The 122,825-nt window shown below is 44.8% G+C and overlaps 2 protein-coding genes across 2 annotated transcripts in view; one reads left to right on the top strand and one right to left on the bottom strand.

Annotated features, from left to right (window-relative positions):
• SSRP1 (structure specific recognition protein 1) overlaps window positions 1-174 on the bottom strand; it is a 47,652-nt gene extending 47,478 nt beyond the window's left edge. Inside the window, exon 1 of the mRNA XM_068255582.1 lies at window positions 36-174. Within this exon, the coding sequence (XP_068111683.1) occupies window positions 36-89 (54 nt within the window). The 5' untranslated portion in view covers window positions 90-174. The remainder of the gene's footprint in view (window positions 1-35) is intronic.
• Window positions 175-13,320: 13,146 nt separating this feature from the next.
• Window positions 13,321-81,106, top strand: LOC137534185 (high affinity immunoglobulin epsilon receptor subunit beta-like). The gene is made up of 7 exons (XM_068255581.1): window positions 13,321-13,417; window positions 41,514-41,691; window positions 50,562-50,681; window positions 51,618-51,674; window positions 57,690-57,893; window positions 71,192-71,311; window positions 79,144-81,106. The coding sequence occupies exons 2-7, from the start codon at window positions 41,536-41,538 to the stop codon at window positions 79,159-79,161; spliced, it is 675 nt and encodes a 224-aa protein (XP_068111682.1). The 5' UTR covers window positions 13,321-13,417; window positions 41,514-41,535; the 3' UTR covers window positions 79,162-81,106.
• Window positions 81,107-122,825: the final 41,719 nt, after the last annotated feature.

The following is a 122,825-nucleotide window of genomic DNA, read 5'->3' as shown; positions in this document are numbered from 1 at the left end:
AATGCCTAAAAGCAAAACAAAAGGCTGATGCTCACCATGAAGCCCTTCACCTCCTGGTAGATATCATTAAATTCTAAAGTATCAGCCATTCTGCGTCACCCAGTGCTCGCCTGTGTTCCCGCCAGCACACAGCCACACACCGGAAGCCGTACACAGCTTCACTCGGCAGCATAGACTCACTGCAGAGTGCAGATGGCATCAGGGGAGGATGTTACGTCTTTGCTGTGCGCCCTGATCATCAGGTGATTAGCATCAGAGCTTGTTTTGGTTGACGTTTTCCTGCAGTGTGAGGAAATGTCTGAAAAAAAGTTTACAAGGAGTCAAGTCGCGTACTGGCTGCATGTTAAAGGAGAACTGTAGTGAGTGGTATATGGAGGCTGCCATATATATTTGCTTTTAAGCAATACCAGTTGCCTGGCAGCCCTGCTGATCTATTTGGTTGAAGAAGTGTCTGAATCACGCTAGAAACAAGCATGCAGCTAATCTTGTCAAAATTGTCAGAAAAACCTGATCTGCTGCATGCTTGTTCAGGGTCTATGGCTGAAAGTATTAGAGAATCAGCAGGACAGCCAGGCAACTGGTATTGCTTAAATAGAAATATGGCAGCCTCCATACACCTCTCTCTACAGTTCTCCTTTAATGACAGTATATATATATACTGTGTGTAGTACAATGGGAAAGGCCCTTTGTTGGCTTCGGAGAATTTACCTGCGCCTAGTAGGAAATAAGATGAACCTGTAGTGGGGTAGAACTACCTGAGGGAAGTCTCCTAATAGTACAGAGGCTTCCCGTTATCCTTGACCCTACCAATCCAGCTCTGGTGACCCTCCAAGCATATAGCTCCCAACGGTCCCTCTTTTAGCGTGACAGTTCCTCTTTGGGAGCCATGTCTCACTGTCCCCCCTTCTTCCTCATTTGTCTCTCTTTCAGGACTCATGTACAGATTCTATGTAAATATATGTATGCAGGGCCGGTTCTACACTTTTTTATGCCTGAGGCAAACTTGTGAGGATGTGCCCCCCTCCCCACAATTGTAATGATTGCACAGCACCCGACAGTTGGCACCGCACATTATAGGGCAGCACGGTGGCGTAGTGGTTAATGCTCTCGCCTTGCAACGCTGGGTCCTCGGTTTGAATCCCAGCCAGGTCAACATCTGCAAGGAGTTTGTATGGTCTTACCGTGTCTGCGTGGGTTTCCTCTGGGTTCTCTGGTTTCCTCCCACATCCCAAAAACATACAGATATGTTAATTGGCTTCCCCTAAATTGGCCCTAGACTATGATACATACAGTACACAATACATGCATAGACATAGGACTATGGTAGGGATTAGATTGTGAGCTCCTCAAAGGGACAGTTAAGTGACAAGACAATATACTCTGTACAGCGCTGCGGAAGATGTCGGCGCTATATAAATAATAATAATAGCTGCAGTGAGCCCCCCAAAAAACACCCTCAGTATAAGTAGGTAGCCAGTTATAGGTGCCTCCAGTGTTGGTAGCTAGGTACAGTTGCCCCCAGTATAGGTTGGCCAGGCACTCTCTTCACTTCCTGTTTCTGCCTGGTGCTGTGCCCAGACTTATAGGGAAGGGTGTGTCCTTAGCTACGGTGACCAGACATCCCGCTTTAGTCGGATTTGGGGTTCCCTGTCCTGGGCTGTAATGTGTCCCAGGAAATGTCCCGCTTTTGGCCGTGGGACTCTGGCCACCTTCTGCTTTGCCCCCAGTATGCTGCCCTGCCCATCCTCCAATTGGCCTGGCAGCATCAGCCCTGCCCCCAGTGTGCTGCCCCACCCACCCTCCAATTGGCCTGGCTGTTTCAGTGCCGTCCCCAGTGTGCTATCCACCCTCGAACCGACGACGCCACCATGAGGAGACAAAATATAAGTAGGAACAGAAGAATAAGGTGAGAGCGCCCTCCCAACGTCACCCTCCTAGTGTCACCCTTCTCCCCACCCAATTTCACCATACTCTCCACTCAGTGTCATCCGACTCCCCACTCAGTGTCACCCTCCTCTCCACCTAGTGTCACCTTCACCCCACCTAGTATCACCCTCCTCCTTCCACAGTGTCACTTTCCTCCCCACCCAGTCAGTGTCACTCTCTTCCCTATCCGGTCAGTTTCACCCTCTTCCACACCTAGTGTCACCCTCCTTCCCACCTAGTGTCACCTTCCTCCCCACCCAGTGTCACCTTCCTCCCCACCCAGTCAGTGCCACCCTACTCTTCATGCAGTGTCACCTCCTCCCGCCCAGTGTCACCTTCCCACCCCACTCAGTAGCTCTATCCCACAAGCGCCCAGTGGGGGTGGGGAATTTGCTGCATTTCATATCCTTGGGGTAATGCATGTTCATATCAAATGTGTCCTGCATTTCATGTGTGGGGTGTAGGGTTGCAACGGTATGAAATATTCACGGTATGATAACCGTCTCAAAAAATAGTGCAGTATATGGTATTATACAATTATTTGGACCCTGGTCCACTTACATTAAATAATGTGCCCCTCCACTCCAGTATGGTAGCCAGATATGCCCCACTCCCCCACCATACATTTGATTAAGCCACTGGGAGATTTGGGCACAGGGTAAAGCCATAAAATGCCTCACCATACTCCTGCAAAAGTCCCGGTGGCGTTAAATACTATTACCCCTCCAGGTCGCTGTGGATATAGGGTGGAAAGATGTAATTCAGCTTACAACTGTTCCTTACAATCAGGGATATTTCCTGCTTTACTGAAGGAAGCAATCATCAGGCATCTCCTCAAAAAAACCCTCCCTGGACCCAGATGCAATGACCAGCTACAGACCTGTCTGTAACCTTCCCTTTCTGGGTAAGCTAATTGAAAAAGCTGTATACCTCCAGCTAGAAGCCAAAATCCTGCAAAACAACAGTTATGACCCATTCCAGTCTGGCTTCAGGAAATACCACAGCACTGAAACTGCCCTCATCCAAATATGCAACCACCTGCTCATGGCAAAGAGACAGAGGAGAGTGCTCGATCCTCATACTGCTAGACCTTTCTGAAGCCTTTGATACAGTTGACCATGACATCTTGATAAACAGGCTACAGAAATACTGCGGCATTGATGGCATAGTTCTTCAGTGGTTCCAATCCTTCTTGAGTGAAAGAACCCAAAAAGTGTCTATGAGGCCCTTCCTGTCCACCCCTGTACCACTTAAGTATGGGGTGCCCCAGGGCTCAATCCTCTCTCCCCTGCTTTTCACGATTTACGTGTTACCGCTTGGAAAACGAATCCAAAAACATGGCCTGACATACCACTGCTATGCGGACGACACCCAACTATATCTTTCCTTCAAGCCTGATGTGACAGACCCAACTATAACTATAAACGCCTGCTTACGTGAACTACAGCAATGGATGAATGACAACTGGCTGGTGGGGCGATTTGCGCCATTTAAAGTGCTGTACGCGCAGCTAGCACTTTGCTAGCCACGCGTACAGCTTGATCGCCGCCGCTCTGCGGCGATCGCCCGCACGCAGCGGCGGAAGAGGGCCCCCCCGCCAGAGCCCTGCGCTGACCGGACCAATGAGTTCCAGGCAGCGCTATGGGCTGGATCTGAGCCGTCCATGACGTCATTCCGATCGTCGCCACGGCGACAGGAGAAGCCAAACAGGGGAACGCGTTATATACGCGTTCCCCTGTTTGCTATTGATGCCGGTGACGATCGCACTAGAGGGACACATGCGCCCTCTAGTGGTGTTTCATGTAGCTACCACTCTGGTAGCTTTACATGAAACAAAAAAAAAACAAAACAAAAAAGGATTTCTGCATATTTTGCAGAAAAAAGTCAACCGCCAGGAGGGTTAAACTTCAGAACTCACATCTCTGCTGTGGTGAAATCATCCTATTTTTACCTTAAGAACATTGCAAAAATCAAGCACCTCATCCCCCCAGAAGATCTACCAACTTTAGTTCATGCCTTCATTACCTCTCGACTGGACTACTGCAATGCTCTCTACACTGGCCTTCTAAAAAAGGTCTTATACCGCCTACAGCTGATACAGAATACTGCTGCCAGACTGCTAACCAACCAACCCCGTCACTGCCACATAACACCAGTCCTGCACTCTCTTCACTGGCTACCTATAGAATGGAGGGTCCTATTCAAGATCGGCCTACTGACATTTAAATCCCTGAATAACCTGGGCCCTGGATACATGAAATATATGTTGCAGCTGCGTAGCAATCCCCGCATTCTCAGATCCACAGGTTCTAATCTAGGCATACCTAGAGTCCACTTGAAAACTTTTGGTCCCAGAGTCTTCTGTCATGTTGCCCCTACGTTTTGGAACTCCTTACCTCAGTGGCGTAGCTAGGGTGTTTGACACCTGGTGCGGATAATTTACCGACCCCCCCCCCCCCCAAACAGTGAAGCGCGAAGCGGCAAAAAACTGGGTGTGGACATGACATCACATGGGTGGGGGTAACTGTAATGTAACTGTAAGGCAGTGGGCTAATGTAGGTAGCCAGAATAGTTGCCCCCAGCATAGTTTAGATAGGTAGGTGCCCCCAGTATAGGTTAGTTAGGTAGGTGCCTCCAATATAGGTAGCCAGTATAGTTGCCACCAGTATAGGCTAGCTAGGTAGGTGCCCCCAATACAGGTTAGATAGGTAGGTGCCCCAGTATAGATTACATAGGTAGCTGCCCCCAGTATAGGTTAGATAGGTAGGTGCCTCCAGTATAGGTTAGATAGGTAGCTGCCCCCCAGTATAGGTTAGATTAGGTAGGTGCCCCCAGTATAGGTTAGATAGGTAGCTGCCCCCCAGTATAGGTTAGATAGGTAGGTGCCCCTCAGTATAGGTTAGATAGGTAGCTGCCCCCCAGTATAGGTTAGATAGGTAGCTGCCGCCCAGTATAGGTTAGATTAGGTAGGTGCCCCCCATTATAGGTTAGATGGGTAGCTGCCCCCCCAGTATAGGTTAGGTAGGTAGGTGCCTCCAGTATAGGTTAGATAGGTAGCTGCCCCCCAGTATAGGTTAGATTAGGTAGGTGCACCCAGTATAGGTTAGATAGGTAGCTGCCCCCCAGTATAGGTTAGATAGGTAGCTGCCGCCCAGTATAGGTTAGATTAGGTAGGTGCCCCCCATTATAGGTTAGATGGGTAGCTGCCCCCCAGTATACGTTAGATAGGTAGGTGCCCCCCAGTATAGGTTAGATAGGTAGGTGCCCCCCAGTATAGGTTAGATTAGGTAGGTGCCCCCCAGTATAGGTTAGATAGGTAGCTGCCCCCCAGTATAGGTTAGATTAGGTAGGTGCCCCCCAGTATAGGTTAGATTAGGTAGGTGCCCCCCAGTATAGGTTAGATTAGGTAGGTGCCCCCCAGTATAGGTTAGATTAGGTAGGTGCCCCCAGTATAGGTTAGATAGGTAGCTGCCCCCCAGTATAGGTTAGATAGGTAGCTGCCCCCAGTATAGGTTAGATTAGGTAGCTGCCCCCCAGTATAGGTTAGATTAGGTAGATGCCCCCCAGTATAGGTTAGATAGGTAGCTGCCCCCCAGTATAGGTAAGATTAGGTAGGTGCCCCCCCAGTATAGGTTAGATAGCTGCCCCCCAGTATAGGTTAGATTAGGTAGGTGCCCCCCAGTATTAGGTAGGTGCCCCCCCATAATGGAGGGGGGAGCCGCGGGGAGGGCAGCCCGACCTCTCCCTCCCTTCCTCACCCCGGGCCGCCCTCTATGCTCCCCCTTCTGAGTGCAGAGTGAGCACGGAGCCGCAGGGAAGCGCTGTACTAAACTACTCACGTCCCTGGTTCCAGTCGCTGCGCTCGCCACCAGTCTCCTCCCGCTCTGCATAGAAGCTGATACACACGCTGCTTCCTGTTTAGCCGGAAGCAGCGTGTGTATCAGCATCTATACAGAGAGGAGAAGATCAGCGGCGAGTGCTGCGATTGGAACCAGGGAGGTGAGTAGTTTAGTACAGTGCTTCCCTGCGGCTCCGTGCTCACTCTGCACTCGGAAGGGGGAGCATGTAGGGCGGCCCGGGGTGAGGAAGGGAGGGAGAGGTCGGGCTGCCCTCCCCGTGGCTCCCCCTCCATTACAGCGCACCCCTCTCTAGGGCGGCTGGGGGCACCCCACCTGGTGCGGGTCACACCCCCCGCACCCCCGTCACGACGCTACTGCCTTACCTCAACAGATCAGGACAGCTCCATCCCTGGATGTGTTTAAATCCAGACTGAAAACCCACCTGTTCAGTTTGGCATTTGCAGAAATATAACTTTTGTTGTGTGAATACTTCATCCTACTACCAATTACTGAATCTGAGAGAGCCTAAGCGCTTTGAGTCCTATGGGAGAAAAGTGCTATAGAAATGTTATTGTATTGTATACAACTATTGCTGGCGGCAAATTACATTTTTTTTTTTTTTAGTAATTTGTGCTCCGTCTTGACGGTGCCCAAATTAACCACTAAGCATTGCTATAGCTGTAATTCCTACTACGCCCTATGGCGGCACCAGCTGCGCCTAAATCTCCGGTACTGTTCCTACAGCGCTCCACTCCCTCACCCCCCCCCCCCCCCCCTTCCCGTATGGTAGCCAGGTATAGGTGCTTCCAGTATAGCTAGTTAGGTATAGGTGCCTCCCATATTTGTAGCCAGGAATAAGTGCCCCAGTATAAGAAGCCAGGCATAGGTGCCAAAAATAGGTTCCCCCATATGGTAGCCAGCTATAGGTGCCCTCAGTATAGATAGCCAGGAATAGGTGCCTCCAGTATAGGTAGCCAGGGATAGGTGCCCCTGAATAGGTAGCAAGGGCTAGGTGTCCCCAGTATAGGTAGCCAGGAATAGGTGCCTGCACTATAGGTGGCCAGGAATAGGTGCCCCCAATATAGATAGCCCGGTGGAGAGGAGGGGGACACAGCGGCGGGGGCGCACAAACAGCGGTGGGGGTAATCAGATACTCACATTGCCAGGATCCATCGCTACTTACTTCTTCCCGTTCCTGCGTTCCATCTCACTGTAGCAGCACCCCCTAGAGTGTGGGCGCCTTAGAACAGACGCGCCCACTCTCATGACTGCTGATACTTAGGCACTTTACACTGACCTGAGGAAGCCGACCAATACTCTTGAAACGTCTTATGTGCATTAAAGAGAATCTGTATTGTTAAAATCGCTCAAAAGTAAACATACCAGTGTGTTAGGGGACATCTCCTATTACCCTCTGTCACAATTTCGCCGCTCCCCGCCGCATTAAAAGTGGTTAAAAACAGTTTTAAAAAGTTTGTTTGTAAACAAACAAAATGGCCACCAAAACAGGAAGTAGGTTGATGTACAGTATGTCCACACATAGAAAATACATCCATACATAAGCAGGCTGTATACAACATTCCTTTTGAATCTCAAGAGATCATTTGTGTGTTTCTTTCCCCCATGCACTGAAGTTTCAGGCTGCTCTTTTCTTCCTGCAAACAGCTTTGCCCTTGTTTGTAATTCCTCAGTATGTGAAAGCCCAGCCAGCTCAGAGGACGATTTATCCAGCTGATTAGAGCAGCTTCTCTCTTCTCTCTTATCTAAATAACACACAGGCAGTGTGCATAGAGGGGCCAGGAAGAGTTCATAGCAGAACCACAACACTGAAGAACTTGGCAGCCTTCCAGACACAGGCCGACAAGTCTGACAGGGGAAAGATACATTGATTTATTACAGAGACTGTGACAGTATAAAGTGCTGCAGTAAGCCAGAACACATTAGAATAGCTTTTGGAACTTGTAGGATGATAAAAAACAGGATGCAATTTTTGTTACGGAGTCTCTTTAATAAATATTATATCTACCTCATGTGTTTTGTTCCTTGAAGGTAAGATCAAACTACTCCTGTCTTCTTATCTGTATTTTAGACCATAATTAAAATAGGGTGCCTCCTACAGTTTTGTCTCACAACTTCAAAAAGGTTGATAACCACAGCACTATGGCATTTACATGTATAAATGTGAAAGCTTTCCTTTAGGCCTGTAAAACCAGAGTTCCCTCTGTGCTCTCTCATATTTACCGGTATATGTGACCACAGTGTATCGAAAGAACTGTCTTCAGAGTGAAATATCAATAAAGTGCTCGTCGTAAATGTAGCAAAAACTGTTGAACTGACTGTGAATTTTAGAAGGTGCCCACCCATACTCAACTCGGTCTCTTATCTATGGCATTGAGGTCTCCAGGGTCCAAAGTGTCCAGTTCCTCGGTACTATCATCACCACCGATTTGAGATGGGGAAAGAAAACCACCAAAACCCAGACGAAAGCTCAACAAAGGCTGTTCTTCCTGAAACAACGGAGAAAGGTTGGCAGACCACAGGAGCTGCTGACCAGCTTCTTTACTGGGACTATCAAATCGATCCACTGCTCCTCCATCATCATCATCTGGTTCTCAGGCACAACTGCTAATGACAGGCACAAACTACAAAGCATAATCAGCGCCACAGAGACGATCATCAGGTCACCCCTGCCAACGCTAGACCTTCTCTACACACCTAGACCGAGGTTTAGGACCAACAGGATAACGCTTGACCCCTCCCTCTCTAGCAGTTGTTTCTTCAACCTTTTCCCTTTAGGCTTTTGCTGCAGGACAGTCCCCAACAAAACCTCTAAATTCAGGAACTCCTCCCCCCCCCCAAGCAGTCCTCCTCCTGTACTCTAGCCCCCTCCCCAGCAAAACCCCTCAGACCCCCTCCAGCCTCCCAGGAATCCTTGCATTACTAAACGTATGCCTTTATTTCTATATGTGTATCTTCAATATTTGCTACTCTATGTTGTCATTTGCACCTTTGATTTATGTTGTTACTTGCATTATATCCAAACAGTGTGTGTACCTCAAACAAGTCCGGGTGCGATACCTCTTGCACTTGGTGAATAAAGCTGTTTCTGATTCTTATTTATTTTTCAATAGCTATCAGAAAGAACACACTTCAGTATTTATGACCTTGGATGGCAATTGTATGTGTATATTAAGCAAAATAAATGCCTGATGTGAGTTGTGTCCAAATCTGAATCATGTGTTCTAGTTTCAATCACCATGTTTAATCAACAAATATCTTCACAAGTATGTGAATGTGAACAAGGTGTAATTTATAACTGTTATCAACCATTTTTACTGTATAGCCTCCATTTGAATATTTAAAAAATTGTATGGTGTGTGGCCACCTTTAGTAATTATTATTTACTAGCGCATGACCCGGCATTGCCCGGGTGTGTATTTGGCTGTTGTCGGCTGCGCACATTTTTTCTAACCTTGACACAGTCACTCAATGACCAAGTGTATGAGGTTTGGGGTCCTTGGCATCAGTCATTTAAGTTTTCCCATTTAAATGAAACAAATCTGATTGTTTGTGGCTCAGCCCCCTTTTCTGAATTTGAACCCCAGTCACCCAATGACTGACTTACCAGGTTTGAGGCCTATGCCATTGACAGTGTAAGAATGGCAGCAATTAAAATATTCCCCTTGAAAATAAATAGGTACATTTTGATTGGCTGTTGTAGGCTCCACCCACTTTCCTGAATATTAATCCTAGTGACCAAGTGTGCCAAATTTGAGAACCCTGCCATTAAAGGGTGAGAATAATATGGAGGCTGCCATATTTATTTCCTTTTAAGCAATACCAGTTGTCTGGCTGCTGTGCTGGTCCTCTGCCTCTAATTCTTTCAACCATAGACCCTGAACAAGCATGCAGCAGGTCGGGGGTTTCTGACAATATTGTCAGAACTGAGAAGATTAGCTGCATGCTTTTTTCTCGTGTAATTCAGTTCACTACATCAGCCAAATAGATCAGCAGCACTGCCAGACAACTAGTATTGTTTAAAAGGAAATAAATGTGGCAGCCTCCATATCACTCTCACCTCGGGTTCACTTTAACAGTATAAGAATGGCTGCAGTTGACATTTTGCCATGTAAAAAAGTTATTTGCTCTTGGCTCTGCCCACTTTTTCTAACCTTGATGCACAGTCCCTGAATTACTTAGTTTGTGAGCCTTGGGGCATCAATAATTTGTATTTTCCAATTGAAATGAAACAAATCTGATTGGCTGTTTGTGCTCCACCCCTTTTCTGAATTTTAACCCCAGTCACTCAATGACCAACTGTACCAGGTTAGAGGCCTCTGCTATTAACAGTGCAAGAATGGCAGCTATTTAAATATTCCCATTGAAAATCAATAGGGGAATTGTGATTAGCTTTTGAAGACTCCACCCACTTTCCTGAATATTAATCTCAGTCACTCAGTGACCAAGTGTGCCAAGTTTGAAAACCCGGCCATTAACAGTGTAAGGCCTCTTGCACACTACACGCGATTCCGATTTGCAGTTTTTAATCGATTTTAACATGCAATTCCGATTTCTGATTTTTAATCGGTACTGCATGCTGCATTTTTTCTACATGTTTCTTTTTGTTTTAATAGCATCCAGGGAAAATTGGTATCACAAATCGGATTTGCAGTGTGCAGGGGGCCTTAAGAATGGCTGTAGTTTACATTTTCCCATTGAAAATGAATTGCTAAAATTGGATTGGCTATTTTATGCTCTGCCCACAAATTTTTCACCTTAGTCACCAAGTGACCAACTGTGCCAAGTTTGGGGACTCTGGCTGTATTACTGTGAGAATGGCAGCCTTTGACATTTTCTCCATTGACGTAAATGAGTGAATATATATATATATATATATATATATATCAGCCTTTGTCAACCTTTCTACCCTGGAGGAACCCTGCAAATAACTTTTGGATCTCAAGGAACCCCTGCAAACAATGTGTTGATCTCGAGGAACCCCTGCCTTTATTTTGCAGGAGGCATGGTCTTTAAAAGTATGTTTGGCTGTTTATTTCACTATGCCCTATTACACTGCCCCTCATTATACTGTCTTCTGACCCCCCCAAATTAGTGCTTATTGTTACAGTACCACCTATTATAGTGTGCTCTATATACTTCCGCCACGATGGGGGAAAATGCCAAGGAACCCCTGCAGAGTACTCAAGGAACCCTGGGGTTCCAGGGAACCCTGGTTGAGAAAGTCTGATATATATATATATATATATATATATATATATATATATATATATATATATATATATATATATATATATATATATATATATATATATATATATATACTGTACACACAATACACACAATATAGATTATTTAGTATACCCAGAGTATACCCAGTCTTTTCACTAAGGGTCCATACACACCCAAATTTTATCTGCAGATGACCGGCCAATTTTACCACTACCATGTAGTATGAGGGCCAGCTGATTTTGAATACTAAAGCTAGCCATACATCTAGCAATTCTGATTCAATTGACAAAACAATCGACTTTATTAAGGTATCAACTTCAGTATGGTTAATCGAAAGTTGATTGACTAGTGACCCACACTCTACAAGCGATATCCTATGCGATTCACATTCGATCTGACCAATGTTATGTCTCCATGCACTGAATGCAAAAATTGATTCAGAGTCAAACGACTGATAGGTGAACAGTAGCCGATCCCTGTGCGATTGATCGATGTCTTGCATCCTGCTCGATTGACTGAGCTGGTCGATTCGACATATCAGCCACTTTTCATTGATTGGGACTTATGGAACACACTCGATTCTCTCTCAATTCTATAAAATGATTGAATCGAATGGTCGATCGTACAGCCAAATCACTAGATGTATGGCTACCTTAAGGGCCCATTCACACTAGAGCGTTTTGCCGGCGATTTCGGCAAAATGCTCAGGCGTGCAATAATACCCTATGGGCCCGTTCTCACTTGGGCGATTTGCGTTAATCGTCTGCGATTAACGCAAATCGCCAAACGCAAACGTGTAGCCTGCACCATTTTCAGGCGATTTCGTTTCAGTGCTATAGAAGCACTAAACGTGATCGCTAAAAAAATCGCCAAGCATGCGTTTTGCGTTTAGCAAGTGTGAATGGTCCCTAAAGCTGGGTACACACAAGATAAATCTTTGAAAAGTAAAAGATCATATCTGCAAATAATCTTTGTAAAAAAAAAGTTCACAAAAGAGCAGGGCTGTGGAGTTGGAGTCGGAGTTGAGGAGTCGGAGTCGGGGCAATTTTGGGCACCCGGAGTCAAAGTTGGAGTCGTTGATTTCATAAACTGAGGAGTCGGGAGTCGGAGTAGGATGATTTTTGTACAAAATCCACAGCCCTGTTAAGTATTAGAGTAAGGAGTCGGGGCCATTTTGGGTACGAGATGATATTTATGAGACGAAAGATATTTATGTCTCACTCTAACTGGTGGATCTGATCTGCAGATGACTGTCTCTTATGCTAGGTACACACAATACAATTTTCTGACAGATTTACTGTCAGATCGACTATTTCCAACCGGTCCGATTTGATCTTCGATCGATTTTCCATTCACCCCTATGGAAAATCGAACAGAAATCAGATCGGACCTGTTGGAAATAGTCGATTTGACAGTAAATCTTGTATCGTGTGGACCTAGCATTAAACAAGGTGTGTATGAGATCTCCAAATCTCATAGACTATAAAAGCATTTTGTAGGAACTGATATTTTGCATGTGTACAGCATCTTTAGAAAGATCCCTTCCTGACAAACCTATGTGACGGCTGGTGCACAACAGAGCGGTTCGTGAGCTTTTTGTTAAACCGCTTGGGGGTAGAGAACTGCTTGGCTAATGTATTTCAATAGGCTGGTGCACACCAGAGCAGCTCGTTTTTCCCTCAAACGCAAACTCATGTCCTGCAGCATTTTTGAGATTTCTGAGGCGTTTCTTACCTCAATGTTAAAGTATAGGAAAGTGGAAAACCTCTCTGAAAAATGCTAGATCAGAGTGGTTTTCCAAGCATTTTTGTTACAGAAGCTGTTCAGTAACAGCTTTACTGTAAGAAAATAACAAATCTACACAAAAACGCTCCAAAAAACGCTAGGCATGTTTAGAAAATCTCTCTAAACATGCCTAGAATTGCTCTGAAAATCTGCTTCAAAAACCTCTAGCGTTTGCAGATCTGCTAGAGGTTTTTGGTGTGCACTGGCCCTGACAGATACATTCCTCTGTTTGCAAATATTTTTATCTAATGGGGTACTGGGCTTAATAGAATAGACTGTGTAGGTATGCTCTCATACTACATGGAACATGGAAGGTGGTAAAATTGGTCTCTGATCTTTCATTTTCCAAAGACTTTTATCTTGTGTGCGTACCTAGCTTAACTTTCCCTCGGAGGAACTCACAATCCCTACCACAGTAATCATTTGCATGCTTGTAGACATTCTCCTGGGTGAGATGTTGTAAGAACTGCTGTTGCATATTTCAAAGCTCCACCCACCCTTCTTCCTCTCCCACCTCCCCCTCCCTCTGGCATGCTCTATGTAAGCTTTGCCTGTCAGTAATCTGTTTACGGGAATTCTGATAGTTTCAGGGAGGCGGAAGCCGAGAAAAGCTGGAGGTATGTAGCATTATTTTATTCACTTCACAAAGTTGTTCATACTAATATAATTATGGCTACTTAGATATTTATTGTAATGATATGCACAGACTATTTGAACGCAGATATCTTCAGTATACAGCTTGTATGTGCTTCAAACATGCAATTCTTCACTATCTCTATTATCTCTCTTTCTTTTATGCCAACTATATTGTTCTATCAAGTAGCTCAAGTGTTTGCTAAAGTTGGAGGCCTACAGTTATAAACTTCAGCAGCAATAGTGGCAGCTCACTATCTCCCTAACTCAGACATCAGTGTGCTGTGTGTGTTAGTGTTGTCCGGATCATGAACGATTCGGATCTTTGTTCTGGATCTTTGTTGTGAGTCGAATCATCCGGATCATCAAAATGAACGATTCGGTTTGCAAAGGGGGTGGAGCCAGGAGTGACACACCCTCTCTCAGCGGGCAGGGGGGTCCTGGAAGCAGAGCAGAGATGGATCGCTCAGTTTGAGGGAGTAGAGATGGGAAGTCCAGATCTTTTCAATGATTCGGATGATTCGAATCGGATCATTGAAAAGATCCGGATCTTTGATCCGAATCTCGAATCATTTTACTAGGGAAGCATTTGGGGGTGAAATGACTAGCAGGAGGGGACTTTACCTGCAGTGGACAGAGAAGGGGGGATGGTGGACAGAGAAGGGCAGGGAGTGGACAGAGAAGGGAGGAGGTGGATGAAGAGGGGTGAGCAGAAATGTTTTTTTGCACACGTTACCCACATGTTGCAATCATATGCTTTAAATATATTTCACCTATATGTTCATCTGTATACTTTGAATGCAAACGTCTCACAGTGAAAGAAAACATTCCCCAATGTGTCCTTTTCTCACCTCCAACACATCATAAATTTAGGGAGAAGTTAAAGTGCAGCTGTTTAGAGCAGAGTGCAGGAGGATCATATTGCACTGCAATCACAGTGCCTGCCCTGTCATTCTAGCCCAGCACGCTGTCTGCAAAGTTACTGAGCTGGGCTTTCCATTTGTGCACTATGCACAACTACGGAACAGACAGCCTAAAATGAGCAGCACATTACAGACAGTACGTGTGCTCTACACATATCTGGCAGTGGCACCAATGCCCCCTCTCTCATCTACCTGTCCCTGCAAGGATGGCTCCCCTCTAGTGTTGTCCGGATCATGAACGATTCGGATCTTTCATCTGAATCTCTTTTGTGAGTCGAATCATCCGGATTATCAAAATGAACGATTCGGATCACAAAGGGGGTGGAGCCAGGAGCGAAACGCCCCCCTCTCAGCGGGCAGGGGGGTCCTGGAAGTAGAGCAGAGATGGATCGCTCAGTTGGAGGGGAGCCAGCCTTGCAGGGACAGGTAGATGAGAGAGAGGGGACATGGGTGTCACTGCCAGATATGTGTAGAGCACACATACTGGCTGTAATGTGCTGCTACTTTTAGGCTGTCTGTACCCTAGTGCTGCATAGTGAACAAATGGGAAACTTGGCTCAGAAGCACAACTCAGTAACTTTGCAGACAGCGTGCTGGGCTAGAATGACAGGGCAGGCACTGTGATTGCAGTGCAATATGATTCTCCTGCACTCTGCTCTAAACAGCTGCACTTATCTTCTCCCTAAATTTATGATGCGTGTTGGAGGTGAGAAAAGGACACATTGGGGAATGCTTTCTTTTACTGTGAGACGTTTGCATCCAAAGTATACAGATGCACATATCGTGAAATATATTTAAAGCATATGATTGCAACATGTGGGTAATGTGTGCAAAAAAACATTTCTGCTCTCTGCTCACCCCTCTTCGTCCACCTCCTCCCTTCTCTGTCCACTCCCTGCCCTCTGTCCATCTTCTCCTCTTCTTTGTCTGTCCACCCCCCTTCCCTTCTCTGTCCACTGCAGGGAGAGTCCTGTCCTGCTAGTCATTTCACCCCCGAATGCTTCCCTAGTAAAATGATTTGAGATTTGGATCAAAGATCCGGATCTTTTCAATGATCCGTTTCGAATCATTGAAAAGATCCGGACTTCCCATCTCTACTCCCCACCAATTGAGCGATCCATCTCTGCTCTGCTTCCAGGACCCCCCTGCCCGCTGAGAGGGGGCGTGCCGCTCCTGGCTCCACCCCCTTTGTGAACCGAATCGTTCATTTTGATGATCCGGATGATTCGACTCACAAAAGAGATTCGGATCACAGATCCGAATTGTTCATGATCCGGACAACACTAGGAGCCAGCCTTGCAGGGAGACAGGTAGATGAGAGAGAGGGGACATGGGTGCCACTGCCAGATATGTGTAGAGCACACGTACGGGCTGTAATGCGCTGCTCATTTTAGGCTGTCTGTTCCGTAGTTGTGCATAGTGAACAAATGGGAAAGTCTTGGCTCAGAAGTCCAGCTCAGTAACTTTGCAGACAGCGTGCTGGGCTAGAATGACAGGGCAGGCACTGTGATTGCAGTGCAATATGATCCTCCTGCAATCTGCTCTAAACAGCTGCACTTAACTTCTCCCTAAATTTATGATGAGTGTTGGAGGTGAGAAAAGGACACATTGGGGAATGCTTTCTTTCACTGTGAGACGTTTGCATTCAGAGTGTGCAACAAAACATTTCTGCTCTCTGCTCACCCCTCTTTGTGCACCTCCTCCCTTCTCTCTCCACTCCCTGCCCTTCTCTGTCCATCTTCTCCCCTTCTCTGTCTGTCCACCCCCCTCCCCTTCTCTGTACACTGCAGGGAAAGTCCCATCTTGCTAGTCATTTCACCCCCAGAATGCTTCCCTAGTAAAATGATTCGAGAATCGGTTCAAAGATCCGGATCTTTTTCAATGATCCGATTCGAATCATCCGAATCCTTGAAAAGATCTGGACTTCCCATCTCTAGTGTGTGTGCAAGCTACCCAGCCCCTCAGCCACCCCCTGTGTGGGCACAGCTCTTACCCATTGGTTGGTGTGCATGGAGGAAAGGTTTGGCTAACAGAAGCATTCTGCAGCTGATGTGAGAAAGGGGGATCTTCTTCATCCACCTAGAGTGGGAAAAAGGAGTACAAAGAAAGGGCGAAGAGGTTTCTTCCTGGTGACATGTTATAATGTGTGGGCAGTATAACTTTAATCACAAGGTAACCTGCCCGGAACCTTATCACTAACCCTAACCTCCATGTAGCTGCCTACTTTGAAACCTACTACCGGTAGGTAGAAAAAAAATGATAGATTGAGCATTTTTAAGATGGAACACAGGGCATCCAGCTGCAGATGTGGTGTCCTGTCCTGCTGTGTATCATGGGCCCACTTTCCCGGGCCCGTGAGGTGTTCTGTCCCAGCTCTTGCAGTCACTGTGGGGTTCTCTCCTGTCTGTTCTGAGCATTGCAGTCCTTATGTAGGGTAGTCGGCTGTCGGATTTGGCCCCTGTAAACCTTGTGAGGTGCTTTCCTCTCTGTCCTGGCCATTGTAGTCCCTGTCGGGTGCTCTCCTGTCTGTCCTGACCCTTGTAGTCCCTGTGGGGTTCTCTCCTGTCTGTATTAGTCCTTGTTGTCACTATGGGGTGCTCTCCTGTTTTGTACTGGGCCTTCTAGTCCTTGTGGGGTGCTCTCCTGCCTGCCCTAGCCCTTGTAGTCCCAGTGGGATGCTCTCCTGTCTGTCCTGGCCCTTGTAGTCCCTATAGGGTGCTCTCCTGTCTGTACTGGCCCTTCTAGTCCCTGTGAGATGCTCTCCTGTCTGTACTGGCCATTGTAGTTACTGTGAGGTGCTCTCCTGTCTGTCCTGGCCCTTGTAGTCCCCATGGGACGCTCTCCTGTCTGTACTGGCCCTTGTAGTCCCTATAGGGTGCTGTCCTGACCCTTGTAGTCCCTGTGGGGTGCTTTCCTGTTTGTACTGGCCCTTCCAGTCCTTGTGGGGTGCTCTTCTGTCTGCCCTGGCCCTTGTAGTCCGTGTGAGGTGCTCTTCTGTCTGCCCTGGCCCTTGTAGTCCGTGTGAGGTGCTTTCCTGTCTGTCCTGGCCCTTGTAGTCCATGTGTGCTGGCTGCTTTCCATTGGCCCTTGAAATTCTTGTGTGGAGTGGTCTGCTGTTTGCCCTGGCCATTGCAGTCCCTGTAGAATGATCTAGAACACTTTAGGCACTGCCACGACCACAACACAGGAGACCTCCACAGGAATTTCAAGAGCTAGGACATAAGACCTGTACAGGAACAGCAGGAGCCAGGACAGGAGACTACCACTGGAACTCCAGTAGCAGGGAGAGAAGACAAACACAGAGCCTACAAGAGCCAGGACAGGAGACCACCATACTGAAATGCATAATATCCTTAAAGCAGATCTGAGCTAAAACAGTTTGACTATACTGTATTGCACCAGCAGCATTATAAATAGAAAGTACAATAAAACTACCTAGCTACACCTGACCCACTTTTGAACATTTCTGTGGATTCCTGTATGAAATTCAGCCTACCACCATTTTAAAGGATACCAGAGCCCAAACACAGTTGAGAAATGGGGGGAGCAGGCATGTATGGTGAGCTGTCCTGATGCTCACCACTCCCCCGTTCTCCTTTCTGCACATTCATTTAGCAGCAATTGCCCCGTGGCCTCGTCTTCTGGATGGCCGGGTCGGGAGCAGTGCGGCTTTCACACGCGCTCCCGGTTTAATACTGATGTACGCGTGCTGGCAGAGGTTGAGTGCTAAACCCAGCCAGAAAGCCGCAATGCTCCAGACCCGACGGTTCAGAAGACGAGGCCACGGTGCAATTGCTGCTAAACAAATGTGCAGAAAGGAGAACGGGGAGCGGTGAGCATCAGGACAGCTCACCATACATGCCTGCTCCCCCCATTTCTCAACTGTGTTTGGGCTCTGGTATCCTTTAAAAACGCGAACGCAACCTAGCAAATGCAAAAGACATGCGATTTGTCTGTTTTTTGTGCATTCTGGGGGAGGTGCTCTTCAGAGCACTTGCAATCATGGAACCAGGAAAGCCGCAACGGTAGATAGATGAGGGGGATAGGCCACGGCTGTAACGATCACTTCTGCTTTGCTGTAATTTTTTTTTTCCTGCTTCCAGACGCTACAGCAGAACATTCCCTGCTGCCATTCGCCAGCTCCCGATCACGTGACCCTCGTGAGGTTCAGGGGTGAAGGGTGCCCAATGCTATCATTTTTGCTCTATTAAATCTAGTTACACCCCTGGGATAGGCCAATTACTTTAAAAGGTGATAGATGAGGGATACATTTAAAAAAATAAATTAAGAAAATAGACTATTTAATGTATGATGACCCCACATTTGATCTCGGATTCACTTTACATGCAGTTATCTAGTCCTGCATAGTTTCCGGTCAGTGACGTTCTCAGACTTTAAGGCTATACAGTTTATTTGCACCAGTGTAGGACATATAATCCAAAAACATCCAAAAACTTGTGCAGGTTGGGTTTGTCCAATTGCGGTGCCAGGAAAACCTGGAGCTGGTGTAAATGGACACCATGAGCCTGTTCTGCATGTCCATCAGTTTTATATAATGGCAAATATATTGGCGCCAAGAAACAATAGAACCGCCGCCGTGAAGAACAATGTCCAAAATTTCAGAAGTCAGGCATACATCAAAAGTCAGCGCAGGTTTAAAAAGTCATTGTATGTAGGGAATGATAAATTCTTCACCACAATACATCAAATGCTCAGAGGTTGGTATCCGCCAAACATCAAAACAAGAAAAGGCTTGCCAGCTCCCAACAACCCACATTATAAGGTTGTAAAATGGCTCAGGTTATAGATAACGCCCAAGGAACATCAGACATCTTGAAGATCCAGTGGACATCCGTATGGAGGTAAAGTGTCAGGAATTTACATAGGAAAACAAAAACGGCAACAAAAGCGTAACCCATTTATTTAGATAAAATTTCTTCAAAAGGCAGTAGATATAAAAACAATAACTCACATACGGGGCCCATAAATTGGGAACCCCGGAAGATTAGCGTGCATGTAATGGTCAATTGTAGATCAATAGACAATGGTGCCGCCTGTTACCTTCCCGACCGGTTTCACAGTCTTGCGTCATCAGGGGATGGACACCATGTAAATGGACACCATTACATGTGCGCTAATCTTCCGGGGTTCCCAGTTTATGGGCCCCGTATGTGAGTTATTGTTTTTTTATCAACTGCCTTTTAAAGAAATTTTATCTAAATAAATGGGTTACGCTTAGATATTGCCGTTTTTGTTTTCCTATGTAAATTCCTGAAACTTTACCTCCATACGGATGTCCACTGGATCTTCAAGACATCTGATGTTCCCTGGACATTATCTGTAACCTGAGCCATTTTACAACCTTATAATGTGGGTTGTTGGGATCTGGTAAGCCTTTTCTTGTTTTGATGTTTGGCGGATACCAACCTCTGAGCATTTGATGTATTGTGGTGAAGAATTTATCATTCCCTACATACAATGACTTTTTAAACCTGTGCTGACTTTTGATGTATGTCCATCAGTTTGCTGCCTTCTGTTCCAGGAAACGGTTCCAGGAAATTGTCCTAGTGTGAAGTGACCCCTTCAGGTCCTGCGTCTGCTGTTCACATAATTTCACCAGGCTTTGGTTTGTCTGTTTCTTTGCAAAACAAACCTGACCTGCAAAATCCTTTCACAGCAGATGTGTTGCCATTCTTATCTGCACCCGATCGCATCATTCTCTGATATCCACACTTTTTTTGCGAGGGGGACAATATCGCCATTTACAGAAAGCACTTCTCATGAGTAGGGAGTGTAAAGTGGTTCTGTTTTGATACTGATTCTAGGTATTTTTCTTTGTTTTGGTACATATAAAAAATATATGCAAAGTTTATATAATATTGCATTGCAATATTGTACCTTTTAGCAAGTACCGTATATACTCGCATATAGGCCGAATTTTTGAGCACAAAAAATGTGCTCAAAAGTCCCCCTTTCGGCCTATATGCGAGTCACCAACTTTGTATGGCCGTTTTCGTGTTGGACAGGAGCTCCTCCACTTGTATGCAAGCTGCGCGGTCAGGAGAGGATGCCGGTGCCCACAGGATCGGATGTTTTTCAAAGCGGGACAAGAGCTCATCCACTTTCAGCTACTTGTATGTCCTGCTTTACCTGCACGGAAGTGGCCACAATGTCTTACGGATCGGGGCATCTGTTTCTGGCAGTGACGTGTGACAGAGCCTGCACAATCGCCAGTGTAATGATCGGGGATTCCCTTCTTCCGTCCTGTGCTTGCTGTGTCTCATACAGATGACGCTACCTAGTTGCGTCTTTAGACACGAGTACAGGATGGAAGAAGGGAATCCCCGATCATTACACTGGCGATTGTGCAGGCTCTGTCACACGTCACTGCCAGAACCAGATGCCCCGATCCATAAGACATTGTGGACACTGTGCAGGGAAAGCAGGACACACAAGTGGCTGAAAGTGGAGAGCTCTTGTCCCGCTTTGCAAAACATCCGATCGCGCGGGCACCGGCATCCTCTCCTGACCGCGCAGCCTGCATACAGCATCACCGCTGCAAGTGGAGGAGCTCTTGTCCCGACTCCCGCTTTGCAAAACCTCCGATCCTGCGGGCTCAGGCATCCTCTCCTGACTGCACAGCCTGTATACAGCATCACCGCTGGTTCCCGACACGTCACTGCCATTACTGTTCACCCCGCTCTCCATCATCCAGGACGTCAGATTATCCGCATTCCCACTGCAGAGCTCACTCCTTCACTCCACAGCTGATAAACTCTCCCTGGCAGCCGCATTCCAGGTACTAAGATCTAAGTTGTTGCTATATGTGACATGAGGGGGGAGCAGGAGGTTTCCTACTGGGTGCACATTTGGCTATGGGGAGGGAGGACTGCCAAACACCTGAGTTCACGTCTGGCTATGGGGAGTGGGGCTGCCTAATACCTGAGTGCACGTCTGGCTATGGGGAGGGGGGCTGCCTAACATCTGAGTGTACATTTGGCTATGCGGAGGGGACTGCCGCATACTGGGGGCACATCTGGCTATTTCTATTTGGGGGGGGGAGGCTTGTATGCGAGTCAAACGATTTTTCCTGGTTTCTGAGGGAAAAGTGGGTACCTCGGCTTATATGCGGGTCGGCTTATATGCGAGTATATACGGTAGTTTTTTTCTCCTGAGTTTTGTCCTATGTAATATTTTCAAACTTGTCAATAAAATGCCTTTCAAACCACCAACAAGCAAAAAAATGCTCTAAATAAATTTGATAGTGCTTTTTCACCTAATTTTTTGTACTTTTCCCATTGTAAAGTGATGAAATGTTATTCTAAATCAAAGATGAAAAATGATCTCCTAGGAGAAAACTAAGAAGAAAAAGTTAATTGTATATGGCCCAGGATTTCTTATCTGGGGCACCAGATGGCTCAGTAATGGCCTTGTTCTGAACCCATTGACTGTATCGCCTGAAAAGCTGCTAAGTTTCAATTCTTCAGTGACCCAACAAATAAAAGCAACCTAGCAAGAGAATAACTTTGTAAAAAAAAAAACCAAACATTCTGAACTTTGTGACTACAACTACTTATGCTGCATGTGTGGTTCAGAAAAACGAGCACATACCCAAAGCAATATATACTAGAACATTGTCAAACATCAGTACACAATAAATGTTTGCACTATACTCTATTATGCTAAAGATGCATTTCATGACGAGGTGTTTTTTCATTAGTTGTGGTGGGTTCATGTACTTTGCACATTTGTTTTGATCATGTTATAATTTCTATTATTTAATGGAAAGTGTATGAAGCAAGCACAGGGACCCAGAATCACCAGTTAAATGCATACCTCCCAACTTTTTGAGTTACGAAAGAGGGACACTTAAGCCACGTCACCGCCACACCCCTAGTCATGGCCCCTGGCACAACCCTAGTTACCCATACCATAAAGATTTCAAAAGAAAAATATGTTGTTTTATAATTCAAACTGCACTTGTCCTTTCTATGCTGGTTCATTTTTCTTCATATCAACATATGAAAATAAGAAATAATATAAATTCAAAAGGATAAGAATGAAGTTTAGAGTCAATTAAACACATTTTCAGTAGAAAAATACATATATTTACACAGATCTATACAAGATTCCGGCGCCCACCAGGGCAGCCACGGTCACATCGGCTCTCGGCACTGGTCTGTGTCTAGTTTTAGTTTTTAGTTAGTCTTCAGTCAGTTTTTCAGTCAGTTCTTAGTTATTAGTTAGTTTTTAGATAGTTTTTGTTCTTTCAGTTACTCCTAGTGTCCTAGGTTTAGTAGTAAGTTTAGTCTTTCAAGCCTCCACGGACAGCCACCTCCCACGTGTCGAGGAGCGCTCCACCGAGGACTCCATCGCTCCTTCAGAAGCCTCGCTGCCCCACTGCCTCACAGAGACAGTCACAGGAGATCGACCACCCGGTGTTGCCTGCTCGCCGCACCACCGAGTCACTGCCCGACATCATCTGAGTCTCCTCCCGGACTGCCAGGAGCAAGCTGCACTGCTCTTCCCAGAGCCTCTATAGCTCCCCTGGACCACCCACGTGCTGACTGGTGCCGCTCTGCCGCTTCACTGGAAGCTAGCCACGGGGAGCCCTGGAGCACTGTCATTACCCTGCCGCCTGCCATTTCGCAGGGGACAGCAGAGGCTGCCGCTATCCCCTGCAGGAGTACCCATCTCTGCCCTCACGGTCGCCGGACCATAAACTCCGCGTGTTCAGCACGTGGGAGGCCTCTGCCAATCGGCCTCTGCCATCTCCATCGCCGCTGCTGCCGGGGGACCTGCACCCACGGAGGGAAGAGACTCTGCCGACTGCCATTTACCTGCACCACTGAGCTCCCTTGGCCACCCACGGAGGGAAGAGACTCTGCCGACTGCCATTCACTGCTCCCGTGCTCTGCCGGAATCCTTTTGCGGGGTCTGCCTACTCGCTGCCGGATTGTCGCCGACACACTCCCTGCTCACTTGGGACACCCAAGTGGAGGGCTGCCCGCTGTTTGCCAGCCATACCAGCACCCTAGGAAGGGGCTCACTACCTGCCCACTGCTCCAGAGTTCGGGGGGAGAAGGGGCATCCCTGCTGGACCCCTGAAGAACCAGGTCCTTTGTCCCTGCTCGATCCAGGCTCAGCTAAGGTTGCATGGTGAGACCTTTTATCTACAACCACATTATTCTCCTATTTCTGCTACAAACTGCTGCCTGTATAAATGCCACTAACTATTGCCCATTGTACTTGTCTGTGCATCTACTGTATCTATTGCCCATACAACTGCTATGGGCTACTGTCCACATAACTGCCATGATCTGGGATCCTGTGCCTGTATAACTGCTACTAATTGCCCATATAGCTGCCAATAACCTCTACTACTGCAAACCACTGCCTAGACAACCGCTGCATACTATGAACTACCGCTTGCACGTCTGCCTTGATCCTCTGCCGGCATAATTGCTACAACCTATGCTCCGTTGTCTGCAAAACTGCTGATCTATTGCCGCATGAACTGCTGATCTATTGCTGCATAATGCTACATACCTCAACCTATTGCTTGAACTATTGCTGGACTGTTGTTGTATAACTGCTATGTTCCCTGAGCTATTGCCTGCATAACTGTTGTGTTTTGATCTTCTGCCGTATATTGTGTCCCTCCTCCTTCACGTGCTGCCCTTAGCTCTGCCAGGGCACACAACTGTGCCCCGCTGCCCAACCGGTCGGCCCCTAGGAACCCAGCTGCACCTTTTCGGCTGTTAGTCAGGGCACCCCACACCTTCCCTGCCAGGGCTCCCTGTCCCTGACGTGCCCTGTACCTCCACTAAGGCCACAGCGCTCATAGCTATGGGAGGGGAGTCAGCTTCACAGAACACCACCACCCTGACTAGAGAGGAGATCCTGAAATGGGAACCCATCATTGGAAACATCCTGCCAAAGGGCGAGCCCCTGTGGGACAAAGTCACTGAACACATCAAACATCTCACGAACAGAGCCGTAGATGCCCCAAACAAATTTCGTTACAGAGGAAGAAGAGCAGGAGCACTCGTGAGACTCAAGAAGAAGGGCCTCCGCACCTCCATTCCTGCCATCCTGTTAGCGAATGTTTGCTCTCTGCCCAACAAAGTGGATGAGCTGCTCCTACTACTTAGCAGCAAATCCTCGATCGGTAGGAGCACCCCGGTCCTCTGCTTCACAGAGACCTGGCTGAGTGAATGTGTCCCCGACCTCTCCCTGAGTGTACCAGGTTACGACCTCCTCCGCGCGGACCGCGACCCTACGCTCTCTGGGAAAAAGAAAGGAGAGGGTATTTGCTTTTACATTAACACCACCTGGTGCACCAACACCTCCATTCTCGGCAAGGCCTGCACCCCGGAAGTTGAGTTTCTAGCCGTCATCTGCAGACCACAATACTCCCCAAGGGAATTCTCATCTCTTATTCTTGTCGGAGTCTACATCCCACCTGACGCTAGCACCAAGGATGCCCTGCGAGTACTCAGCGACAGCATCTCACGGTGGGAGACCGCCCACCCAGAGGCCCTCATCATCATCCTTGGCGACTTCAACAACGCGAACCTGCGCCAGGAGAAGCCCCGTTACAAGCAGCACATCACCTGCCCCACCAGGCATCACAAAACCCTGGACCACTGCTACACAGTCCACAAGGATGCATACAAGGCCAGCCAGGGTGCCCCACTGGGAAACTCCGATCACAACCTAATCCATCTGATCCCCACCTACACGAGGCTCCTGGAGACCGCTAAGCCTACTGTAAAGTCTGTCAAGAAGTGGACGGAAGAGGCCAAGTGGGAGCTGCAGGCGTGCCTTGACTGCACGGACTGGTCATCCTTGGAGGCACCCACCATGAGTGGTCAGAGAATGTCACCTCCTACATTAGCTTCTGCGAAGAAATGTGCATCCCTTCTAAGACCTTCAAGGCCTACCCCAATAACAAGCCCTGGTTCAACAACAAGCTGCGCCAGCTTCGAAAACGCAAAGAGCAGGCGCACAAGTCTGGTTCCCAAGAAGAGTTCAAGGAGGCCAGGTATGCCCTGAAACGGGAACTGCGCGCTGCAAAGAGAGCCTACTCTGACAAGCTGGGTCTCCGCCTCCAATCCAACAAATCGAGGGAGGTATGGCAAGGCCTCAGAGCGGTCACTAACTTCAAACCCCCCCCTCAACTGGTGACCCCGAGCACCCAGCTGGCTGAGGAACTGAACGAGTTCTACTGTAGGTTCGAGCGACAGCCCGAACAACTCGGGGCCTGGGGGTCGGTGACGACAGCGGTAACGACAGCGGCACCCTCCTCACTGGGAGACCAAGGCATCACTGCACCGGTTGCAGTCCAAGAAGCAGAAGTCCTCATGCTGCTTCGCAAGCTCAACCCCAGGAAGGCTTCAGGCCCGGATGGAGTGTCATCGAACTGCCTAAGAACATGTGCGGATCAGTTGGCTCCGGTGCTCACCACTCTATTCAGAAAATCACTAGCGGAAGGTACAGTCCCCTCCTGTTTCAAGAGGTCCACAATCGTACCAGTCCCAAAGAAGCCAGGTAACACAGACCTCAACAACTTCAGACCCGTGGCGTTAACACCTACCATTATGAAGGTTCTAGAACGGCTAGTCCTCGCTCACCTCAAACGCACCACTGATGCACTGCTAGACCCATTCCAATTCGCATACAGGGCCAACAGGTCCATTGAGGACGCCATAAACATCAGCCTGGCGTACATCACGGAGCACCTCGACAGGCCTGGCTCATATGCCAGAATCCTGTTCCTGGATTTCAGTTCAGCCTTCAACACGATCTGCCCAGACACCCTGGTCGATAACCTGGCGCAGCTCGGCGTCGATCCCACACTTCGCGCATGGGTCAAGAGCTTCCTTTCAGACAGGACACAACAGGTCAAGCTCGGTAACTGCTCCTCCAGCGTGAGAACTACCATTACAGGGGCACCTCAAGGGTGTGTACTGTCCCCGCTTCTGTTCTCCATGTACACCAATAACTGCACTTCCGCCTCGGACTCCATCAAGGTCATCAAATTTGCTGATGATACAACAATCATCGGTCTCATCGGCGGAAACGGAGAGCGGGAATACCGCAGGGAGATAAAGAGAATCTGCAAGTGGTGCGAGAACAACAACCTGGTCCTCAATGCAACAAAAACTGTTGAGCTGATTGTTGACTTCAGGAGGAACCCTCCCTCCCACCCACCAGTCCACATAGGCGAGCGACTGAGGCGCTACACCTGCTATTGCTGAAATTCTGTCTTGTCCCCATTTTTATTGCCTGATGAAGCGGGCTGGGCCTGCGAAACGCGTTGCACTGTTTTGGGGTACTAATTAATAAATGTGACTACTATTCAGACAGTCTTTCGTGTCTGCTTTATGGAGGTAAGTCCACCACTTCCTCCCAGCAAATTTTAAAGTTTTTATCCACTTTTATCCTGCTGGCGCCTCTGTTCTCCTACTGCTAAGACCAAAAACAGATGTATAATGGAGTACATACTTTTGTTACAAATGGCATCTTTTGGTAGGCCGGGTCCTCCGATCCCCGACTAGTACTTGTCTGGATCTCTGAACCGGAAGTAATGACCCTGGTGCATGCCCAGTAGCCTCCCCATAGTCACATTGATGGCGCTGTCTGTGCTCTCGGCAGCTCTCCTACTGCCTGGCACTCGCTCATGATTATGGGGAGGCTACTGCGCGTGCACGAGTGACGTTACTTCCTGTTCAAAGGTCCTGACTAGTCGGAGCCTACTAAGGGGACTTATAACAGATGAAAGCAGGTGGACTGGGTAACGAAGGACACAGGCTGCTAAAGGATACCATTAGTAACAAAAGCATTCTCTCTTCCGATTAGTGAAAAATATATTCTTCCTGAGGGCTGGTTCACACTTGGCGCTTTGCTGATCGCCGACGAACAGTCTTGAATGTCTTGAATGTGAACTAGCCCCTTACTGCTATAGATGTCATGTGACTGACTGCATGGTATAATAGATATATCTGACAAATGTTCTGGAACTCGGCATTCCTGACATTGCATCACAGTTTTCTCACAAGCAGTTTGGCCATCTTCCAGTGTTCCCCGCTCGTTCATTTCCTTCCCCGCAGCAGCGACTCTCTAGTTGAGAAATGAGTCAATGATGTAAATCCCCGGCATTGCGCAAATCATGGACATGTTGTCTTATTAGTCCTCTCTTTTAAACTACTGAAATGTGATATGAATTCAACCAGGAATGGTGTTTGTATATGCCTTTGTCTAGCAGAGCACCAATAAGTAATACTATTGTGTTTTCAGTGGTTTCTGCATAAGTGAAAAATACTCCAAGCAGAAAGGAAAATCCTTTCACACAAACACCCAAAACACCAACTGTTGCAGTACAGAATAAGGTTACCCTAAGGTACACTGACCAGACGTCCCATTTTACCTGGGACACATCCCAGGTTCAGGGTCCCCTGTCCCAGGCTGCAATGTGTCCCAGGTTATGTCCCACTTTTGGCCGCTAGGTGTCCCGGGCATGGGACTCTGCGGCTGCATGAGGTAATGTTTGCCTCATTTACCGTTTGCGGAGTCGGAGTAATCGTTTTTTGATGCATTTCATGTGTCAGAGGTAACGGTAGTTGCATTTCATTTGTCAGCGGTAACGGTTATTGCAGTTCCTGTGTCACAGTTAACAGTTGCTGCAGTTATAATTTGATGGTCATAGAGACTGCATTTGCTACTTTGGGGTTATTGTTGCAGCATTTGGCATTTTTTGGGCTCCTGATTATTAAATGGTATGCTAATACTGTAGCATCAGCAGCTTCTGCAGATTACATGCACAATCTAATCCCACCATAGTCATAGTCTAATGTCCTATGATATTATTATGTATTTATATAGCACTGGCATCTAAGGCAGAGAATGTAGTCATGTCCTTGGTGGAGCTCACAATCTAATCCTGGCCATAGTCAAAGTCTAATGTCCCGCCATATCATTATTATGTATTTATGTAGCACTTGCATCTTCTGCAGCACTTTACAGACTAAATAGTCATGTCATGTCATGGACTGACATCCATGATGCAAATCTCTCATTTCACCACATCATTGTGGGAACACTGCTTTTTCTTATGTGTCTGGGGAACATTGCCTAATTACCTTTAGGGTCACTTTGCCCATCTGTGTTTTGGGAGGAAACTCTGACCCACTGCCTCAGAGTTACATTACAGTTCACACCGTCCACACCATGTCATGGACACGTCCATATGAGTGCCCCTGATTAGTCACGCCCCTTAGTGACGAAACGCGCAGGGCGGAGCCTTGGACACGCACGCTTCCTGTTCACAACACATAGACGGAGGTCTCCGGCGCTGAGGAGAGGAATCGGGCTGACGTCCATCAGGATATGTGAGATATGCTTGTTATGCTTTTAATCTGGTACGCAAAACTTTTATGTGGGGCTTTTAGCCATATTAAATTGGACCCAAACTAAAAATACAAGATTTCAGAAATAAAATCTATTTTCTAAATTATAATAATAAATAGCAGCCTTTTTTCAGCTCCATGATGACAAATATAACATATTTTACATTTATTGGAGAAACCCCTCCCTTCCTTTCATATTGCCGGCAAAAAATCCGGCAAACTGGTGGAGTAGATGGTATCCAGCAAAGGAGGAATTGCTAATGGCTGCCGCCTGTATAACCCTAGTAATGAAAAGAGGAGGGTGAAAAGCATGCACTGAAATGTTCATAGGCTTGAAGGAGTGTTTATTTATATTTGTATGTGTCAGAGTGGTGCAACTAAATATTTTGAATTAAAAAAATGTTTGGTTTGGGTCCACTTTAAAAGAGGTTTTTATGCTATGAGAGGCGGCTCTCTATGTTTTTTTCTAGTTCTACCGGCGAAACTACAGTGGTGATACTTTTTGATATGCCTGACTCAGGATTCCATCTGGTGAGCAGGGGAATGAAGGGGGGAGTGTGACCCCCTGTCCTGCATGAGGTGGAGGTTCATATCAGTCGCACAGAGTGTGGAATCAGCACTGGGTGTACAAGTAGTGAAAGATTACCCGCTATGTGCGCCTTTGTTTCCTTGCTGTTTTAGGAATACACCGGTATCCCTTGAGGATTGACCTGCCAGTACGCGCTGCTGTGTTTTACCTAATACTTAGAATGTGAGTTGTTTGCAGCTGGTAAGCCCCCTTTTTAACTTCTAGGTGTTGGGGATTACAGGAATCACTATGGTGAAGTTTTAAGAGACTGTGCACTACATCCCCTTTCTGTTATGATGACATGCGCTGACATATTTATTTGATTATTTGTGGATTATTTGTGGAATTTGGACACTGTCTTCTCTCAGCAGTGGTCGACTTTGAAAACCCTGATTGGCGCCGATACGATTCGATTTTCTAGGTATTCCTAGCGGTTTCTGGAGCGTTTTGTGTAGCAATTTTTAATTTGTTTGTACAGTTTGAGCTGGAAGTGAACAACTTTTTTTTTTTTAAAGCTTGGAAAATCGCTCTGTTCTAGCGGTTTTTACAGCGATTTTCTACTTTTCCTTAACATTGAAGCTGAATTGCCTCAGAAATGCAGCAGGATTCATGTTTGCGTTTGGGAGAAAATTACATTGCTCTGGTGTGATCCTTCCTATACAAATACATTAGCCAAGCACTTTTCAAAGCGCTCATAAGCGCTGTTGGTGTGCACCAGCCTTTACAAAGTTCAACCATTCGGAAATAACTGTACAAACAATACAACCATAGAAAATTTTAGCTCCAGTTAAAGAAAACCTGTAACTAAAAAAAGTTCCCCTGGGGGGTACTCACCTCGGGTGGGGGAAGCCTCCAGATCCTACCGAGGCTTCCCCCGTCCTCCTGTGTCCTACGGCGGTCTCGCTGTGCTTCTCTGAACAGCGGGGATGTAAATATTTACCTTCCCTGCTCCAGCGCAGGCGCCGTAGTGGCTCTCCGCTCGGAGATCAGCGGAAATAGCCAATCGCTGATGGTCCAGAGTCTCCTGCGCCTGCGTAGTAAAGCGGACCCGACAGAGATCGGCTTTTTCCGCCTATCTCCATGCTGAGAGCCGCAACAGCGCCCCCGCTGGAGCCTGGAAGGTAAATATATCAAGCCTTTTCAGGCTTGTCGAGCCCGGATTGCAGGACACTTCGTGGGAGCCAGCGCTGGATTGCCTGGAGCTACAGGGGTGGGGGAAGCCTCATTAGGACACTGAGGCTTCCCCCTCCCAAGGTAAGTACCCCCCAGGGGACTTTTTTTTATTACAGAGTCTCTTTAAAGCGGACCTGAACTCAGAACTTTCTCTCTGCTCTAACGGATAAGCAACAGCATAATAACCTTTAAAGAAAAACATTTTTTGTTGCAGCTGCAATAAATCTGCAGTTTGTTTACTTCCTGCTTTCATGAAAGCAGACATATTGTTAACATCCTATGTTTACCTGTTAACTCTCTGCCGTTGCAGACAGCTGACTCAGGTCACGGATCAAATTACAACTTGTGATTAGTCACAGATAAGGGGGAATAGACAGGCTCACTAAATACATGCCGGGTGCATTTCTATATGTTTTCCTTCTGTCCTGTGCAAGAGTTCAGGTCCACTTTAAGCCAGCGAGTTTTTTTTATGCAGAGGTTATTTGTAATTCATTATACATAAAAAAAGTTTTGCAAATAACAATGGCCTCAATTCACTAAGATCATGCTGGAGATAATAAGGCAAGAGAAAACTTACCTCCACACAGTGAGAGAGTTATCTTCTCTCTTCATTCCTTAAGTTACCTCCTCTGTAGTTAATTTACCTCCTCTGTAGTTATTTTCACACGCATTTAATAAACAGCCTGTCTTTAACTCTGGAGTTATTTTAAGGATTAAAGAGTTAACTTAAAGACAGAAGAGGTAACTTTAGGTTTGCCTGAGGTAAAATGTTTCCTGAATACTACATGCCTCATCACCATGGTGATAACTCTAGAAACGTTATTAAAGACAGGAGATAAGCTTAGTGAATTTAGGCCTAGTCTCTTTAAAGAGGAGCTGTCAGCCATACTATCTCAGAACAAAGCCCACATATATAAGTAGATAAATACTTGCTCGACTTACATAACATATTTATTGCACTGTCCACAGTTTGATTTTAGTGATTTTCTACAGTAAAAAAAGAGGAAATCCTTCTTAGCATTTCCCATTTTAAGTGTGGCTGTTTTGAAGCCAATCCTGATGTAATTTCCTCCCTTATTCTCCTCTGCCTGATTGTGTATGCATTGCCCGCCCTTCACTATAGAAAGTGCATTGTCTTAGCATGAGATATATTGGCCAATCAGAGAGGAACAGAAGTGTGGGAGGGGAAAACAGGAGAGAAAGAGGCTTCAGCCAATCAGGCTTCATTAGTTAAAGTGAACCAGAGACAAAGCACCCTCATGTATTTTACCATATAGATCAGTGGGAATATTAGAGAAAACACATACCATGCTTTCTGTTTCATTCTGCACTGCACAGCTTGTTTCTTATCAGACCTGATAAAATCCCCGACTGAGCATTCAGTCTACCTTTGCTATAATGACTCAGCTATAATAATTCCTGAGCAGAGCCAGTAGGGGGCAGGCTTGGACTTGAAAAGACATGAGAGAACACAGACTGAGCTATAAATATTCCTGAGCACAGCCAGACTGAATGCTCAGTCGGGGATTTATCAGGGCTGATTAGAAGCAAGCTGTGCAGTGCAGAATGTAACAGAAAGCAAGGAAGGTGTTTTCTCGAATGTCCCGACTGATATATATGGTAAAATACATGAGGGTGCTTCATCTCTGGTTCCCTTTAAGTCTGTGGGGAAAGTAAAGAAGCAAAAAAGGACAACCCAGCATGCCCTGCAACTTTATTTTTGCGTACCAAATTTTGTGTGTACCAAATAAGATTTAGGTAAGCTGGTGAATGATCATTTATCAACCAGAAAAGTAATAGTGATTTTAACTTTCGGATTACCTGGTTAGCAACCTTACTACTTGCTTACCAGATAAAAGTGAAGAATTGATTTTATGCCCGACAGTTACACTTTAACACATTTACTGCACCAAATCATGTCTCTTTGCTCTGCCATGAGACATCATGTCTCCTTGCTGATAAGCTGTCAAGGCTCACAGTCCCTAGCAGAGAGGCATGGCTTCAGACTGATTGGGAAAGGAGGGGGTTGAGAAGGCAGTAGGATATTGCTGGGAAGCTATGACATAGTGCAGCAGATGCGCTCCTTCATCGTGCAATACCTTTTCATTCACTATTTATGTAAAATAAAGTTGTACGAGATGCATATTAGAAAAGTGACCTGCATTTGTGATATGTCCTCTCTTCTGCACTGAATTCACTACTTCATTACTGAAAGATGTCTCATTATAGGGGCCCATACACTGGTCAATTTCAGCCATCAATCGATCAATTCTATCGAATCAACCAGAAATCGAATCTATCAATTGATAGATCGATTTGATCTATCTGACAGGATGGAAAATCTAGGTCGATCTGTTGCTGGCAGCAGATCGATAGCCCATAGAGTTGCATTGGATCTAACGGTCCAATAATGCATGTAGATCGATTTCCAATATATTCCATTCAGAAATCTATTGGAAATCTATTCCTAGTGTGTGGCACACATCAGATTCGATTTGACAGGCATCTGACAGAAATCTATCTGATGGTCAAATCTGTTGCAAATCTATAAGTTTATGGCCACCTTAAAGCGGAACTGTAAAGTGTTTTTAAACAAATTGTACTGGTTGAACTCGATGGACGTATGTCTTTTTTCAACCAAAATAACTATGTAACTATGTAACTATGTAAATATGTAAATTGTTTCACTTACCTGGGGCTTCCCCAAGCCCCCAGCAGCCATCCTGTCCCGCGCCGGTCCTGCCTGAGCCTCCTTTCTCCCGCCCCCGTGCCGTCGACTTCTAAGTCAACGCCAGTGCAGCCCTGCCAAGCGTATCTTTTCATCGTGTTCCCCTCTGCAATAACAGGGGACGCAAAGAAAGGATATGCGTGGCCAGAGCCGCACAGGCGCAGTGGCTCGGCGGCAAAACCGAAAGTAGCTGGCGGCGGGAGAACGGCAGCTCGGGTAGGACCGACGTGGGACAGGATGGCTGCTGGGGGCTTGGGGAAGCCCCAGGTAAGTGAAACAATGTGTTTAAAAACACTTTACAGTTCCGCTTTAACTTTCATTATAAGACAGGGGTCTCAAACTCAATTTACCTGGGGGGCTGCAGGAGGCAAAGTCAGGATGAGGCTGGGCCGCATAAGGAATTTCACAATCGCGGCGCATCGCCGCCTGTGCCCGCCCCCTCACTCTTCCTTCACAGAGAGGGGCGGGGAGAGGCGGCGATCCATGTGGCGATTGACGTCAGGAAGGGCAGAGCTGAAGCTGAAAGCTCTGCCCCTTCCAGGAAATGCAGGCTGATTGCCCCCTGGCAATTTGGGGGCTCTACAGCCCTCGTTTAGTGGTGGGGATGCGGCGGATTACTTGGGAGCACTGAAGCGAACTATAAGGAAGCTTTTGCTGGCGAGGGCCACAAAATATTGTATCAAGGGCCGCAAATGGCCCGCGGGCCGCGAGTTTGAGACCCCTGTTATAAGAGATACTGGGATTTGATAGGATATGAAAAAGGAGTGCTGAAGGATAATTGGAAAGGAGAGAGACAGCTCCTACAGTGAATGTGCCAAAGATGTTATATACCATATGAAAAAAGGATTTCTTGAAAAAATAGGGGTATAGGGGGTAATATGCCAATTGTGGGAAAAAGGCATGAAACAGTTGGGAATAAATCCAAAAGCAAAAGGAAACAGATTCCGGGCACCAGGAGTTGCAAAGCACATCGACTTTATTCCATCCTCAGCGTGTACAGACACATAGGCAAGGGTACAGCCTGACAGCCGTTTCGCGAGCAACTGTTGCTTCCTCAGAGACCAACACCACTACTGGAGTTTCTTGTGAAACGACTGTCACGCCATATACCTTGCCTATGTGTCTGTATACATTGAGGATGGAATAAAGTTGTTGTGCTTTGCAACTCCTGGTGCCTGGAATCTGTTTTTGTTGCTATTGGAATTAACTGGTTTACGTCTGGAAGCACAGGAGTACTCCACTACCTCAACAGACTGCCTGGTCAGCATCTAGTGCTGACCTTATCTGTTTCTACCCCACTGGGAATAAATATAGATATGAGAAATGTACTGAGTGTGACAAAGTCCCCAATAAAATAATGCAAAAGAATAGAAGGTAAAAAAGAAGGAAGGAAATTATACTGAATAAGATAATATAGATGGTAGAGCAAAAAGAAAGTCGCGGAAGACTTGTTGAGAATCAGAAATGTGCTGGGAAAGAAATTAAAGGGAGGAAGGAAGACAAAGGGGAAAGGAAGAGACAACGGCAGGAGCGGAGTGGAGGAGATAGAAGGGTACAAACATTGAGAAGTATGGGGAGGGAAGGAGAAAGGAAGACTACTGAAAAATATTCTTACACAAAATTAAAATGATAAATACAGTGGTTTGCAAAAGTATTCAGTATTGAATTTTTCCACATTTTGTCACATTACTGCCACAAACATGAATCAATTTTATTGGAATTCCACATGAAAGACCAACACAAAGTGGTGTACATGTGAGAAGTGGATCGAAAATCATACATCATTCCAAACATTTTTTACAAATAAATAACTGCAAAGTTGGGTGTGCGTAATTATTCAGCCCCCTGAGTCAATACTTTGTAGAACCACCTTTTGCTGCAATTACAGCTGCCTGTCTTTTAGGGTATGTCTCTACCAGCTTTGCACATCTAGAGGCTGAAATCCTTGCCCATTCTTCTTTGCAAAACAGCTCCAGCTCAGTCAGATTAGATGGACAGCGTTTGTGAACAGCACTTTTCAGATCTTGCCACAGATTCTCGATTGGATTTAGATCTGGACTTTGACTGGGCCATTCTAACACATGGATATGTTTTGTTTTAAAGAACAAGCGACACCCATGCTAACCTAGAAATAGAAAACACCTATATAAGTAGCTAAATACTACTGCTACTTACATAACAGATGTATTGTGCTATCCATATAATGATTCCTGTGAATCTTATAAAGGAAAAAGCAGAAAATCCTATTCTAGGCAGGGGCCATTTTTCCAAGCTAATGCGGACACCATATCCTCCCTGACTCTTGTTTTCCCCACTCCCTTCTCTTGCTCATTGTGTATTCATTAGCTGCCCTCCTCCCAGAGTCTTCAGACACTCCCACTGAGGTGTACACTAGGGACTGCACAGGTTTTTTTTTTCACCTCAGCCTTGCTTGTAAACACAAGTGAGCAGAGGTGTTTCAGATAAGAAACTAGGCAGGGAAATAAATGGAAGAGGAGGGATATATTATAGATAAAAAGAACCCCCAGCATTCAACTGTTTAGCAACGACTACTAAAGGTCCAGTGCTCCTAAGGTATGTGATAACTCCAAACCATAACAGCAGAAAAACGTTTTGCAAGTTTTGAATGCAGGATTAGCATCACAATACCGCTTTAAACCATTCCATTGTTGCCCTGGCTTTATGTTTAACCTTCCTGGCGGTAAGCCCGAGCTGAGCTTCGGGCTATGCCGCGCAGGAGGATATCTCAGCCCCTGGTGGGCGATTCGCCCCATTTAAAGTTCTCTACGTGCAGCTAGCACTTTGCTAGCCGCGGCACAGCTTGATCGCCCGCACGCAGCGGCGGAAGAGCCCCCCCCCGCCAGAGCGCTGCGCTGCCCGGACCAATGAGTTCCAGGCAGCGCTATGGGCTGGATCGGAGGCGTCTGACGTCAGGATGTCGGTTGACGTCCATGACGTCATTCCGATCGTCGCCATGGCGACAGGAGAAGCCAAACAGGGGAACGCGTTATATATTGATGCCGGCGACTATCGCACTAGAGGGACACATGCGCCCTCTAGTGGTGTTTCATGTAGCTACCACTCTGGTAGCTTTACATGAAACAAAAAATTAAAAAAAATGGATTTCTGCCTATTTGGCAGAAAAAATAAACCGCCAGGAGGGTTAAGGTCGTTGTCCTGCTGGAAGGTGAACCTCCACCCCAGTCTCAAGTCTTTTGTAGACTCCAATAGGTTTCCTTCCAAGACTGCCCTATATTTGACTCCATCCATCTTCCCATCAACTCTGACCAGCTTCCCTGTCCCTGCTGAAGAGAAGCACCCCCAGAGAATGATGCTGCCACCACCATATTTAACAGTGGGAATGGTGTGTTCAGAGGGATGTGCAGTGTTAGTTTTCCACCACAAATAGTGTTTTGGCCAAAAAGTTCCATTTTGGTCTCGTCGGAACAGAGCACCTTCTTCCACATGTTTGCTGTGTCCCCCACATGGCTTGTGGCAAACTGCAAACAGGACTTCTTATGCTTTTCTGTTAACAATGGCTTTCTTCTTGCTACTCTTTCATAGAGGCCTACTTTGTGCAGTGCACGACTAATAGTTGTCCTATGGACAGATTCCCCCACCTGAGCTGTAGATCTTTGCAGCTTGTCCAGAGTCACCATTGGCCTCTTCACTGCATTTCTGATCAGCGCTCTCCTTGTTCGGCCTGTGAGTTTAGGTGGACGGCCTTGTCTTGGTAGGTTTACAGTTGTGCCATACTCCTTCCATTTCTGAATGATCGCTTGAACAGTGCTTCGTGGGATGTTCAAGGCTTTGGAAATATTTTTGTAGCCTAAGCCTGCTTTAAATTTCTCAATAACTTGATCCCTGACCTGTCTGGTGTGTTCTTTGGACTTCACGGTGTTGTTGCTCCCAATATTCTCTTAGACAACCTCTGAGGCCCTCACAGAGCAGCTGTATTTGTACTGACATTAGATTACACACAGGTGCACTCTATTTAGTCATTAGCACTCATCAGGCAATGTCTATGGGCAACTGACTGCACTCAGACCAAAGGGGGCTGAATAATTACGCACACCCCACTTTGCAGTTATTTATTTGTAAAAAATGTTTCGAATCATGTATGATTTTCGTTCCACTTCTCACATGTACACCACTTTGTATCAGTCTATCACGTGGAATTCCAATAAAGTTGATTCATGTTTGTGGCAGTAATGTGACAAAATGTGGAAAACTTCGAAGGGGCCGAATACTTTTGCAACCCACTGTAACTAGAAAACATATGGACATTAATAGCAAAAAATCTGACCGCAGTAAAAAGTCAAACAGCAAAAAAAAGTAAAACATTCAATGGCAACACATGCAGAACTCTATAGCTAAATGGGCAAGAAATGTAACAGTGCTTTAACACTCTTGCTAATGAATATTGATATACTAGCTAGTGGCGCATACTACGCTGCACAGCGCAGGAGTGCCCACACCATCTTTCTGGACGTCACACGCCATTACGTACTCCACAGCCGGGAAAATCAGATTGCACAATTGGACCAATTTGATTATACCAATTTAATTGGACCAATAGAATTTCACAATTGGACCACTCAAATTACACGATGTGGCAAATCAGATTGAACTAATCACACTGCACGATTGGACTTACCTGATTGGCTGTTTGTGGCTTCAACATCTTTTTCTGAATGTTAATACCAGTCACCCAGTGGCTTACTGTGCCAAGTTTGGGGACTTTAAAGGGAACCTTAACCACTTGAGGACCCACCCTTTACCCCCCTTAAGGACCAGCGCTGTTTTAGGTGATCTGTGCTGGGTGGGCTCTGCAGCCCCCAGCACAGATCAAAGGGCACTCAGAGCGATCAGATCGCCCCCCTTTTTTCCCCACTAGGGGGATGATGTGCAGGGGGGGTCTGATCGCTCCTCCTGGCTGGCATTTTGCGGGGGGGGGGCACCTCAAAGCCCCCCTCCGTGGCGAAATCCTCCCCCTCCCTCTCCTACCTGCCACCCCCGGGAGATCTGGGCTGCACAGGACGCTATCCGTCCTGTGCAGCCAGTGACAGGACGTCCCCTGTCACATGGCGGCGATCCCCGGCCGCTGATTGGCCGGGGATCGCCGACCTGCCTTACGGCGCTGCTGCGCAGCAGCGCCGTACAAATGTAAACAAAGCGGATTATTTCCGCTTGTGTTTACATTTAGCCTGCGAGCCGCCATCGGCGGCCCGCAGGCTATTCACGGAGCCCCCCGCCGTGAATTGACAGGAAGCAGCCGCTCGTACGAGCGGCTGCTTCCTGATTAATTAGGCTGCAGCTGGCGACGCAATACTGCGTCGCTGGTCCTGCAGCTGCCACTTTGCCGACGCACGGTATAAGCCTGCGGTCGGCAAGTGGTTAACTGAGAGGGATATGGATGTTTCCTTTTAAACAAGACCAGTTGCCTGGCTGTCCTCCTGATTTCTCTGGCTGCAATAGTGGCTGAACCACACACCTGAAACAAGCATGCAGCTAATCAGGGGCGTAACTAGGCCCCACCAGGCCCCCCTGCAGATTTTCTGAGCGGGCCCCCCCCCCCCCCCGGGGCCCGTTTGCGGCCGTTTTGTGGGTGCTGGAGGGGTGGCAGCATGAGGGGAAAGCCTTGCCCACAGTCGGCGGGGAGAGGGGTAGTTTTCCCCTCTCCCTCACCTCGGGGCTCTCCCCTCTGCGCTCCCCTCCAGCTCGTAAGTGTCTGTGGGGCTGTGGTGGGCAGCGAGCGGCGGGCAGATACATACCTGCTTCCGTGCGTTCCATCGGAGACTTCTCCCTCTAGCGGCTGACGTCACTTCCGGAAGTGACGTCAGCCGCTAGAGGGAGAAGTCTCCGATGGAACGCACGGAAGCAGGTATGTATCTGCCCGCCGCTCGCTGCCCACCACAGCCCCACAGACACTTACGAGCTGGAGGGGAGCGCAGAGGGGAGAGCCCCGAGGTGAGGGAGAGGGGGGAACTACCCCTCTCCCCGCCGACTGTGGGCAAGGCTTTCCCCTCATGCTGCCACCCCTCCAGCACCCACAAAACGGCCCCGAGCGGGCCCCAGCGGGGGGCCGGGCTCCCCCGCGGGCGCAGGGGCTGCAGGGCCTATTCCTACGCCCCTGCAGCTAATCCAGTCTGACTTCAGTCTGAGCACCTGATCTGCATGCTTGTTGAGGGGCTGTGGCTAAAAATATTAGAGACACAGGATCAGCAGGAGAGTCAGGCAACTGGTTTTATTTTAAAAGGAAAAATCCATAGTCAGTTTAGGTTCCCTTTAATGCTATGAGAATAACAGCATTCTAAATTTTCCCATTGAAATCAATGGGTAACATCTGGCTGTTTTTATGCTGATATGACTAATGTTGACTCAATTGGCACATTTCATTTCAGCCTAAAATGAGGATTTATGACCACTTCAGGTTAGGCTGCACCCTAGACATATGGGAAATAATGGGTTCTTATCCTATGTGTAGTAAATACCTCACAGCACTTTAGGGGTTTGCAAACATTCATTTGATGTCCAGTTGTAATTAATGCATTTTAATGACACTTATTCGTATTAGCAAAAAAATGTATATATCTCCTTGTGATGTTTTTTTCAGTGTATATTCTTTGGATTTTTACAAATTAACCATTAAAGCAAGTCTGAAGTGAAAAAAAAAAACAACAAAAAACAGATACTCACCTCTGGAAAGGGAAGGCTGTGTGTCCTACAGAGCCTTCCCGTTCCTCTTTTGGTCCCCTCGTTCCAGCACCGTCACCCCCGTTTCAGTCTGTCACCATGGGAGGCTTTGATAGCCTGGGGGCTTCCAAAGACGAGCGGCTCCATACTGCTCGGGTGCGTTCATGCGTACCCTCTCTTGTTCACCAGTGTTTTTTCTACCAGAATAGTCCTTATCGCTTTCATTTTTTTTCATCTTTCATTGAAAGCTACTTAAATAGAAAGTCCGACCAAGAATTGAACTTTATCCCAATCAATAGCTGATACCCCCTTTTACATAAGAAATCTATTCCTTTTCACAAACAGACCATCAGGGGGCGCTGTATGGCTGATATTGTGGTGAAACCCCTCCCACAAAGAAATTCTGAGTACGTACTCTTGGCAGTTTCCTGTCTGTAAACCCTGTTGCATTGTGGGAAATAGCTGTTTACAGCTATTTAATAGCAAGCAGCAGCTACATCACCTGCCAACAGTAAAAATGTCACCATGTAATAAAAGTCAGAATGTAAATCAGGGATTTAAAAGCTTTTACAACGGGCAAACACTGACTAAATCATTTATACATAATTATTGTAAAAACGAAGCACGCACGCACGCACGCACACACACACACACACACACACACAGTGACACACACACACTGACACACACACAGACACACACACACTGACACACACACAGTACAGTAATCATAATCATTAGCTCCCCGAGTAGTAAATTAAGCTATCATTTGCCTCCCCAAATAACAATTGCAACAATCATCAACCACCAAATATAAAATGTAGAAACCATTACCAACCTATATAGATGCAGCTATCATCATTTCCACTACATTAAAATGTGGCCCTTACAACTTCCCCCATTATAACAAGTGCACCTCCCTTTAATAAAAAGTACAACCCTGTGTCCTCCTTTAATAAAAAAGACAAGGCCTCTGTATTCCCCTTTAGTAACAAGTGATGCCCCTGCATCTCCCTCTTTATCAAAAATTAGGCCCCCTGCCTTGTTTGCTAACAGTAACCATGTCCCCTGTGTACTTTTTTTTTTTTTTTAACAGTAACCATACCCCTTTTCATTGTTCTCATCTGTAAGGGCCCTTTTCCACCTGCAATCGCTAGCGTTCATGCTGAACGCTAGCGATTGCTGAATCGCAAAACCGGCGATTCCCCCGACGTTTGCGGCCGCGATTTTGCTATGCTATGCACTGCATAGCAAAATCGCGGCAATTATCGCTCCGCCGCGCGTTCGCGTTCCCGACAAAAGCGAATCGCGGTAGTGGAAATGACCTACCGCGATTCCTATGTTAAAAAGCAAACCGTAGCGATTCTAAAATCGCTAGCGGTTTGCGGTTTTGCGATTCAGCCAGCGCAAACGCGCTGGTGGAAAAGGGCCCTTACACTGTGATCTTGCTTCCTATCTGGCAATCTACACAAATTGTTGAAGAGACCACATACACTTTATAAACTCTTTATGGTTTTGAGGTATAAAGAATATGCACACACCTTTCCTGTTTCTTACCAAAAATTCTGCTCTTGTGTACAGGAAACGTGATCCATCTCAGAAGATGTCTGTAACTATAGCCCAGAGTGGTGGCCTGCGCATAACTGCACAGGTTGTCCAAGGAGCAGGTACTGAAGACTCGGAGATCTCTCGGGCAGCTGTAAAATTGAGTTCTCCAACTAGCAAGTACTTCAAGAAGACACCTGTCAAGGCTCTCAGTGTGAGTTATGGATTTTTTTAGATGGGAATGTGGATTTATTTTAGTACCAACACTGTAAATTCAAGTAGCTAGCTATTCCTACTGTAGGATGTCTCAGCAATAAATCTATAGAGACTAATGCTCATCTTTTTTGAAGCACTTATAATCTTCCATTCTCTCATGCCCACAGCTCAAAGCTTTGGGTACAAGCTTGTGGCTGTGGCTGTTAGACGTTCATTTCAGAAGGTGGATAGCTTCTCTGGTCATCTAAAAAATGATGACCCCTAGTGGCTGGGAAATCAGTAGAAGCTTTTGATCAAAGAAGCCAGCAGCTGTAGAACAGAGGGCAGTTGCTACAGGTGTACTATTTACATTGAAGCAGGGCTGGGCCGAGGCATAGGCTGGATAGGCTCCAGCCTCAGGGTGCAGTGTAGGAGGGGGCGCACAATTCATTCAGCTGTCATCCCTAATTGTGTTTGAATCAGAAAGAAATAAGAAAAGGGGATACATAGCAGTGACTGCAAGCCAGATAAATAGATATTAAGGTGTTGGGGAGGTTGTGGGCCCTGTGGCACTTCTTAGTCTAACAGCAATAAATGTGTGATGGCTGGGGTGGCAGGGATGGAGGGGCGCACTTTGGTGTCTCAGCCTTGGGTGCTGGAGGACCTTGTCCCAGCTCTGCATTGAAGACACAGAGGCCCATATGCAATTAACTTTTTCTCCCGAGTTTTCTCCTAGGAGGTAATTTTTCAACTTGTGTTTACAAGCTGCGAAAATATCACCTTCATCTCACCAGAAAACTCAGGTGAAAAATGTAATTGCATATGGGCCAGAGAGCAGCTGGATTTGTGCATTGATCCATTAAAAGACAACTATCAAAGTTAACTAAAATTCTAAATGCCACATACATTTCCAGTAATTACTAGCAAATTGCAAAGGCTTTTTCATCTTTTCATGTTTCATATGAAGAAAATTACATTTACAGAGAACAGTTCTCATTGTGGGCATTACTTTGGAGGACTGTGCCCAGCACATCCAGCATACAGAAACAATCTTCATTGGCTCTAATACTGTGACTGTGACTGGAATCTGTTCAGAGTGATAGAAAGCAGAAATATAGCTTCAAACTCAGTGTTTTCTTTATTTTCAAAAGCAATTAATAAATGGCAGTTGCTCCATCCAACTGCCAAAAAAACTGTGCATCAAACAGGGAGGCTGGCTAGCATATTTGAAAAAATCCTTTTCAGGGAGTGTCTTTATAAAGAATAAAGGCCATGCTGAGAATCCCCCATGAGGAAATGAGCTGGTCCAAAACCTGTCAGTAATGTCAGATTTCTACTACCTACTGTGAGTGACAGCAACATAGGAGAAAAGTTATTTATTGCTCATTTTACTTTGGGAGAAATGTACTTCTTATTTGTTTGTATTTACATTTATTTTCAATTTTACACTTTTCACGATAATGGTTCTTTAAAGGACTTACGAGGCCAGGTACAGTAGAAAAAAAAAAAAAAAAAGATAGCTACCTGGATCAGCTTGTAAGGCACGGAGGACGCCGTCCGCGCCCTCCGTGCCGTTCCACCTGGTTCCCGCCGCCGAACAGCCCCCCGAACGGTCCCCGTTCTGGCTCCCCAGCCTGTACCAAGATGGCCGCCGGAGCTGGCCGTGGCTGCGCAGTCCGCATAGCCGCGAGTGCGGCTGTGCAGCTCTTAAGGCCAACCCCCTGATCCACGCTACTGTTACGTGATCGGGGGGTTGTCCTTAGAGCTGCGCAGCCGTACTCACGGCTATGCGGACTGCGCAGCCGCGGCCAGCTCCGGCGGCCATCTTGGTACAGGCTGGGGAGCCAGAACGGGGACCGTTCGGGGGGCTGTTCGGTGGCGGAACCAGGCGGAACGGCACGGAGGGCACGGACGGCGTCCTCCGTGCCTTACAAGCTGATCCAGGTAGTTAACTTTTTTTTTTTTTTTTTTTACTGTACTTGGCCTCGTAAGTCCTTTAAGGAAAAAACAAAACAGGCAAACACATGAACACTGCTAAAAAGCAAACAACCACGAGTTTATTGACTTGAGCAGTGGAGTCTGCTAACTATGAGCTTAAAGAGAACCCGAGGTGGGATTTAATTATGTTAGTGGGGCACAGAGGCTGATTGTGCACACTACCACCAGCCTCTGTTGCCCCATGGTGTGCCTCCAGGACCCCCCTGTGCGCCGCTATCCCCTCCGGAGTGCTAGCGACACACAGCGTGTCGCCAGCACAATGTTTACCTATGCCTGTCTGTTAGCGCCGCTACCCCGCTTCAGCGCTACCCGTCCGCGTCCCTTCCCTCCCGCTGATTGGAGGGAAGGAACACGGGCAGGTAGCGCCAATGCAGAGGAGGCGGGGGAGCGGCGCTAACAGACGGGCATAGGTAAACATTGTGCTGGCGACAAGCTGTGTGTCGCTAGCACTGCGGAGGGGATAGCGGCGCGCAGGGGGGTCCTGGAGGCACACCATGGGGCAACAGAGGCTGGTGTTAGTGTGCACAATCAGCCTCTGTGCCCCACTAACATAATTAAATCCCACCTCGGTGTGACAAACATTACGGAAAGTCGTGCACAAAATCGTGAACGATTTTCGTATGGTCCAGCCATTACTGTCAGTGCGGGGTAAATGTACAAAAAATGTCTTTCCTTTCTCTTCCACTGAAAGCAAAAATCCCCTCCCCCACATCCTGTTCAGGTCAGGAAAGAATTTAACAAGTGGCTAACTCCCCTGCCGAGAAGCCATTTGGTCACCCAGCTCATGTTCCCCAAGCCAGCTCAAACTGGTTGAAATTCAAAGTTCCCTCCAAACGCAGAGGCTCAAACAAAGGAATCCTTAATGTATTAATAATTCAAAATAGGTTTGGCACAGAAAGACAACAAACACATTTCCTGATACCCAGAAATCAGTTCTATCACTCACATGATTTATAATTTTCTGGCTATCAGGAATCAATAGAGAAACCACATTATCCGGCCTGCGTAGAGCGAGTGCGACAGACTAGGCGTGTATAGCCTCGTTTAATAGAGGGTCGCAAGCTGCTTAGGAATATAGTCTCGGATTGGCGATATGCCAATCTGGGGCGGAATTACACAAATTATTAATAATTGGTACATTCCTTGCTCCGAGTCTGTGGGTGGCAACCTGACTGCCAGGAGGTAACCCTGCCTTAAACACACCTACTTTCCAGGTAGTGACCGCCCCAAAACTGAGGTCAGTAAAAAGTGTTTGCGAGGAACTCCTCCTCAGTTCTCCAAATTCCATCGACTAGGGAACGTCTATGCAGGCGCTAAGGAGAGCCAGCGCCTGCAGTGTTCAAAGACTTAACCTGAATGCCTACCTTTAAACTGGACTATTTTTCTTCATGTTTCAAATGGACTGCTCAGCTAACTAAGTAAGAACTTTCTGATTTTATTCCTTTATATTTTTTAAGCTCTGTGTTTATGTGTTAATAGGTGTATATAACTGTATGTAATGCATTTTTGTTATTAAACGTTTAAAAATCGTTTAGCGGTTATGACCTGTTGGTGAACATACACAATCGTACCTATTCTCCTGAAGTCGCTACCCTGTGTTTAATAGAAGTATACACTTATAACCCGTATGCGAGAACCCGGCCCAGACATAACGATCTGACCCAGATTCTTGCATACTGCTAAGGGCTAATAGAGCGTTCTCGAAGTCCTAGTAAAATTACAGTAGCGGGCTGTGTAACTCGCTTGGTGGCAGATCTTTGAATTGTATGTGTGTGGTGAATCGGTTGGTATCAGAACGCTCCCTTCACGAGTCAGTTCATCAAATTGCGAACGCGGGTTATCCTTCGTGATGAACAAATGACCGTGTGAGAGGATTTCTGACGCTGATTGATTTACCCCATCCGCAGACCGGCCTAGCGGTCTGTGACATTGTTTGGCAGCTTATTGGGATTTGTGTATGTTCAGAACATCGACGGCAACGTTATTTGATTAACCTGCCAGAACAGATAAAAAATCTGTGGTCGATAACCGATGCATTACCATTTATATAGACTAAACGTGTAGCACAGAGTTCCCCCCCAATCTCTTTTGCTATCCTATCTTTTATTTGGCAAAAATTGCTGCAGCAAGATACAAGAAAATGTCAGTGGCAGACCTAGTAAACTTGTGTGAGGAAAAAGGCATTGTGACTTATAGAAAAAAGAAATCGCAATTGATCGAGGACTTGTTGCGACTGAATACCCAGCCGGAGCAGATGCTGGGAGAGCACACTCCTGGTTCAGACGGTGCTGTAACTGGGGCAGAGGGAAGTGAGCGGTTGGAGCAAAGCAACCCACTTCCAGACCCAGAGGAAAACGGGACCGCGTCTGAACCGGTCGCTGTAACTGCTGAGGAGCATGGTGGCCGGCAGGAGCCCGCCCATGCCAACCTGTTCTGTGTTCCTGATGCTGGAATGCAACCTGGATTACAAAGGCTGTTGGAGACAAATCCTGAGCTGTACATGCAGATTGTCAGAGAAAATGCTGACCGTGCAGAACGCCAGCGCCAGGCGGAAATGGATGCCTCAGAGCACCAAGCGGAACGGGAAGCGGACCGTGCAGAGCGCCGGTGGCTTGCTGAGAAAGAGGCGGCGGAGAGAGAATCCGCCCACCAACACGACCTTGAAATGGCCAAACTGTGAGGGCAAGGCCAAAATCCCTCCCAAAGTGCTCCGGAACCCCGGCCCACAGCAGGCCCGTTTGGGACTCCAAAGTTTAAATTCCCAGAAATGGAGAAGGGAACCGACCCGGACACTTATTTACACTCCTTTGAAAAGACTTGTCGTCAGCATCATCTGCCCCAGGAGCAGTGGGCGAGATATCTGACACCCAACTTGCGGGACAAAGCGCTTGAGGCGTTTGTGGACTTACCCGCTGAGAAAGACAATGACTATGAGGCGATAAAAGCTGCAATTATCGCCAAATACCAGCTGACCCCAGAGGTCTATCGCAAAAAGTTTCGCTCCCTGCAGAAAGGCCACACCGACTCTTACACCGGCCTGGAGAGTCGCCTGCTGACCGTGTTCAGGCAGTGGTCGCGGGGCCTCAAAAAAGACTCTCACCAAGGTCTGGAGGACCTCATCCTACAGGAGCAGTTGCTGAACTGCTGCACTCCAGATGTCCGGCAGTTTGTCTTGGAGCGGAAGCCGGACTCCGCCAAAACTGCCGCAGAACTTGCAGACACTTTTGTGGCCACCCGTGTGCCGGACAGCCGCAAACCTCCAGTCCAGAGCTGGAGAGGGGGGAGACCTATGCAACCCAGCTCTCCTCCCCCTGCTAAGCGTGGGAATCGAGTCCCACAGCCACAAAGGCCGGATGCTGCACCTGCTACTCATCCGCCTGATGCCACATATGTTCCGAAGTGTTACCACTGTGGACAGCGAGGACACCTCAAGTCTGCCTGCCCCGAGGTGAGGAGGCCGTCTCCAGAGCCAAGCGCAGAAGTGGCTAGCGCATCCTCTACTGCACACGCCTACCTCGTCATGGGAGCAGCAAATCCTCGACTTTCCGGAAATCATCAAGTCGTGGAAGTTAACGACCAGATCGCTGTTGGTTTCCGCGACACAGGTGCAGAGCTTACCTTGGTTCGTTCTCATCTTGTAGCCAGGGAGAATTTCCTGCCTAATGAGCGTGTCACCCTTGTGGGAGTTGGTGGCACACACGCACGCATCGCCAAAGCTCGTGTTGTTCTCAATTGGGGAAGGGGACGCCAGACAAAAGTTGTGGGGGTGACAGATGACATCCCAGTGCCTGTGCTGTTGGGCACCGATCTTGGCACCCTACGATCCTTTTATGAACCTGTGATCAACACCCCGGATTGCCAGTCTGGACCCACTCAGGTACTGTACAAGCTTGGGGTGGGACAGAGGGAGGCAGCCAGGGTAATGGTACCTAGCCCTCCTAGGGAAGGAGGCAAGGAAGCGGTACCTGTTTCTAATGGACAGCTGTCTAACCACGGTTTGTCTGATTCTAAACCTGTCACTGTTGTTCCAGATACCTGTGTACATGATGTGAAAAATGAACGTAATTGTGATGTTAATGTTGTACCAGATGTTGCCAATAGCTTTCATGCTGAATCTCACAGTGCTAAAAATGATGTATATTTAAATGTGACAGTCTCTAATCTAAGAGGTAACAGTCTTGTTTTGCCTGGGTCATATCCGTGCAGGGCAGTGGAAGCAGGCCAGGTGTCAGAGCAGGCAGCTGGGGGCCTAGACCTCCCCTCCTGCTATGACAACCAGAGTGCTCCACCATTGCCTGCTGTTAACAAACAGCTGGTGGAGACAGGCCGTGCCTTCCCTGTCTCACCCTTGCAGAAGCAACCCAGTGCAAAACTGCCCAGAGGTCCACCTTCTTGCCTTCCTGGAGAAGGGGCAAGCCTCGCCACCCAGGTGGAGGCTAATTCGGTTTTTAAAATGTTCTCTAATGTCCACCCAGGTTGTGCTGACCAAAATGTTGTGCCATGGTGTAGTCAGTTAGAGCAGGGGTATGCCACGCTGCTTCCAGATTCGCAGGCTGATACCCGAGAGTCAGGAAGTGACCCGGATGTCAGCCAACGACTCTCTCCCTTACAGGAAGCGCTACGCAAACCCAGCCAGGCCTTTAGAGGTAAGCCTGTTGGTGTGCATCGCACCGTCCGCAAAGCGGACACTGGGACACACCGGACCATGAGGCCTTATGCTTCTTGTGAGTTGTCTAAAGGGCAGTCAGATAAGAAGTCGAGAACCCGTTCAGTAGCTAAGCGGTGCGTAGAGCGGGTCTGGCAGACCCACTCTGTGCGTCCGACTGGTAGGGGGGAGATGTGACGAACATTACGGAAAGTCGTGCGCAAAATCGCGAACGATTTTCGTATGGTCCAGCCATTACTGTCAGTGCGGGGTAAATGTACAAAAAATGTCTTTCCTTTCTCTTCCACTGAAAGCAAAAATCCCCTCCCCCACATCCTGTTCAGGTCAGGAAAGAATTTAACAAGTGGCTAACTCCCCTGCCGAGAAGCCATTTGGTCACCCAGCTCATGTTCCCCAAGCCAGCTCAAACTGGTTGAAATTCAAAGTTCCCTCCAAACGCAGAGGCTCAAACAAAGGAATCCTTAATGTATTAATAATTCAAAATAGGTTTGGCACAGAAAGACAACAAACACATTTCCTGATACCCAGAAATCAGTTCTATCACTCACATGATTTATAATTTTCTGGCTATCAGGAATCAATAGAGAAACCACATTTGCGGCCTGCGTAGAGCGAGTGCGACAGACTAGGCGTGTATAGCCTCGTTTAATAGAGGGTCGCAAGCTGTTTAGGAATATAGTCTCGGATTGGCGATATGCCAATCTGGGGCGGAATTACACAAATTATTAATAATTGGTACATTCCTTGCTCCGAGTCTGTGGGTGGCAACCTGACTGCCAGGAGGTAACCCTGCCTTAAACACACCTACTTTCCAGGTAGTGACCGCCCCAAAACTGAGGTCAGTAAAAAGTGTTTGCGAGGAACTCCTCCTCAGTTCTCCAAATTCCATCGACTAGGGAACGTCTATGCAGGCGCTAAGGAGAGCCAGCGCCTGCAGTGTTCAAAGACTTAACCTGAATGCCTACCTTTAAACTGGACTATTTTTCTTCATGTTTCAAATGGACTGCTCAGCTAACTAAGTAAGAACTTTCTGATTTTATTCCTTTATATTTTTTAAGCTCTGTGTTTATGTGTTAATAGGTGTATATAACTGTATGTAATGCATTTTTGTTATTAAACGTTTAAAAATCGTTTAGCGGTTATGACCTGTTGGTGAACATACACAATCGTACCTATTCTCCTGAAGTCGCTACCCTGTGTTTAACCTCCTTAGCGGTAACCCCGTGTGTGACACGGGATAAGCCGCCGGAGGTTGCCGCTCAGGCCCTGCTGGGCCGATTTTAATAATTTTTTTTTTGCTGGACGCAGCTAGCACTTTGCTAGCTGCGCCAGCACCCCGATCGCCGCCGCCGCGCGCCCGATCGCCGCTATCCGGTGCGGCGCGCGCCCCCCCCCCCCCCCCAGACCCCTGCGCTGCCTGGCCTATCAGTGCCAGGCAGCGCCAAGGGGTGGATCAGGTCTCCCAATGACGTCCCGACGTCGCTGACGTCATCCCGCCCCGTCGCCATGGCGACGGGGGAAGCCCTCCAGGAAATCCCGTTCTTTGAACGGGATTTCCTCATCGGAGATCGCCGAAGGCGATCGAAGCGGGCGGGGGGATGCCGCTGAGCCCTGGGCTCGCTACATGATTTAAAAATTTTATTTTTTTTAAAAACTGTTTTGCTGCCCCCTGGCGGTATTTTTCATACCGCCAAGGGGGTTAATAGAAGTATACACTTATAACCCGTATGCGAGAACCCGGCCCAGACATAACGATCTGACCCAGATTCTTGCATACTGCTAAGGGTTAATAGAGCGTTCTCGAAGTCCTAGTAAAATTACAGTAGCGGGCTGTGTAACTTGCTTGGTGGCAGATCTTTGAATTGTATGTGTGTGGTGAATCGGTTGGTATCAGAACGCTCCCTTCACGAGTCAGTTCATCAAATTGCGAACGCGGTTTACCCTTCGTGATGAACAAATGACCGTGTGAGAGGATTTCTGACGCTGATTGATTTACCCCATCCGCAGACCGGCCTAGCGGTCTGTGACACTCGGGTTCTTTTTAATGCTAGAATTCTCTGTATTCAGCTTTAAGATGCTGGGGGTGACAACTCTACAATGGGTGTTTGATTGTTGATTGCAGCAAAGACCATTCACATCATGTTCTCCTCTGGCCTAATCTTAAGAGAGCAGTGACTTCCACAATTTTCTTTAATTACTTTTCCTCGTTTGCTTTTGTTTTACAGACAGTTCTGATACTTATTGGAATTCTGCAGTTGTGTATTGCGATTCTGTTCCATTGTGCAGAGTCTACACCGATATCTCTGACACTCCGCAGTGGAGTGTACATATGGGGAGGAGTGGTGGTAAGCTAACAATCTTATGCATATACTTTCATATAGTATTATTCATATACTTTCACGTGCCTACTGATAAAAAAAGGAACATTTTCTATAAAGTTATACTAAACCTTCTTGAAAATCCTGATTTCTAAAGTGGATCACAGTGGCTGAATAGTGTAAGGGTCCTGCCTTTGACATGGGACCCTAGCCAGGGTTTGAATCCTGGCTAGGGTCAGTACCTATTTAGTAAGGAGTCCTTGGGCAAGACTCCCTAACACTGCAGGGCGCCCTTAGTGGCCGCAGCTCTTGAACTCTTTGAGTCCATCAGGAGAAAAGCGCTCTGCAACTTTAAGGTTTATTATTATTATATTATTTCTAGTGAACCCCATACATATGCTAGATTGACTCTGCTGAAAATCTAGTGTGTATACAGCCTCCCCGAGGTGTCAAAAAACTGCAGTAATATTGCTGTACGCAGAGAGCACACAGCAATGTCACCGTTACTACTGGCAACGTGTACTGTGAGTTTCGCTATCAGCGCGGCCTGCGGTACTTGAGTAGTGCGAACATTGCTAAGATAATGTGGGTGTCTAACGGTAACAATTGTTAGTCATGCACGTTACCAAAGCAACACTCATGCTACTTGAGTACCGCAAGCGTTTCACATTAATCGCATAACTCGCAGGACTCTGCTGCCGGTAGTAACAGTAATATTGCTGCGTTCTGTGTGTTCCCGCTGGGGGAATAAAATGTTGCTAATTCTATTCTGCATAATTTCTTTATCCACTGTGAATACAACACCATTACTCTGTATTCCATCCACTAGGTCATAATAACTAAATTGAAAAGGAGTGGACCTAGTTCTGACCCTTGCAGTACTCCACTATTAACAGTTTCTCTTTATGAGACCTTTATTACCACATAGACAGAGATATACTAATAATTTTGTTCTGTTTGTAGATGATAATCGCAGGAATTGCCTCTTTAATTGCTCATAAACTGGACACAGTGAAAATGGTAAGAGTGACAGTGTTAGATGTATAACGGTAATACAAATAAAACTATAATACAATACTTTATATAGTACACAAATGTATGAGTCTAAGTTCAGTCCATAAATCTTGCCCTCCCCTGCAGACATATATAATCTATGTCCTATTAGGTACATTTCTGCCCCCAGCTCATCAGCTAATTTGATTTACATGAATTAAGCCTGGAACACACATACCATTTTTATTGGCCATTCACACCTCTTTTTTGAGTTTTTCTGAGGGACAGTTAATGACCTTCATTGAGGGACCCAGCGTGGGAACGATGGGCATCAGAATGATCTGGGAAGCCTCTGGATTAGCCAGAGACTTCCTTCTATTGAGGTTCATTTTTATTTTTTTTCTGCAGTATAGGTTCACATTAAGTTTTATGATAATTGGGATAAATAGCCAAATATCTTTTATTAAAAAACAATAATGGGTAAAAGCTGAAGACAATAGGCCGGATCCAATTCACTTTTTCTCCTAAGTTTTCTCTTAGGTGATATTTTCAAATTATAAATAAAATGCATTTTAAGCCACCTGCAAGCAAGAAAATGCTCAAAATAATGATGACAGTACTTTTTCACCTATTGTTTTTTAGTATTTTTTCACTTGCAAAGTGCAAAAGTTGTTTTAAACTTAAGATTAAAAATTATGTCCTAGGAAAAAACTTAGGAGAGCAAGTGAATTGGATTAGGCCCAATGTATATATCACTTAGGTGTCATAATAAGCGATAAATTTATTTCTGATTAAAGAGTAACATAACTAAAACAACAAAACTGCTTGTGCCTATACATGTGCTGTTTGCACACGTAGTATCTGACACAATGTTTTTTTTATAATTTACAATGAGTTCCAGCTTTGCTCTACAATTCCTTTCTTTTTAGCACACAATAGGAAGAAATATATACTTTATATTGGATATAAAATATAAAAGATTTTTTTAAGTTCTGGCTTTGTTAGAATGTAGTAGTTTTTTTTAACTGGTGCTTTCACTACTTAAAGTGACCGAGCATCACCACTTGACAAAGGACGGTCACACCGAGCATCACCACTTGACAAAGGACGGTCACACCGAGCATCACCACTTGACAAAGGACGGTTACACAGCGTCCGAAACAGCTCAGTCCGTTGAACTTGGAGGCAATGTGACAATACTCCTCCTAGCAGGGATCACTCATTGCACAGCAACAAGAGCCATATACTGGAGCCATAATTACATCTACGAGTTGTTGGCTAATCCTTTGTTCAGTATTCATGTGAATAAAGCTCAAAAAAAGAGAGGTCTTCCAGTGCTTGTCGTTTGTGGTTTTCTCTTGAAGATACAGTCTGCCTCTGTCAGGCAGACTGGACCATTGCACGAATTGAACACTGATCCGATGTATGCTCTCCAATATGGACAACATGGAGGTAATCCACATAAATAGACATCAGAGGGATATCAACCGTATACCTGATCTACCAAAAATCTATTAGTAAATAGCCTGGTTAAATCTCTTATCTATAAAGCTTAATTTTAAACGTAGTTCATGGCATATATACGGTAAATAGAGTGGGGTGTAGTACTGTATTAGCTAGGCCTACAGGTGAAGCTCAAAAAATTTGAATATCATGCAAAAGTTCATTTATTTCAGTAATTCAACTTAAAAGGTAAAACTAATACGTTAAATAAACTCATTACATGCAAAGCGAGATATTTCAAGCCTTTATTTGTTATCATTTTGATTATGCCTTGCAGCTTATAAAAACCCCAGAATCAAAATCTCAGAAAACGACAATATTGTGAAAAGGTTCATTATTCTAGGCTCAGAGTGTCAGACGCTAATCAGTAGCGATGGTCATGAATGCCTATTTTCTTTTCAGCGAAAATCCGAATTTCCGATTTTCCGTTTTTCCAATTATCCGATTTCCGGGGAGTGTTTTATTAGTCATTTTTTTTAATCTGAGAATGCAAAAAAAATGACAAAAAATTCTGAAAAATCAGAAAAATGAAAAAGCAGTCTTGTGGCTGGTCTAAAATTAAAATTTTTCAGAAAAAATCTGCATTCTCTGATTGGTCCAATGCTTTTGAGTTCTGTGACTGGGATAAAATTACTGAGTTGCGGTAAATCAGATTTCTACAGAATTTCAATTTGCATTTTCCAAATTCTTATCGGAAATGCGGAAACTTCAATTCCGCAGAATCCGAATGAGCATCCCTGCTAATCATCTAACTAATCCAAAACACCTGCAAAGGGCTCCTGAGCCTCTAAATGGTCTCTTAGTCTGGTTCCGTGGGAATCACAATTATGGGAAAGACGGCTGACCTGACCGTTGTGCAGACAACCATTATTGACACCCTCCATAAGGAGGGAAAGCCTCAAAAGGTAATTGCAAAATAAGTTGGATGTCCCCAAAGTGCTGTATCAAAGCACAATAATAGAAAGTTATGTGGAAGGGAAAAGTATGGAAGAAAAAGGTGTACAAGCAGAAGCACCATAGAGAGAATTGTCAGGAAGAGGCCAATCAAAAGCGTTGTGGACTTTCACAAGGAGTGGACTGAGGCTGGAGTTAGTGCATCAAAAGCCACCACACAAAGACAGATCCAGGACATGGGCTGCAAATGTTGTATTACTCTTGTCAAGCTGCTCCTGAACAACAAACAACATCAGGAGCATCTTCAAGTAAGATATACACAAGCACATTGGTATAACGTGTTATCTCAATATTGATTCTCTTTTTTTATTACGACAAAAGTGACTAAAACCTATGAAACCATAAAAACAAAGCGGTGTTCTTATTGCACATTGCATCCCATACAGCCATCCAATCAGCGCTCATGAAGACATTAGTGACCGGTCACTGGAAAGTTCTATTGCCAACAGATAATGTAATGATGCTATTTTAGCTTATTCAGCAGTCCTTTTGTTATTAGCAAAGCATGCTTTGATTAGTATGTTGAGCAAGGCAGTAAAACTTCAAGGTGACTGATGTATTAATCATTCCAATCCACCAGTTTATCCAACTGATCATATCATGCCAAGTTCTGTCCATGGACAAAATCCAGCAAATGTCGTATTCCTATTGTCAAGCTGCTCCTGAAAAACAAACAACTTTAGAAGTGTCTTACCTGAGCTAAAGAAAAAAGAACTGGTCTGTTGCTCAGTGGTCCAAAGTCCTCTTTACTGATGAGAGCAACTTTTTCATCTCATTTGGAAACCAAGGACCCAGAGTCTGGAGGAAGAGTGGAGAGGCACACAATCCAAGATGCTTGAAGTCCAGTGTGAAGTTTCCACAGTCTGTGTTGATTTGGGGAGCCATATCATCTGCTGGTGCTGGTGCACTGTGCTTCATTAAGTCCATAGTTAACACAGCCATCTAGCAGTAGATTTTGGAGCACATCATGCTTCCTTCTGCAGAGAAAGCAAGAAAGCAAGGCTTATGGGAGATGCTGACTTCATTTTCCAGCAGGACTTGGCACCTGCCCACACTGCCAAAACTACAGATACCTTGTTCAGTGACCATAGAATTACTGTGCTTGATTGGCCAGCAAACTTGCCTGACCTGTACCCCATAATCTATGGGGCGTTGCCAAGAGAAATATCAGAGACATGAGACTGAACAATGCAGAAGAGTTGAAGGCCGCTATTCAAGCATCCTGGTCTTCCATAGCACCTCAGTGATTGATGTATAAGAGGACCAAACCAAGTACTGAGTACATCTGCATGAATATATCTTTCAAAGGGCCAACATTTTTCAATTTAAAACCTTTGTTTTAAAGATTTCATGCAATATTCTAATTTTCTGAGATTCGGGGGGTTTTATAAACGGTAAGCCATAATGATCAAAATTATAACAAATAAAGGCTTGAAATATCTTGCTTATGAGTCTATTTCATATAAAAAACACATTTAAGTTTAATTTAAGTTGAATTACTGAAATAAATATTGCACAATATTCGAATTTTTCGAGCTTCGCCTGTATTTTATTTCTTTGCGTCTCAAGCAACCAGAAAGCACACTAATCCAGCATCAGCTGATCCTTGTAGGTGCCAAAGTACTGTAGTACCCTGGAGGACTCTTAGAAAAGGTGCTATGAAGTGATTCTAACTCAATTTTATTCAATGGCATATAGTTCTGCTTTAAGAATTACAGTGACATAATGGGATAAAAAGTATACTGTACCATCCAAAAGACCACCCCACCTGTTCAGATACGTTTGCAAGATAGCCAAGAGACATCAGAGGTGAAGAGAACTATGTAAGTGTCTTCTGTAGCACCTTGTGAATATGGGAGTCTCCTGTTCTGATACTACAGTAAAATCACAAACACTGGTTCACACGACAGCCGGGGGCCCCAGTCTCTCTCACTGGCTGGGGCCCCCAAACCACCATGCGATACCTAGAGGAAAATGTGGACGAGCCCTGGCTCTCTCACTTCCAGGGAACTCACCCCCATCGCCTCTGAACTGAATGCTTACTGCAACACACAATTGCTCACTACCAGTTGAAGCAATTTCCTACCTTTATCTGGTCAGCAGGCGCCAATCAGCCAAATGGCTGATTGGCGCCTGCTGACCAGATAAAGGTAGGAAATTGCCTGAACTGGTAGTGAGCAATTGTGTGTTGCTGATACTACAGTACCAGGAATATTCCACTGTACATTGCTAGACAATTTAGGCAGCAAGCATATGAACTACTGTATTTTCTTTGATTTGGATGCCTCTGATATCATCCAGGAGATGTCTTTTTTTACAAACCTCTTAAGTTCAAAAAGCTGTGCTAGAATTAGGGGCAAAACAGACATTTGCCTTCTTAAAACAGAAGAAATTTGATATTATTCAGGTTGGAGTAAGCATTTTAGGTGCCCCACAATGCATCACTGCTAAATATGCAAATCATCCCTTTGTTGTCCCTGTAAGCTAGCCACACCTCTAGAATCGCTAGAATGCAATGATGTATCAGCTTGTTAATATTACAGAGCCACACTTATCCAAAAGGATAAAGACTGTTTCAGATTGGTTGATCGTCATCACTGCGTGGCATGGATATTTATAGCTCTATGGAGTAGGACTTAAAACATCCAGGATTACAGCTTGCTAAAAATGCTCATGGTGAACCAGAACTCCCAGGAGTGTGTAAGGGGCTGAAAAAGATATAAAAAGCCTCCTTACTAAACTGCTATGCAAAACAGACATGTACCTTCTTAAAACAGAAGGCATTTGCGATTATTCAGGTTGGCGTGAGCTTTGAGGTGTCCCACAGTGCTTGACTGCTGAATATGCTGCTCAATATGCAAATCATCTCTTTGTTGTCCCTGATAACTAAACACACCTCCAGAACCACTGGAATGCAATGATGTGTCAGCTTGTTTATATTACAGAGCCAAACTTCTCCAACATGCCTACAGATTGGTTGATCTTCATCATGGCTCTAGGGGGTAGGACTTAAAACACCCTGCTTATTCAGCAGTGATGCACTGTGAGACACCTCAAAGCTCACTGCAACCTGAACAATCACAAATACATTCTGATTTAAGAAGGCAAACTTCTTTTTTTTCACAGCATTTTAGTAAGGAGACTTTTTAATCTGTTAGCCCTCCCCCCTCCCTTCCCCCCCTCCCTTCCCCCACCACCAACACACGCACGCACGCACGCACACACACACACACACACACACACACACACTTTCTGGTTCACATGAGCTTGCTGGACAATCTGGAACTCTAGAATTAGGGAAAAGACTACGTTTTATGTACTTGCTACCTGTATCTCATTACCTTTTATCTTTATTAATGGTAATAACAGCAGCCGTGTGAGTCATAAATCAAGAATAAATCAGTTTTTACTATAGTCAGAATTCTAATGCTCCAATTATGTATTAAGGTCTCAAATCTTCCTACTACAGTGTTATCTAGTGTCCTGAGCCCTACCCAGCTTTGGGTACAGAAACAGCTTTACCCTATATGCCCAATGCTTAATTACATATTCTGTATATTTTTTTTTTATATATTTTTGTTCTAGGTAAGGATATGCTTTGGCTGTAACATTGCCAATATATCAGTTGCATCAGTTGGGCTGCTTCTGTATGCCATTCAAATTTATACTGAGACCCAGATATGCTGGAAGCGGTTTGAAAGGGATGAAATGGATCTCAGCAGTTGTGAGAGCGGAAACACAAAACCATATTATAATTATTATTATTACTCCAACACACAAGACGTTGTGGTAAGTATGGACAGGTGAAACTAACTATATGACTTGCTTATCTTAACTTGTTGACTATAGTATCTGTCTACAATGCGTTTGAAATTAATATTATTGCCATTATTTTTCATGCTATTACATTACATGAACAAACAAGGCCAATTTGGATAAAGCACCCAGTGCTAACTACATATAAATAAAAAAAAAATATAAGCGCCTTGGTGGGATAATGGGTGTGGCCATGACATGCTATGGGCGGAGCCAACTGCATGATGCTATCATGTCAAAATAGACCAAAAATATCTGAGAACTGTCATGAAGAATTATGGTGGGTCAGATGGTGAATAACGTCCAACTCAGTACTAGCAAGACGTACCCAATAAAATGACCAGTGAAATATATCAATTTTCTGATGATTGTGTTCCATTTGCTTTGTGTATTATCACACCTTTTAACCACTTCACAACTGAGGGGTTTTACCCCTTGAGCACCAGAGCAATTTTCACCTTTCAGCGCTCCTTCCATTCATTCATCTATAACTTTATTATTACTTATCGCAATGAAATGAACTATATCTTGTTTTTTTCGCCACCAATTATGCTTTCTTTAGGTTGGACAGTATGCCAAGAATTATTTTATTCTAAATGTGTTTTAATGGGAAAATAGGAAAAAAATGTGGGAAAAAAATCATTATTTTTCAGGTTTCGGCCCATATAGTTTTTAAATAATGCATGCTACTGTAATTAAAACCCATGAAATTTATTTGCCCATTTGTCCCGGTTATAAAAACCGTTTAAATGATGTCCCTATCACTATGTTTGGCACCAATATTTTATTTGGAAATAAAGGTGCATGTTTTTCAGTTTAGCGTCCATCCCTAATTACAAGCCCATAGTTTATAAAGTAACAGTGTTATGCCCTCTTGACATAAATATTTAGAAAGTTCAGTCCCTAAGGTAACTATTTATGTATTTTTTTTATTGTAAATTTTTTTTTTATTACAAAAAAAAAATTGGGGAGTGTGGGAGTTAATGAGTTAATTTTTAGTGTAAAACTATTGTATTTATATATGAAAAATGCTTTAGGGTGTAGTTTCACTATTTGGCCACAAGATGGCCACAGTAACTTTTTGTTTATGCGACCTGCAAGCATACAGGAAGTACGCTTGCAGGAAGTGTTATGAGGCTGGGAAACTACTTTTTTTTTCACAATGATTGCTGCCTCTCATAGAAGCAGCCGATCATTGCGGGGGCTTAGATCAATGAACAGGAAAGTTTTTTCCCATTCATTGATCTCCGGCCGAGCGGGCGGCGGCGTGCACGAGAGCGGGAGCGCAGGCAGCGACAGGAGCGCAGGAGGTGCGGATATCTCCGTCCCTGGGGGTGAAAGAATGGAAAAAGAGATGGAGATATCCGCACCGCTGGGGGTAAAGTTAATAATCATGGGCCACTAAAATGGGAAATACTGCTACAATGACCCCAGTGTATCAAATGCAGCCACTTTGACCATCAAATAAAAAATGCAGTGGTCATTACCCCACAGAAGAAATGCAAGTATGTCAGTGACGGCCGGGCACAGGCAAAGCAAAGGGCAGCCCAGCACAGGAGGCCCATGCAGAGGTTGAGGCCTCTGGATGCTGCTTTCTTTGCTTGTAGTCAGTGGCAACCGTGTGTGTGTGTGTGTGTGTGTGTGTGTGTGTGTGTGTGTGTGTGTGTGTGTGTGTGTGTGTGTGTGTGTGTGTGTGTGTGTGTGTGTGTGTGTGTGTGTGTGTGTGTGTGTGTACAGTGGTTTGCAAAAGTATTCGGCCCCCTTGAAGTTTTCCACATTTTGTCATATTACTGCCACAAACATGAATCAATTTTATTGGAATTCCACATGAAAGACCAATACAAAGTGGTGTACACGTGAGAAGTGGAATGAAAATCATACACTATTCCAAACATCTTTTACAAATACATAACTGCAAAGTGGGGTGTGCATAACTATTCAGCCCCCTTTCGTCTGAGTGCAGTCTGTTGCCCATAGGCATTGCCTGATGAGTGCTAATGACTAAATGAGTGCACCTGTGTGTAATCTAATGTCAGTACAAATAAAGTTGCTCTGTGACGGCCTCAGAGGTTGTCTAAGAGAATATTGGGAGCAACAACACCATGAAGTCCAAAGAACACCCCAGACAGGGATAAAGTTATTGAGAAATTTAAAGCAGGCTTAGGCTACAAAAAGATTTCCAAAGCCTTGAACATCCCACGGAGCACTGTTCAAGCGATCATTCAGAAATGGAAGGAGTATGGCACAACTGTAAACCTACCAAGACAAGGCCGTCCACCTAAACTCGCAGGCCGAACAAGGAGAGCACTGATCAGAAATGCAGTCAAGAGGCCCATGGTGACTCTGGACGAGCTGCAGAGATCTACAGCTCAGGTGAAGGGATCTGCCCATAGGACAACTATTAGTCGTGCACTGCACAAAGTTGGCCTTTATGGAAGAGTGGCAAGAAGAAAGTAATTGTTAACAAAAAAGCATAAGAAGTCCCATTTGCAGTTTGCCACAAGCCATGTGGGGGACACAGCAAACATGTGGAAGAAGGTGCTCCGGTCAGATGATACCAAAATGGAACTTTTTGGCCAAAATGCAAAATACTATGTGTAGCGGAAAACTAACACTGCACATCACTCTGAACACACCATCCCCACTGTCGAAAAATGGTGGTGGCAGCATCATGCTCTGGTGGTGCTTCTCTTCAGCAGGGACAGGGAAGCTGGTCAGAGTTGATAGGAAGATGGATGGAGCCAAATTCAGGGCAATCTTGGAAGAAAACCTCTTGGAGTCTGCAAAAGACTTGAGACTGGGGTAAGGGTTCACCTTCCAGCCAGGGCGGTTTAAGCAACAATGGGGCCACAGGGCAAAATAAACCTGGCCCCCCCCTCCCCCCAACAGATACCCCGGAGCAAAAATTGGCATTAAGGGACCTTTTTTTGCAGCTGGTACAGTCAGGGTTTGAAGCCCCAATCGGTCGGAGATCCACATTCTGGCTACCCCAGCCTGCATGGGGGACAAGGGGTTAAAAAGTTTCAGGAGGGGGACCCCACATAATTAAAAAAAAAAAAATTCCCACACTATAAACATAAAAAAAAAATGGGAAAATAGGAAAAAAAATGCCAGGCATCTTCATACAGCCATATTGCGCCTGTATAGCGATCCCTGGCCAAAGCGCTGCAGCTGCGTATGGAGTCCCTGGAAACCCCGTCAGGAAATGTATTGCTCTTTCTTTTGATACATGCAAAATTACACTACCGTTAGGTACTAAAAGTGCCATTTACCGCATTTAAAAGTATACTTTTTTCCTTGGAAACTTTAAAATCGATTTTCTCAAAAACTATAAGGTTTTTTTTTGAAAAATTGTTTTTTCCTCTTATTCCCAATGATCTCCTTAACATATCCTGCAGATTTAGGGTTTCTAGAATTTAAGGTGAATTTGCTATTAACCATTAAAGTCGGCTGGTTTTTAAATGTGTATTTTTTCCGTTGAAACTTTAAAATCGATTTTCTCAAAAACTATAAGGTCGATTTGAAAAAAATTTTTTCCACTTGTAGCCACTGGGGGCCCCTACAAGCTCTGGGGCCCTGGGGCAGCTGCCTCCTTTGCCTCTACGGTAGCGCCAGCCCTGCTTCCAGCAAGACAACAACCCTAAACATAAAGCCAGGGCAACAATGGAATTAAAACATAATAATTTTAAAACAAAAAAATCCATGTATTAGAATGGCCCAGTCAAAGTCCAGATCTAAATCCAATCGAGAATCTGTGGCAAGATCTGAAAACTGCTGTTCACAAATGCCGTCCATCTAATCTGACTGAGCTGGAGCTGTTTTGCAAAGTAGAATGGGCAAGGATTTCAGTCTCTAGATGTGCAAAGCTGGTAGAGACATACCATAAAAGCCTGACAGCTGTAATTGCAGCAAAAGGTGGTTCTACAAAGTATTGACTCAGGGGGCTGAATAAATACGCACACCCCACTTTGCAGTTATTTTTTTTTAAATGTTTGAAATCATGTATGATTTTTGTTACACTTCTCACGTGTACACCACTTTGTATCGGTCTTTCACGAGGAATTCCAATAATGTTGATTCATGTTTGTGGCAGCAATATGACAAAATGTGGAAAACTTCAAGGGGGGCGAATACTTTTGCGAACCACTATATGTGTATGTATATATATATATATATATATATATATATATATATATATATAGTGGGATGCGAAAGTTTGGGCAAAAGAAGAAAGACACAGGCTCAGTTCAATTTAAGGCTTGAAGTGGCAGACAAAGAAAAATCTTGGATAGACAGAAGCAAAGAATGGTGAGAACAGAGTCAACCCACAGACCAGCACCACAGACCTACAACATCATCTTGCTGCAGATGGAGTCACCGTTCAACCATTCAGCACACTTTACACAAGGAGATGCTGTATGCGAGAGTGATGCAGAGGAAGCCTTTTCTCCACCCACAGGACAAACAGAGCTGCTTGAGGTATGCTAAAGCACATTTAGATAAGCCAGCATCATCTTGGAATAAGGTGCTGTGGACTGATGAAACTAAAATGGAGTTATCTGGGCATAACAAGGGGCGTTATGCATGGAGGAAAAAGAACACAGCATTCCACGAAAAACACCTGCTACCCACAGTAAAATATGGCGGTGGTTCCATCATGCTGTGGGGCTGTATGGCCAGTGCAGGGACTGGGAATCTTGTCAGAATTGAGGGACGCATGGATTCCACTCAGTATCAGCAGATTCTGGAGACGGATGTCTAGGAATCAGAGACAAAGCTGAAGCTGTGCCGGGGCTGGATCTTTCAACAAGGCAACAACCCTAAACACTGCTCAAAATCCACTAAGGCATTCATGCAGAGGAACAGGTACAACGTTCTGGAATAGCCATCTCAGTCCCCAGACCTTAATATAATTGAAAATTTGTGGTGTGAGTTAAAGAGAGCTGTCCATGCTCGGAAGCAATCAAACCTGAATGAACTAGAGATGTTTTGTAAAGAGAAATGGTCCAAAATACCTTCAACCAGAATCCAGACTCTCATTGGAACCTACAGGAAGCATTTAGAGGCTGTAATTTCTGCCAAAAGAGGATCTGCTAAATATTGATTTCATTTCTTTATTGTGGTGCCCAAGTTTATGCACCTGCCTAATTTTGTTTAAACAATTATTGCATGCTTTCTGTTATTCTAATAAACTTCATTTCACTTCTGAAATATCTGTGTGTGTCTCCTATATGATATACTTAAAGGGAACCTTATCTGAGAGGGATATAGATGTTTCCTTTTTAACAATACCAGTTCCTGGCAGTCCTGCTGATCTCTTTGGCTGCAGTACTGGCTGAATAACACACCTGAAATAAGCATGCAGCTAATCCAGTCTGACTTCAGTCAGAGCACCTGATCTGCATGCTTGTTGAGGGGCTGTGGCTAAAAGTATTAGAGACACAGGATCAGCAGCAGAGTCAGGCAACTGGTATTATTTTAAATGGAAAAATCCATATCCTCCTCAGTTTAGGTTCCCTTTAACTGACATTTTTTATAATAACAACCAACGATTTCAATTTATACAGGAAAATCATGACGATTAACAAGGTTGCCCAAACTATATACCAGGGGATGAGCAGCACAAACCAAATTATATGCAATACTATGCAAAGCATGCATGCAGCACTGGAGATCCCCAGTCTCCATAAGAAATACATAAATATAGAGGGGCTGCAGCACACAACAGAAAAGCAGTGACAGGGGCTCTTGGTTACGCTTTAACGTGTTTAAGCTCACCAACTGCGCCAAAGTGTCCCCAATCTGGTGAGTCCTACTCTAACCAGGCAAAAAATGCTAGTTTTTTTTTTATCAGCGTTCTAGTGCGAACCATGCCAAAAGCCCAATGGTCAACTAAATGGTAGAAAGGTAATTAAAAACACCTCACCTTTTACTAGCTACTGACTGAACTATGAGCTCCGCTCATTTATATGCTTAACTGTGGTAGAGGTGGGCGTGGTTATGCACGCTCACAGGGGAAAATAAAATATATCGGGGATGAGCAGCACAAACCAAATTATATGCAATACTATGCAAAGCATGCACGCAGCACTGGAGATCCCCAGTCTCCATAAGAAGAGCCCCTGTCATTGCTTTCCTGTTGTGTTCTGCAGCCCCTCTGTATTTATATATATATATATATATATATATATATATATATACTGTATATATATATATATATATATATATATATATATACTGTGTATATATATATATATATATATATATATACTGTATATATATATATATATATATATATATATATATATATATATATATATATATATTGTAACAACAATATAATAGTAGAAAATGTGTATAGGAACTACTCACAAAGGTGTGTTGCAGGGGGGCAACCGACCACAGGAAGCAGGTGGAGACAATAAACCCGACTCCACTCGGGTAGGTCACCGGGGACCTGGATGTGGTCGCTCTCTTTGAAGAAAGAAAGGAAACAGATCTTGACCGTGGAACGACCACGGATACTCTGCTTCCACCCCTCAGACGGGTGGCATTTGGGGGTATATCAAGCACTAATTAGGTAAAAGAGGTGCCCTGGTGTATGATAAAAACAGTTTAAAATGATAAGGAAATGAGGTAGCTTACCTCAATGACGAAAAATCTTTGTGGTACAAAAGATTTTATTAGTGATAGCACGGGCAACTCGATTCGCGGGTCTGAGCCCACTTCATCAGGCCAATAACAGTGCCAAACCAACTGAAAAAGTCCAGCATTGAGAGGCTTCCTATGCTGGACTGCTGCTGGTACCTGCTCCCTCCTCCTCAGCAACTGACAGTATGTACGCAACGTACATACTGTAAGTAAAAGCAGTAGGTACTGGAAAGGAGGCCAGTGAGGGGTTAATGATTAGGACCATGCCCCCTCCCTCAGAGGGTGACAGCCAGGCTGGTGAATGGGGCAGACACATGAAGATGAAAAAGAGCTGGAGACACGCCCCGGGAGCCATTAACATAGTAATTCATTAACACTTACGTCTGCTGCTAGCTGCTACTACTATTACTGTGGTCGGTCCGCTCTCTGCCCATCCTGTGTGTGCTGCTGCCTGGCTGGGGGTTGACAGTGACTAATCTATATACACTCACCACCTAAAGGATTATTAGGAACACCATACTAATACGGTGTTTGACCCCCTTTCACCTTCAGAACTGCTTTCATTCAACAAGGTGCTGAAAGCATTCTTTAGAAATGTTGGCCCATATTGATAGGATAGCATTTTGCAGTTGATGGAGATTTGTGGGATGCACATCCAGGGCATGCAGCTCCCGTTCCATCACATCCCAAAGATGCTCTATTGTGTTTAGATTTGGTGACTGTGGGGGCCATTTTAGTACATTTAACTCATTGTCATGTTCAAGAAACTAATTTGAAATGATTCGAGCTTTGTGACATGGTGCATTATCCTCCTGGAAGTAGCCATCAGAGGATGGGTACATGGTGGTCATGAAGGGATGGACATGGTCAGAAACAATGCTCAGGTAGCCCGTGGCATTTAAACGATGCCCAATTGGAACTAAGGGGCCTAAAGTGTGCCAAGAAAACATCCCCCTCACCATTACACCACCACCACCAGCCTGCACAGTGGTCACAAGGCACGGATCCATGTTCTCATTCTGTTTATGCCAAATTCTGACTCTATCGAGACTCATCAGACCAGGCAATATTTTTCCAGTGTTCAACTGTCCAATTTTGGTGAGCTTGTGCAAATTGTAGCCTCTTTTTCCTATTTGTAGTGGAGATGAGTGATACCCGGTGGGGTCTTCTGCTGTTGTAGCCCATCCGCCTCAAGGTTGTGTGTGTTGTGGTTTAACGAATGCTTTGCTGCATACCTCGGTTTTAATGAGTGGTTATTTCAGTCAATGTTGCTCTTCTATCAGCTTGATTCAGTCATTCAGTCTGCCTATTCTCCTCTGACCTCTTGCATCAACAAGGCATTTTCGCCCACAGGACTTCCGCATACTGGATGTTTTTCCCTTTTCACACCATTCTTTGTAAACCCTAGAAATGGTTGTGCGTGAAAATCCCAGTAACTGAGCAGACTGTGAAATACTCAGACCGGCCCATCTGACACCAACAACAAAATTGCTTAAATCACCATTCTTACCCATTCTGACATTCAGTTTGGAGTTCTGGAGATTGACTTGACCAGGACCACACCCCTAAATGCATTAAAGCAACTGCCATGTGATTGGTTGATTAGATCATTGCATTAATAAGAAATTGAACGTGTGTGTGTGTGTGTGTGTTTGTGTGTGTGTGTGTGTGTGTGTGTGTGTGAGTGTGTGTGTGTGTGTGTGTGTGTGTGTGTGTGTGTGTGTGTGTGTGTGTGTGTGTGTGTGTGTGTGTGTGTGTGTGTGTGTGTGTGTGTGTGTGTGTGTGTTATTTATGTACAAAAGGCACTATTGTGGAAAAAAATCTGTGGGAAAATCCAAAGTTCTATACCATTCCAAATAGTCCAAGCTGTTCTAAAGCATCCTAATTACCCTGATTAATTAGGTACAGCTGTTTTAATCAATTCAACAGGTGAAAAACAGCTGCTCTCTTTAGTTGGATTGTGGACATGGCTAAGACAAAGGAGCTTAGTGAGGACCTGCAGCTGTGCATTGTGGCTGCTCACAAGTCGTGAAAGGGCTACAAGGCCATTTATAAAGCTGCTGTTAAAAAATGTTTTGTTTTCCACAATAATGCCTCTTCTACATCAACTTATCTTTTGGGAGACACCTATGGCACATCCCGTCAAAAAATTACTTGCTGGTTGAATAAAAGTAAGTTGAAGTCAAAATTTGCTAGGGGTATGTATAATTATGGGCAGCACCGTGTATATAAATAAATATATATAATATATATATATATATATATATATATATATACAGTGGTGTGAAAAAGCCCCCTTCCTGATTTCTTATTCTTTTGCATGTTTGTCACACTTAAATGTTTCTGCTCATCTAAAACCATTAACTATTAGTCAAAGATGACATAATTGAACACAAAATGCAGTTTTAAATTATGGTTTTTATTATTTAGTGAGAAAAAAAACTCCAAACCTACATGGAGCTGTGTGAAAAAGAAATTGCCCCCTGACCATAATAACTGGTTGGGCCACCCTTAGCAGCAATAACTGCAATCAAGCGTTTGCGATAACTTGCAACGAGTCTTTTACAGCACTCTGAAGCAATTTTGGCCCACTCATCTTTGCAGAATTGTTGTAATACAGCTTTATTTGAGGGTTTTCTAGCATGAACCACCTTTTTAAGGTCATGCCACAACATCTCAATAGGATTCAGGTCAGGACTTTGACTAGGCCACTCCAAAGTCTACATTTTGTTTTTCTTCAGCCATTCAGAGGTGAATTTGCTGGTGTCTTTTGGGTCATTGTCCTGCTGCAGCACCCAAGATCACTTCAGCTTGAGTTGACAAACAGATGGCCGGACATTCTCCTTCAGGATTTTTTGGTAGACAGTAGAATTCATGGTTCCATCCATCACAGCAAGCCTTCCAGGTCCTGAAGCAGCAAAACAACCCCAGAAGATCACACTACCACCACCATATTTTACTGTTGGTATGATGTTCTTTTGCTGAAATGCTGTGTTACTTCTACGCCAGATGTAACGAGACACGCACCTTCCAAAAAGTTCAACTTTTGTCTCGTCGGTCCATAAGGTATTTTCCCAAAAGTCTTGGCAATCATTGAGATGTTTTTAGCAAAATTGAGACGAGCCTTAATGTTGTTTTTGCTTAAAAGTGGTTTGCGCCTTGGATATCTGCCATGCAGGCCGTTTTTGCCCAGTCTCTTTCTTATGGTGGAGTCGTGAACACTGACCTTAATTGAGGCAAGTGAGGCCTGCAGTTCTTTAGATGTTGTCCTGGGGTCTTTTGTGGCCTCTCGGATGAGTTTTCTCTGCGCTCTTGGGGTAATATTGGTCGGCTGCCACTCCTGGGAAGGTTCATCACTGTTCCATGTTTTTGCCATTTGTGGATAATGGCTCTCAGGCCTGGAACCCACTGAAAACCGCAAACGCAAAACGCAACCGCTAGCGTTTTGTCTGAGCGGTTTGCAAGCGGATTCATGCGCGTTTTTGGTCGTGTTTTGCAACATTGTATTTTTTTCCCCAGCGGGTGCCTAGCGTTTTGCGTTTTTATCCTGATTGGTCCTGTGAATTATTTTTCATTTTGTTACAGTGTGCTTAACCGCAAAACGCTAGCAAAACCGCTCAGTTTAGGTTTTGCTGAGCGTTTCTGCTAGCGTTTCAATACTTTACATTGAAGCGCTAACGCTCCCAAAATGCTGCAGGTCCTGCGTTTGCGTTTCTGTGAAACGCAAACGCTCCTGTGGAAGTTGCCCCATCCATTAACATTAGCCCAGCGTTTTGGCAAACTGCTAGCGTATCGCAGTGCTGCCAAAACGCTGCCAAAAGCGCTCCTGTGGGTTCCAGCCCTCACTGTGGTTCGCTGGAGTCCCAAAGCTTTAGAAATGGCTTTATAACCTTTACCAGACTTCTAGATCTTAATTACAGTGCTTTTGTTCTCATTTGTTCCTGAATTTCTTTGGATCTTGGCATGATGTCTAGCTTTTGAGGTGCTTTTGGTCTACTTCTCTGTGTCAGATAGCTCCTATTTAAGTGATTTCTTGATTGAAACAGGTGTGGCAGTAATCAGGCCTGGGGGTGACTACAGAAATTGAACTCAGGTGCGATAAACCACAGTTAAGTTATTTTTTAACAAGGGGGGCAATCACTTTTTCACACAGGGCCATGTAGATTTGGAGGTTTTTTTCTCACTAAATAATTAAAACCATCATTTAAAACTGCATTTTGTGTTCAATTATGTTATCTTTGACTAATAGTTAACAGTTTTTGATGAGCAGAAACATTTAAGTGTGACAAACTTGCAAAAGAATAAGAAATCAGGAAGGGGGCAAATACTTTTTCACACCACTATATATACACACACACACACAAACACACACAAACACACACACACACACACACACACACACACACACACACACACACACACACACACACACACACACACACCAAAAGAGATAGGGTCTGTATATTCGCTTTGAAGTTAAAATTGTATACAAGTCAGTACACTGTAATGTAAAACTCTGCCCTTTTTTTTTCCTCCGGTATCTCCCCCGTGCCACTCGACCCCAGTGTCCCACTGTGTGCCTCTACCTAACACTCCTGTTCACCCCACCCCCACCCCCCCGGCCTCCTCCTGTCCTCTCAGCCCTCCTTTTGTCACCCTGTGCCCCCTCTGGGCCTCCTCCTGTCCTACTCTGCCCCTCTACCTGCTCCTGCCCCACCATACCTCCTCCTGTCACCCTGGGCCTCCTCCTGTCCCTCTCTGCCCTCTGTGCCTTCTTCTGCCCACCCACTCCCCCCAAACCTCCTCCTGTCATCTTGCACCTCCTCCTGTGCCCCCTCTGGGTGTTCTCCTATCCTTCTATGCCACCTATGTGCCTCTGGATCCTATATAACTCAGTCATGTAAGGGGACAAATCTAAAACCTAGCCTAAGTCATGGGCAGGGTTTTAACAAGACTTAATAGGGCCCCCCTGCAAAAATGATAGCATGGGGCCTCCTTGGTCCCAGAACCTCATGAGAGCACAAGCCCCTGTTGGTGCCTCTGTTTATTGTTTGAACATTTAGATGCTCTCTCAGTCTGGTTCAGTAGGCCACACAATCATGGGGGAGACTGCTGACTTGACAGTTGTCAAGAAGACATTGTTGACATCCTCTACAAGGAGGGTAAGCCAGAAATGGCCTTTGCAAAAGTAGCTGTTTCCAAGCATATTAATGATAAGTTGAGTGGAGGGAATATATGAGGGCCCGTTCTCACTACAAAGTAGTGTGTAATTTTACAGCGACTAGCGTAGTAAAACCACTCTACAGTTCCCAGCGATTGCGATCAGCGCTTGTTCAAGCACTGTACCGTGAGTTCTCGAAAATCGCGGCAAAATGCTGCAGGTAACACAGTTTGTAATTGCCGTTAATAGTAAAATGCCTGCGATCGACGTCAATCGCGGCAGTGAGATCACTGCCATTAGGTTACTATTGCGCTAGCGCTTTAAAAATCACTCTAGTGAGAACAGGCCCTAACAGCACCCAGGACAGGATTATAAAGCATAGCCCATATAAGAATTTGGGGAAGATTCACCAGGAGTAGACTGTGGCTGGAGTCATTTCGTCAAGAGCCACCACACACAGACATATCCGGAACATGAGCAACAACTGACACCTTGTCAAGCCACTCCTTGCCCTGTAACGGTACAAGCATCTTTCCTGAGCTAAGGATAAAACAGACTAGGCTGTTGCTCAGTGATCCAAAGTCCTGTTTTCAGATAAACGTAAATATTGTAAAATCTCCACAGTTTGTGATGATTTGAGGAGCTATGTCATCTGCTGGTGTTGGTCCACTGTGTTTTATCAAGTCCAAAGTCAGCACAGTCGTGTATCAGTAAATTTGATAGCACTTTATGCTCCTCACTGCTCCCAAGCTTTATGAAGATTCTGATTTCATTTTCTAGCAGGACTTGACATCTGCCGAAACTACCAGAATTAAAAATACCCGGTCTCGGGCTTATTTCCACCATGCTCAAATTTGGGCTGAATCTGCAGTGTTTCCCCGCAGGCTAGAGGGGTGAGGAAATGCTGCTTATCTCTTTCATGGCTTGCCGTCCAGATGTCGTCGTGGAGCGAATCTGGACAGCATGCTTCAGATTTCTGCAGCACACAGCTGAATCCCTATAGCCGTGCATGGCACTGCTTAGCGATTCGAGCTGCTGCAGTCGAATTGGAAACTGCCACAGCTCCTAGTGGAAACCGGCCCTACTGAAACCCCAGAGAGAATCTATAAAGTCTTGTCAAGATAGACACCTTAGTTTTGTGTAATAATCTATTATATCTGCAGGCTCATGCAATAAACCAGTGAGCATGTAACATATACAATTCCCTTGTAAAATTACAGGATCTTTACCTTTATCATTAGATCTGACATGGCAGTTATCAGATCAGCAGCACGTTCATGAGGACAGCAGTTGTGGGAGAAGTAGACACTTCAAGGTCCATGACCCATTTGAAATTTGTCATTTTTCATAAATAATGTGTCACATGAAACTCAGTCTTGACATTTCTAGATATATCTCAAATGTCTATTACGTCTATTTGGGAAATAATAACTTAACACTTTGTGTACTTTTCCTGCAGAAATTCCGACTGGCTGTAACCGTCCTGATACTTCTCTACTCTCTAGTTGGACTGGCTATCTCTTGCTTCATGACAGTAAAGTCAAACAAAATTCTGAAAACCACTGGCTACAGTAGAATGGTAAACGTATACTTGAAGATACAATGATCAGCTAAAACATTAAAACCACCTGCCTAGCATTGTGTAGGTCCCTATTGCGCTACCAAGTCACCTTTGACCGATCAAGGTATAGATTTCACTACACCTCATAGGCCTGGAACTCACTAGAGTGATTTTTTTGAGCATTTAGGGAGCGCTTTAAATTGCTAGTGTTTTCCCTAAACACTCTGCCAATGTTAATAAATGTAACAAATTCCACAGTTGCGTTTAGCAAAATCGCAATCGCAGAACATGCAGCATTTTGGTAGCGTTTGCGCTTCAATGTAAAGTTTTGAAGCGCTGGCAAATCGCTCATGAATCGCTACACATAGCGATTTGGGTGCGATTTTAAATTACTGTAAACTGTAAAAAAAATTATAATACATTGAAAGGACTAATCAGAATTAGAATCACTAATTGCAAATCGCTACACAATCGCTGGCAAAAAGGTTACACTTTTTAAATTTGTTTCCAAAAGCACCTGAAAACGCTCATGAAATTGCTTACAAAACGCTACTTATAAACAGTAGCGATTGCGTTTGCGATTTGGAGTGGGTTCCATGCCTTAAGGTGTCCTGTGGTATCTGACACAAAGACATTAGCAGCAGATACGTTACATTTTCTGCCCGCAGTGAATGTCATTGCCATCTTTAGATAGGTAATGTGTGTCAAGTACATGATCTAATACAAAAAACATGATTAATCAGATCAGGCACCTTTTCCCTTGATTGATGGTCCTGTTCTGAGACCCACGTGACTTTTGAAAATGATTTGGTGGTAGACCAGGGTCGACATGGACCAGTCTACAGTCGCACAGCAAACTTTTATGCATTTTGCGTTCTTACACCTTTTTCATGGCCAGCATTATGTTTTTTTAGCAATTGTTTTTGTAAAATAGGACCGGATGGTCTTATCTGTGCTGCCCATGTGCATCAAATAGCCCCGGGCGCCCATGAATCTGTCACTTATTGTCAGTTTTTGGGCCATTTTGATAGGTTCTAACCCAGGCATGGGCAAACGCGGCCCTCCAGCTGTTACGGAACTACAAGTCCCACAATGCATTTGCCTTTATGAGTCATGACTGTGGCTGTCAGACTCCTGCAATGCATTGTGGGACTTGTAGTTCCTTAACAGCTGGAGGGCCAAGTTTGCCCATGCCTGTTCTAACCACTGCATACCATGAACAGTTGCTGTTTTGTACATGTATAGTTTGTCCGTTCTTGTAGATGACGCAGTCATCCAGCCTTCCCAGTGTGGTCCTGGTCAGTCTCTCAGAGGCTTATGTGTGCCCATTTTTTTCCTGCTTCCAAAACATCTCCCTCCAGGCCTGTCTGTACATTTGCAACCTTTTATATCAGCTATTCTAGTAAGAAAATCAATGATATTTACTTAACCTGTGGTTTTAAAAGTATGGCTGATCAGTGTATAATTGCAAAATAAAAATTGCTTTTAATGGCTTTGTATAAATGTAAAGGGGGTTTGGGGAGTCAAGAGGCTTTCTGACCCTCAGTCCAGAGAAAATAAAGCCACAAGTACAGAAACCGTCACTGATGACTGGATCAGGGTTTTACCTTCCCACACCTAGCAATCACAGCTGTGGATGTCCTTCAAAGTAAGGAAAGCATCTGAGGCTTCTTTTAAATACGTTTTAGAATTTGCCATAATTAATATTTGTGGTAAGAATAATGATATTCCACAACTTAACCACTCTTACCATCAAGGACCTCTTCCTAAACAGATTGTAAAATCTCTTTTCCTCCATGCAAAGTCCTCTGTCCATTATACGGGTCTAGGGATGAACAGTTTATTTGACAAAGTTTTTATATTGACTTTGGGTGTATGTATACATTTCAAAGAACACCTGAAGTGAAAGAGATCTGGAGGCAGCCATATGTATTTTCTTTTCAGCAATACCAGTTGCCTGGCTATCCTGCTGATCCTCTGCCTCTAATACTTTTAGCCACTGACCCTGAACAAGCATGCAGCAGATCAGATGTTTCTGACATTATTGTCAGATAAGATTAGCTGAATGCTTGTTTCTGGTGTGATTCGCACACTACTGCAGTCAAATAGATCAGTAGGACTACCAGGCAACTGGCATTGTTTAAATAGACTCTGTAACAAAATGTTGAGCCTTATTTCTTCTATCCTGTATGTTCCTATAGCTGATCTAATGTGCTCTGTCTTACTGCAGCCTTTCCTATTTGCACAGTGGCTGTGTTATCTCTGTTATATGATCGAATCTTCTCTCTTCTGTCGGCTCTGTCGGCTGAGGCTGGAATGTGTGGAATGTGCTGCACTGCTTGTCATTGGCAGAAGCTATACACACCCTCTCCAGGCCCCTCCACACTCTGTATGACTCATACACTAAGCTACTCTCAACGTATCAAATTGCTATGCCTTTTGTTTGTAAACACTGCATAAAACTGGCAATTACAAGCCAGGTTTGCAGCAGAGAGTGGCAGAAACAGCACAGAGGGGCCCAGGAGAACATAATGAATAGAATGGTATGCTTTTTATTGTTAGAATTTTACAGTATAGATTCTCTTTTAAAGGAAATAAATATGGCGTCCATATACTTCTTGCTTCAAGTTCCCTTTAAATGGGTTACCACTAAGTCATTTCTTTTCCAAGATAAATGGGCATAGTTTGTTTTTCTCAGAAAATGAGGCCCTCCTCCATTCCCCCATATTAATTTAGCTGCCTGTCTTAGTACCTGTTCTGAAACTTAAATGTACTCCCTGTAGTTTGGACCCCAACACTGTATCATATATTCCAGATGTGGCCTTATAAGTGATTTGTACAGAGGAAATAGTAAACTAGCACTTTGTGATTTTATTTCCCATCTTACGTACTTATGTAATTTTCAAATTATAAGACGCATTTAAAAGTTAGTGCATCTTATAGTGCAAATACAGGGAGTCCCCGACTTACAAACGCCCGCCGATATGAACACCCACCCACCCACCACACCAGGAACTCCCTATATTGTCTCCCATGTCCTCCTCCGGAGCAGAGTGTACCGCCATGTCCGCACGTGTCGTTCACATCACCTTCCTTTGTTCTGTTGTGCATCTGGTCCGCTGCTGCCGCCACCTGCCTGGTTCACTTGCCGCTGGTTCCACTGCTGCTGCTGGCACCGCCGCTCAATCTTCAGCAGGGGAGAAGGGACGGTAAACAGAGCAGGTATATGAGGCCCCCAGTGGAATGTAACAGACCAATGGGAATCCTCCCTTCACTACAGTGGACTCTCATTGGTCCACTACTCAGTAAGCCAATGAGCGTTCTCTTCGGGGGAGAGGATTCCAATTGGTCTGTTGCAGTCCAATGGGAAGCTCCATGCTTCTGCCAGGGCTCTGATCAGTATACCAGTGATTCTCCCCTGCAGTGGGCGCAAGCAGCTGTGCCAGCGGTGGAACCGAATGTGACAGAAGACAGGTGAGTAAAGCAAACTGTATGGGGGGACCAGCCACTGTTTGTTCTCATAGGCTTCCACTGATTCCATCAATATCCGCTTCATCAGCGATCTGGAATTATTGCCTCCTGTACAACTTTGCGTTCAGCTCAGCAGAATGGCAAAAAACCCTCGATCTGTTATGAATGGACTGATGTGTAGAGATGTCGTGAACCTCCGATTTTCGGTTCGCGAACCACGTTCGCAAACTTCTGCGGAAGGTTCGGTTCGCGTAAAAGTTCGCGAACCGCAATAGACTTCAATGGGGAGGCGAACTTTGAAAAATAGAAAAAATTATGCTGGCCAGAAAAGTGATGGAAAAGATGTTTCAAGGGGTCTAACACCTGGAGGGGGGCATGGATGAGTGGGATAGACACCAAAAGCCCCGGGGAAACATCTGGATTTGACGCAAAGCAGCGTATTAAGGGCAGAAATCACATTGAATGCTAAATTGCAGGCCTAAAGTGCTTTCACACATCTTGCATGTGTATGCATCAATCATGGAGTGTAATTAGAGTTCTGCTTCACACTGACAGACCAAACTCACTGTGTAACACACCGCAAACAGCTGTTTGCGTAGTGACGGCCATGCTGGACAGGTGCGCACCATGGCCAGAGTGCAGGCCGTGGCAGTTTTCAAGCCCATATGGTCGCCGGGCTGTGGTAGCTCAATGATAGAACAACAGTGACTGTCCAGCTGATCGAATTTGGTCTGTCCACAATGAAGCAACGACCTTATTATCTTCTTGTATGTAGGTAGGCATAGGTAGGAGTCCCAGTATAGGTAGGTAGGCATAGGTAGGAGTCCCAGTATAGGTAGGTAGGCATAGGTAGGTGCCTCAGTAGTTAGCTAGGCATAGGTAGGAGAACCAGTATAGGTAGGTAGGCATAGGTAGGAGTCCCAGTATAGGTAGGTAGGCATAGGTGCCTCAGTAGTTAGCTAGGCATAGGTAGGAGTCCCAGTATAGGTAGGTATGCATAGGTAGGTGCCTCAGTAGTTAGCTAGGCATAGGTAGGAGACCCAGTATAGGTAGGTAGGCATAGGTAGGAGTCCCAGTATAGGTAGGTAGGCATAGGTAGGTCCCCTAGTATAGGTAGGTGTCCCCGTATAGGTAAGTAGGTGCCCCAGTAGTTAGGTAGGCATAGGTAGGTGTCCCAGTATAGATAGTTAGGCAGGGCCTGGCTGGCTCAGTAATAACAATTACCAAGGTCCAGCTGCAACAGATAGGGCTGTATAATGTCAGTGTCAGTGAGCAACACACACAAAAAAAACACATCAGGAAAACATTATCTCTCAAAAGAGAGCTGAGGGGTGCTATTTTAGCAATAACAATCATCCAGGAGCAAGCCAAGAGCCTAACTAATCTGTCCCTAGGAGAACAAGTCTGCAGCAGCTGTCCCTAGTCTGTCTCTAGCAGGCACAGGAGTGAGTGTAATGGCCGGCGAGCCTGCCTTATATAAGGGGGGGGGGGCTCCAAGGCTTAGTGTAGCCTGAATGGCTACAATGTGCCTGCTGACTGTGATGCAGAGGGTCAAAGTTGACTCTCATAGTGCATTATGGGGCGAATCGACCTTCCGCAAAAGTTCGCCTGATGCAGGCGAACGCGAACCCCCAAAGTTCGCCTGGACCGTTCGCCGGCGAACCGTTCGCTACATCTCTACTGATGTGAACGGATCTTTTTGCTTTGCATAGGATCTGTTTGCAAGTCTGGTGATCTGTTCCGCTCTGATAAGCAGGAAGTTTTTACGGCTATTGTGAACCTTAGGCCTTAAGGTGGCCACACATCATACAATCATACAATTAAAAGATCCAGTTTTTCACCTACAGTGGTGTGAAAAACTATTTGCCCCCTTCCTGATTTCTTATTCTTTTGCATGTTTGTCACACTTAAATGTTTCTGCTCATCAAAAACAGTTAACTATTAGTCAAAGATAACATAATTGAACACAAAATGCAGTTTTATATGATGGTTTTTATTATTTAGTGAGAATAATAACTCAAAACCTACATGTCCCTGTGTGAAAAAGAGATTGCCCCCTGAACCTAATAACTGGTTGGGCCACCCTTAGCAGCAATAACTGCAATCAAGCGTTTGCGATAACTTGCAACAAGTCTTTTACAGCACTCTGGAGGAATTTTGGCCCACTCATCTTTGCAGAATTGTTGTAATTCAGCTTTATTTGAGGGTTTTCTAGCATGAACCGCCTTTTTAAGGTCATGCCACAACATCTCAATAGGATTCAGGTCAGGACTTTGACTAGGCCACTCCAAAGTCTTCATTTTGTTTTTCTTCAGCCATTCAGAGGTGGATTTGCTGGTGTGTTTTGGGTCATTGTCCTGCTGCAGCACCCAAGATCGCTTCAGCTTGAGTTGACAAACAGATGGCCGGACATTCTCCTTCAGGATTTTTTGGTAGACAGTAGAATTCATGGTTCCATCTATCACAGCAAGCCTTCCAGGTCCTGAAGCAGCAAAACAACCCCAGACCATCACACTACCACCACCATATTTTACAGTTGGTATGATGTTCTTTTGCTGAAATGCTGTGTTACTTCTACGCCAGATGTAACGGGACACACACCTTCCAAAAAGTTCAACTTTTGTCTCGTCGGTCCACAAGGTATTTTCCCAAAAGTCTTGCCAATCATTGAGATGTTTTTTTAGCAAAATTGAGACAGGGCCTTAATGTTCTTTTTGCTTAAAAGTGGTTTGCGCCTTGGATATCTGCCATGCAGACCGTTTTTGCCCAGTCTCTTTCTTATGGTGGAGTCATGAACAATGACCTTAATTGAGGCAAGTGAGGCCTGCAGTTCTTTAGATGTTGTCCTGGGGTCTTTTGTGGCCTCTCGGATGAGTTTTCTCTGCACTCTTGGGGTAATTTTGGTCGGCCAGCCACTCCTGGGAAGGTTCATCACTGTTCCATGTTTTTGCCATTTGTGGATAATGGCTTTCACTGTGGTTTGCTGGAGTCCTAAAGCTTTAGAAATGGCTTTATAACCTTCACCAGACTGATAGATCTCAATTACAGTACTTTGTTCTCATTTGTTCCTGAATTTCTTTGGATCTTGGCATGATGTCTAGCTTTTGAGATGCTTTTGGTCTACTTCTCTGTGTCAGATAGCTCCTATTTAAGTGATTTCTTGATTGAAACAGGTGTGGCAGTAATGAGGCCTGGGGGTGACTACAGAAATTGAACTCAGGTGTGATAAACCACAGTTAAGTTATTTTTTAACAAGGGGGGGCAATCACTTTTTCACACTGGGCCATGTAGATTTGGAGTTTTTCTTCTCACTAAATAATAAAAACCATCATTTAAAACTGCATTTTGTGTTCAATTATGTTATCTTTGACTAATAGTTAACGGTTTTTGATGAGCAGAAACATTTAAGTGTGACAAGCATGCAAAAGAATAAGAAATCAGGAAGGGGGCAAATAGTTTTTCACACCACTGTATTTGATAATTACGATCGGTTGTCCTGAAAAATTGAGTGCTTTGCTTTGTTTTCAATCAAGAAATCTGCTTGGATTTCCCTTTTTTTATTTTTGAAGATTGTTGGAAATTTCAGACCAATTTTATCAAGAATTGTATGGTGTGTGATGGATTGTCAATTACTTCATGAACAGTTCCAATCAATTTTTTCTGAGCTTTCAATTATTTTATTCATGATTGTGGAAAAATTGAACATAGGTGTGTGGTACATTGGTCAGATTTTTGAATTGTTACAATCAGTCAGAAAAATTGATTGTTATTCTTGAATTGAACAGATATTTTAAAAAAATGTATGGTGTGTGGCCACCTTAAGACTCAGAGCTGTAATATAAAAAAAAAAGATTTATACATACATGGGGCTTCCTCCAACCCCATCCGCTCGGATCGCTCCCACACCGCCGTCCTCTGATGTCTGCAGCTTCATTATCGGGTCCCGTCACTTCAGCCAGTTGGGGCCAGTCTACGCGGAAGTGCGCCCTCTACGTATCTCTCCAGCACAAACAGCGCACTTCTCCTGCATAGACTGGCCCCAACTGACGGCAGTGACAGGACCCGATACCAAAGCTGCAGACATCAGAGGATGGCGGTGTGGGAGTGATTTGAGTGGATGGAGCTGGAAAAAGCCCCATGTATGTATACCGTAAATCTTTTTTTATATTACAGCTCTGGTACACTTTAAGACTTGCTGTTTGACTGCTTTATTTGAATACACTGCTTTATTTCTCTTGCCATGCAAAAATAAATGAATAAAAAGTGGGAACAGGCAGGTTCTGAGCAGGATTAGCACTAATAGTGCATGCACCATGTTTTTCTTATTAGGTCACTATAGTTCAGGTATGCTCAAGGTTCTTTCTATTTTTGTTTTTTAGGATCTTAATCAGCAGTGAGGAAGAGCAGAAGAGACCACATATAATGAGAGCCACTCATAAGATATTGCACTCGGTCACTCCTGATAATAACCGTCTTCCAATGTACTCATAATTAGGGATGGTCAATGACATGCAAATAATTTCGAGTCGGTGCAGGGTTATGCAAATGTATGCAACTTTAAAGTGAACCAATCAAATCCTGGCGAGGTAAAATTCCATCGGTTCATCTTCAAGCTCCTTAAATTTGCATACAAAATTTGCATAATCCTCCATCAACTCGAAATGTTTTGCATCGTATTGACCATCCCTACTCATAATATCAGCTTTATAGTTATAATTGTTGCCAGGTTCAACCACTCATTATATAATAAACCTGACAGACGTGAAGTACACAGTTCAGGGGTTGATTACTGCTAATCAGACGCTGGATGACTCTAATCACCAAACCTCAGCAACAGCATCTATGAAGACCTTTCCAGATTTGGTTATATCAAACCAAGGACCAATAGTGTATTAATAGAAACAATTTGTATTCACTGCAAAAAAAAAAAAGTGTAATTTTGTAGCTGTAGATCTTGTGAGGGGCAGGAGCAGTGGGTGATCAACAACTCCATAGCATTGCACCAGGGCTGTGGAGTCGGTACAAAAATCATGCAATTCCTCAGTTTAAGAAACCTCCGACTCCAGTCGTAGGGAACTTAGTTACCCACAATTGCTCTGACACTTTAGTCTAATGCTTACCAGGGCTGTGGAGTTGATACAAAAATCATCCGACTCCTCAGTTTATTAAACCACCAGTTCAAGGTACACAAAATTGCTCCGACTCCTTAGGCTGGATTCACACTGCAAATTGGTGGCAGTGGTGCGCCCAGGGCCCACACTGCACCGGCAAAAACAGGCCTTCAGGGATTACCGTGTTAGTACATGGTAATCCTTGTCTGGCATGTGTCCAACAGGAAGTGACGCTCACTTCCTGTTGGTCAATTGATGACATGTGCAGAAGCATATTGCTAAAATACGCTTCCACGCACGTGCAATGAGAAAAACTGCGTCGGGTTTTTAAAATATGCTTGCGTTACCATAGACTTAAATGACTTCCAGTCTGCCACAGGAGCCGTACGGTAACGTAGGTAGATAACTTAATACTAGTATGAACTACCCCATAGACTTTCATTGCTCGGGGATGTGGTGTGGTAAATTTACCACACCGCCCCAGTTTGAAAGGGCCCTGAGTCTAAGACTTACCAGGGCTGTAATGTTGATACAAAAATCATCCGACTCCCCAGTTTATGACTCCGAGCCCAGGTACCCAAAATTGCTCCGACTCCTCAGCCCTTCCTTGCACTACATTGATGCTGGATGAAAAATTCCAATTCTGTTTGACATGTGATGTAGGTATCGATCCCTATCTGACTGGAATTCATTTGGGCAGTGATTGATCAGCATGGCATGTCGAAGCATAATTGTATGAGTAGCTTTAGGCTCTGTACACACATGCAATTTTAATTTCTAGATGACTGGCCAGTTTTACAACTGCCATGTAGTATGAGTGCCAATGGAGTCTGAATACTATGAACAGACTGTAGGTATGCTGTCATACCACATGGAGGATGTAAAATTATCATCTGCAGATAAACATTGAATTGAATTGTGTGTATGGACCTTTAGACTGGTGAAATACCTTGATGATCATTGAGTGTATGAAAGGTTTGAGCACAGGTGACGTGTCACAGACCTCCATGCAGGATGACAGCTGTGTTAATAGTATTAAAAGCTTATATTTGAGGAGACTCAAAAAGTCTTGTTGCCAATTGCTGAGCACGGATTTATAAAAAAAAACTGCCTTAAAAAGTCTCTGCAAGAAAAATTTGAAAATGCTATCAAATGTTGTGAATGTATAGTATTGCACTTATATATTGTTATTGTTTTTATACTATATTAAAATAAAATTTTTGTACCCTTATCTGTGTTGGTCAGCAATTCTATTGTACAATACTCACTTATCTACTAACAATTCCCGAAATCTGAGTTCACTGCTGCTCTCGATCCCCCCGATGACATTGCAGGTCCGAGGCTGTACAGACCATTCTGTTGCTATGTGAAGGGTGAGTGAGGAGAGTGGCGGGGTGAGTGAGGAGAATAACGCTCACTCGGCCAGTAATTGCTGGCCAAGATGTTTGGGGGGGGGGGCATCCAGGGCAGTTGTAGACATTCAGGAAGTCATTAGCAGCTGCTTTTCTTCTGGTGTGTGTGCAAAGCTTTAGCCAGGTCTATATCCATGTACACACATTTTCCCCACATCCTCAGCTTCTGCAGCAGGCTGTTGTAGGGACCAGTGTCAAAAGCCTTTGCAAAGTCTAAGTGTACTATGTAGTACTTTCTCAATATCAAGATTTGCTTTCACTTCTTTAAATCTGAGCATGTTGGTCAGACAATATGTAACTGTTACATCATGTAATTCCCTGGACCAGTGATAAGCATATGAATATGAACAGAAGCCTCCCATTAGTGACCAGGGCTTTTGTGGTCTTAGCATATTATAACCTGTTTCACTCAGGGGAGGAAGTTGAGGCTAGTAAATGTGTGTGTATGTATATCTATATATGTGTGTGTATGTATATCTATATATATATATATATATATATATATATATATATATAAAATCGGATGTATGTGTGTATGTGCCGCGATCACTCGAAAACGGCTTGACCGATTTGAACAAAACTTGGTACACAGATCCCTTACTACCTGGGATGATATGTTCTGGGGGTCTTGCGGCCCCCCTGCACATTTGGGCGGAGCTACAAACAGCTAATCAGATTTCACCCATTCATGTCAATGGAAAGAATGAAAAAGGCTGCCATTCTCACAGTAATCAAGCCAGAGACCCCACACTTGGCACAGTTGGTCACTTAGTGACAGAGGCTATAAATCCAGGAAAAGTGAGCGGAGCATTAAACAGCCAATCAAATTTCAGCCGTTCATTTTCAATGTGAAAATGAAAACTGCAGCCATTCTTAGACTGTTAATCGCAGGGTTTTCAAACTTGGCACACTTGGTCACTGGGTAAATGAGGTTATTATTCAGGAAAGTGGGTGGAGCCTACAACAGCCAATCAAAATTCACCTATTGATTTTCAAGGGGAATATTTAAACTGCTGCCATTATTAGGGCTGGTTCAGATGGACGTTTGTGCGGCGTCGCGTTTGGGGGCGTTACGGCGGCTGCGTGGTCAGGCTTTCAGTAGCCTTCGCGTTGCGTTCCGATGTGGTCGCGTTTTTTCTTCCCCTAGGGGGACATTAGCCGTCGCGGTTGGCCACCCCCTGGAAGCTACATGTCGCTTCCAGGGGCAGCTCGAACGCTAGCGAAAATCGGGACCTGAACGCCGTGTTTGTGTAAACTAATGTAAAAGCTCGGTGTAAACGCTCCCATTCACTTGAATGGGAGCGTTTAACGCCAAGTCCAAAACGCTGGCGGTAAGTGCTCCACAAGCGTCCGTCTGAACCAGCCCTAACACTGTTACTGGGTAACTGGGGGTTCACATTCAGAAAGGGGGCGGAGCTACAGACAATCAGATTTGTTTAATTTCAACAGGAAGATACAAATTATTAATACCAAGTACCCCAAAGCTCATAAACTTGGTAATTGAGTGACTGTATGTCAAGGTTAGAAAAAGTGGACGGCGCCAACAACTACATTTTTTTACGTGGGAAAATATAAACTGCAACCATTCTTACACTGTTAATGGCAGGGTTCCCAAACTTGACACAGCTGGCCACTGGGTGACTGGGATTAATATTCATAAACGTGGGTGGAGCCTACAACAGCCAATCAAAATTCACCGATTGATTTTCAAAGGGAACATTTAGGTTGCTGCCATTCTTACACTGCTAACGGCAGAGGCCTCAAACCTTCTACAGTGGGTCATTATGTGACTGGGGTTCAAAATCACTAAAGGGGCGGAGCCACAAACAGCAAATCAGATGTCTTTGCTGGATAAACTGCTTCCATTCACACAATTTTGATGCAAGGAACCCAAAAGCTCAAAAACTTGGTAATTGAGTGACTGTGTGTCAAGGTTGCAAAAACTGAGTGGAGTCAAATACAAACTTCACTGGGAAAATGTAAACTGCAGCCCTTCTTCACTGTTAAGGGCAGGGATCTCAAACTTTGCACAGTTGGTCACTGGGTGACTAGGATTCATATTCAGAAAAGTGGGTGGAGCCTAAAAAAGACAATCAGCATCTGCCTATTGATTTTCAAAGTGAATATTAAAATTGCTGACATTCTTGCACTGTTAATGGCACAAGCCTCAAACCTGGTACAGTTGGTCATTGGGTGACTGGGGTCCAAATTCACTAAAGAGGGTGGAGCCACAAACAGCCAATCATATTTGGTAGATAGATTTCAGGCATTCTGTTATTGGCAAGGTTCTCAAACTTGACACAGTTGGTCACTGGATGACTGGGATTAATATTCAGGAAAGTGGGTGGAGTCTACAACAGCCAATCAAAATTCACCAATTGATTTTTGAGGGGAATATTTACATTGCTGCCATTCTTACACTCTTAATAGCAGAGGCCTCAAATCTGGTAAAGTCAGTCACTGGCAGACTGGGGTTTTAATTCTGAAAAGGGGGCGGACCACAAGCAGCCAATCAGATTTGTTTAATTTCAATGGGAAAATGTAACATATTGATGCCAAGGACCCCATAGCTCATAAACTTGGTCATTGAGTGACTGTATGTGAAGGTAAGAAATAGTGGGCGGAGCCAACAACAACTAACTTTTTAAATTGGAAAATTTAAACTGCAACCATTCTTACATTGTTAATAGCAGGGTTCCCAAACTTGATACAGGTAGTCACTGAGTGACTGGGATTAATATTCAGAAAAGTGGGTGGAGCTAAAAAAGTCAATCAAAATTCACCTGTTGATTTTCAAGGTGAAAATTTAAATTGCTGCCATTATTGCACTGTTAATGGCACAAGCCTCAAACCTGGTACAGTTGGTCATTGCATCACTGGGGTTCAAATTCAGAAAAGGGGGCGGAGCCACAAACAGCCAATTAGATTTGTTTAATTTCACTGGGAAAATACAAATTATTGAAGCCAAGGACCCCAAAGCTCACAAACTTGGTCATTGAGTTACTTTGTGTCCAGGTTACAAAAAGTGGACTGAGCCAAAAACAAAAAGTTTCACTGGGAAAATATAAACTGCAGCCATTCTTACACTGTTAATAGCAGGGTTCTCAAACTTTACCCAGATGGTCACTGGGTGACTGATATTAATATTCAGGGAAGTGAATAGCCAATCAAAATTCACCTGTTGATTTTCAAGGGGAATATTTAAATTGCTGTCATTTTTACACTATTAGGGCCCATTCACACCTGAGCGGGAATCGCGCGATTCCCGCTCATGGCAAACCGCTAGTGGTTTTGTAGAAACCGCTACACATTGTAGCAAGTGGCAGTGTTCTCACTGCCGCGTTTGCGGTTAGTGATAACCGCAAATGCGCTGCATGCAGCAGTTTGGCGGCGATTTGCGTTTCGCGATTAGCGATCGTGATTAGTGTGCAAAGCACACTAATCACGATCGCTTCAAAACCGCCGCAGTGTCCAGTGATTTTTCCGCGTTAATCGCGGGAAAATCACTCCCGCAAAATCGCCAGCGTTTTGCGATTATAGGTGTGAACAGGCCCTTAATAGCAGAAGCCTCAAACCTGCTACAGTTGGTATTGGGTGACTGGGGTTCAAATGCTGGAGAGGGGAGGAGCCACAAACAGCCAATCTGATTAAATTTCTATGGGAATATACAAATGATTGATGCCAAAGACCCCAAAGCTCACAAACTTGGTCATTGAGTGTTTGTGTGTTAGGGTTAGAAAAAGTGGGTGGAGCCAACACCAGCCAAATACATACCCGGGCAATTGCGGGTCATCAGCTAGTAGATATATATATATATATATATATATATATATATATATATATATATATGTAGTAGCAGCAGGGTATTGTATGTGTGTATTTTTTCAGGGCCACAGCCTTTTAACCTTATGTACATGCAGGAGCATTGTCACCCGGTGGGGCTCGATCTTTTAAGTGACAGTTTAGAGCTTGATGCTGTACGCATGTGTTGGTAGCTTGGAGGCTAAAGCAAAGTACACATATGGGATAATTGTCACCCATCGGGAAACAGGAAATGATCCCTCAGGCGAAATTTCCGGGAATGATGCTGTAAAGGCACATCCCTAACCTTGAGGTTAGCAATGTATTATTTCTATGGAGGGGGGAAGAGGGATGATGGTCGACGATGAAGTGGCTTCAATTGGTGAAGGTTGAAAATCTACACCCTGGAAGGGATAACAGGACCCAAACAGGGTATAGATTTCAACCACACCTTATGGAGCTACCGCTACTGCGATCGCGCTGCTCTCCCACCACTGTAACCCACTTGCTCTGCTGTCACTATGACAGTATGGTCACTATAAATAGCACATGTATGCAGTAACAGAAATGCTTAGTCCACAAAAATTAAATAAACCAATCAAAAAACAAGATATACATATCTCAATGTGACTGTGTATCTGATGTGTACTCAGGAATCTTTTATATAATAGAGGACACAGGCACTCTCAAAGCTGTAGTGAATCATTGAAAGCAGAGGTGTTATCTATCACCTGCAAACCTGGTTCGGATTGTGCATGAAGAATGTGTAATAGAGGAAGAATCCACTCATTCTCCTGCAGAGTTCCTGCACATCACTCTTACATGTACCCACAGTTACATTGCCTAGGGCCTGATAGATGTTCTTTGTTCTGTCTTCACCCTCTACAAGTACTCTTTCCAAGGACTAGTTTTGATTTCTATCTAACGGCTACTCTACAGCTATATCCTAAGTGAGGTTAAAATGCATCTCTGGTGTACATAAAAAACACAAAGGTATACTTTTGCTTAAAAGATAGAATGTCCCAACACATTGTCTGGTTAAAGGATACCAGAGCCCAAATGAATATGAGAAACGGAGCAGGCATGTATGGTGAGCTGTCCTGATGCTCACCGCTCCCTCCATTCTCCATTCTGCCCCCTCTGCTACCTGTAATTGCCCTTCGGCACCCTGTTCCGGTCGGCTGAATCGGGCATTGCTGCGCCTGCGCTGGCCCGGCTGCACGCGTTCTAAAGTACGCAAACCCGCCCAGGAGCGCTCTGCGCATGCATATGGCGTCATGTGCAGGGCGGTCCCAGCTGCGGTCGCGTACTTTAGAACGCGTGCAGCCGGGGCAGCACAGGCGCAGCAATGCCCGATCCAGCCGACTGGAACAGGGTGCTGAAGGGCAATTACAGGTAGCAGAGTGGGCAGAATGGAGAATGGGGGGAGCGGTGAGCATCAGGACAGCTCACCATACATGCCTGCTCTCCCCATTTCTCATATTCATTTCTGAGGCTCAGGTAGTCTCTCTCACTGGCCTGGGCCCTTTAACCACCATGCGATACTCAGAGGGAAGTGCAGGTGGGCCCTGGACCCTCAGGGAATTCACCCCCACTACCTCTGAACTGAATGCTACAAAACACACAATTTGCTCACTTCCAGCTAAAGCAATTTCCTACCTTTATTTGGTCAACAGGCGCCAGTCAGCCAATCAGGTGTACAGTCATACACCCTTTGCCTGCTGTACAAAATCTAGCAGGAATTGCATAAATTAGGTAGCATTCAGGTGGGAGGCTTCGGTTGGACGTAATCGTAGATTACATCTTTTACAGGGACGCCCCATGTAGGCATCTCCCGCACGGACCCCTCCCTAACCACTCACCTGTCAACTGAGACTGGAGCCCCCAGCTGTCATGCCAACCATTGGTTGTGATTTATATTTCTTTTTTGCAGCTTCCAGGATGCGGCTGACAGGTGAGTGGTTAGGGAGGGGACCGTGTGGGAGATGTGCCTACACGGGCGTCCCTGTAAAAGATGTAATCTACAATTAAGTCCAATCGAAGCCTCCCACCTGAATGCTACCTAATTTATGCAATTCCTGCTAGATTTGGTACGGCAGGCAAAGGGTGTATGACAGTACAACTGATTGGCTGACTGGCGCTTGCTGACCAAATAAAGGTAGGAAATTGCTTTAACTGGGAGTGAGCACTTTCATGGATACCATGGACTTACACAAAAGCTTTATTTCAGCCCTTGGCTGAAGCTTTACAATGACCCGGGTCAGTGTCTGACAGTGTGTAGATGCCACTACTACCTGGGAGGTAATCTCGCGCATTTGTTTCTCCAGCAGGTTATGTAGGATATTATTAGCAGTCTCACTTCTGTTAGTGGGGGCTAATCTAGAAATGAAAGTGGTTTGAAACTTGATATATAATAAGGTTCCCCCTCCCTCTTTTGGTATTTCTGAATTTTTAAAAATATTTTTAGATGGACTAGAATTAACAGAATACGGATATTTATTCAGATCATCTAGTGAAGAAAATTGGATTTAGTTGCAATTGTTTGCGGCAGGCACGTATTTACATCACAGGAGCCTATAGGCACAGATGTACTGGCACCCTAGACTGTACTGGCCCTCCTTGAACCTACAAATCCCCACCGAACCGCACTGCAAGTGTGCTGGCTGGCCCAGCTGTCACTTCTCCCTTACTTCCCTTGCTCATTGTAGATAGCTACAGTGTCGCTTAGCATTAGGTAGTCAGTGGTACCCTCAGTATTAAGTAGCTAGTGGTGCCCCTGACTGAAGGGAGGTCTCGTCAGTGGAATGCTGAGAGCAGGGTAAGTAACCTCTCATTTACGCTCTGCTTGGGTCTCTGCATAGGGAGGGAGGCATTTGGGGAGGAGAGGGAGCCGCCTTTCCATCATCAGGCACCTGTAGGCACATGCCTACAGTGCCATATGGTAAATCTGTCCCTGGCTTGCAGGTATAGTGCCAGCTGCCAATTAAGAGATCAGAATAATTGAATTTACCCTAATTTTTCCAAGCACTTAGTAACTTTGGTAAATACATTAAATTCACACTGCCACAGTACACCGTAAAATGTAGAACTTCTGATAATTTTTCTCTTGTAACCTTGTTTATTGCCTGGAGACACTAAAGTTACACGCATCAATTTTCTGATTCGATTCCCTGCAGAATCTATTCACATGCTGGCAATCCTTTCCCTAGAATGTCCTATCGATCAGATTTCAATTGATTTTGACAAAAAAAATGTGAACAATTGTATCGATTTGACAGGATGGAAAATCTAGGTCGACCAGGTGCGGGGCAGGAGCTGTAGACAATCTACAGGTCATAGTGTAGCATTGCATCCCTGCAGTTCCAACAATTGTTGCACTGTATGTGGGAGGAATTAATTCCTTTGTGAATACATTTCTTTTAAAAGGAATCGATGCCACATCAGGTGAAAATCTATAAGTCAGAAAAAAGTGAGATAAAAATAATAAGAGGGGGTATGACCCGGTTAAGCACAAATCACAAAAGATAATTAATCATTATATCAAAGAATACTTTATTAATCCAAATGTATATAACACTTTTAAAAAATAGCCAATAAAAATGTGCCCACCCCGCACCCCCAACTAGTGTTGGGCGAACACCTAGATGTTCGGGTTCGCGAACGTTCGCCGAACATCGCCGCGATGTTCGGGTGTTCGCGCCGAACTCCGAACATAATTCCCCCAAGGCTCGGTCCTTGGCCCCCTACTGTTCTCCCTATACACATCCTCCATTGGCAAGGTTATCTCCTCCATGGGTTTTAACTATCATCTGTATGCAGATGACACCCAAATCTATCTCCACACCTCTGACATATCCACCACTACCATGGACAAGGTCTCCTCCTGCCTATCTGCCATCTCCTCCTGGATGTCCGCTAGGTTCCTAAAACTAAATCTAGACAAAACGGAATTTATGATCTTCCCACCCCGGTCATCCCTGGACCTCCCAGATGTGCAGGTCACTGTTAACCACACTACTATTCACCCTACCTCTCAAGCCCGCTGTCTGGGTGTCACCCTGGACTCCGCACTCTCCTTCACTCCCCACATCCAAAACCTCACAAAGTCCTGCAACTTCCACCTTCGTAACATCTGTGAGATTCGCCCTTTCCTGACCCCTGCCACCACCAAACTCCTCATCCATGCCCTCATAATTTCCCGCCTCGACTACTGCAATGCCCTTCTGTCTGGACTCCCTAAGACCCGAATAGCCCCACTGCAGTCCATCATGAATGCGGCTGCCAGAATTATCCACTCCTCCCATCGCTCCACCAGGGCGGCTCCCCTCCGTGAATCCCTCCACTGGCTTCCTATCCAGTCCAGAATCAGATTCAAGATATTGTGTCTGACCTACAAATCCATCCACAAAACCTGTCCAACCTACATTTCTGATCTTACTCAGAGATACACACCAAGCCGCTCACTCCGCTCCTCCAATGAACTTCGCCTGACCGTCCCCCGCATCACCCAGTCCCATGCACGCCTCCAAGACTTCTCAAGAGCCGCTCCGACACTATGGAACTCCCTACCTCCACCCATTAGGGCAGCCCCCTCCTTCAACACCTTCAAGAAGGCCCTCAAAACTCACCTTTTCACTCTTGCCTACCACCCCTCACAATTGCTCTAAACCCACAGCCGAACTCTGGTCCCCTACCTCTCGTGTCCCTACCTCTCCCTCTAGATTGTAAGCCTTTGGGCAGGGTCCTCACTCCTTTTGTGTCCTACCTGATCATGCACCTCTATTATTGTGCACCCATGCTATGCATTTGAGTGAACCTAACTTGCCTAACTCCATGCTCCCATCCAGTGACTGACTAAGCATTACCTTGTACTCATACTGTGCTGTGTGATCTGGTTTTCTTGTATTCCTGTATTGTCATATTGCTGTTTGTCACCCCTAAATATTGTCTGTAACCTAAATTAATGTCCAGCGCTGCGTAATATGTTGGCGCTTCTAAATACAACAAATAAATAAAATAATAAATAAATAAATAAATAATGGAAGTCAATGGGGACCCGAACTTTCGTTCTTTGTAAAGCTTCCTTACATGCTACATACCCCAAATTTGCAGGGTATGTGCACCTTGGGAGTGGGTACAAGAGGGAAAAAATATTTGAAAAAGAGCTTATAGTTTTTGAGAAAATTGATTGTAAAGTTTCAAAGGAAAAACTGTCTTTTAAATGTGGAAAATGTCATCTTTCTTTGCACAGGTAACATGCTTTTTGTCGCCATGCAGTCATAAATGTAATACAGAGAAGAGGTTCCAGGAAAAGGGACCGGTAACGCTAACCCAGCACCAGCAGCAGCACACGTGATGGAACAGGAGGAGGAGGCGCAGGAGGAGAAGGCCACGCTTTTTGAGACACAACAACCCAGGCCTTGCATGAGGACAAGAAGCGTGCGGATAGCATGCTTTTTACCGCCATGCAGTCATAAATGTAATAAAGATGAGAGGTTCCATAAACAGGGACCGGCAACGCTAACCCAGCAGCAGCAGCAGCACACGTGATGGAACAGGAGGAGGCGCAGGAGGAGAAGGCCACGCTTTGAGACACAACAACCCAGGCCTTGCAGGAGGACAAGAAGCGTGCGGATAGCATGCTTTTTACCGCTATGCAGTCATAAATGTAATAAAGATGAGAGGTTCCATAAACAGGGACCGGCAACGCTAACCCAGCAGCAGCAGCAGCACACGTGATGGAACAGGAGGAGGCGCAGGAGGAGAAGGCCACGCTTTCATACGCAACTCAGGCCTTGCATGAGGACAAAAAAATGCGTGCGCAAAGCAATGCAATGAGTAGTTTTCAGGACACAATGGGCTATTCGGAGGAGCTATTCCCACCCCCACAATCTTCTACCTGTGAAAGGTCAATGGAACAGCCACAAATGTTGTGCCCGGATTCACAACCTTTTTCTGTGGAAAATGCACCTCGCACTGAAATGCAAGGCGAGGCCGAGGATGAACATGGCGTCAACAACGCAACATGACGCAAAATGGGGGCGGAACAGAAAGCTGCTTTCAATGTTTTGAAGGCCTTAATTGCCTCCGGTGGCCAGTTAGATGCATCATTCATCACACCCAAATCCCAGAGCAATGTGTGCAGGAATTTGAATCGCAGGAGGTGCACCGAGATCATCTGGACAAGTGACCAAGTGACCAAGTGACAAGTGACCAAGTGACAAGTGACAAAGTGAAAAGTGACAAAGTGACCAGTGACAAAGTGACAAAGTGACTGACAAAGTGACAAAATGACAAAGTGACAAAATGAAAAAGTGACAAGTGACAAAGTGACAAAGTGACCAGTGACAAAGTGACAAGTGAGAGGTTGTTCTGGGGAGCTCTACTCCACTGCACACAGTCACATATGAGGAGATCTCTCGTCGGGACTGCTGATCCTCCTCAGCTTGCTCAAAGCCTTGAGGGTTCCTGAAGATCCTCTGCTTGGAGTTCGCCGGGGTTCAGCTTGGTGTCGGGGTCGGCGGCGTCCTCCTCACTCCAACGTGGCAGATCTTCTGTTGAAGGAAAAAAAAAAACATTTTTTAACCACTTCCCAACTGAGGGGTTTTACCCCTTCAGCATCCGAGCAATTTTCTCCTTTCAGCGCTCCTTACATTCATTCGCCTATAACTTTATCATTACTTATCGCAATGAAATTAACTATATCTTGTTTTTTTCGCCACCAATTAGGCTTTCTTTAGGTGGGACATTATGCCAAGAATTATTTTTTTCTAAATGTGTTTTAATGGGAAAATAGGAAAACATATGGGAAAAAAAACATTATTTTTCAGTTTTCGGCCATTATAGTTTTTAAATAATGCATGCTACTGTAATTAAAACCCATGAAATGTATTTGCCCTTTTGTCCCGGTTATAAAACCATTTAAATTATGTCCCTATCACAATGTTTGGCGCCAATATTTTATTTGGAAATAAAGGTGCATTTTTTTCAGTTTTGCGTCCATCCCTAATTACAAGCCCATAGTTTATAAAGTAACAGTGTTGTACCCCCCTGATATAAATATTTAAAAAGTTCAGTCCCTAAGGTAACTATTTATGTATTTCTTTTAATTGTACATTTTTTATTTTTTTTTTAATTACAAAAAAAAAAAAAATGGGGAGTGTGGGAGGTAATGAGTTAATTTTTTTGTATAAGTAATGTATGTGTGTGTGAAAAATAGTTTAGGGTGTAGTTTACTATTTGGCCACAAGATGGCAACAGTTTAATGCGACCTCCAAGCTTCCTTCCGGAAGCTTGGAGGAAGTACAAAGAGGCTGGTATTTTTTTTTTTTTTTTTACAATGATCGAGCTGCTTAGCGAAAGCAGCAGATCATTGCGGGGGCAGAGATCAACGAACGGGAATGTATTTTCCCGTTCATTGATCTCCGGGCGAGCGGGCAGCGGCGTGCACGATCGCGGGAGTGCGAGCGGGAGAGCGGACATCGGCGGTAGCGGCGGTAGCGGCGGGGGGTGCATATATCTACGCTCCGGGCGGGGAAGTTAAGTCCAAAGGAGCGTAGATATACTGTACGGCGGCGGGGAACCAGTTAAAGTCCAGTACCGCTTCTGAAGGACTCACCAAGAGATGCAGGAGCGCTTCAATGTAGCGCACCATCGCTCGCTGGGTGATGTCCCTCCCTACGCGCTGGAATTCTACGCTGCACATGCTAGCACGCTTTTGCGCAGTGCCGAGGCGCATTCCAGCAGCTAGCTACCAAGCTTCTGTGGATCTGATTGGGCCACCATGTTGGATCTCTGCCAAGTCCTCCAAAATTTTGAGCAATCCACGTTGCTTGTGACTGAGCAGTGACAACTCTACAGTCAGCATTACAATACCACTGCTGTGTTTACTGAAGAAATCAATGTTGAAGATGGAAACCGCTGGCATGATGCAAGTGGGGGAATCTGAAGATGAAAACGATCAGCGTGATGATACCAACATCAGGCAACCTGCCTCAGGAAACGCTGGTCCCAGCTATGACAAAGAACAGGACGAGGAACAGCTGGAGTTGGAGCAGGAATTGGATGCCCCCACTGCCGAGGGACAGAGCGGTGCACGTTGGACTTCCACAATTTAGCGGGAATGGACAGCAGAAGAGGAAGAAAGTGATGCTGGTGACGAATATGGTGCATCACAACAATCACAACGCTCACAAGAACATGAAGACAGAGGAGTCTGGCAGGATTATCTGGCACACATGGCTCAATTCATGCTAGACTGCATTGAACGCGGCCCGCGCATTATTCACTATTCATTATTATTCATTATTCTGGACAACACCAATTACTGGGTTTATACCCAGTTTATACAAACACAATGTTAAAAAACTGATTGAAGAAAGTGTCAGACAGGTCAAAAATGGAACAATTCCAGCAGGCCCTTGAGGATGGAGACTTTAGAGAGGAGATTGACATCCTCCTCCTTCTCTAGCCAGTTGTACGCCGACAGACTGACTTCAGCAAACCCAGGAGGACCAGGAGGGCAGCAAAGAACACAAGCTGCTGCTAGTGCCCAAAAGGGGATGATATTGGCAGTGTCCTTGGAGTGGGAACATTTTCTGACACCCATGCAGCAGCCCACAGAACAGCAATCGGGCAGTTCCACGTCCTCCAACACCAATCGCCTGGAGAAGATGGTCAAGGACTACATGTCAGATGGCGTAGCTGTGTTGAACAATTGATCTGCAGACAGACGGTGAGTGTGACAGCACAGAAGGACCATGGCAACTCACTCATAGTACCACAGTTTGATAGTGCTGCCCAAAAAATTATATGGATCCGTGGACCCGGGCAGTACTGGGAAGTGGGAACGCAGATTTTAGTACCTAAACACACGATACAACATGTTTTCCGGGGTCGGACTCTGAGGCACATACAGATGGTCCCGATCATCATCCTCATCATACAACTCTTCTCCTGAGTCTGACCCACCCACCACCTCTGCCACCCCAACATCCCCAGACACAGACCCCTCATCGTCCTCAACATTAACTTGGGATGCTGGCCTGAGCCCGACCTCCTCCTCCACATCAGGCCCCATCATCTCCTCAATGGCAGCCCTCAATAATCGCTCTGGCGCCGGACCGATGGACACAACGTTCTCCTCCGGGGAGGGCTGCTGCTGACCACTGGCTGCTGGGGTGGATGTTATAGCTTGCGTGGGGCGTTGGCTGTTGCTGTTGTTGGGAGTGCTGCTCACAGCGGAGGTCTCTGAGGAACTCATGGTGAGCTCATATAGTGGTTGACGTTGAGTGGAGTATTACTGATCCCAGCAATATACACACTGACTGGCAGAGTACGCAATGCTATATAGTGGTTGACGGTGAGGGAAGTACTACAGATCCCAGCAATATACACAGTGACTGGCAGTACAATGGTATGGGTGGGTGAGCAGAGTACTACAGATCCCAGCAATGCTATATAGTAATGGGGTGACTGAGTGAGCGGCAGTGTACTACTGTTCCCAGCAGACACAGAGTGGCAGTAAACACAATGCTATATAGTGTGGCTGAGCGAGGTACACAGAGTGGCAGTAAACACAATGCTATATAGTGTGGCTGAGCGAGGTACACAGAGTGGCAGTAAACACAATGCTATATAGTGTGGCTGAGCGAGCGGTGTAGTACTGTTCCCAGCAGACACAGAGTGGCAGTAAACACAATGCTATATAGTGTGGCTGAGCGAGGTACACAGAGTGGCAGTAAACAGAATGCTATATAGTGTGGCTGAGCGAGCGGTGTACTACTATTCCCAGCAGACACAGAGTGGCAGTAAACAGAATGCTATATAGTGTGGCTGAGCGAGGTACACAGAGTGGCAGTAAACAGAATGCTATATAGTGTGGCTGAGCGAGCGGTGTAGTACTATTCCCAGCAGACACAGAGTGGCAGTAAACACAATGCTATATAGTGTGGCTGAGCGAGGTACACAGAGTGGCAGTAAACACAATGCTATATAGTGTGGCTGAGCGAGCGGTGTACTACTATTCCCAGCAGACACAAAGTGGCAGTAAACACAATGCTATATAGTGTGGCTGAGCGAGGTACACAGAGTGGCAGAAAACAGAATGCTATATAGTGTGGCTGAGCGAGCAGTGTACTACTATTCCCAGCAGACAGAGAGTGGCAGTAAACACAACGCTATATAGTGTGGCTGAGCGAGGTACACAGAGTGGCAGTAAACAGAATGCTATATAGTGTGGCTGAGCGAGCGGTGTACTACTATTCCCAGCAGACACAGAGTGGCAGTAAACACAATGCTATATAGTGTGGCTGAGCGAGGTACACAGAGTGGCAGTAAACACAATGCTATATAGTGTGGCTGAGCAAACGGTGTACTACTATTCCCAGCAGACACAGAGTGGCAGTAAACACAATGCTATATAGTGTGGCTGAGCGAGGTACACAGAGTGGCAGTAAACACAATGCTATATAGTGTGGCTGAGCGAGCGGTGTACTACTATTCCCAGCAGACACAGAGTGGCAGTAAACACAATGCTATATAGTGTGGCTGAGCGAGGTACACAGAGTGGCAGTAAACACAATGCTATATAGTGTGGCTGAGCGAGCGGTGTAGTACTGTTCCCAGCAGACACAGAGTGGCAGTAAACACAATGCTATATAGTGTGGCTGAGCGAGGTACACAGAGTGGCAGTAAACAGAATGCTATATAGTGTGGCTGAGCGAGCGGTGTACTACTATTCCCAGCAGACACAGAGTGGCAGTAAACAGAATGCTATATAGTGTGGCTGAGCGAGGTACACAGAGTGGCAGTAAACAGAATGCTATATAGTGTGGCTGAGCGAGCGGTGTAGTACTGTTACCAGCAGACACAGAGTGGCAGTAAACACAATGCTATATAGTGTGGCTGAGCGAGGTACACAGAGTGGCAGTAAACACAATGCTATATAGTGTGGCTGAGCGAGCGGTGTACTACTATTCCCAGCAGACACAAAGTGGCAGTAAACACAATGCTATATAGTGTGGCTGAGCGAGGTACACAGAGTGGCAGAAAACAGAATGCTATATAGTGTGGCTGAGCGAGCGGTGTACTACTATTCCCAGCAGACAGAGAGTGGCAGTAAACACAATGCTATATAGTGTGGCTGAGCGAGGTTCACAGAGTGGCAGTAAACAGAAAGCTATATAGTGTGGCTGAGCGAGCGGTGTACTACTATTCCCAGCAGACTCAGAGTGGCAGTAAACACAATGCTATATAGTGTGGCTGAGCGAGATACACAGAGTGGCAGTAAACACAATGCTATATAGTGTGGCTGAGCGAGCGGTGTACTACTATTCCCAGCAGACACAGAGTGGCAGTAAACACAATGCTATATAGTGTGGCTGAGCGAGGTACACAGAGTGGCAGTAAACACAATGCTATATAGTGTGGCTGAGCGAGCGGTGTACTACTATTCCCAGCAGACACAGAGTGGCAGTAAACATAATGCTATATAGTGTGGCTGAGCGAGGTACACAGAGTGGCAGTAAACACAATGCTATATAGTGTGGCTGAGCGAGCGGTGTACTACTATTCCCAGCAGCGACACAATGACTGGGGGGACCCTGGCTAGCGTGGCTGGAGCGCGAACTACCCTGCCTGCCTACCCAAAGCTAAACCCACAGACAAATGGCGGAGATATGACGTGGTTCGGGTATTTATTTACCCGAACCACGTGACAGTTCGGCCAATCAGAGCGCGTTCGGGTCCGAACCACGTGACCCGTTCGGCCAATCACAGCGCTAGCCGAACGTTCGGGGAACGTTCGGCCATGCGCTCTTAGTTCGGCCATGTGGCCGAACGGTTTGGCCGAACACCATCAGGTGTTCGGCCGAACTCGAACATCACCCGAACAGGATGATGTTCTGCAGAACCCGAACAGTGGCGAACACTGTTCGCCCAACACTACCCCCAACCACGTCCCCCCAGTGGACCCCGGAAACCCCTGCAAATGCCGCCACTATTGAATCTCAACCTCCGCTAATTGGAATTGATTGGCCCTCTGGGGCTACTATGAAGTAATGTTCCAATAATCCAGTGACTAATTCACTGGCTTGAGGCAAAAATCCCAGTTCACATAAGCTGGTAAGAGCAGAGGAACATATTGTATGGACCAATGTTCAATAACAGCAGTTGGTCAAAGCAAGGTACTCAACGATAGTCCTGAGACTGCAATCAGCAAGTCAGTGTGATTTGTATCAATGCAATGCATGTACATAGCCCCAGCAGATATAATGATCATCCAGCATCTGTGTGTACCTGCCTATCTGGCGTAAAGCGGGGTTAGCCATCAGCAAGAGGCATAATAAGAAAACAGTTCCATGCAAAGCAGTATTGGCCCTCAGCACGAAGCATAATGAGGAAGCAATTCCATATCAACATCCAGCAGACATAATGACAATCCAACCTCTATATAGAGAGCAACTTAGCAGTCAACAGAGTTCATAGTTGGAAAAGCAGTTCCATATTGCTGTGCTTGCATGCAGAAAAGCTATGAGCTAGCATGAGATGGAGAGCAAGCCAACCACTCGAGGAGTTGGCAACAGGCAGATATTGTGTTTCAAAGTCCATGCCCAAAGGGCTTGCTTACGTGCACCCAGCGTTGCTTCACTGCAAATGCGATATGCTGGTCATGGCTGAGTCAGGCTGATGTGCTGGTGTCCTGGCGGAGGCCAGAGGCTAAACCAGGTCCACACTCGGGAGGAGGATGGAGGTCGGGACACTGCACATGCGTCCTCGATCGGTTTTGCCGGACTTCCGGCTTCTACTGGAGGTGTGCGTCACATTTCAAGCTTCTCCTCCAGGGATCTTATCTCCCTGCCGGCCGGACGTCACCAAAAGGCCGGCTACGCCCGTCCCCACCGGTGGCCAATGCCGGGCGGGTGGGCGGGGCAGGCAGACGCGACGCCAGGTCGCCATAGCAACCCGCCGGCGCATCCGCCAAACCCCACCCGCCCGAACGCCGCTCACGGGGCGGGCAGGGCGAGCGGAAAATCTATAAGTGTATGGCCAGCTTTAGGCTCCTTTCATACTGCGTCCATTGCAATCCATCAAAACGGACAATATAATCTCATTTCTATAGTCGCGATGTTCAAATTGGTACATCAGTGTTGCAGTGGGTTTTGTCTGGAAAACACACTGCGTTCTGTGCATTTACAGGGCAACATGCATGTTTACAGTGGCAGTGAAGCATACTTTTAATGGTACTACATGCTTCGCTCAAGTATTCATCACACTTATGTACTTTGCAATCGTATCAATCTTATCACAACATAACATGCATAGCGTGAAAGGACCCCAAGAGTGGCATTACTACAAGTACATTAGAAAACAATTAGCACCTACTCCCTTTATGTGCTGAATGTCCATTATTAATAATATACAAACTAAGAAAAAAGGAGGGTAGGGCTGTAGTCTGGTAATCTGCACAGTGTAATTTTATTCAAACATGACAAAAAATGGAAAACAGTGAAAAATACTAAAACATCACAAGAGGAGGAGCAAAGCCAATGACGAATACATACATTTTAATGAGAATGGTGTCATTTATCTACCGATAAAAGTATACCCTTAACAACTGCAAAAATTCATATAATAATACACTACATACTGTAAGTGCAGAACCAGATTCCTATTGCACATTCTGGACCACTAAAGAGAGTAAACAGCCAAGCTCAAACAGTGAAAACAAATATATAGCTAATCTATACATTAATAAATGTAATTAGTGCAAATAATGCAATAAAGTGCTAAGTGGAGGCAAAATTAAAGTTTTAGCACATGAAAAGGCAGCACCAGAAGAGTACGAGGTATATTATGAATACAGGTCAATATGAAAAAAATTGATGTGCTGCTGAATCTATTCCTTTCAGAAAGGAATCGATTGGTTTGGAACATTGGGTGGAAATCCATAAATGTCTGGCCAGCTTTACCAAGTATTAAAGAGACACTGAAGCGGGAAGAAAAATTATAATATAATGAATTGACAGTTAATACTTTTATTCCATAAATTTCTCATAGAATCTAAAATACTTAACAGACCCACAAATCCAACATTTGTCCAATCCACACACACTGATCACTCACCAATCACACCCAGAATCAATTTCTCAAAAGCTTGATTATAAATAAAAAAGAAAATGAATCACAGGGCTGTGTAATCTATCAATCCTATGTGGACAATATTAAAGGCTCTCCTATTGATCTTAGGTAGTCACAGGTATCAATTTCAATAGTTATCCAAGAAATGGGGTAATGTTTCCAGTCCCAAAAAAAACGTTTCACTCAGCCTGAAAGTCTGAAAAAATAGCAATCTCAGAATGTTCAATCCACATTAAATGAAATCAATTTCCCTTGTAGATATCAACAAAAAAAGGCATACAGTTGCTCGAATCCTGTTCAGAATATATCCACACAGTGCAGGCAGACCTTGCAACAGAATACCTTTGTAAAGTATGCTCCTCTCCCGGTCTTACGAGTTGTATACGCCTCCGGGTGCTTCAGAGCTTCTTCCCCATTCAGCTCCTGGCGTTGGTTAGTCGCATACGTCACTTCCTGCTGCTAGGTCCAGCTGTCTCTCTCTCTTCCAATCCGCCGCAAGCTGTTACTTCTGGTGACGTCACCAAAAAGCTGTAGGAACTTTGTTTTATTCAGATGGCCGCTAAGCGCTATCGCGGCCAGCTAAGCTCCTAAACGCTTGAAAAACGGGATATAATCCTAAAAAATGACCTCTACGCGTTTCAGCTAATTTCCGTTAGGCTTCTTCAGGAGGGTTGGTCTCTTTGTGCATGGTGCTTAATTTATATTATCTGTTGCTCCGCCTCTATGTAAATCTTATTCCTCCCACTTTCTCAATCTGGAGTTGTGGATTGCCATTAACCATTTAGTTGCCTCTATAATGCTTTATACAATATTTGTCCATGAAGAAGCATTTATTCTTTTTATATAAAAAACATGCAGCTTTATTAGTTCTGTGAACCCCTCCAGCACCGGCTTTATCTAGATTTAATATAATGAATTGGTTGTGTAGTATGGATAATTACTAGAACATTAGTAGCAAGGAAAATATTCTCATATTTTTATTTTCAGTTATATAGTGTTTTTTTTTTTTTTTTATAAAATTGCATCATTCTCTTATATTTGCAGTTTACACACTACTCAGCATTCTAAATTATTTACAAAGCAGGCCAGTGAACTATTGACCTGTCCTCTGGAGAGAAAAAGAAATTACAATGACTGACAGTTGAGACAACAAGCTTCAGAAGACAGAGCCCTCTGCGACTTTGAAAGTGGTGGAGCTCAATGGCTCTTTTGCATAGATAACAACTAGAGTGTCTTAACATTTCCTGTACTGGAAACAATATTAGAATTATCTCTCTGCTGCTAATATTTCATTTCTTAGCTGAACTACACATTCAAATCGTTATATCATAGTTTTTTTTTTCTTCAGTGTCTCTTTAAGTCCCAAAATAGTTACATGTGCTGGACACCTCACGTGTAACCTCTGGCAGTTCACCACTTACCGTATGTACTCGAGTATAAGCCAAGTTTTTGGGACCAAAAAGTGGTCCCAAAATGGGGGTCTCAGCTTATACTCGAGTCCCATCGTCGTGAGGAAGGTGGGGCAGTGAAGGAGAGGGGAGCAGCAGCATAGTGGGGAGGGGGGCCCGACTCTTCCCTCTCCTTGGGTCCTTCTCCGAGCTGCCCTCTCCATTGCTGAAATCTATGGCAGCAGCAGCAGGGTGACTTTGTGTACATCACCACTAACAGGAAGTAGTAATCACACTATCGCAGGAATTGAACAGAGGCTCCAACAGGATAAAATATGCTAAAAACTTTAAAACTGCTGAGGAGGCAGTGGTGGACTTACCTCCTCAAAGCAGACATTAAACTGTAAGTTTTCAAAGGTTTAAGATTTATTAATATACTCCAAAAAACAGTTGCAATGCGTTTCACAGGTGTGGCCCCGCTTCATCAGGCAATAGTGGATGGAGCATACAGCAACAAGTGTCTGTGTCTCAGCCTAGCGCTTGAGCGTTGTCATTTGTTTGATGTCTGTTTGAAGAAATGTGTATACCATTTTATGATTAGCAGCACTAGGAACAAAATTATGTTTTTATTGTTAGTCTAGCGGTAGGTCTTCCCTGCGAGGACCCGTCATCGCCGTGGGGAAGTCTAGTAGGGAATCATTTGTGCACATATTATTTATACTGAAGCTAATGCCCTCCTTTGCTGTACTTGTTTTGAATGAAAGTTGTGTAATTTTGTCCACGTTGTGGAGCTCTGCACATCTATTGCAGGTAGTCAATTTGGGTGCAGCCTCTGTTTGAAAGCGCTGCCAATGTCTCCTGCTTTACATAACCTATACTGGAGGCGTACGTATATATGTGTCGACTGTGGGTTGGGCGCAGGGCAAGCGAATGATGGCTCTCCCTGCTGCCGCACAACTGCCTGGTGACGTTAAATAATATTCCCCCTCTGAGTTTTTGCAACTTTGAGGGAGATGTAATGCAGGGTCCAGCAACCACCTGAGCCCCGAATTACCCTCCGCAGCATTACATTGCTGAGCGCCGGACACCGAAACCACCGGCTTCGTACTGAGGCATCTATGGCTGGCTAACCTATACTGGGGAAAGATGACTGGCTAACCTACACTGGGGCACCTATGGCTGGCTAATCTATGCTGGGGCATCTATGGCTGGCTAACCTATACTGGGGAACCTATGACTGGGTAACCTATACTGGGGCACCTATGGCTGGCTAACCTATACTGAGGAACCTATGGCTTGCTAACCTATACTGGGGAACCTACGGCTGGTTAACCTACAGTAGATTGCTCTACTGCAGACAAATTTATTAATATATATTTTCATAAACAATCACATCATTTTAGGAAGCACCACAATGACCATATGATAACGACTTGCTCGAGACTACTGCTAAAAATTATAGCATATAACACCAATTGTGGATCAAATTACCAATAGCTTTGTCAATTAGAATGCATTGGCTGCAGTTGTAAATCTTCTATGGGGCAGTAGTAACGATATGTCTCACATGGGAAAATCCAATGCAACCAAAATAATAAAACCATGTAATATGGTATATACGCATTCATCATCCTTTGTGTGCACATTTGTGTGCATATAATATATTGAATGTAATATTGATGGCTATCTAGCCGTGTATAGTAACACAGTGAGATGAACCCAATGTAAATTCAATAATCCGTGCTATCTCCTATTAAGGGATTGTGCATCTCACAACCTTGAGCTAGAGCCAATCAATTTTGTACATTTAGATTCAGGCCCTTAAGGCCCTGTTCACAGTGCTCAGTTGCGCTGCAGAATAATTCTGCATGACAACTCACTGCCCATACAATTCTATTTGGCTGTTCACTATACTGCATTGTAACTCAGTTACTCTAACTCACATTATTCTAACTCACTGCACGCAGGCTATGTATTGAAGTGTATGTCCAGTCTCCATTGTAGTTCACAGTCATTGTAACGCATGCGTTATGCAACTGACCGCTGTGAACCTGGCCTAAATCTTTGTACATAGTAATAGCACACCCTGTGACCTGTAGACTTAGCAATACAATTATTTATTTATTTTTTTACCCTGCTGTTCATAACCTCTCTAAAATCGGTATATTAAAAGGTGTCTTGCTTATGCACAATATCATTATGCGCTGTGTGATTTATCTGCAGAAGCTGTACGCTTGGCTTGATTACAGTTTCTTAATATGGTAGTATGATGATATATATAAATAAGCAACTTTAAGTTACAAGTGGGCAAATACCCTATGTGAATAGCTGCCAACTCGGGGAGTCGAGACAGCCTTTATTAGCATTCATGGAAAAAAGGTGCCTGGAAAAAAAGGCGCAGGGTTTCCCAGTAGTAGAATGGCGCTGAGAATGGCAATATACTACTACTGAATTTCCATAGGAGAATATCTGTAATACTGATATTTTACTATGGCCTAACCTAGCCCTACTATCACACAGAACCCTCCCCTGGTGGTGCCTAACCCTAACACTCAACCCCCAATCCCCCCCCCCGGGTGGTGGCTAAACCTTTGATCCCCCTCCCCCCCCCCCCCCCCCCCCAGTGGTGGCTAACTCTGAAACTCCCTGTGTGTGTGCTTTTATCCCACATGGTGCCTAAACCTGACTCCCCCCCCCCCCCCCCTGGCATTTAATCCCTGAATCCTACTCTGTAATGTGCCATCCCTCCTCTGCAAAGCCATGATAAGCGATCCGTGCCCGCTATGCGATGCTGCAATATAGTTATCCGCATCCATTTTCTTTTCTGCAAACCTTTGTGCGCTATATGTCCCTCTATTGTCTCAAAGCCGCTTCCGCGAATCCGCAATGTACGACAAAACTGGTAAATTTTGGTGCCTGTATGTGCCTAATAGCGGCTGCTGCCATGCACACAAATTTCCCCTTTTTTCCACAAATTTATCATAGACGCCTATGGGGTGCGCTTTCTTCCATAAGGGCTCCTGTGCCCTTTTTTCCGGATTTGCTTTTAATATACCTTTTCTCACTTGGGTACTGATGGCTATTCAGCCCAGAGCAGCGGATTCAATCGTTGTTGAAAGGTGGTGTTAAATTATGCTGGCTAATTTTTGTTCTATTTCTGTGACCAGGAATATACATTAAAAAAAAAAACATAATGAAAACCTTCCAAAATAAAAAAAACAATTTCATGTTCTGTACTATCTAGGAAAAAATAATTCTTCTTCGGTGCTGCGTAGGGTTAATATTTATGCATTAATAGGAATGTAAAGCCATAAAGCGACACTAAAACTGCTGATAAGGAATGGCCACACTCACTCTAATAAATCCCTGTACCCTAGAAGACATCTGTCTACACAGACCTCAAACAAGGGACACTGAACAGGACTCACAGTGAGTACATAAGAGCTTTCTTTTATTAGTCTTAACTGCTGGATACATTGAGTTTTGGGATCTATGCATACCAGCCTGCAATGACCTGCATTCAAGAAATAAGTTTTGTATTGAAAGGAGATTTTCCAAATTGTAATGAGAAACTAAATGGAATGTTTCTATAAAGCAGGGGCAAGAAAAGAAGACTGGCCCTCTTCCCTGATACCACTCGTTAAAGTGTACCCAAGGTGAGAGTGATATGGAGGCTGCCATATTTATTTCCTTTTAAACAATACCAGTTGCCTGACAGCCCTGCTGATCTATTTGGCTGCAGTAGTGTCTGATTAACACCAGAAACAAGCATGCAGCTAATCTTGTCAGATGTTCAGAAATATCTGCATTTACTTGTTAAGGGTCTATGGCTAAAAGTGCTAGAGGCAAAGGATCAGCAAGGCTGTCAGGCAACTGGTATTGCTTAAAAGAAAATAAATATGGCAGCCTCCATAAAACTCATATTTTTGATTCAGAGTATAACTCCACCCTTGTTGGAAGATACATTAGTGAAACAGAAGTCATATTAATATTTATTGTAACACATACTGTTTGTGTATGTATAAGCAGTGTTGGCGTTTGAATTCAGGATATCAAATTCAGAACACCCTAATACTGCTGAACACCACACTTCAGCAACATTTCAGGGTCAGTTCACTTACTTGCTTTTTACATGATTCTGATGCTTCAACTTTCTAAAGCCGGAAGGAGGAATCCTCTGAGTCGTGTGAATTGCACCATAAAGCGCAAGTAAGTGAACTGACCCTGTCCGCTTGTTAGTGCTGAAATGTTGCTGAAATGTGGTGTTCAGCAGTATTCCGGTATTCTGAATTCAATATGCCGAATTCAACCATCAACACTATGTACAACCATATAAAAAACAAAGCAAAACAAGGAGAAAGGGTGGAACATCTACTCCTCCAGTATTGCAAGAGCCAGGATCACTGCGGTGTGTCAGCAACCAATGCTCAGATGTGTGAACCCAGGCCAGAACAAGACAGGCAAAAGCGGCACAGGAAATTTGGGGACACCAGGAGCCATTATTTGGGCGAGGTCAAAAAAAGGCAGCGCCCAAATGAATATAAAAACAGCATAATTCTGCCGCCAGCAATAAATCGAAGCTGAATTACATGTTACCCCAGAGTCCACAGCGGCCTGGAGGGGGAACAGAAATTAACGCTGCTGGGATTTTAGCAGGAGCAGGATGAGCCATTTTTCAGCTTTAGCCTGCGCTCACATTTCCCGGCGCCTTAATTACATGTATATACGCCGGCCAGAAGCATTTATGTGATATGATTTCTCAAGTAATTTCTCAAGTAATTATTAGAGTTTAGAAGGGAGCGATGTCAATGTAATTGTTGGCAGAGGGAGCAAAAGAGGATAGTCAAGAAAAGAAAATACACTTGTCATTAGTGTGACTTGCAATTGGCATGTTGGACCTCATGCTAAAAATGCTATCTGTCTTGCGGTGATGCTTTTGCTATTCTTACAATATTCTTTAAATCACTCACTGCGTATTTTTCACATATGAGTACATTGATCAGATAAATTACAGACCTGCTAGCTTGCTACAGTTCCCTCCTAAACCATATGTTTCCTGAAAGCAATTAACTTATAGGAAAAACAGCATTATTGATTTTGTACACCTCTTCCTGTGTAAATTACATAGTTACATCGTTATCTAGGTTGAAAAGGAAAACCTTTTGAGCTTTATTGCACCTTAAAGTGTACCAGCGATGAAGCAACCTGCTTTAATTAATGCTATATACTAGTAGGGACATGAGAACAGACACTAACCCTGCTGCCTGTTTCGTTGTGATCTGCCCTGTGAGCTTGTAATCCCCCCTGTAAGAAAACACCAAATGAGCTCCCAATCGGCTGCTTTATCAGGGAGTTCTATAGCAGTGAGAGCAGTCTGCTCAAGCCCGCCCCCTCTCTGCCTCTGTTCTCCCTATCTGTGTGCTGAACTGCATCACAGAGAGCAGTGCCTGTGAAGGGAGAAACAGCTCAGTAAACATAGATTTATTTATCTACCCAGCTAAGTAGTGTCCCAGGTTGAGTTAAACCCCATCTACACCATACATTTTTTTTATTTGATTCATTGCTTCGATTTGATTCAATCCAACATGTCCGATCGGGATTCAATTTGATTCAATTTGCCATTGTTTTGCAATGGCAAATTGAATAGAATTGAATCGAATCCCAATCGGACATGTCAGATTGAATTGAATCAAAAAATTGTACGGTGTAGATGGGGCTTTACACACTTATCTCTCCCCATCTGAGCCAGGAACATACAGGGACACTGCTCCACTGCTCTGATGTCTGACTGTACACAGATCAAATGCAGCAGCACCTGTGCTTGTCTTTGGTTTTACAGGAATAAGTAAAAGTATTTTTGTCTGTGTGTATATGTCTGCAGGGTTCTTTTCCCCATATATATATATATATATATATATATATATATATATATATATATATATATATATATATATATATATATATATATATATATATATATATATATATATAAAAATCGGATGTGTGCATGTATGTGTGTGTATGTATGTGCCGCGATCACTCGAAAACGGCTTCACCGATTTGAACGAAACTTGGTACACAGATCCCTTACTACCTGGGATAATAGGTTCTGGGGGTCTCGCGGCCCCCCTGCACACCTGGGCGGAGCTACAAACAGCAAATCAGATTTCACCCATTCAAGTCAATGGAAAAAATGTAAAAGGCTGCCATTCTCACAGTAATCAAGCCACAGTCCCCACACTTGGCACAGGTGGTCACTTGGTGACCAAGGTTACAAACCAAGGAAAAGTGGGCGGAGCATAAAACAGCCAATCAAATTTCAGCCGTTCATTTTAAATGGGAAAATGTAAACTGCAGCCATTCTTAGAATGTTAATCGCAGGGTTCTCAAACTTGCCACAGTTGGTCACTGGGTGAATGTGATTAAGATTCAAGAAAATGGGTGGAGCCTACAACAGCCAATCAAAATTCACTTATTGATTTTCAAGGGGAATATTTAAACTGCTGCCATTCTTACACTGTTAATGGCAGAGGCTTCAAACTTGCTACAGTCGCCATTGGGTGACTGGGGTCCAAATTCACTAAAGGGGTGGGGCCACATACAGCCAATCAGATTTCCTTGGTGGATAAACTGCTTCCATTCACACATTTTTGATGCCAGGAACCTGAAAGCTCACAAATGTGGTCATTGAGTGACTGTGTGTCAAGGTCACAAAAAGTGGGCGGAGCCAAAAACAGCTTTTACTGGGAAAATATAAACTGCAGCCATTCTTACATCGTTAATGGCAGGGTTCTCAAACTTTGCACAGTTGGTCATTGGGTAACTGAGATTAAGATTTTGGAAGGTGGGTGGAGCCTACAACAGCCAATAAAAATTCACCTTTCGATTTTCAAAGGGAATGTTTAAGCTGCTACCATTCTCTTATTATACTGTTAAAAGCAGATGCATCAAACCTGGTACAGTCAGTCACTGGGTGACTAGGGCCCAAACTCAGAAAGGTGGCGGAGCCACAAACAGCCAATAAGATTTGTTTATTTTTCAATGGGAATATACAAAGTATTGATACCAAGGACCCCAAAGCTGATAAACTTGATAATTGAGTGACTGTATGTCAAGGTTAGAAAAAGTGGGCGGTGCCAACAACTACATTTTTAACATGACAGGGTTCCCAAACTTTACACAATTGGCCACTGGGAGACTGGGATGAATATTCAGAAATGTGGGTGGAGCCTACAACAGCCAATCAAAATGTACCTATTGATTTTCAAGGGGACTATTAACATTGCTACCATTCTTACACTGTTGATGGCAGAGGCCTCAAACCTGATACAGTCAGTCATTGGGTGACTGGGGTCCAAATTCACTAAAGGGGTGGAGCCACAAACAGCCAATCAGATTTGTTAGATTGATTTCAGCCATTCTGTTATTGGCAGGGTTCTTAAACGTGACACAGTTGGCCACTGGGTGACTGGGACTAATATTCAGGAAAGTGGGTGGAGCCTACAGCAGCCAATCAAAATGCACCTTTTGATTTTCAAGGGAAATATTACAACTGCAGCCATTCTTACAGTGTTAATGGCAGAGGCCTCAAACCTGCTACAGTCGGTCGTTAAGTGTCTGGGGTTCAAATTCAGTAAAGGGGCGGATCCAAAAACAGCCAGATTTCTTTGCTGGATAAACTGCTTCCATTACCACAATTTTGATGCCAGGAACCCAAAAGCTCACAAACTTGGTCATTGTGTAGTGACTGTGTGTCCAGGTTACAAAAAGTGGGTGGAGTTAAAACAGATTTTTCTGGGAAATTGTAAACTGCAGCCCTTCTTCACTGTTGATGGAAGGGTTCTCAAACTTAGCATAGCTGCTTATTGGGTGACTGGGATTAATGTTCAGAAAAGTGGTTGGAACCTAAAAATGCCAATCAAAAATCACATGTCGCTTTTCAAGGAGAATATTACAATTGCTGTCATTCTTGCACTGTTAATGGCACAAGCCTCAGACCTGGTACGGTTGGTCATTGGGTCACTGGGGATCAAATTCAGAAAAGGGGACAGAGCCACAAACAGTGAATCAGATTTGTTTCATTTCATGGGAAAATAGAAATTATTGATGCCAAGGACCCCAAAGCTCACAAACTTGGTCATGGAGTGACTGTGTGTCCAGGTTACAAAAAGTGGTCGGAGCCAAAAACAAATTTCACTGGGAAAGTGTAAACTGCAGCCCTTCTTACACTGTTTATGGCAGGGTTCCCAAACTTTGCCCAGATGGTCACTGAGTGACTGAGATTAATATTCAGGGAAGTGGGTGGAGCCTATAATAGCCAATCAAAATTCACCTGTTGATTTTCAAGTGGATAATTTCAATTGCTGCCATTTTTCCACTGTTAATAGCAAATGCCTCAAACCTGCTACAGTTGGTCATTGGGTCACTGGGGTTTAAATGCTGGAGAGGGGGTGAAGCCACAAACAGCCAATCTGATTTGATTTGACCCCAAAGCTCACAAACTTGGTAATTGAGTCCGTTAGGGTTAGAAAGTGGGCGGAGCTAACACCAGCCAAATACATTCACGGGCAATGCCGGGTCATCAGTGGGTGGAGACAAATGCAAATTTCACTGGGAAAATGTAAACTGCAGCCATTCTTACACTGTTAATTGCAGGGTTTTTAAACTTTGCACAGTTGGTCACTGGGTGACTGGGATTAATATTCAGAAAAGTGGGTGGAGCCTACAAAAGTGTATCAAACTTCACCTATTGCTTTTCAAGGGAAATATTTAATTGCTACCATTCTTGCACTGTTAATGGCACAGGCCTCAAACCTGGTACAGTTGGTTATTGGGTGACTGGGGTTCAAATTCAGAAAAGGGTGTGGAGCCACAAACAGCCAATCAGATTTTTTTTCATTTCAATGAAAATTATTGATACCAAAGACCGCAAAGCTCACAAACTTGGTCAGTGAGTAATTGTGCGTTAGGGCTAGAAATATTATGCAGTCAACACCAGCCAAATACATACCCGGGCAATGCCGGGCAATCAGCTAGTATCTATCTATCTATATATATATATATATATATATATATATATATATATATATATATATATATATATATATATATATATATATATATATATATACACAGTGGTGTGAAAAACTATTTGCCCCCTCCCTGATTTCTTATTCTTTTGCATGTTTGTCACACTTAAATGTTTCTGCGCATCAAAAACCGTTAACTATTAGTCAAAGATAACATAATTGAACACAAAATGCAGTTTTAAATGATGGTTTTTATTATTTAGTGAGGAAAAAAAACTCAAAACCTACATGGCCCTGTGTGAAAAAGTGATTGCCCCCCTTGTTAAAAAATAACTTAACTGTGGTTTATCACACCTGAGTTCAATTTCTGTAGTCACCCCCAGGCCTGATTACTGCCACACCTGTTTCAATCAAGAAATCACTTAAATAGGAGCTATCTGACACAGAGAAGTAGACCAAAAGCACCTCAAAAGCTAGACATCATGCCAAGATCCAAAGAAATTCAGGAACAAATGAGAACAAAAGTACTGTAATTGAGATCTATCAGTCTGGTAAAGGTTATAAAGCCATTTCTAAAGCTTTGAGACTCCAGCGAACCACAGTGAGAGCCATTATCGACAAATGGCAAAAACATGGTACAGTAATGAACCTTCCCAGGAGTGGCTGGCCGACCAAAATTACCCCAAGAGCGCAGAGAAAACTCATCCGAGAGGCCACAAAAGACCCCAGGACAACATCTAAAGAACTGCAGGCCTCACCTGCCTCAATTAAGGTCAGTGTTCACAACTCCAGCATAAGAAAGAGACTGGGCAAAAACGGCCTGCATGGCAGATATCCAAGGCGCAAACCACTTTTAAGCAAAAAGAACATTAAAGCTTGTCTCAATTTTGCTAAAAAAAACATCTCAATGATTGCCAAGACTTGTGGGAAAATACCTTGTTGACCGCTGAGACAAAAGTTGAACTTTTTGGAAGGTGCGTGTCCTGTTAAATCTGTCGTAGAAGTAACACAGCATTTCAGCAAAAGAACATCATACCAACAGTAAAATATGGTGATGGTAGTGTGATGGTCTGGGGTTGTTTTGCTGCTTCAGGACCTGGAAGGCTTGCTGTGATAGATGTAATCATGAATTCTACTGTCCACCAAAAAATCCTGAAGGAGAATGTCCGGCCATCTGTTCGTCAACTCAAGCTGAAGCGATCTTGGGTGCTGCAGCAGGACAATGACCCAAAAGACACCAGCAAATCCACCTCTGAATGGCTAAAGAAAAACAATATGAAGACTTTGGAGTGGCCTAGTCAAAGCCCTGACCTGAATCCTATTGAGATGTTGTGGCATGACCTTAAAAAGGCAGTTCATGCTAGAAAACCCTCAAATAAAGCTGAATTACAACAATTCTGCAAAGATGAGTGGACCAAAATTCCTCCAGAGCGCTGTAAAAGACTTGTTGCAAGTTATCGCAAACGCTTGATTGCAGTTATTGCTGCTAAGGGTGGCCCAACCAGTTATTAGGTTCAGGGGGCAATTTCTTTTTCACACAGGGCCATGTAGGTTTTGAGGTTTTTTTTCTCACTAAATAATAAAAACCATCATTTAAAACTGCATTTTGTATGATGGTTTTTATTATTTAGTAAGAAAAAAAACACAAAACCTACATGGAGCTGTGTGAAAAAGTAATTGCCCCTGAACCTAATAACTGGTTGGGCCACCCTTAGCAGCAATACCTGCAATCAAGCGTTTGCGATAGCTTGCAACGAGTCTTTTACAGCACTCTGGAGGAATTTTGGCCCACTCATCTTTGCAGAATTGTTGTAATTCAGCTGTATTTGAGGGTTTTCTAGCATGAACCACATTTTTAAGGTCAAGCCACAACATCTCAATAGGATTCAGGTCAGGACTTTGACTAGGCCACTCCAAAGTCTTCATTTTGTTTTTCTTCAGCCAAGCACCCAAGATCGCTTCAGCTTGAGTTGACGAACAGATGGCCGGACATACTCCTTCAGGATTTTTTGGTAGACAGTAGAATTCATGGTTCCATCTATCACAGCAAGCCTTCCAGGTCCTGAAGCAGCAAAACAACCCCAGACCATCACACTACCGCCACCATATTTTACTGTTGGTATGATGTTCTTTTGCTGAAATGCTGTGTTACTTCTACGCCAGATGTGACGGGACACGCACCTTCCAAAAAGTTCAACTTTTGTCTCGTCGGTCCATAAGGTGTTTTCCCAAAAGTCTTGGCAATCATTAAGATGTTTTTTAGCAAAATTGAGACGAGCCTTAATGTTCTTTTTGCTTAAAAGTGGTTTGCGCCTTGGATATCTGCCATGAAGGCCGTTTTTGCCCAGTCTCTTTCTTATGGTGGAGTCGTGAACACTGACCTTAATTGAGGCAAGTGAGGCCTGCAGTTCTTTAGATGTTGTCCTGGGGTCTTTTGTGGCCTCTCGGATGAGTTTTCTCTGCGCTCTTGGGGTAATATTGGTCGGCCGGCCACTCCTGGGAAGGTTCATCACTGCTCCATGTTTTTGCCATTTGTGGATAATGGCTCTCACTGTGGTTCGCTGGAGTCCCAAAGCTTTAGAAATGGCTTTATAACCTTTTCCAGACTGATAGATCTCAATTACAGTACTTTTGTTCTCATTTGTTCCTGAATTTCTTTGGATCTTGGCATGATGTGTAGCTTTTGAGGTGCTTTTGGTCTACTTCTCCGTGTCAGATAGCTCCTATTTAAGTGATTTCTTGATTGAAACAGGTGTGGCAGTAATCAGACCTGGGGGTGACTACAGAAATTGAACTCGGGTGTGATAAACCACAGTTAAGTTACTTTTTAACAAGGGGGGCAATAACTTTTTCACACAGGGCCATGTAGATTTGGAGTTTTTTTCTCACTAAATAATAAAAACCATCATTTAAAACTGCATTTTGTGTTCAGTTATGTTATCTTTGACTAATAGTCAATGGTTTTTGATGAGCCGAAACATTTAAGTGTGACAAACATGCAAAAGAATAAGAAATCAGGAAGGGGGCAAATAGTTTTTCACACCACTGTATATATACACACACATATATATATATATATATATATATAGATAGATAGATAGATAGATAGATAGATACTAGCTGATTGCCCGGCATTGCCCGGGTATGTATTTGGCTGGTGTTGACTGCATAATATTTCTAGCCCTAACGCACAATTACTCACTGACCAAGTTTGTGAGCTTTGCGGTCTTTGGTATCAATAATTTTCATTGAAATGAAAAAAAATCTGATTGGCTGTTTGTGGCTCCACACCCTTTTCTGAATTTGAACCCCAGTCACCCAATAACCAACTGTACCAGGTTTGAGGCCTGTGCCATTAACAGTGCAAGAATGGTAGCAATTAAATATTTCCCTTGAAAAGCAATAGGTGAAGTTTGATACACTTTTGTAGGCTCCACCCACTTTTCTGAATATTAATCCCAGTCACCCAGTGACCAACTGTGCAAAGTTTAAAAACCCTGCAATTAACAGTGTAAGAATGGCTGCAGTTTACATTTTCCCAGTGAAATTTGCATTTGTCTCCACCCACTGATGACCCGGCATTGCCCGTGAATGTATTTGGCTGGTGTTAGCTCCGCCCACTTTCTAACCCTAATGGACTCAATTACCAAGTTTGTGAGCTTTGGGGTCCTTGGCATCAATAATTTGTATATTCCAATAGAAATTAAACAAATCAGATTGGCTGTTTGTGGCTTCACCCCCTCTCCAGCATTTAAACCCCAGTGACCCAATGACCAACTGTAGCAGGTTTGAGGCATTTGCTATTAACAGTGGAAAAATGGCAGCAATTGAAATTATCCACTTGAAAATCAACAGGTGAATTTTGATTGGCTATTATAGGCTCCACCCACTTCCCTGAATATTAATCTCAGTCACTCAGTGACCATCTGGGCAAAGTTTGGGAACCCTGCCATAAACAGTGTAAGAAGGGCTGCAGTTTACACTTTCCCAGTGAAATTTGTTTTTGGCTCCGACCACTTTTTGTAACCTGGACACACAGTCACTCCATGACCAAGTTTGTGAGCTTTGGGGTCCTTGGCATCAATAATTTCTATTTTCCCATGAAATGAAACAAATCTGATTCACTGTTTGTGGCTCTGTCCCCTTTTCTGAATTTGATCCCCAGTGACCCAATGACCAACCGTACCAGGTCTGAGGCTTGTGCCATTAACAGTGCAAGAATGACAGCAATTGTAATATTCTCCTTGAAAAGCGACATGTGATTTTTGATTGGCATTTTTAGGTTCCAACCACTTTTCTGAACATTAATCCCAGTCACCCAATAAGCAGCTATGCTAAGTTTGAGAACCCTTCCATCAACAGTGAAGAAGGGCTGCAGTTTACAATTTCCCAGAAAAATCTGTTTTAACTCCACCCACTTTTTGTAACCTGGACACACAGTCACTACACAATGACCAAGTTTGTGAGCTTTTGGGTTCCTGGCATCAAAATTGTGGTAATGGAAGCAGTTTATCCAGCAAAGAAATCTGGCTGTTTTTGGATCCGCCCCTTTACTGAATTTGAACCCCAGACACTTAACGACCGACTGTAGCAGGTTTGAGGCCTCTGCCATTAACACTGTAAGAATGGCTGCAGTTGTAATATTTCCCTTGAAAATCAAAAGGTGCATTTTGATTGGCTGCTGTAGGCTCCACCCACTTTCCTGAATATTAGTCCCAGTCACCCAGTGGCCAACTGTGTCACGTTTGAGAACCCTGCCAATAACAGAATGGCTAAAATCAATCTAACAAATCTGATTGGCTGTTTGTGGCTCCACCCCTTTAGTGAATTTGGACCCCAGTCACCCAATGACTGACTGTATCAGGTTTGAGGCCTCTGCCATCAACAGTGTAAGAATGGTAGCAATGTTAATAGTCCCCTTGAAAATCAATAGGTACATTTTGATTGGCTGTTGTAGGCTCCACCCACATTTCTGAATATTCATCCCAGTCTCCCAGTGGCCAATTGTGTAAAGTTTGGGAACCCTGTCATGTTAAAAATGTAGTTGTTGGCACCGCCCACTTTTTCTAACCTTGACATACAGTCACTCAATTATCAAGTTTATCAGCTTTGGGGTCCTTGGTATCAATACTTTGTATATTCCCATTGAAAAATAAACAAATCTTATTGGCTGTTTGTGGCTCCGCCACCTTTCTGAGTTTGGGCCCTAGTCACCCAGTGACTGACTGTACCAGGTTTGATGCATCTGCTTTTAACAGTATAATAAGAGAATGGTAGCAGCTTAAACATTCCCTTTGAAAATCGAAAGGTGAATTTTTATTGGCTGTTGTAGGCTCCACCCACCTTCCAAAATCTTAATCTCAGTTACCCAATGACCAACTGTGCAAAGTTTGAGAACCCTGCCATTAACGATGTAAGAATGGCTGCAGTTTATATTTTCCCAGTAAAAGCTGTTTTTGGCTCCGCCCACTTTTTGTGACCTTGACACACAGTCACTCAATGACCACATTTGTGAGCTTTCAGGTTCCTGGCATCAAAAATGTGTGAATGGAAGCAGTTTATCCACCAAGGAAATCTGATTGGCTGTATGTGGCCCCACCCCTTTAGTGAATTTGGACCCCAGTCACCCAATGACGACTGTAGCAAGTTTGAAGCCTCTGCCATTAACAGTGTAAGAATGGCAGCAGTTTAAATATTCCCCTTGAAAATCAATAAGTGAATTTTGATTGGCTGTTGTAGGCTCCACCCATTTTCTTGAATCTTAATCACATTCACCCAGTGACCAACTGTGGCAAGTTTGAGAACCCTGCGATTAACATTCTAAGAATGGCTGCAGTTTACATTTTCCCTTTTAAAATGAACGGCTGAAATTTGATTGGCTGTTTGATGCTCCGCCCACTTTTCCTTGGTTTGTAACCTTGGTCACCAAGTGACCACCTGTGCCAAGTGTGGGGACTGTGGCTTGATTACTGTGAGAATGGCAGCCTTTTACATTTTTTCCATTGACTTGAATGGGTGAAATCTGATTTGCTGTTTGTAGCTCCGCCCAGGTGTGCAGGGGGGCCGCGAGACCCCCAGAACCTATCATCCCAGGTAGTAAGGGATCTGTGCACCAAGTTTCGTTCAAATCGGTCAAGCCGTTTTCGAGTGATCGCGGCACATACATACACACGCATACATGCACACATCCGATTTTATATATATATATATATATATATATATATATATATATATATATATATATATATATATATATATATATACCGTATTTTCCGCCGTATAAGACGCACTTTTTCTTCCCCCAAAATGGGGAGAAAAAGTCCCTGCGTCTTATACGGCAAAGGCAGGGAATCCCCAACTTCCGAACGCCCGCCGCTATGAACCGCCGACCCGCCGCCATGTTGGGGATTCCCTGCCTTTGTGTCCACTTCCCCCTTGCGTCTCCTGGTCCCCGTGCTGCAGTACATGGCCGCAACTTAACTAGTCAATGCTCCCGCGGCGATGTCCGACCTCTGCGCTCCCCCCCGCTAGCCTCCTCTCCCTCCCCCTCGTCTCTCCTGGCCCCCCCTGTGCTGTAATGTATGGCGGCAGCTTACCTTCCAAGCGCCCGCGGTGAATGCAGACATCGGTCTCCAACGCTACTTCTCGCTCTTGTGTCCGGCTTGTACTGACGTCATCAGTACAAGCCGGACACAAGAGCGAGAAGTAGCGTTGGAGACCGATGTCTGCATTCACCGCGGGCGCTTGGAAGGTAAGCTGCCGCCATACATTACAGCACAGGGGGGGCCAGGAGAGACGAGGGGGAGGAAGAGGAGGCTAGCGGGGGGGAGCGCAGAGGTCGGACATCGCCGCGGGAGCATTGATTAGGTAAGTTGCGGCTATCTATGCACTGCAGCACGGGGGACCAGGAGACGCAAGGGGTGGGAGAGAAAACATGCCGGGCAGAAGGGGAAACATGAAGGAGATAGGGGGAATGTATGGGAGGCACACTGGGGACATGGAGGCACACTTGGGACATGGAGGCACACTGGGGACATGGAGGCACACTGGGAACATGGAGGCACAATGGGGACATGGAGGCACAATGGGCACATGGAGGCACAATGGGCACATGGAGGCACACTGGGGACATGGAGGCACACTGGGGACATGGAGGCACACTGGGGACATGGAGGCACACTGGGTACATGGGGAGGCACACTGGGTACATGGGGAGGCACACTGGGTACATGGAGGCGGCACACTGGGTACATGGAGGCGGCACACTGGGGACATGGAGACACACTGGGGACATGGAGGCACACTGGGGACATGGAGGCACACTGGGGACATGGGGAGGCACACTGGGGACATGGGGAGGCACACTGGGGACATGGGGAGGCACACTGGGCACATGGGGAGGCACACTAGGCACATGGGGAGACATAGTGGACATATGGGGCAAACATGGGTGACACAGGAGGACACATGGGGGAACACAAGAGCACACATCAGGACACATGGGGAGACACGAGGACACCATTTGGGCTAGAACATGTACAAGACGCTCCTGGAACATGGACGCATCAGGTTTAGTATGTATATTTTTTTTCCCCTGGTTTTTGCCCTTTAAACCTAGGTGCGTCTTATATTCCGGAGCGTCTTATACGGCGCGAAATACGGTATATATATATATATATATATATATATATATATATATATATATATATATATATATATATATATGGGGAAAAGAACCCTGCAGACATATACACACAGACAAAAATACTTTTACTTATTCCTGTAAAACCAAAGACAAGCACAGGTGCTGCTGCATTTGATCTGTGTACAGTCAGACATCAGAGCAGTGGAGCAGTGTCCCTGTATGTTCCTGGCTCAGATGGGGAGAGATAAGTGTGTAAAGCCCCATCTACACCGTACAATTTTTTGATTCAATTCAATCTGACATGTCCGATAGAGTTGGGCCGAACGGTTCGCCGGCGAACCTGGTTCGCGCGAACCTAGGTGGTTCGCGTGCGGGTACCGCACGCGAACTTTATTGCGGAAAAGTTCGCCCCATTGCGGTTCGCCCCATAATGCACTGAGGGTCAACTTTGACCCTCTACATCACAGTCAGCAGGCCCAGTGTAGCCAATTAGGCTACACTAGCCCCTGGAGCCCCACCCCCCCTTATATAGGCAGGCAGCGGCGGCCGTGGCCACTCGTGTGCCTGCATTAGTTAGAGTAGGGCGAGCTACTGCAGTCTCTCATAGGGAAAGATTAGTTAGCCTTAGCTTGTCCCTGGCTGCATACCTGTTCATTGATCCTGCCACTGCATACCTGTTCATTGATCCTGCCACTGCATACCTGTTCATTGATCCTGCCACTGCATACCTGTTCATTGATCCTGCCACTGCATACCTGTTCAGTGATCCTGCCACTGCATACCTGTTCATTGATCCTGCCACTGCATACCTGTTCATTGATCCTGCCACTGCATACCTGTTCATTGATCCTGCCACTGCATACCTGTTCATTGATCCTGCCACTGCATACCTGTTCATTGATCCTGCCACTGCATACCTGTTCATTGATCCTGCCACTGCATACCTGTTCAGTGATCCTGCCACTGCATACCTGTTCATTGATCCTGCCACTGCATACCTGTTCTGTGAACCCACCACTGCATACCTGTTCTGTTCAGTGGACCCGCCACTGTATACCTGTTTAGTGAACCCGCCACTGCATACCTGTTCTGTTCAGTGGACCCGCCACTGTATACCTGTTCAGTGGACCCGCCACTGCATACCTGTTCTGTTCAGTGAACCCGCCACTGCATACCTGTTCTGTTCAGTGGAGTTTGGTGTGTCAGTGTGAAGCAGTACCTTAATTACACTCCCTGATTGATGTATACACATGCAAGATGTTTTAAAGCACTTTAGGCCTGTCATTTAGCATTCAATGTGATTTCTGCCCTTAAAACGCTGCTTTGCGTCAAATCCAGATTTTTCCCGGTGACTTTTGGCGTGTATCCCACTCCGCCATGCCCCCCTCCAGGTGTTAGACCCCTTGAAACATCTTTTCCATCACTTTTGTGGCCAGCATAATTTTTTTTTTTTTCAAAGTTCGCATCCCCATTGAAGTCTATTGCGGTTCGCGAACTTTAACGCGAACCGAACCTTCCGCGAAAGTTCGCGAACCCGGTTCGCGAACCTAAAATCGGAGGTTCGGCCCAACTCTAATGTCCGATTGGGATTCGATTCAATTCTATTCAATTTGCCATTGCAAAACAATGGCAAATTGAATCAAATTGAATCCCGATCGGACATGTTGGATTGAATCAAATCGAAGCAATGAATCAAATAAAAAAAATGTATGGTGTATATATACACACACACACACACACATATATATATATATATATATATATATGTATGTATGTATGTATGTATGTATGTATGTATGTATGTATGTATGTATGTACAGTGGAGGAAATAATTATTTGACCCCTCACTGATTTTGTAAGTTTGTCCAATGACAAAGAAATGAAAAGTCTCAGAACAGTATAATTTCAATGGTAGGTTTATTTTAACAGTGGCAGATAGCACATCAAAAGGAAAATCGAAAAAATAACCTTAAATAAAAGATAGCAACTGATTTGCATTTCATTGAGTGAAATAAGTTTTTGAACCCCTACCAACCACTAAGAGTTCTGGCTCCCACAGAGTGGTTAGACACTTCTACTCAATTAGTCACCCTCATTAAGGACACCTGTCTTAACTAGTCAACTGTATAAAAGACACCTGTCCACAGAATCAATCAATCAAGCAGACTCCAAACTCTCCAACATGGGAAAGACCAAAGAGCTGTCCAAGGATGTCAGAGACAAAATTGTAGACCTGCACAACAAGGCTGGAATGGGCTACAAAACCATTAGCAAGAAGCTGGGAGAGAAGGTGACAACTGTTGGTGCGATTGTTCGAAAATGGAAGGAGCACAAAATGACCCTCAATCGACCTCGCTCTGGGGCTCCACGCAAGATCTCACCTCGTGGGGTGTCAATGGTTCTGAGAAAGGTAAAAAAGCATCCTAGAACTACACGGGAGGAGTTAGTGAATGACCTCAAATTAGCAGGGACCACAGTCACCAAGAAAACCATTGGAAACACATTACACCGCAATAGATTAAAATCCTGCAGGGCTCGCAAGGTCCCCCTGCTCAAGAAGGCACATGTGCAGGCCCGTCTGAAGTTTGCCAATGAACACCTGAATGATCCTGTGAGTGACTGGGAGAAGGTGCTGTGGTCTGATGAGACCAAAATAGAGCTCTTTGGCATTAACTCAACTCGCTGTGTTTGGAGGAAGAAAAATGCTGCCTATGACCCCCAAAACACCGTCCCCACCGTCAAGCATGGGGGTGGAAACATTTTGCTTTGGGGGTGTTTTTCTGCTAAGGGCACAGGACAACTTAATCGCATTTTTAACGGGAAAATGGACGGAGCCATGTATCGTGAAATCCTGAACGACAACCTCCTTCCCTCTGCCAGGAAACTGAAAATGGGTCGTGGATGGGTGTTCCAGCACGACAATGACCCAAAACATACAGCAAAGGCAACAAAGGAGTGGCTCAAGAAGAAGCACATTAAGGTCTTGGAGTGGCCTAGTCAGTCTCCGGACCTTAATCCAATAGAAAACCTATGGAGGGAGCTCAAGCTCAGAGTTGCACAGAGACAGCCTCGAAACCTTAGGGATTTAGAGATGATCTGCAAAGAGGAGTGGACCAACATTCCTCCTAAAATGTGTGCAAACTTGGTCATCAATTACAAGAAACGTTTGACCTCTGTGCTTGCAAACAAGGGTTTTTCCACTAAGTATTAAGTCTTTTATTGTTAGAGGGTTCAAAAACTTATTTCACTCAATGAAATGCAAATCAGTTGCTATCTTTTATTTAAGGTTATTTTTTCGATTTTCCTTTTGATGTGCTATCTGCCACTGTTAAAATAAACCTACCATTGAAATGATACTGTTCTGAGACTTTTCATTTCTTTGTCATTGGACAAACTTACAAAATCAGTGAGGGGTCAAATAATTATTTCCTCCACTGTATGTATGTATGTATGTATGTATGTATGTATGTATGTATGCATGCATGCATGCATATATATATATATATATATATATATATATATATATATATATACATACATACATATATATATATATATATATATATATATATATATATATATATATACATACATATATATATATATATATATATATATATATATATATATATATATATATATATATATATATATACACACACACACACACATCCCTGCATACATTATTTGATGGAGAACTACCGGTATATACACACAGTGACACTGACCAGGAAGTAGATGGCAGCCATCTTGGATTTTTAGAGAGGATAAAAATGAAAAATTAAGAATGAAATGAGCACAGGAGAGCAACAAAAATGACAGGAATAGCCTGTATTTGGCATATACTTTCTGGGGTATGTTTTTTTATAGGTACCTTTCAGAGGAAAGAAAAAACAGAAGTGCAGAAACTATCCCGATTGAATCAAGGAGTCACAATTCCACCCCTAGAAATTATAGCTGTGAATGCTCTACAAAGTTAAGAATGCATCCAAGCCTCTTTATAAATGCAATTACAGTATTTTCCACATTTACTGCTGGTGCTGAGATATTCCACATCTTACTCACTCTTACTGAGAAGAATCGCCTTCTAAACAGGTGTCAAAAGCTCCTATCCTCTATGCGTAGTTCATGTCTTCTTGTCCCAAATAAGTCTAGTTTGTCCAACTTTTCTTGACAAATAAGACCTTCCATCCTTAAAGCTAACCCGGGGCAGACTTTTTTTTTAAAATACTACCTTATCTGGGGGGCTGGCCGGATCAGGTGTCAATTACTGCCACTCCAACATCCAGCAATCGCTGATTTTCCGAGAAAAAAAAAAACATGGCCATGAGCCCTGTGGTCATGACAGTGCAGCTCTGTGCTCTGTGTGTCTCAACACAGAGCAGGGACATGGGGGATCGGTGCAGGAGAGGCAGGGGAGTGGCAGAGCTGCCCTGGGGAAAGAGCATTTCTAACACCAAAGTTCATGTTTTGCAGTAGTGCCTCTCCTGCACGGGCTGCCCCTTTCCCCTGCTAGCTGCCGACAAGCTCCTTGCCGACAGTTTCAGGGGGTGATAGGGCTGCGCTGAAGGGGGCAGAGAGTGGCCAAGGCGGGATACAGAGGAATGGAGCTGGGAAAATACTTCTGTGTCCTATCTGCTCCCCAACCCCCCCTACTGCCTCAGCTGCACTTTATTTGCCTGATGTACTTTCTGTTCTTTTTGTCGTATGGGGCCCAAAGCTGTCTCCCGTATTCAAGATTAGGCCTCACAAGTGATTTATAAAGAGGGAGAAATATACCAGCATCCCATAATTTCATTTCCTGTTTTATGCATCCCAGAATATTACTCACTTTAGCTGCTGCTTCTTGATATTGAATACGGTTGCTTGGGTCAGTATCACCTAGTATTCCAAAGTCTTTCACCAAATGTGATGTTCTCAGCTTTATGCACTTTAGTTCATATAGTGCTATGCCATTGGCATGTCCAATAAACACGACCTTACTTTTATAAATATTAAAATTTCATCTACCACATGTTCTTTAAAACAACTTTTTCAATACCAAAAACATGTAAAATCATTAAAAACATACATATAATACTGAGCAAAAAGTTTAGACTGTGGTTGAGCAAAAACTTTAGACTGTTTGAAAGAATGCTTTCAGAAATAAAATTGTTTATTTAGATTTTTCTTCTGTTAGCTTACTGCATTTACATTACATTCTGTAAACTGATAAGAATTCACAATTAGAATTTATTTTTGTGAAGGTGTTCTTTCTTTACAGTATTTTCACACCTGCCTAAAACCAGTAATGTGTGTGTGCATTTTTGAATCTTCCTCTAGGCGTACAATAGATAACGGCGCCGGAGGCTTGGGGCGCAGGACACAGCCGGTATATGGCTGATCCTGCTGCCGCACAAGTCCGGGCCATGTTAATTACTATTCCCCCTCCAGGCCTCCATGGATAGTGGGGGAATGAAATAATAAGCAATTGCTGGAAGCCGAATTATTGTTTTAAAAGCAACCTCAGCTCCGTCTTCTGACGGCGCTGAAGTTA

Source organism: Hyperolius riggenbachi, chromosome 10, assembly GCF_040937935.1.
Source record: "Hyperolius riggenbachi isolate aHypRig1 chromosome 10, aHypRig1.pri, whole genome shotgun sequence".
NCBI lineage: Eukaryota > Metazoa > Chordata > Amphibia > Anura > Hyperoliidae > Hyperolius > Hyperolius riggenbachi.
The sequence above is the reverse complement of the archived record's forward strand: the minus strand, read 5'-3'. Positions and strand labels throughout refer to the sequence as shown.

What these genes read in the sequence shown, in the direction of transcription:
- LOC137534185 (XM_068255581.1), top strand. Translation starts at nt 41,536, where the DNA reads ATGTCTGTAACTATAGCCCAGAGTGGTGGCCTGCGCATAACTGCACAG. An exon ending in CACCTGTCAAGGCTCTCAGT is followed by an intron (nt 41,692 to 50,561) that starts GTGAGTTATGGA and finishes TTTGTTTTACAG; the next exon opens with ACAGTTCTGATACTTATTGG. An exon ending in AACTGGACACAGTGAAAATG is followed by an intron (nt 51,675 to 57,689) that starts GTAAGAGTGACA and finishes TTTTTGTTCTAG; the next exon opens with GTAAGGATATGCTTTGGCTG.